Consider the following 143739-nt stretch of genomic DNA (forward strand, 5'->3'; position numbering starts at 1 on the left):
CCTGACTTGTTTGCAGGATATTGACTCCATTTTTACATAAATCCTCTTTGTTTCAGTCTTATTTATTACTTGAACCAACTGGCAGTGCATTAAGCAGGTGCAGTATGTTGTAGATTTGAGGGTGAACTGTGATGGGTGCTGAAAAATAAGAGGGGGGATATCGTGTTTGGTTTGCTTTGCAGCGAAAATCTTTTAGTGTTTCTGTGCTGCATGCAGCGTTCATGCACCTTCCCATCCCTCCGTTCCCCATCCCTCGTTCCTTGCTATGCTGCACATGGGTGACATAGGAGTGAACTAGTGCGGGCTGCTCTGTGCTCCAGCTGCATCTGCTGCTGAGCCCCCAGGGAAATAGTGTGTGTGTGTGTGTGTATGTGTGTATTCTGCCTGTGCACCAGTGCTGCCCAGAAAATATGGGGAGAGCACAGGGATTGCAGGGCTCTGCACTTACCTAAGCCATTCACAGGCTCAGCATCACACAGTTGATTCAGCACCTTGCTAATAGCGCACACATTAACTGCAGCACAGATCAGAGGAGGAGTGCAGTTATGAGAGGCAGCCCGGCGTTTGTTCTCGCTCATTGCGTGTGTTTGTGTGTGTGTGTGGATGTATGTGAGAGAACGTCTGTGTTGAGCAAATGTGTGCATGGTGCGTCTAGTGTGTGTTTGTGAGAGAAAGAGAAATAGAGGCAGCAGAGAGAGTGAGAGCGGGAGGGAGAGAGAGGGAGAGAAAGAGCGGACGTGTGTTAGTGGGAGCTGGGAGGAAGGATGGCTGCTCATGTTTGAACTGCCTCAAATGCTCAAAGGGAGAGTCAAGGCAAAAATTCAGCAGAGGCAGAGAAGCAGACGTCTCACTGGGGGACGCATCTTGTTCATCATTTGTGGGGAAGCAGAAAAGATTTGGCAATGCCTGCTGAAGTGAAAGAGGTAAGTGTGTGGTGGAATGGCTCTATTTGCTCTGTACCCTCCCTCTTTTTTTTTTTGCCCATCAGTTTTTTTTTTCTTCTTTCTGCAGAAAACTGTAGCAATCCTCAGCTTTGCATTCTGCCTCTGTCATGATGAATGAAGCAGGCATCAGTCGCTTCACCTCCTTTTCCCTCTCACTGCTGCTCGGTGCAGTCTCCTTGTGTGTGTGCATGGGGACATGATGCTAACATCTTCATCAAGTGTGTGTGGGTCTGTGTGTGTGCTGCACGCGCATGGTTGTGCATGTATACAGATGCATAGGAAATACAAGGGGATAATGTTAGATTGCACTATGGGGAGAGCTTTCTCCTCTGGGGGGTGGGGGGTAATGCTGCACACATCCTGATGTATCAGTGAGACATTAAATTTGACCATGCAGCATTTAACTATTTGAGGATCAGAGTGTAATCTGGAGTGAAATGTGGCTCCAAATGGAAAGTTTGAGAGTGAATATCCTCTCATCGTTATGGGCTGTCATTTTGAATCGGCATTTCTTTTCAGTACCAACAGCGTGGTTGCATTAAGGTTAAACATGGTGTGTTGCATAATGGACAACTGTGTTTGAGCAGGAAACTGGTCCTAAATAAGAATGGTCTTTTCATGCATCTACCATCGCAGTTTGCAGCGTAGAGTCACAGATTCTGCACATTTGCACTCACCAACACGAGCATCACCGATTCAACAGATAGTAGAGGGCAGATGAGTTGTGGCGAACTTGTGACTAATGTCTTCTGACATCAGTGGGCTGATGTCATGTTTTATTATCCTGTGGAAACATTACTGTTTCAATCCTGCAGTTTGATAAAGACAAGCTGCCTGTTCGAGCTAATTTATACCCAAGTTTGATCACTACAAAATGACTCCATGCCCCCATTGATGTAATTGCAATAGAGAGCGTCCATTTTTCAAATAGTCTTTCTGGAATAGATTTGTGACAAGTTTGAGTCACGGCTTGTGCCCATCATGCCCTTGAGCTAGCCACCAAAATCTGGACTCACTCAGCATTAGATCAGACTCTGTGTCTCCCAAAATAATACCCTGGCTGCAGCTGGCCTCAATACTCAGAGTTGATGGGAACAAGATGCTAATCATGTCATTCTGTCTCCTGCACCACTGCACCTAACATCTATATGTTATACCCTGTTTTTTTGTTTTCTTGTTTAAAAATAAAAAGCTAAGTCAGATTCAGAATCATCATCTTGACCTATTTGGCTCTGTGAGCACGCTTAGTTAGTGATGGTGCAGTGAGTTATTTAAATGAGCTTTGACTCACAGTGGCCTGGCCTTCCCTGGAGCTTGAATCAGACGCGGGACAGCACACAGGCCCCTGTCCAGCCTATTATCGTCCTCCAAATCCTTAATCAAGCTGTCTGTAGAGGACAGTAGAACCCCGTCTGTCTTTTGGCCAGGCATTCATTTAGTGCCGCCTAACAATATCCAATCAACCCCCACCCTGAGGCCTTCAAGCCAGGATCATCTCCCCGCTGCCAATTTCTCCCGGGTGACCCTTTCATCTCCTCTTCCTTCTGACACATTTTGTACATGGATATGAGGAGCTCTTGTGTTTGGTGAGGTGTTTGAAAATCAAGCTCCCTCTCTTCCTCCCTCTCTCTGCCTCTCCACATCCAGTCAGCTGTTCACTGCAGCTTGATTTAATGCAGTGGAGTTTAGTTCTCGCCACTTGTTCGGTTTAATGCTGCAGCCTCGTAAAAAAGGAGAGTTTGGAGGAGATTGAACTGTTTGCCTCACCTTAGCATGCTGCATCTGTGCTATTGAGGCATGATGCATTTGAAAATTAAACTATATGCATATTTCTTCAAATGAAAATTGGTTTAGATAGTGGATAAACAGAACAAGTAGTGACTCATAAATGACACAGTGGACTCATTTTCCCCATAATTTAATTACATTTTAATGTTTTGATTGGTTGTTTGCATCATTTATTTTTGTGCTACATATTAGAAGGATTTCACTGCTGCACTCAGAGGGGCTTGAAGACTGAAAGAGGTGTGCCAAATAATCCGTTATTTATTGAGATCAACAGAGCAGTGAATTAAATTTTCGAAGACACACACTGACGCGAAAGTTTGTAAGAAAGTCAGCATAAAAGGTGTTTACAGTCAAAAACTGCCTCCAGTTCTTTCTCGGGCCGAATTGCTGAATAATTAATCCACTCTGCTTAATGAAACCCATTTTGTCGAAAAGGGAGCAAATTTAAGTTGTGGCTGAAATAAACACGAGTAAATTACAGAAATATCCACATGTTGCATCAGAGCAGCAGCTGGACTATTTACTCAGGAGTAAATGGTCAATAAGGTCTCACAAAATAATCATTTATGTATAAATGACAGTGAATGGCTGACTCCCATCCAATCCCATAACAATGTTGAGGCATTTTGTCAATAGGCCATTTTCTTTTTTTAATAAAGGCTTACATAACTCAAAGAGGACAACAACCTGGTTATGAAAAATCTGCAGATAGAACCAATAACGACCAATGTTTTCAGAGATCATGCTGTCAGACACAGATAGCCATACGGATATTTCATATTTAATATTTCCGTCAGTGAAGCTGACCTACTAAACTGCAGCTGAGATGCCCGGCGCAGATGCACTCGTCTAAAAAAAATCCCTGTTTCATCCCTCATTCCTCTTGTGTTTGCAATCACTGAAGACGACACGGGCAAGCTATTTAAGCTCAAATCCTGTCGCAAAACATAATTTGTAACTTCTTATTTAATTTAGTCGACGTTTGAGAGCCTCTTTGTAAAAAAAAAAAAGAAATTTACTCACTGAAATCATAACAAAAGTTCAAAGAAGTGCTTTGAAAGTTGCCTAATAACTTTATCAATTTAAAATAGGCCAGTAATTGCTCAATTTAAATAGGACTTGAGCCTGAAAGTAGAAGAATTGCCTATTAAGGCAAAAATAAATGAAAGCACACCCCAGTGCACATGTAAATAAGAAACCAATCATGCGTCTATCAAATGGTTTTCTACTTTTTGTTACAACACCTTTATAGAGACAAGAAATCTCATATATATGGCTCACCGAAGTCTGTACACAGAGACAGGACACCCTGCAGTCACTTACTGTGGCATCATTTGTTACATCTCTGCATTTCTTTTTGTTGTCTAAACATAATCGCTGACTGATCTGCTTTGTACCAGCTCGAGCCCTTTGTTTTTCTGTGGACATGTTGGCCAATTAGATTACCCGAAAATCTCATGCACAGAGAAAATGCTGCAGATTATCCAAACAGAAGGATGGTCGAATTTAAAAATAAGTGACTTGCCATTTTTCCAGCATGAATTCAATAGTTCATGTTTCAAATTTAAAAAAAAAAAAAAAGATATGACAGTGGAATGAAACTGAGTTGAGCTGACTCTGCTCACAACCTGACATTAAGTGCAGCTTGCTTATCATACGCAGACAGGTTTAATGACATGGTGAGCTCCACAGTGCTGTCCACCCTTTAATCATTTCAGCGTTCGTGGATAATGTAAACATTTTATTCATAATGCACACAGATGATGCTGGAGTGATCACTGGTTTCTGTGTGTGGTTCAGGAGCAGAGTTCAGAGGGGCCTCCTCCTCCTCTCACTTTGTCCCAGGAGGCCAAAGAGGCAACTCTGGATAACCCGCCGTCCACCACCGACGAACTGGACACGCCCACCTCCATCGCCTCTGTGATGACCTCCACCAATGAAAGCTCCACGGAGACAGACACCCCACAGCAGACAGACACTGAGGTTTTTGACTTTATGGCCACACACTGTTGTCACCACCTACTGACTCCCTGTGATTTGCTATTTAAAGCGTTCATTGACTGGCAAGACCAGTAACTTACATGGTGTAAACAGGCGCTAAAAGAAAGCTTCTGTAGGTGTTTTTCCTCAAAATTTGCCATAAATCACAATAAAAAGATTATTTTTCAGCATGTGAATATATAGTTAAATTTGGCATGATTTTTCTACAGTTTTTCAGGAATGAGAGAAAAAGACTGAGGGGTTATAAGGTAAAACATGTGCTCTGTATCTGGAAAGATTTATTTAGTCTTACCTCAGAATCAAAATCTTTTCAACATTTTAAAGCCAGCTAAAGTTGTTTTACTCCAATACTCTTTGTCTGCTTCCAAATTCCAAATGTGTGCCTGGTGTTCTGAATTTTCGGAATAAAACATTAAAAATAGTTGATTTCTTGGTTACTCTGACAGACGCGGGGAGCCAAATTGCCCTCTGGCTCAACAATAATCCAAAATTTAACGCAATTAGATCCTGTTTCATTTAGCTGCCACATATTTACATATTTTTGAGCCTGAAGAAGAAACAAAAACAAGTTTTTTTCTGACACTCTGCGACAAAAGAGTTCAATCAATTTACTACACCAGACAATTAAATTTCCTGCAATTTACTCGGCTTCTAAACAGTGGCTGGACCTCAAGTTGTTTCATCAGAGTCCAATCTAAACTCATTTTCAACTAAGGGGAATTCATTATTCTTTGGCAGCAAAGAAGAATTCATTATTTACTGGAGGTTCGCAAAGCCAGAGACGTGCTGAAATGATGGTGATTGATCATCACAATAAGAAATGGGATGGGCTGTACAGTTTAAGCAAAATGATAAACACACACTGCAGGTAACAGGAGCGTGTTTGGTCTATTCCTAGTAAATTAAGGCCAGATACTTCCTGCTCTGACTGTAAACACGCCAATTTAGTGGCATTTAGCAGTAGAGATGAAACCCGCAGACCTCTCAGACAAATGGGGTTTTAAAGACGGATTCTGATTAGACTTGTGCAGAGATAATAGCTGTGGTGCATCAATGCTTGCAGGAGTCCAAGGCTGCTGAACAAGAAGTCGAACAGGCCCCGAGTGAGATCCAAGAATCCTCAGAGACGCAGCAGGAGGACTTCCAGACGTCACCTGATCTCACATCCACTCCAGTGGTTCCAGAAGAGCCTCCAGCTGAGCAGCCAGTCCCTGAGGCAAACACCGAACCCCCTGAGTCTGCAGCGCCGCCCACGACGACAACCAGCAGCACCCCGGCACCCTCCCAGCCTCAGCTGGTTCTGCAGCCCGGAGAGCCTCATGCAGTGAACCCAGACAGCCAGAACAGAGTCTACACCCTCCCTGACACCTACAGAGGCATCGGGGGCGACCTGTGTGCCGGATATGGAAGCCTCTCCCGTGTCACCCTCCACGGCTACTGGCCCACCAAAAACTTCCAGCCCGGCCCCCACTACACCTTACCCTTCCTCAGGGACAGCTACGCCCCCGCAGGCCTCAGCAGCCAGGCGGAGGAGGACGGCCTCAGCGAACGGGGAGAAAACCCTCTGGACATGAAGACAGATCACTCAGCCGCCGGTTACTCGACACTGGGGGGAATCCACCAGTTTAGGCCAATTACCACCATGGAGCTCCTCAGGGAGCCGTCGAGAACCAGGTGAGGGGACGGTACATTAGACGAAATGTTATTGATCCCACAGGGAAGACTCTGTAAATGGGTTTCAAGGACGCTTGTGATTTCTATGCCGCCTAGAGGAAGGGTCAAATACAGATCAGCGAGTAAGTGAATAAGTAGCGTTTCTTTGTGTTGCTCCGTTCTGTACTTTATGTATCCCTGGAAATGACAGCTGAGTAACCTCTGCTGCAGGTATGGGATGGATTTTATATAAATTCATTCTTGCAGGTATAGAAAACAGAGTGGCAGGTAAATGATCAGTCTGGGTCACTGAAATATCAATACAGTCCCTGATAATGAGTTCACCTTTAACAGAGAAACTGTGAAGCCATCAGGAAGGCAGCTGGCCTCTGACATTAATAGCAATTTAGTTTTCATAAACAGATAAAAGGAACACATTGCTACTGTGTGCACTGAGATTTTACAGAAAGCAGAATATGCATATTTCATTGTAGTGTTTATATTTGACAAGAAAAAGCTGATTAACCGCAGTAGCAGAATACTTTTAAAAGCACAATCTATGAAAAATCAAAATGAAAAAACATCTAAGCACATTTACACGGTACTTTTTTAGGCGCTTTTCTTTAAAGAATGTAATTTAAACAGAGTGAAAAGTTAAATGTAAATATAGTGTGAAAGTGTAAATGTGCAGTGTGAAATATTACCAAAGCAACAATGTACAAATCGACACTTCAGCTTATTGTTATCACAGAGGACCTGCTATGTAACGCTGTAGCTGCGCAGACATCCAGAGTTTGCATCTGTCTAGTTCCTGTACGTCCGCCCAGATAACAGACGGACAGATGGACAGCAGTTAAGTAGCAGCTGGTATCAATCAGGAATGACAGCCTGCTGCAAAGTTGACAAATAAGGAGGATTCACCTCTTACTGCCTGACAAAGCCCTGATAGAAGGGGGGATCTGCTCACAAAAGATACAACGCTGTAAAATTCACTGAAGCTCAGTTTATTAGAAGTTCCACTGAACCTATTTACTTCAACCTGTTGAATTTTAAAGGAACAGTTTGATATTCTGAGAAATATTCCCTTACTTGTTGAGAATTAGATGAGAGGATTATTACAACTCTCATATCTGTGAAGCTCAAGGCTGCAGCCAGAATAGGTTAGCACGAAGAATAGATTTAGAGAGAAACAAATAACCCGACTTTGTTCAAAGGTGAGAAAATCAACCTCAAGTCAGGCCTTAATTCAGCACAGACATTAATCTTTTCCTCTAAAACTTGGCAAGAATGCCGATCAACGTGTTTCTCAAAATGCTGGTTAAGACAGGTCATACACTGTAAAAATGTCTTTCAACAATTTTTAACTGCATTTAAAAAAAAAAATTGGCTGTTATTTTATAGATTTGAAATCTTTTAAACATTTTTTTTTCAAAAATCAAAGAAAATACTTCTAATTTACTGCAAATCAATCAATCAATCAATCAATCAATCAATCAATCAAATAAATAAATTAGGCCAAAACTGTAAATAACATCCACATAAAAAATAAATCTGTTTTTACAACTGGTAATTCATTATTTTACAGTATTTGATCACAAAATTACACTATTTTTTTTACTGTATTTCAGCTGTGTTCATATATATGCTATACTTAAAGTCAAAAATATCATTATTTTACATTTTTTGAAAAAAAAAAGTCTATTAAGGACTGAAAAATGGTAAATATTTTAACTGCTTTTGCCTCTAGGCCCTGTAGCCCCTGTATTTTTATTTTTACAAATGGTAATATTAAAATTGTATATACATATATTTTTACACAACCTTTGACCATGAAATTATATGAATTTTTATGGTACTTAAATCCATTAAAAATAGAATTATTTTAAATATAGAATTTACAATCTTATATTTTCAACAGTTTTTACAGTTGGTACTTACAGCAGTCCACTGTTTTTAAATGTACTTTTTTTAGTGCTTGATTTTCAGTATTTTTACAGTGTGTAAGAAAATGTTTTTATTTACAGACTGACTATATATATCTATGTCCTGATACAAACATCCATGTATACTTCACTGTCTCTGTGCCTTCAGAAGTGGCTACGATGATGCCTTCATGGCCCAGCTGGAGGGGAACCTGAACCCTTTCTTCCAGGCCATGTGCCGAGCTCAGACGCTGCAGTTACCCCACAAACGCAGCAGCATGGTCAGCCTGGACAGCATCCGAAGAGACCCACGCTGGAGAGACCCCAACCTGCACGAGGTGATCTCCATGCTCAGCCACCCGATGGACCCGGTCAAATCCAACGCGGCTGCCTACCTGCAGCATCTCTGCTACGAGAACGACCGGATCAAGCAGGAGGTCCGCCAGCTGAATGGGGTGCCCATCCTGGTGGAGTTACTGGACCACCCTAAACCAGAAGTCCATCGTAAGGCCTGCGGCGCTTTGCGTAACATCTCATATGGAAAAGACCACAACAACAAAATGGCCATCAAGAGCTGTGATGGCATCCAAGCTTTAGTCAGACTACTGAGGAAGACCAGCAGCATGGAGGTCAAAGAGTTGGTCACAGGTACAGCCGAACTTTTTAGCCTTGCAGCAACAACCTGTGATCTTTCAACTTTGTTCTAAAGCTCATTTTTAATCATATTCTTTCCCTCCAGGGACTCTGTGGAACCTGTCATCACATGAGCCACTAAAGCTGACGGTCATCAACCAGGGACTTCAAACACTGACTGACGAAATCATCATCCCACACTCAGGCTGGAGGAGAGACTCGGCCGACCCGTCCAAACTGCAGAGCGCAGAGTGGACCACGGTCTTCAAGAACACCTCTGGGTGCCTGAGGTAAGCCGGGCTGCTGCCGGGGAACAGATGACAACGGCTCACTTGCGATGGCGGCTATACTAACCAAGTTATTTCTGCAGGAACGTCAGCTCGGATGGGGCGGAGGCTCGGCAGAGATTGAGGGAGTGTGAGGGGCTCGTGGACGCGCTCCTTCATGCCCTTCAGTCAGCTGTTGTCAACAAGGACACGGACAATAAGGTCGCTGATTCATCACTTTCATTTCAGTTTTTAGAATAAAATATGACACCCAGGAGGGTTTTTTTTTGATGATTTTGTTATTTATTAAAGCCACTATGTGTAGAATTTTGATCAGGGCATCTGTCAAACTGCAATCTGGCCGCACTGTTGTCTCCTGTTCAATTTGGAAGCACTGTATAAATATTTTATAAGTGCTTTAAAACACTCTATAATGTAGCTGTAAGCAGGCATTTTAAAGTCCCTCTCTGGCCTTTTATTAAACCCCTAAAAATCTCTGTGTATTAAAGTTACATATTGTATTTAGAAGTTTTTTTAGCACATAAAATAATGCCTTCATGCAATAAAATGCCTTTGATTTACCTCTACGCTGTTGCTTCCTCTAGAATGCTGCTCAGCTCACCTAGAACTTCACTCAAAAATTCAAAACTATTCTATGATCCACAATGGCGACTTTTAGAATAGAATAGAATAGAATAGAATGCCATTTATTGTCACTATACACAAGTACAATGAGATTTTAGTACTGGAGTGATTCAGACATATATGTTAGAAAAGGGAACGGATCCTAAAACAGGCAATGATACAGGATTCACTCCTTGAATTTTTTACATATGAAACTCCTGTTTGAATTTGTAATTATCTTCCAGCATACAAAAAAATCACATAGGCGCATAGCATTTGTCAAAATGTCCTATAAATACTTATTTATTTTATTAAAAGTCTGTTTTATTAAATTATCATTCATTATATTTCTATATTATGCAGCTTTAAATAATGAGATTCCACAGGGGGAGTTTTATCTGCTGCAAAATATATTAAAGCTTTCATTAAATGTTAATATACTGATCATAAAACCTAAATACAAGGACTTCCAAAATAACTTTTTGTTTGTAGAGAGAGGAGCAATCTTAGTGAAGAATCTTGCTCATTTCAGTGTCTGGAGGCCACTGGGATACATAAGCATGTATTGCTCTGTGCCACAGTTTCTTTTCTGACGCTGCCACTTTAAATCCTGCACATACTGGCTTTAAATCACATAATATTACTTGCATTTGAGGTGAAGAGTAGTAACTGCCATTTAAGCATGGTTTCGAATGAAAAACTCTCTGTTTTAATGTGTCTTTGAATTTAGACCAGCAGCTTCTCCATGCTAAAGTAAAGCAAAGTCAATCTTGGTTAGTGGATGCATCAATTTCAATAAGACGTTAGCCTCAGCAGCACCCTGGTACATTTAGGCAAATAGTTTAAAGCTATGTTGTAGTAGAAAATAAAAGAGTTGTTTTCTTTATATGCACTATCGAGAGTTCTTATTCTGAAAATCCATTTCTAATTGACCAAAATCCACTGAGACGAGTAAATAGCCTGTTTATGATTACATCTGGTTCAGACATTTAATGCAAGTCATCAAAGGAAAAGTAGAGATGTGGTTCTCTAAAGTCTGTGACATTACCTCAGAATTCCAATTTCGACAAGAAAAATCTCTATTTTTTTTCTCTCAAGAGAGAACTGCACAACTATCTGTATAATCTAAGTTTGTGTGCAGCATCTTTAACCGAAATCTTCTGTCATTTCCCTTCATTCAGTCGGTGGAGAACTGCGTCTGCATCCTTCGAAATCTGTCCTATCATGTTCACAAAGAAATACCGGGAGCCGAGCGATTTCAGGAGCCCCACGCTAATCATCTGATGAGATCAGTGGGACACCAGAAGAAGAAGAACGAACCGGACTGCTTCACAGGGAAAAGACCCAAAGGTTGGTCAGCTGCATTACTATATTTATCAAATGTCATCTAGAATTTCTCTGATGTTTCTTTCCACCTCTCAGGTTAATTTATTTGCTCTTGCAGTGTGGGAACATTGCGGTGTTTCTTGAGATTCATAAGATACTTTTCACAATAAACTCAAGAATCTGTTTTGCTCTGTGAAGAGTCTGGCAGGAGCTTAGAATACAATTGTTTCTGCAGCTCAAACCTCTAAAACAAACCCACTGATGCCTGTAATTATATGAGCATTGTCATTTTCCTGAAGGCTTTACAGTTTATGAATGGAAATCTATTCACAATGCGCTTTTTCCCCTTCCTCTTTCTCTTCTCTATTTTCCTCTACATACAGTTACTATGAGATATATTTTCTTAAGTTCTACCAGAGTGTCTGTAAACCAACTATTTTCTCTGTTTTTAAAGTTTCATTTGCTGTTGGCATGTTCAGGCCTCCAGCATCACATTTCTTTCCACCTTTTTTTTTGTTTTTCTTTTCAGAGCTTGAATATTTCATATCCTCACACATGGAGGAGCTGATGATGGATTTTGCTTTGCTGGAGGAACGCCAAGCCTCAAAATTGAAAAAGCTTACTTGTTCCAATGTGTGATTTTATTATTCTTATTTTTTTTTTTACCATGTAACCGATCTAACAATCAGGAAATTTCTTCAAAGCTGTGCAACCTGGATAGTGACGTGTAGCTCATTTACATAACTAACAATGTGAATTACAGCTCAAGTGCAGTAATTAACTGCAGCAGTTCCTGCTGGAGGCAACAACCTAATGGAGAAACATTAGAGTGAGTGTGATTTAAAGTTTTATGGCTTTCAGCGATGCTAAAATTGACAAAAGCCTCCCTGAGCCAAATATTAACCTGGTGCTGCGACTCGCTTGGTGTCTCACCACATGGAGGAGCTCTGTGTTTTCTGCCTCCGTGCCCTTTTGCAGCATCAATCTAATCTCTGATGCTGTTCTTTCTTTCTTCTTCCTCTCCCTTCAAACCATACTCATCAGAGGAGTGGTTCAATCAAGGTCAGTCTGCTCGTCACTCCTGAATATTTCCGCGGCAGTAATATTGTGATTCGATAGCACAATGAATTTGCTGATATTACCTGTCTGTGTACTTTGATGAAATGAACACTGGTGTTTGTGTTTGTGTGCATGTGTGTGTCTGTGATGTACAGGTTGGAAAAATGGATTTATGGACAGAAAGTACAGTACATTGGATTTACCAAAACGTACAGAACTAATGAAAGGTATATCTTTTGAAAAAAAAAAACAACAAAAAAAATCGCCCTGAAATATTGACTGCAGTATGACTCACTGTGACATTTGCAAAGAGGCAGGCTTTTACATTAGGCATTGCTAATAGATTATGAGGAGCTTCCATCATTGTCTGATCATCGCCATTCAGTATCAAGTGTGAGTACCCGCTTTCCGTGTTGTAATATTTACTGTGTAAGCATGACGTTGGCATGGCCTGTAGGAGAATTCATTGAAATGCAAAGCCACACATCTGCACCTGCGCCACTTGCAGAGAGTTTCATTATTAAATCAGAATGGCCCATCAACTGAAAGACTTTTTCAAACATTTTACCTGGCAGCACCTTGGTGGGGAACATTTCCTTTGGCAATATAAGATGGGCACTGGCATTTACTCAAAACACTGCCTGACCTATATACAGTACCTGCCTTTATTTGGAGCAGCTAAACTGTCATCTCATTTTGTACAGCATAATGGGTGTTTTTGGCCGTTAATGCACCCTGTAAATATATATATTTACAGATATATATATGAATGTAAGAATCTCAGTCCTTGATACTGTATGTGGATCCGGCTGCCATTAGAACAGAGATCAGAGCTTAGCTTTTGCCCACACTGCAGCCATGAATGCAAATCAGGATGACAAGCACGTTACGGTTCAGGGTCAGCTTTATAATACTTGTCAGCCATCCAGCAGCCTTCACTGGCTCCTTACAAAAACTCTCTGCAAGAGTCTGCCGGAGTTGTAATTGTCTTTCATGCAGTTTAATTAAATTAATCAATGTATTTAGCTTCTAACCTACCAACCTTTTGAACCAAACTGGCCTAAACAGAAGAAATTGCCGAATACATTTGCATTCATACAAAGGGGTTTGGTGGCTAAAAGCTAATGATTAATGACACTGACAATAACGCAGCCTGATAAGTTTGTAGGTGGTCATGTTTCTCTGGCTTTTTTCTGTTCAAGGCTTGGAGCTGCTGTACCAGCCGGAAGTGGTGAGGCTTTACCTCTCTCTTCTCACCTGCAGTCACAACCACAACACCCTGGAGGCAGCTGCAGGAGCGCTGCAGAACCTCGCTGCAGGACACTGGGCTGTGAGTACATGGAAAGCTTCCAAGTCGGTTCTCACACTCGTGGCTACAGCGGTTGCGGTTGTGGAGCGCGCAATAAACTTTAAATTTATGCAAGTGACACCTGTGTAGACATAGAGGAGGGTGTTGCAGAGATGTGTTTCCTGACAACAAGAGGGTTAAAATAGAGCTGCAGAGAAATAACATAAGTGAATGGATTTTCTCTCTGAATCACTCCGCACTGTGCAGGATCAAACAACACAGCACCCTCAAGCCCTTACTTGTAGGGTATACATGCCCCGAGCTTATTTCTTGGCTGGTTGGTTTTGTTTTTGAGGCGACATCATTAATCAACTTAATCCAAACGGACTCTCTAGACTGACGCTGTCATCAGCCCACATGATCAAAAATAACTTCTGCTGCTCCGTTGCCTCAAGTGGGTCCACAGGTCTTCTGAATAATGGGCTTTGCCAAAATATATTGTGTTGTCCATGAACGTCACTGTCGCTTAAGATCAAGTTTGTACCCAGTTTAAAGGCAAATAAAATCTTTCAATCTTGAGATTTTGAGTTGAGTCACAGGAGAGCAGATAAGAGTGGTTCCGACTTGTGGCATAATTTGTCATTCGCTGTTTTTACTCATAGTGGTCCAGCTATATTCGGGCGACAGTGAGAAAAGAGAAAGGTCTGCCCATTCTGGTGGAGCTGCTGCGCTCAGATGTGGACAAAGTTGTGCGGGCCGTGGCCATCGCTCTTCGCAACCTGGCCATGGACAGAAGGAACAAAGACTTAATAGGTGGGTGCTTGAAATTCTCACCGCCCTGCACAAAGCTCTAAAGCAGCACCTCGCTCTAACCTCTGCTGTGCTGCCTGTCATTACAGGGAACTATGCTCTGAGAGACCTTGTCGGTAATCTTCCTTGTGGGCAGCAGCACCCGGCGAAGAATCTTGAGGGAGACACTGTGGTGTCTATTCTGAACACGATTCATGAGATCATCACAGATAACCCGGAGAACGCCCGAGTGCTGATTCAGGGTCACGCTGTGCAAAAACTGGTGGCCATAAATAAGTCAAGGTATGTGGATGTCTTTCAAAAAAAAAGAATACCATACCTTTACCGAAATGTCAAAAAATGTACTGGACTCCAAACTAGACTTAAACAACACTGATCAAATAATTCTGGTGCGACTGAGAGGTTTTCGTCACAACTGATGGTAAAAAGACAGAAGAGATTGCACTGACATTAAAGCATTTTCCGCAGTTAACCTACTTAATATCTGATTATACCACTGACAGCTTCAATGCATTATCTCACGATATTATGAGCATCACATCCCGCGGCATTCAGGATTGGATTTTAATCATTTAGACAGAAGTGTCTCGGAGCTATCCCCTGCTGCTCACCACTGTGTGTGATGATTTGTTGTCAGCCAATCAGCACGGGAGACCAAGGCAGCTTCCCACGTGCTCCAGACAATATGGGCCTACAAGGACCTGAGAAACACCCTGACCAAGGCGGGCTGGAACAAGAGCCACTTTAAGGTATGAATCTGAAAAAACATCGATGGTGTCAGCTGCATTTCAGCCCTAACAGAATTTTGAACGAGGCATGACTATATAAACCTGTTCACACCTGGTGATGCGTGCCGAGCTGTCAAGCATGGATGAGGAAAAAACAAACATACCTCCGAATGCAAAATCTGTACTTTGTCAGGAGGAGAGGGGGCTGATATTTGGACTTGATATGAAGGCAGAAAAATCATGTGTGCAGTAGAGCACCAAGACACAAGACACCCTTTATGTAAGGTGTTACATGGATCAATAACTTTAAGCTTATAGTCTGCTGTTGCAACCAAAACACGATGTTTCTGTCCAATGTAATGCCTCCTTTATGAAATCACTGCATCATCCGCTAACACGATGTATTCTGTCTTTCAAAGCCCACAACCTCCGGAGTGACTAAAAAATCCAAGAGTGGAAAGCAAGGCAGCGATGACATCACCTTGCCTCTCATGGACAAAAACCAAGGTCAGAAAATCACAGCATGCATTCCTTCAGTGAAATATTATTAAACCATCGTCTCAATGAGGAAAGTGTCCTCTGGCTCAGGGAACAAAAAAAAAAAAAACGCTTTTAAACATCCTGAGGTTCTTGTCATGTCAGGGACAAAGAAATGGGCATTTTCAGTCCCAGAACATATTCTTCTGAAACATACCCTTAAACCAATGATGTGCTGCCAAGGTTATCAGCGCACCGACTTGGCTTATTAGCCTGAGCAGTCTCTCCCAGAGGCAGGGCAGGCTCACGCATCACCAGTCACATTTCATCTTCAGCGTTATTTCAAAAGGGCACCCACTTTCCCACGTCGAGAGCGACCTCTAGCTTCGCAACGAAACAGGGATCTTCTCTTAGGGCTGCCGAGTGAATTGTGGACACAACATTGTTGTTCCCTCTGGCGTTTCGGTTTAAATAAATAGAGGGGCCATTTTGAAAATTTGTGACAGGATGAGAGATGAGCACCCTGTCTGTGCATTAGGTAAGAGGTAAACACTCAGCATAGATTTAAATTTAAAAAGAGTCACTTAAATGCACATAAATGAACATGAAATTAAGTGTTGTAGCTGTGTTGTTTTGCATTGAAATGTTCAATAACAAACTTTGTCTTTGGGATAAATTGAAAACATATTACTCATGTAACCTAAGAAGCAAAGACTGAGAAGATACAGCTTTATTAATCTCTGACCATGTGCTTGCTCTACACAAATTATTGGGTTTCTCTCTATTATATTGTAAGATTTTAACCTTAATATTTAAATGAGTAAGACAAATTTGTAATATTTTTTAAAATCCCAAATGCTTATCAATTTGGTTTAAGTTCTGTTTTTTTTTAAATTTAATAATAAATGAGCTAGCAATCCAGATCAGTCTAATATATAAAGTCTATGTTTCTGAGCAGCAAAGTCAGTAAATGGTGAAAAAGTATTCACTATAGGTAAATTATATTGAAGCAAAATACCAATATAGCATCATGTCTGAACTTTGAGTGTATAAATGTGTCAGGGAACATTTACACACAGAGCTCCCTTAAAAATTTTCACAGTCATAAGAGAAGAAGAAAAGTAGCGTTCCTGCTTGTACAGTTTTTCTGCTGAACATACTATTATTCTGAAATTACAGCTGAATTTGTTTGACTCTGCATGGTTTAAAAAATAATGATAATTACTGACGGTTTCCAACAGTTTCCCTGCAAATTGATTAACATCTGCTCTGTTGTCTTCCATCTTGTGTTGTATTTTTTTGCCATATTATCTACTTCTAGCATGACTATATTTTTCCTTTGCAGATGTATATGCCAGCTTAGAGCCAAATGACAGAGTTGGAGATGGAAAGGGGCCCGTTGTGGAAAGAGACAGTCTTCAGGTAATCCAGATTTTTATTGTACTGTTTGCCTCTAGCTGCACAGTGCTGTAGTGGTTAGCACATTCGCCTTGCGGCAAGAAGATCCCCAGTTCAAATCCTGGCCTGGGCCTGGGATCTTTCTGAATGCAGTTTGCATGTTCCCCCTGTGCATGCGTGGGTTTTCTCTGGGCACTCCGGCTTCCTCCCACAGTCCAAAAATATGCTGAGGTTAATTGGTTACTCTAAATTGCCCGTAGATGTGAATGTGAGTGCGATTGTGTGTCTGTATATGTAGCCCTGTGACAGACTGGCGACCTGTCCAGGGTGTTCCCTGCCTTCACCCGAGTCAGCTGGGATAGGCTCCAGCACCCCCCGCGACCCTAGTGAGGATAAAGCGGTGTATAGAGGATGGATGGATGGATGTTTGCCTCTATTGTTCCTGAATATCTAAAAGACTTGCTGACAGAATCTTGTGATTTATTTTCTCCATACAACTGACTTCATTACCTGCTTGTACTAGTAGTGCTGCTAGGTTTTGTTTTGAAGGATTTCTTTCTTGTGACTTGTGTTCCCCATGCAAATCGACCCAGGCGATAAGTGAGCGAAAACACTTCATCAGAGCTGGCAGGCCCGCAGTGGGCCTCATGGATAACAAACCTCCACCGCTGGACTCCTGGGTGTAAACAACAAGGCAACACGTCCAGTCAAGCCGCTTAAATCCTGTAGAGACACTTTCCATCGGTGAAATACGGATTTGTGCCATCCGATCATTCTTGTACAGACAAACCTGTTCAATTAAAAACGATTCCTTTGTTTACAGGAGATAACGTGCCAAACATTTACACGTACTTATTACAGAGGTTACTTGGCAATAGATTTTAAGGATTTATCCTTTAGGATGAGTTACTGTATGTCTCAAGCTCATGATGGATTATGTATGAAATAGCCCAAATATGCAAACTGTGGTGAATCATGACTCCAAAGAATATATAACATGTACAATTTAAATTTTACTGCTTATCTACAATATACTTCTAGTTTGTCAAGCTATTAAGACCTACAATGACATGTGGATTAGTTTTTCCATTGGTTCTGGGCTTTAGATAGACTTTAAATTAATTTCAATATAATACTTTTCTTCTGTGTTAGAGACATTTAGGATTAGGGCTATCATTGGCCTAACCAGTCTAATTATTTGGAATTTCAGTTCATTCTTGCTGAATCAGAGTAGAGTGTGGGGTCATTAGCAAATCTCTATATAAGTCTTTATTCCATTTGTTTCATGACAGGCAAAATGGGATTGTAAATGTGTAACAAAGGACTGTTAATATTCTAAATGAAGGCATTTATATTGTAATGTTTATTGTAATACCCATGTTATTAATTAAAAGTTATTTATGTGTATTAGCTAATACAAGTAAGTGATCCTACATTCAGTACAACTCTGCTTTGCAGTGGTCCTTTTTGCATTGCGCTGTTGAATGACAATGAAAATAAATGATGTGCATAATTTCTCAATTTTTGGTTGTATTCTCTGTTTGTCTGACAGACTAAAACTAATATCCTGTTCTGTTTTATCACTGTGCACCTGTGAGCTTAAACACCACCCACTGGCAAAACAATCCCTCCTCTTATGTGTTAGAGGCAGGCTTAAAGGCATTATGGAGGATGTTTTTTTTTTGTTTAATTTGTCTGATTCACATAAAATGAATATACTGACCTTTAGTGGACTTGTATGTATGGTCTCTAAAAGAATTAAAAAAACAAAAAAAACTGTGGACATGGCAGGACCTGAAAAACATCAGCCAATCAATGCGCTCGGACCGAGGCGTTTGCTTTGCTCCCTTTCCTGTCAATCAAAAATCTTCCGGCTCAGGCCGAGTTACGTAGATTACGTACGCCTTGGACTTACGTGTTTTCTGTATGTGTTGCTTTGGTATAGCTTCGTAGTTAGCTGGTGACTTGTTTTGCTCATCTTTTTTTACATAATGACAGATAAAGATCCAGGGGGACCCAGCCGTAAAAGACAACTTCACAAGTGCTACGCAAGTTTCTGGAGGGGGGCGTTTCTTCGTAAATGTTAAGAGGGGGGAGGTTAGAGGGGGGTGAGGGAGAGTTTGTATGTGCGCATGCGCATGCTACGTTCAAAGTCATAGGAAATTAAATCTCCTCTAATGACTTTACTGAAATAAAGAAAGTGAGTTTAGCTGAATATTCCTTGTAGGAAATGATTTGTAAATGTTGCTTTTTTCAAATTTCTCTACATCATTGTCAACTGTAAAATGTTAAAGAGCCATTCTAGTGAAAATCAAGGTTGTCAAGACTATCACAGGAGCAGTTTCCTATGGAAGGGGTGAATTTCCTAACCACTGACTCTTGACAGTTTGTTCGCTTACCAAGCAGACATCAGTGACTGAAACAGCCGTCTATCGATGTTCACCCACCAATGTCATCACCATTCCTGCTTCCCAAATGGATGTTCGCATAACCCTGCATGGGTGACAGGCAGGTGCAATGTCTTGCCAAAGGGCAGCCCGCGATTTGGTTCAGGGGTGCAAATCGCAGCTAACCCTCATATCTGAGGATCATTACTCCATCTGTCACCTGAGGACCCGGTGGATGGGAGTTGCCATCTCCACACCACAACAAGGGTTTAGAAGGGTTGGCAGGTCTAGCACAACATTAACGAAGTTGCTAGAAGAAGACACTGGTTTGGAAGGCAATGAATTTTTGACTGCAATGCTGGACAGAGGGAATGCTGGATGAAGCACTTCACCGATTCTGTCGGATGCAATTGACTGACCGACACAATTCCCATATTGTGCATTTATTGAGCTGGAATCACGAGCAAAATAAGCATTCAACACCATGGTTGAGCATCTCTACCTTAAAAATGCAATGTACTGATGATACATAGAGTCAGACTTCCAGAGTTTCATAAGTCACAAACTGCAGGAAACAAACCTAATAACGTGGACAGTGTGGCTTTCTGTATGACCATTTCTCTCTAGAATCAGTGTCTGGCTGTAACATGTATGACTGAGTCACTTGCCATTGTGTAGTGTAGAATAGTTTTACAGTATGCAGAGCCGTTGGTGAGCTGGTGTGCTCGAGCTACAGCCAATGTGGAGGGGAGAGTGGAGAAAGAGGTGGGGAATTCAAAGATCTGCACATTTTAAAGGAAGCAAGAGCGACATTTAAGCCCTTTTAAGCCTAGAAAGATTTTTTTCATAGGAAAAAAACTTAAAAATATGTTGTTTTTTAAACATAGAGGGGACTTTGTAGGGGTTTAATCAATGCCAGAAGAGAGACTTTAAGCATTTCTATTTTATCTGATTATGCATGTGATCACAGACAGGACTATTTTATAAAACTTGTCACTCGATTAGGTACAAACTGAAACCATATAAGATCAGTTTGGCTGCTTTGCCACTTGATTTACATGTTTAATCTAATGCAAGATGATGAGGCAGAATTACAGAGCCAGATTCTACAGTGGCCCCTCGTGGAGATTGCAAAACACAAATTAACAATGCTATTAACTGGTAATTGATTTCCAGCATTTGATTAAAAAATAGTACACACATAATGTCTATGTCTGACTTGACCCATATTTTGTGGAAGTGTTATCATTCTTATATCAATACATTCTTTTCTGGTTTTAAAATGATTTATCAAGGCTATATTTTTTCATTTCAGCATGATGCAGGCAACAGCAGTTACTAAATCAACTTTAGTGTTGATCTGGTGATTGTAAAACAAGGTTTTTCAGTGTTTTATCAAAAGTCAAAATGAAGCTCTATCAGTGGACTTTATGGAAAGTCCTGCTGTGGAGAGAGAGAGGAGGGCAGAGCAGGGCCTTAGTGACATCTCCAAACATGTCAGCACAGCACATTGGACAGCACAGCCCTGCCCTCAGAACCAAACGGCAAGATCAACAAGGGCAAAGCTGTTTTCTCTTTGGCCCTAACAGCAACCTGTTGTCCTTTAAACAAAGGTTGAACGGTCCGCAGGTATCTTCTCCAAAAGGACCCACCTCTTCTCTTCTGATGCTTAGTCTTTTGGATTTAAATATTTCTTCCACTCAACCATGACCACTTCACTTTTCTCCACCCTCGGATTTGTCCACTCTCTGAATGTCCTACTTCTGGTGCTGCCCGGTTTGAGCTCCGGCAGCCCCATCAAGTCTATCGAGAGCCGCCACGGGGCCTCAGCTGGTAGGGATGTGGGTGACGGTCAGCTAGTCGATGCACAGGACTTTCTGAGCCAGTTTCTGTCCACACTGAATCTCACAATGCTGAGGCCCCAGACCGGGCCCCTCGCTGCCCATAAAGAGCCACCACAGTACATGCTGGAGCTGTACAACCGATTCGCCAATGACCGCACTGCTGTGCCATCAGCCAACATTGTGCGCGGTTACAAGAACGAAGGTACAAGCTTTTTTGTTTAAAGATTCTGGCAGTTTTATATATTATGTATTCTTGTCTTGTTTAAATAACTGGACCACTTTGATTTATGCAAGTCAAAGTAATGCACTGTAAATGTGGAGAGTTATTTGTTTAACTTTAGATGACAGAAACTCACAGATAAGGCATTGAAACTCCCCTTTTGATATCTTAATTTCAGAATCTTCACCCTACAGTATAGGAAACAGGGGTGTAAGGATACATCCCCTACTGTTCAATATCTCCCTGCCCCACCACGAGCACATCACAATAGCAGAGCTTCGCCTCTTTACTCTGGTTCGGAGAGCCCAAAGACCGTATCCTGGCTTTGACTGCAAGGTGACAATCTACAAAGTACATGAGGGTGCCGTCTGGACAAAAGAGGTGGAGAAAGAAGGGAGAAGGAGGGATAAAGAGGAGGTGGTGGAGATGAAGGATTTGGAGGAACTGGTGACAAAGCATATTCACGCCAAAGATAATAGCTGGGTGTTGTTTGACCTGACTCGTGTGGTTTCCCTCTGGCGGAAGTCGGGGTGTGCAACTCACAGATTGGAGGTTCACGTTGCAAGTGTGGGGTCAGAGGAGGAGGGCTCAGTTGAGATCGACTTTGACAGGAACCTGGACGGGAAACACAACGCAGTGATGATTGTTTTCTCAGATGATCAGAGCAGAGACCACAAACAGGACAAACAAGAGCTCAACGCGATGATCAAACATGAGAATGACCTTCCTGAAAACATGGGCAGGAGCCAGCAACCGCTCTGGGAGCATGTTAATCACAACACTGGCCGTGTTAACCACGACGAGCCGGACAAACAGTCTCTCATGCAGCTGCAGTCCAACCTTATCTATGACACACCTCCTCGAATCCGTCGCAATGTTAAGAGCGAGTCATGCAAGAGGACGCCTCTCTTTGTGGATTTTAAAGACATCGGATGGGATACATGGATCATCCAGCCTCTGGGCTACGAAGCGTACGAGTGCAACGGTGTTTGCAACCCACCCATGACCGATGAGGTCTCGCCTACCAAACACGCCATCGTGCAGACACTGCTGAGCGTTAAGAGTCCTGAGAGGGCATCGCGTGCCTGCTGTGTTCCCACTAAGTTGGAGCCCATTTCACTCCTTTATCACGATAACGGGGTGATCACATTCAATCACAAGTATGAGGGGATGGTGGTGGCAGAGTGCGGCTGTAGATAGTCCTGAAAGTATCACTCAGAGAGACAGACTGTGCAATGGCAGAAGAAGAAGAATCATCTATCTATCTATCTACAGTTCTCATACAGTGGCGTGTAAAAACACAAGTCTGGACATAGCTGTAAACTAGAGATGGTGTAAATGTGCAATTGTATAAAGGCAAATCAATAATATATTATATTAATGTAGAATATAAACCTTTCAAAGCAACGATACAACGCTTTTTAAACAGCCTGTCATGGTTGATTACAATTATTTGCTATTTTGTATGCTAGAGTGTTAAATAAGTTCTACAGTTCTTTTTAAATGGCAGCACAATGCCATGTTCATCCAAAAAGAGAGAAATTAAATATCTGAATTTGGGACTTTTTCAGAGAAAATGCGAATGATGTCATTAGGAATGAGTCAAAAGGTGAAATACCAGCTATAATAACAACCTTCTGAATATTCTGGAATTCCCGATGCGAGATCTGTATAATTACAAGAGATGTACCCTAAGTACAGATTTTCAGTTTGGTAAAAGTAAAGTTTATTTCTGCTTAATGGCTTTTGCTTATTCCGCTTAATTATTTATTTCCAGTGTAAGTATTTTTGGATTGCTTTATTGAAATAATATGCACTTCTGATAGAATGCTGTTTCCCAAATATGAAAGGCCTTGTTGGTTATTGAAAAACAGTCTTGCCAAAACGCTTTATAAGGAGATATACATGCTGCAAATTTGTAAATGGGATAATTCGTTTCTGTGCCCTGTGGCATCTTGGAGCCACTGAGAGGCTTTAAACACTGTGACATTTTTTTTCTGCTATTTGCCTGCCAAACTTGCAGAAAATGTATTTTTCGATGGCTTTTGACCAGGAGAGGATTTTCACGGCGTGCTGGAGCTCCTAAGGGCTTCTGTGAAATCTAATTTCTCTTACCCAGCATTTGCTGTCAGCTGCTGTGAAATCTTTCTTTACACCAGCCGTTCATATCCTGCTTTCTGTTCTCACAATGACGTGAATGTTACTCGGGTGGTAAAAATAAAATATCGGAAAACAAAATTGCACTCATTGAGCAATTTCTGGTCTTTTGTGCACCCTGCTTCGTTGTCAGGTAATCACAGCACTCCCCATCTAACAACCTTAATCCCCATCCCTCTGGCGTCACATGCCTGGCGGGCCTCTCGCTGCCCGCTTCCATGACACAGTGATAAAGAGGTGTCAGAGCCTGGAGTCTTGTAGACCATCACTCAGGATGAGACGCCACTCCAAGTGGCAGCATTTGTGAGAAGGTGGTGTCAGATTCCTGGTCTCCAGCGCCAACATGCTCTATTGACAATCCTGCCATCGGGTCACTGAGGTGCCCTCTGAACCCTCCCACTTCCCTTTTTTGACACTGGCATGCGTACGTCCTTATCACGGCCACGGCAACAGAACAAATGGAAAAAATACACGTCACATCAGCACCTTGCTTGTGCTGTTAACAGTCAGAAGTAGATAGCAATAATGGCATAACGCTGTGGAACTTTCTAACTTAATACAACCCTCACTCAGCGCAGATTTACACAAGCCAAGTGTGCAGCTCGGACAGAGATATCGACGGGCAGTGAACAACACACTGTGTCTTTAAATTTGGATTTAAAATGTTGAATTATGAGGGAAATATTTCTAAAAATAGCAACATTAAACTCCTCACTATGGCTTGTTGTTCGTATAAAGTCTGTTACATTTGTAAATCCTCGACTCATCATATTTTATTTACCTTTACTCATCATAATTTAGTTCCTTAACTTTTCATAATTTTGCTTATTTATCTTAGCTATTTATCTGCCATTTTTCTTCATGTATGAGACGCTAAATGATGCATTTGATTTACATTTGTAAATCCTTGATTCATCATCATTTCAAAACACTGAGAATATGACACTTGAACCTCAAACCTCTGCCACAGATTTGTCATTACAAACACCCTCTTTGCTTTTTTGCAGTTATAGTTGGGAGCTCTGCTGAGAGATACACTGTGCTAACTAAAATCATAAAGTTAAGCTTGTTAACTAATGGGAGCTGCAAAGCTAATAGGAAATGTTCAGATATATTTGTGGCTAGCACTGCAGTGCAACCTCAAGGTGATCCTTTGTGTAGATCAGAAACACTGACGGCTTTCAGGATAACACAGGGACTATTCATTGCTCAAGGCCGTATAAAAGCAAAGAAGAATTTACTAAAAGACTTATCAGATCCCCTCCACCTCCAAACAATCAGATTTGCTCTGAGGATTTTAGTACAACTGGTGCCTCTTCATTGGCTTTCTGAAAGAAGTCCAAATCATTTCAAATGATCTCTCTCTCTTCAGCAGAGAGCTCTCAGAGGATTGATTTGCAGAAGCTTTTTTTAAAATCCTTGAATCCATCTAATTTACTTTCATTTTGTTTGCTTGAACACTCCCCACTATGTCTGTTTGTGGGATAATTGTGCATTGCATCATGTCTGTATTGAGTTTATTAAAAAAGTGAAGCTTAAGAGTTCACCAAACTTATGAACAGTAACAAAGCTTCAATAAAAATGTATATAGAAAACCTAACCAAGGGTTGCTCCTCCATAAATATTAACATATATAGCCTCACACTGTTTTTTCTTCATTTTTAAGAAATTAAACTGGCCAAAGTGGGTTTTTTTCAAAGACATAATAAAATGTGATTTGCAGTTAGACGAACATAAAATCTGTGAACTTTTTAAGTGTTAAAAGTTGCAGTGGAAACTTTCATTTATCCAACATGTATAATTTTAATAATATGGATTATTATTTATAATATATTCACTAAGCTCCCCATAATGACAAACATTTTATCAGTTGCAGATTAGAGATCATCTGATAGTCTGTTTTTTTTTCTTTTCTTTTTTCCTAATATTACCCTTCTTTAAATTGACTTTTATCTTCTCTGGTAAAGAAATTCATTCCTGTATGAAAAACACATTTTGTTCAGATTGTGCAGTTTTAAATCCTACACAGCTTTCTAATCACATGGAGGGCGCAGGACAGATTTAACATGATGTTTTATTTACTGTAATGATGCACTGTAGTTTAACCACAAGGGGGAGACTTAATGTTACAGTAAACTGCAAATATAAAGAAGGCTTACAGAGCTGCTTTCCTAAATGTTACATAGAGAATATTTTCCTGTGGTTATATTAACGCTAAGAAATCTTGTGAAAATTGGAAAGTAGGTAACGCATTGCAATATGGAGAAGACACTGGTGGCATGCACCCAGGAATTTAAAAAATGGTGATAAAATATACTTTGTCGGAATCATTACCAAAAACTGATGTTGAAAGGTAAAAAAATATGCTATTTAAGGGTTGAACACATCCCCGGCAAATAACACATTTGATGTGCACCTCAGAATGCACCTTCTGAACACTTAAATAGCATTGTTAACATTTTAATTACTTTTCTAATAACTTTGATTTGCTGCACTTGTACTACTTGCTTTTTTCATCTTTAATCATTTATTAAATCTTTCTACTTGTCAGTGCTTACAGGAATGTATGCAAGTCAAATTTCTCATATGCAAAAACTTATTTGGTAATAAAACGATTCTGGCTCAGATTTAGTTTCAGCATATACAAGAAGATGTGTGGATACATAAAGTAAAGCACATCTTGTGCAATAAAAATATGGTCAATCCTCATTCTAAAATCAACTAAGGGTTACGTTTTTACAGTCCTTGATGGTCAGAGGTAATTGAATGATCTCATTGTTTTGAAGCAGGGGCGATTCTAGAATCAGAGGTTTAGGGGTGCTGAGCACCCAGAGGTGCCTGGCCAGGCAAGATAAATTTCACTGTTTTGTACGTTTTAATGCAATTTCATTCCCACATTTGTGAAAGAAAAGCACAACACTTTTTTGAAAAAGTCTATGACTAAAACATCCAATCTGATAAAGTTTATTTAATTGCTGAGTCACAGCAAAGGAGGACTGCACTGGAATCTTGAAAGAAACATAACGTAACCCTAACTTCTGGGAAAAGACAACTCATTTAGACAGAGCAGCTCCTCAGCATACACATAAACAGCATGTATGTTTCTGGAGTAAACCAGCCCCCTATGCTGAGTACCAAAAACGCCAAAAAAGGACCTTGGACTTATTTTTTTGACTTTTATTTGGAATGTGATGCACAGCTTCTCTTTCCCTGGTCTGCTCTCTCTCATCTCCCAGAGTCTCTCCCTGTTCTTCTCCTCCCTGTATAGTGAAATTAAGCAAATAGTAAAGAATATAGATAATTAGGAAAATCCTGTGTAGTATGAAGTCCATTGATATCTGTTAAGTGTGCTTCTGAAAAGCATTTCATGTGGGGAGAACACATAACTTTTTATGACATATATGTAAAATTATATTGTGAATGGAATGTTTTTCTTTGCCAGCTTAACAGGTTCTGTTTTGTGTGCCACTATTCTCGGTTTGTTTTCTTACCTGGTTCTTCCTGACCTTGCACTCTCTCCTCTCCTTCCCCTTTTTCATCTCTTCCTCTTTGGACTGACAATCACACACAAATAGATTGTATTCAACTAGATGAAAAATTACCTAAATATGAAAAATACCAAAAAGATATGAATAAATAACATCCTCTCTCTCTCTTTGTACTGTCAACTTAAAGGAAAATAACCAAACAATGTGTTTTATATCTAATAAGAGTTATAAACACTAATCCACCTTACAACATTACTCATGATAGATATACCATTTCATCTAACACTCTGACCTGAATCTGGCTCTTTTTTTCGAAAAATCAATCTTATATCTATGATGAGTCTGTCTGTCTGTCTGTTTGTACATACACACACACAGGCACGCACGGACTTGTAATGATAATAATGTGTTGGTATTGAGTGGTAGAAGTTAAGAACTGTGCCACATATCCTGGTTTAAACCACGTACTTACACCACTACAGCACATTACCTTCTGTAGGAGGCAGCGCTTAGCTCTGTGCAGGTAGAGCCTTAGAGCCCGAGTTGGAAAGTTTGGGATCAAACCATTTTTGAGGCCGGGTGGGGGGCTGTACTTTCGTTGTTAAATCAACCAAGTACTGTATGGTTTTTACACTTTTCTGGTTTGTTAAAAAAGGGCATGCAATACAAAAAAACTCACAAATTTTAGGGGTGCAGGGATTCAACTTATTGGTGCTTGAGCACGCCCGAAAATGGGCGAGAAACGCCTATGTTTTGTAGGCCCAAAAGCTGAACATATTTATAATTTAGTAAGTTATGTCATGGGCACAGAAGAACTGTAGGGCCTCCAGACCCCTGGATATTATACAAAATATGTACTGCGTTTGACTTCACATGCTGCTTTCAATCCATGAAACCTAAATGCATTTAAATATTTGGTATACAATAAGATTTTTAGATTCTGCATCCCTCTACACAACAGAATCTAAAGATAAGTCGCAACAAAACTAACTGTCAAGGCCCAGTTATTTTAGTTTATAATGTGCACAAACCACAAGTAAGTCAATCCAGATGTTTGGGAGTCCTAAATCAGCCCTCACATGTCGACATTTTAATTGTTTATTTGAATCACTTCATATTAAGTGGAGAGGCAGACACAGGCCATAAATTCCCAGGAATAATGGAACATCTGCTGCAGTGCCCATTCTAATAAGCACATGCATCCCAGGGCTCAGTTAGACTGATAGCACTCAAAATAAATCACAGCATCTTAATAATCTGGCAGGCTCTGTGTGGTTTACCTTGTGCGTGACATGCAGAGCCGCAAACAGTCCTGGCGTTTTTGAATTTCTTTAAAATCTGACGAACAAACGGCACCGCAGCGCCACGCCTGTCACATCTGCACGTGTGCATGCGCAGTTGCAGCGTGGTAGGTGGAGGAGAATTTTTTGTTTATTTTCGTGGCCAGTAAGCGAGCAAGCGCGTTGGAGGTAGCTCACGGCATTTTTTGCATTGTATCAGCGTGTAATTAGTCGAACGGACAAACGAGGACGACTTTAGCTAGTATGATACTGTAACTCTTTCGTGAGGTAGTTTTGGGCCCGACTCAACAGAAGGTTAGCTCGGAAGCTAGCTTCAAATTGATGAATGTATGTTAGCGGTAGGTGTTAGCATACGAGCTAGCGAGCTAGCCAAATAACATTAACGCAAGCTAGTTAACGTACCACAGTTTAGGTAGATAAAGACCCTCACATATCATCTTCTACCACTGGGGTCAACACTACTGCGCGGTAAAATCACGGTAAGTCCACAGATCATTTTGTTTTGATTGCGGTGAGAGATAAATCAATGCTTTCTTGACTAGCGTTAGGTCACAGCTGCTAACGGAATTTACGGTAGCCATCGCCAATAGAGCCACTTAACGTTAGCCATGCATTGCTAGCTAACCTTATCCTCTCCGACAAAGATACTTCTTTTATACGTGTGCACTGAATTTAATGCAAAGTCATAAGTAATAATTGGGCGGTGCAATATGGGTCAGGGTTGGGTTACAAACTACTGAAACATTGATAAGAAACATAAGTTATCTGCGTTTATTAGCCATACCAAATTACCCATCGGGACTAAAGTTAGCCACGTTTGTTGTAAAAATACTTTTATAAACTGTTAACCGAAGGGTCATTTTTAGCTGAATATGAAACCCACTACAAAAGAAGAGCAAACTGTTACAAAAATGTCAAATTTTGCATTTTTGACCAAATATTGGCTGTATTTGGGTGCAACATCCAGCGAGATTTCCTGCATACATTAACGTTAACTTTAATGGAGTGGTTGTCTATTTATTGCACTGCATTTATACAGACAAAAAGATGGATATGTGGACACAGTATTAAATAAAAGATATACACACAATCTAAAGTAGTTGCTCTGTATGGTTCTTAAAAGTTACTGGAAACTGTTTTATGCACAACTATAGCTACTGCCCAAAGTGTTAGGATTGTCATGTGTCCTCCTACTCCTGAATTAAAGCAAGGTTATACACAGATTGTATGCTGAGAAGGTAAATCGAGGTATTTGGTACATTGCAAATACTGTAATTCATTATGTGCAATATGCAGTTTGTCTGACCCTGGGTTTTTGTGCTGCTCGAGTCATGAATAACTGAACCATTTAAATAATAGAGATTATTTACAGAAAGGTCATATTCCTATTATAGTTGTTGACCTTTTTAATATCAGTGCTTTTTTGACTTAGCATAATCCCAACTTTTGTGAAAATTATTCTATCCCATGTGCCACAGATGTAATAAATGTTTGAAGCAGTTTATATCTTACCTTTAATTTGTGATTTTTGCGTTAAATTATAGAACAGATAATATCTTGATGGTACCTTGTGCTAATGCTTAAAAATTACATCACAGTCTGTCAGAAAAATCACTTTTACATATTTTGCCTAAATTACACAGCCCTAATGTTGAGTGCAGCTTTATGTATTGCAGTGTGACATTTTGTTTTGCATAACCAAATAAACTCAGTCAAGACGGTGCTCCTCCTGTTTTAGGTTGCCGAACGTAGGCTGCTTTGGATCAACAGTAATTTCACCTTGTCACTTCTGCTTGCAAAGGAATAGAGGATACAACTGGAAAGCCTCCCTAAGGCTGAAACCTAAGGAGCAAGATGTCAATCACAAACACTCCCACAAGTAATGATGCCTGCCTGAGCATTGTGCACAGCCTCATGTGCCACCGGCAGGGAGGAGAGAGTGAAAGCTTCGCCAAGCGAGCCATCGAGAGTCTTGTCAAGAAGCTGAAGGAGAAGAAAGATGAGCTGGATTCCCTCATCACAGCCATCACTACGAATGGAGCTCATCCTAGCAAGTGTGTAACCATCCAGCGAACTTTGGACGGACGCCTACAGGTATAGTAGCAGATGTACAGTACGAGGCTTGATTGGTGTTGGAAATGTGAGAAACACTACAGATCTCAATAAATCATCTCCTCTCTGTGCTTTAGGTTGCGGGACGTAAAGGTTTTCCCCACGTTGTCTATGCACGACTGTGGCGATGGCCAGATTTACACAAGAATGAGTTGAAACACGTAAAATACTGCCAGTATGCCTTTGACCTGAAATGTGACAATGTTTGTGTCAACCCATACCACTACGAGAGGGTTGTCTCTCCAGGAATTGGTAAGTATAAATCATAAATTTGTTAGCCTTGATTAGATTTTAATGTTTGAAGTTATTGATAAATGTACGATATCACGGGTACATTGAAGGATTGTGAAAATTTTGCACTGTCAAATACATACTTTTGTCATGGTGTAGCTCATATTTAGATGCCATAAATAGATTGACAAAACATGTTCCAATTGTAAACTGATTGACTGAAATGGATTAATTTCTCTTCTTGTTCATGAATTTTCAGACTTATCAGGGCTCAGCATCACAAATCCAGGTAGGAAGATGTTTACATTTTCTTGTTTCTTCCTCAAAGATTTTGTGGATGTGGATCAGTCTTAACCACATCTGTTCTATTTTTTTTCCTAGGTCCACTCTTGGTAAAGGACGAATATGACTACGACAACCAGCAATCTCACTCCAGCTCTGAAAACCACCTGCAGACGATCCAGCATCCGCCATCAAGGCCGGGTCCGCAGGAGACGTTCAGCAGCCCCGCTCTTCTACCCCCATCGGAGGGCAGCAGTTCAGCTTCAACTTCTGCTTTCTCTACCATCAGTGCTGGACCTTCAAGTGAGAACCCACACAATGTCAAAATGATGCAGTCAGCTCAGAATACTGTGGTAGCTGAACTTCTGTTGTAGCAAGTAGGTTGGGTAATTTAAAAAAAAGTTTGACTCCTCAGCTCGACTAGGCCTGTTTCCACCTTGGATGTTGGATGCACAGCACAGGCTTAAAGTTGACATCACACAACTGTTTTAAATTTCTTACAGATCCTCCCCCCAACTGGAGCAGAGGCAGCAGCTTCACCCCTGCGGTGCCTCAACACCAGAACGGGCATCTACAGCATCATCCACCCATGCCTCACACAGGACATTACTGTGAGTAAATGGCAAACATGCCCTGAAAAGCTCTGAAATCAAGCCTGGAAAATAGTCTTTATCTTTTCAGACAAGCCATTGGAACTGATGTGTTATTAGAATAATGAATCCTGATAATTAGTTTAGGTAAAGAATGACTATTGTGGATAGAGGAGGTTAGTACTCGAGGAAAACATTTAGGTGTTGGTTCACCAGTGATTCTGGGATAAGCAACCTCAGCTAAAGACTAAAAGTTGAATTGAAAGTGAGTAAAAATGATAGCTGCAGCACAAAGATTCAAATAGTTTTCCTCAGTAGACATTCATTAATGCATTACACATTTATGAATAAGTTCAAACTGAAGGAAATTTGTTTTTGTGATAACAGCTGAAGATTAGCGGAAGATATTAAACATCAACTTCCTCCCCTCACACTTGATGAATTCTAATCATTTTCAGCTCGAGCTTCAACTGCTGCTCATTTCACAGCTAAAAAATGAGCAAAGTTTCAGAATTGTTTCTTCAAAATTAATATCAACATGTTCTTGCAGGGCCTGTTACCAATGAAATTGCATTCCAGCCCCCTATATCCAATCATCCTGGTGAGTATAAAGCTACAGCTGAAAGGCAGCCCACATATTTATTATTAATACACTAGATCACCTTTAATATATCACAAGTGCGACTCATATGGCATCTGGTTGCTCGTTTGCTCCAGCTCCAGAATACTGGTGCTCCATTGCATACTTTGAGATGGATGTCCAGGTCGGGGAGACGTTCAAGGTGCCGTCCACATGTCCGATAGTGACTGTGGATGGATATGTGGATCCATCAGGAGGCGATCGCTTCTGCTTGGGTCAGCTGAGCAATGTCCACAGGACGGAGAACATCGAGAGAGCCAGGTATTCTGCCACATAGTTAGAGAGATCATTATATAGTTATTCAGGCAATTCAGTTTAAATTAATAGTATGTATTTTGATTCTGAGTAGTGACTGGCAGTGACATTTATGTAAGAGTCTCTGCAGTCATGCTGCTGTAATTGGTAAATTACCTTTAATGACTCGCCTCTCTGGCTGTGTTTAACTGTTCTGTCTTTTGTGTCCTTAGGCTTCACATTGGCAAAGGCGTGCAGCTGGAGTGTAAAGGTGAGGGAGACGTCTGGGTCCGTTGTCTGAGCGATCATGCAGTGTTTGTGCAGAGCTATTATCTGGACCGGGAGGCAGGACGTGCTCCTGGTGATGCAGTTCACAAGATCTACCCCAGTGCTTACATCAAGGTGAGATCAGAGTGCCGTGCTTGTACAAACTCACACTGATTAGCCAGACAGCATATGATTAGGACTATAATGGGGGTACGATGTTGCCATTGTACTCACTGTATTCTTATGTAAAAGAAGCCATGCTCAGAGTTGAACTAATCTCTATGTAATATGTGGAGTGTCCCCTTTTTTGCTGTACTATTGAGGAGATTTTTCTACATGTTCCCTCTGTGAGATGGTTATGACCCACATCAAATTAGCATTAAATTTCATAATGTTGTGGACCAATCTCTGCAATTGTGCTGTCTCCCCTGCCAGGTGTTCGACTTGCGTCAGTGCCACCGGCAGATGCAGCAGCAGGCAGCAACAGCTCAGGCGGCAGCTGCAGCTCAGGCGGCGGCAGTGGCTGGGAACATTCCTGGACCCGGCTCTGTGGGAGGCATCGCTCCTGCCATCAGTGAGTGCTCTTACTGCCGCACTTAGCCTCAGACAAGTGTATTATTAAGATTGCTTCTCATTATCGTCCTCTGTGGGGGTTGTGAGTCCAGACTAATATCATGGACTTTCTAAAGGAAGCCGAATTGACAGTGTTGTGACCCAGAGAGTTACAGAACAGTATGGGCAGAGAAAAGCAACTAGCAGTGTCGGTTTATTAAGGAATAAGATTCATTTGATTCAGTCTAATGTAAGCAGAAAAATCTGATTATTGTTTCACAAAAAGGACCAAATGGAAGCATGTTTTTAGAGTTTAAAATGTACTAAATCATAATTCAGTGCAGTGCTAATACCAAAATAGATTGGATGGAAGAATTTTTGACTTTACTGCCCCTCTTTTCATGTTTTTGCATTAAATCTGTGAAACAAACTTTTACAGAACAAGCACATTAATACTAGGTACATGAAGCAAAGTTTGATCTCTTTAAACTCCTTTTCTAAATTGGTTTTAGTGTTGGCATGCTTATCATTAACAATAGCTAAAATTAAAGGCTAACATTTACAGTGAGTGTGTTTTATAGAATTTCATTCAAATTCAATAAAATGTGTGGTCTGATCTGAGTGGGAGATGTGAGTATATCAGCTGTACTTTTTCTCCTCAACGGCGCGTCTGCTTGGAACGTTCCAACTTTTCCCGCTAACTTAGCTAACACATCTCTGCCTGGGTTTGGCCTGTAGCTCCACATCGATCTGAAAGTTTCTGCCTGTTTGTGCCCTGTAGGTTTGTCTGCTGCTGCAGGCATTGGGGTGGACGACCTGCGCAGGCTGTGCATCCTGCGGATGAGCTTCGTGAAGGGCTGGGGGCCGGACTACCCACGGCAAAGCATCAAAGAGACGCCCTGCTGGATCGAGATCCATTTACACCGAGCTCTACAGCTGCTGGATGAAGTTCTGCACACCATGCCCATAGCCGACCCTCAACCTCTTGACTGAGTTAAAAGACACGAACTGTACAAAAAATGACAAAAGAACAAAAAAAATTAAAAACAAATCAGTCTGTACTTTGAGGAGACCACTCCACCTATAGGCCTGGAGCACCGAAGGAGGACTGCAAACACAGGGATGCTGAGTAGGTTGTAGGAGTAGGAACGAGGACAGAAACGCCGGCAATATACTCCAAACACTTTCAAATTCTGGTTTGCTAGGGCTGGACCTGAATATCCCGAATATCCGAATATTCGTTCGCTACGGCGGTATCCGGATATTAATTTTGGTATCTGAATATTCGCCCCACCCCGCTGTCTTCTCTCCGCCTTCGGCACATATCGGCTCATCTCGTCGCGTGATCACATAAACATATACACATGTCTATGTGATCACCCCCTCCTCCCCCAGACGAAAATATTCGGAGCTCGTCTCTTCCCTTCGCCTTCGGCCCGCTTCGGCTCATCCCGCCGTGTTCTTCGGCTCATCTCGGCTCCTCCATTCATGTTTGTAAACACCACTCGTCTTTAATAGGGCCCGAATATTCGGAGGCCAGAAGCCACTATTCGGGCCAGCCCCAGCTGAGTGACACTAAAGGTCTGTAAGGCTTCCAAACAACAGCTAGAGGAACATGTGAGTCACTGGAAACATGCTGGCGAGAGGATGAAATAGGAAGCCAGTATTCTGACATTGTTCACTGTTTGGAACTGCGTAACACCACAAAGTGAACAAAGCCTGTGTCTGTCAATTGGCAAGCTTGCTACAAAAGTACCTGAAACTCTTAATATGAATTGAGCAACTGCAGTTTAAAGATAATAATGATTTCATTAGTCCCAGTGCGGTCTGAAAGTAACAGATCACCTGAAGAGAGCGCAGGATGTCAAACAATGAATTAGTCCTTCTTTTTCAGTGTGGATGTTTGCATATTTTTAAACTATTTGGCTTCAAAACAGTGAAGTTGAGCATAATGTGGCACATCGTCTTGGATGCAAACCTGTTCTTCACCCTGTCTGTAAACCCTAAATGTGATTTCAGCTGGAATATACTGCCGGTCCAGTCCTCCTCCGTTAGTTTCCCCGTGGCTGAAGCAGCTTCATGTACGTGGAGTTATTTCCCATTCACAGATCAGGACATTTCTGTAGAATCATGTTATGCATTACTCATGTTCTTGTAAAATGTAATCTTAAAATATTTTTCAGTGCTGACGGTCCTTGTTTGATGTTTTTTTGATTTGTGTTTTTATTGACAGAGCATTTGAAAAGCCAGTTATAGCTAAATTCTTTTTCCAACACCATAAAACGTCCATTACTCCACGACCAGTCAAGGCTGTTGTTGCACTGAGAAGTGATGTTTTGTACAGAGAATTTTCAAACCCCGAGCTGCATTGAAATGCTAAAATACGCCCCCTCTCTCCCACGAAAAAAACAATAACACCTGCGTGAATATTATCTTATTGTCATCTTTTTTGATTAGATGCCCACATAGTGTCCATTAGCCCTTTATTAATTTGGATATGTCTCGTTTCAGAGTCTCATTTGTGGCTACTTGTTGTATCCATATAACCTCTTAGCATAGCTAAGTTTTTCTTGCTAACGACCTTGTTGAAATCATTAAAAAATGTGGTTCAGTGTGCTGTCAGCCCAAAATCTGTCATCGTCAAGCTTGAAAGGTGCGTTTCGACCCATCTTTGATACCGACGAGGCATTTTGGGTGGAGCATCACCTTTTAAGATGACTTCACCACCACCCACTTTTAATCTGAGAATAGCTCGGATGATAATTATTCTATAGACAACAGCTGAGTCAGTGAGGAAAGAACTGTGAGAGGAAGCGTAAGCCATATCGATGCCAAATATACTCGACGGAAAGCGAAAAGGTTATCAGACTGCAGTCATTTCAGTATTACGTTGCTCGTGAAAGCTTGGTTTTAATTATCGGAACCATTTTTTTTGTTTGTTTATGCTCGGCACTATTGATCAAACGATATTTTGGTATTTGGAGCTCTGTTTACCTAAAGCTGTTGCAGTATTTTATACTCTTTTTGCTACCTTTACAGTGATGAATCATTCTGGGCATAATCAAAAGATTATTAAAAAGAAGAAGAATGCTGTACAATTTTCAGGAAATGCAAGTTCATGCTCATCTTAATCTTTACAAGTATGTCATACAATCTCAATACATATGGAGTTTGAATGATATTGGTGTTTATATGTATGAATATGGTTGAATAAAATTTAATGGGCTAACCTTATTGGGTCAGTCGATCGGTGTGCGAGAAAAGACGCCGGCTTTGAACAAGAAAACGTTTATTACTGCAAAGACAAGTCACAAATTTTAAGAAAACAACACTAAGAAGCTAGCCTGAGCTGAGATCTGAAATATTCAGAAAACGAAACTACATGTGTCTTTAATAGTTTCTATAATCATCAATACGACACACTAAATGATAATGTCTTTGTAAATATAAAAGTCCCCCAATTGTCCTTGTTTTTTTTTCATGTAAAATACACAATACAAATCACCCTACACACATTGGTTCGCTTGCCAATTTGAGAATATACATTATGTGAAGAAAACTCAACGGCACACAAAAAGAAAGTCACGTGAAATTTGTGTGTATATATTATATCAGATACTATACATTATCCAGAAAAGAGGGGAAAAAAAAGGAGATCACAAAAGCACTTTAGCCAACATATCAGATCATAAAATGTTCACCAAAAGAACAAATCAAATAATTAGGACACAAATAAATATACCTTTTCCAGTTTTTGATATATACACATTTTTCATTTAGGGTGAATCAAAAATAAAAACCTTCCCCAAATGCCACTGCCAAATGCTTGTGCTTGCATTAGAGCGTGCTACAGATGGCCACGACTCACTAGACTGTCAAATGGCACTTGAAAAGAAAAAAAGAAAAGGAAAAAAAACAAAAACAAATCTCAAACAGGTCACAGCATTCAGAAAATATCATTTGACAAAAGAAATCACGATCATGAGAAAAACAACTCAGAGCATTTTTACTTACAGTAACTCTCCTGGTTCATTACCCAGTTCTATACAATAAAAAGTTGTTTGCAGGTAATCTACCGTGTGTAATTTACTCTGTGTGTGGTGTCACGTCCAGTAAATAATAAATAGTCCAGTCTGAGGACAGGTCTTTCTGCTTCCTCAGCCCTGGTGTCTTCTCAGTGGCAGCACCTGTGCAATGAAATGTCTGCTCTGTAGCCTCTATCTGTAGCCCACCAGAGACCCAATAGTCGCCCAGGCCATCTGCTCTGGCCGGGGCAAAATTAAAGGCACTGGAGTCTGCTATGGGTCAGTGAAGCTGCCGCGTTGTCCAGGTGAAGAGGCATTTCTCAGCTTTCACTCCTATTACAAGTTAAGGAATAGCTTATATCTCGTTTTTTTTTTCTTTCATGGTTGGAAATGGGCTCATTTGCAAACAGCTGTTACAAAAAAGAACAATCTTACCTCTCAATTTTCAAAAGACACTGAGAATTAAAGTACAATTGTGTTGGCAGCATTGACACGAGTCCAGCGTTTACCAGGCAGGCTTTGAGATGCAGAAATCACTGTTCTGGCACTGTCTGGTTTACAAAATAAAACTTAGGGGGGGTAAGAATTCGATTGCGAGAGACAGTTTTCTAGCAGCACATGGCAGGTGTGCAAAACCAGAAAGCACTTATGATCCTAAAGCACACGATTGAGATTCAAAGAAAACATCGTTTAAGCCATTGTCACATCAGGCACAAAATAATGAAAGGTACCATCTACAGTGTTGTAGTTAATATATATGATGATTTAAAAAAAATAAGTCAGCGAGAGAAAGGTAAAAAAGCAACAGGCAAGATAGCGGGTCTCGCAAAAAAAAACCTTCATTCCTAACAGTACATCCAGATTTACAATGTGTGTTAAAATTTTACAGACAGAACCTCATCACTTTTTACAGTGTGAGCTCGTCAGATTTTATTTCTCACAGTTGTGTGAACACGGATTTAAAGGGAGGAAGTATAAGAGATGATCTGGGGTTCGTTCATCTTTTTTTAAAAATCGGAACATTTTCAGTTCTTTCTCCCAACTTGCATTCGACAGTTTAATTCCAAGAGTCCGGGAGCTTTCTCTCGCTCAAGTTCATAGTGTTCACAGACTGATGCCATGTAAACGAAATGCCTTGGGCCTAAAACTTGCAGCTGCTTACAGTGCAGTTCGTTGGCCTTTTCTCGCAGACTTCTCAAACTGTCCGTCGATCGATATAGTTAGAAAGTCAGATTTGTGTGCGCTCAGTTCCTAGATGAGGTCAGGCAGACATTTCAAGCCTGCTGGGTTGAAGTGTCTGTCTTTGTAAGGCTATAGTATCAGATGTGTAGCATAGGTTTAACCAGTGAGGAACGTGGCTTCGGGGGGATTCGATTTTTCAGATTCCCCCAAAAGTGTCACCGAAATGACCCAGCAAAAAAATAAAAAAATCATCAGGGACAGTCCACTGACCCAGCAGGCTAAAATGACACAAAGTTTTTGAACTTTCCCCCACTCTTCTTTACTGTTAAGCATGTTTTCTACACAGGCACACAACCTACACTGTAACAACAAAACAACCAACCAAACAAAAAAAAGAAAAAAAATGGCAAAGATCCTGTATCCAGCTAGTATCTAAAGGATTTTTTTTTAAACTAGTGATCGAACCTTTAAGGGCTGTGATTACAGCAAATACAGTGCCAACCCTTTTGTCTTTACCTTAAACTACATTGACTTATAAAGAAAAAAAAACGTCTTTCTGTACAGTAGGTCTGCTCTTTGCAGTGGTATAACTCATGATTTATCCTCAGTAGCCATAACATAAGCATGTAAACCAAAACAAAAACAACAATAAATATCAATAAATAAACATCTGCAGAGAAAGGGTTCAGACCATTTCACCGTACACGAAAAAAATAAGAACGAAATCATTTTAGTAACAAAATGCTCCTATTCAGAGGATTAATCTCAATATTTTCCACAACATAGAAGGCTATAACAGTTCAAGTATAGATGTCGTCTAATGAATCAGAAGTTAGTCCCCATGCCTTTCTCATTTCACAGTCTATGAGCTAATTACAGATGAGCTACCGAAAGAAACATTCACGTATAAACAATCCGATCAAACCACAAAAAAAGCAACAAATATATGTAGTGTGTCATCATTATATATACTATACATATATATATCTATATATCTCTTTGAATATCAGAAAATATCTACTTTTGGTCCACTGTACAAAGATGATCTTCAAACAGGGAACAAAGGAATGAAGCATTTCATGAGCTAAAAACTGAAATGAAAAATGTATCAGAGGTGAGAGAAAAGCAATGCCGATTTTCTCTATCGCGTTGAGATTTGTGCAGTACAGTGGCGTGTGTGCAATAAGGTTTGGTGACTGTGCTGCACGCGTCAAAGGGCTGGCACCACTGGTTTGAGGTAGGGTGACTGATGGATGTGTTCCAACACATACACACACAAGCACGCAGACACATGTACACATGCACATAAAAACACAGCGTAGACCTACTGCACGCGTCCACGTTCACGCGCAAACACACACATACACACGCACACTTCACCCAATAGCAAAGGCTAATGCAAGAATAGGCCTCGAGAGGGCAGAGTGAGGGCAGGAGCAAGGCTAAAGACCGTGATTCAGAGAAGTAACGAGCTTAGTAGAGCTGATCCAGAGAGGAAAACAACGGGCGTGTCTGTGCCTGCGTCCCTCGGTCTCAACACTGATGAGCCAGCCCAAATCCAGCCACGAGTCACCAGAAAAGCCAAATCTGTGGCTGGGACAATGCAGAGGGGCTGTGGGCTCTTTACAGCGCACAGTCAGGACTACATGGACAGCTGCATTTAAGGATAAGGCACTATGATAAAGCCGAGGTACAAGAAATCCCTGACATTCCTTCTGCTCTGCAACATGGCACTGTGGGACAGGAAACAGTTTGTTTTTGTGTGTGTGGCTCACTCTCAGATTCCTCTTCTTGGTTTGTTTTTTTTTTTTTTTTTCTTTTTGGTCCACTGTGCACTTAAGAAATTTCATTAAGACAGAAAACTGCAAAACCGGGGGAAATGTGTCCAGTAAGTTGTCTGCAAGATTACGGCTCGTCACATAAACCACACTACAGAGCATCTAAAATGAACAAAGGCAAGCGACATGCACCGAGTGCATAGAAAAGCTAGCATTGAGGAAGTGTTTTTTTGTTTGTTTTGTTTTTTTAACAGCCTTTCTTCTCAGTCTCATCTCTATATACAGTAGTAGCAGCACAGACATTTCTTTAGGGGGATCTTTTTCTGTGGCTAAAAGCTATGAGTGGTCATCGGCAGGCGGCTACCAAATAATCTTCGAACAGAACAGATGAAACTGCTCCGTGATCCGTATTTGAATGTCATACATAAATAGAAAGTTGTCCCTTTGTTTTTTAGCTACATACAATACTCAAAAAACATTTTGTTCAACCAAAAGTGTATCACCAGTTGGAATGCTTGTCGACATAAATTATACTCAAATTATGAGGGATAATTCGAAAATTAAAACAAAATAAAACGCAACGATAGCACCATGAGTTTTGGGTAATACCAATTGAAAGAACAGCAAAACTATGTACATTAGGCGAGTCAATCAATGCCTTTGCTCCACTGGGACTAGTGACATGGATTTGAGCTCTGAGACATCAGTAGTTTGAAGGAGTTGAATTTTCCTCCAGAATAAAACCCATCTGTGTACACAGACAGGAGGCGGTAAGTCGTACCTAAATGTGCGACGTTTAACGGGTCAAATTAGTCCTTTTCCTCCAGGTCCCTTCCGCCGGCTGTTGCGTTGTGTTAGAGCACGGACTTAATGGGATGACAGCACATCCAGAATCTAAGCAGTCAGACAAGGACAGCACATCGTGGCCACAGCATCACCATTTCATCACTGCTCCACTGACCAGGCTGGATAGGGAGGGGAGAGCACGTCCACACGAGTGCAGACAGAGACAACGCATGAAAGAGACGCAAACATTGAGACTCACAGAGAGAAAGATATGTGGAGAGCGAGACAGCGAAGCCAGGCCGCAGAAGATGGGGCTGTGCCTTCAGAGCCTCAAACGGACGCGTAGGTGTTGCCTGTGGTGCTGCAGTGACGGATGGTGGGAGTACCGGCAGAGGGGGTGAGGATGTGCTCGGTGTGGTCCTGCGGGGGCTGGGGCAGCGAGTGGAGGACACCGGGCTGGACGACACCCACCACAGGGTGAGACCCGTCCTCCAGCGCCCCGACCTGGATCACCTGGATTACCTCGTGCTCCGACTTTTCCCGTTTGGCGAGAGGCTCCCCGGACTCCTCCGTGTCCTCTTCTAAGTCACTGTCCATCCCGCTTGTTTCATCTAGACGAGAGAAAGTAGAACAAACGTGCATGAAAAAAGTGGTGCAGACTCAAGAGTTTGTGAAAAGTCATACAAACGGCAGATGCAAAAAGACTGTGTTTTAGTTTATCACTCTGTCGTGTACTCAGTCCTTTTGCCTTTTAACCCTCGTGTCGTCCTGCGGGTCAAAAATGATCCGTTTTAGTTTGAAAATGTGGAAAAAATAAATAAATGTCACAGTGAAACTTCTGATGTCCACATTTTCAACATTTTGGGAAATCTTTGAACATTTTTTGGTGGAAAAAAAGAAATGTTAAAAATCTTTTTCAAGAACATTGACCAAAAAAAAAAAAATCAACCAAAATCCAGTGAAGTTCGATACTGATACTGATATGTATGTAATCACTTAAGATATTTTTAGGATTTTTTGGAAGATGTTTACTCATTTTTGATAATATTTACAAGAATTTTCTTGCCAAATTTGGGGGATTTTTTTTTTAGAAAAATTAACTTTTAAGGAATTATTGCAGTTTTCTTCTTTGCAAATTTTCAGAAATTTTGGGATTTTTTTTCAGACAAGGAAACCATATTTTTACAGGCAACCATCCTGTTCCCCGTAAATGAGGACAACAGGAGGGTTAATTATATTTGCATCAAGTCAGCTTTCATATTTCAATACAACATATTCTTTAATGAATAGTTTGACTTAGTGCGAGTAAATCAACACAAGCAAGCTGCTGCATGTATTGTTTATCTAATACTACTGCTTGTCCTTCACCACCAAATATCACATTTTTGCTCCATCAAATCTCAACAAGTACAGTGGGCAATAAAGTATTCAGTCAGCCTCCAATTGTGCAAGTTCTCCCACTTAAAATGATGACAGAGGTCTGTAATGTTCATCATAGGTACACTTCAACTGTGAGAGACAGAATATGAAAAAAAAATCCAGGAAATCACATTGTAGGATTTTTAAAGAATTTATTTGTAAATTATGGTGGAAAATAAGTATTTGGTCACCTACCAATAAGCAAGTTCTCTGGCTCTCACAGACCTGTAACTACTTCTTTAAGAAGCTCTTCTGTCCTCCACTCGCTACCTGTATTGATGGCACCTGTTTGAACTCGTTATCTGTATTGATGGCACCTGTTTGAACTCGTTATCTGTATGACAGACACCTGTCCACAGCCTCAAACAGTCAGACTCCAAACTCCACCATGACCAATATCAAAGAGCTGTTGAAGGACACCAGGAATGAAATTGTAGACCTGCACCAGGCTGGGAAGAGTGAATCTACAATAGGCAAGCAGCTTGGTGTGAGTAAATCAACTGTGGGAGCAATTATTAGAAAATGGAAGACCACTGATAATCTCCCTTGATCTGGGGTTCCACACAAGATCTCATCCCGTGGGTTCAAAATGATCATGAGAACAGTGAGCACAAATCCCAGAACTACATGGGTGGACCTGCTGAATGACCTGCAGAGAGCTGGGACCAAAGTAACAAAGGCTACCATCAGTAACACACTCCGCTGAGGGGGAATCACCTTTTTGCACAATTGGTGGCTGACTAAATACTTTTTTTGCCTCACTGTAAATCATATTCAAAGCTACTGTTCAAATCTTATATTCTACTTGCTCATGTCACTCAAAAAAAAAAAAAAAAAGCGGTTCAAAACTGTTGTCTATGCTAGATGTTTGGTAACCATGCTGCAATTCTGTCTGTTCTTTCATATACATCTAACACTATAAGGGATATTTTTGATTCATGAATCAATATTTTATAATTATACACAGATGAAAGAGTAAAACACTTATGAAATACAATCTTACCAGCACAATGTTTATCTGTGTGGTCACATTTTACTGCCACTTGGTCAAAAATGTTAGTTTTTCAGCTCCTTCAGTACATATTCAGCTGGATGTTGCTGACTTGTATGACCACAGAATTGAACTGACTTAATTCTTTAGAGTTGGAAAATTTAATTTAAATAAAGAGGATTTCTTTTCTACAATACTGGATGGGTTCTCAAGCTTTATATACTTTGCCACATACCTTTATCAATGTTTGTAAGGGATAAGGTGCTGAGGCTGTCAAACTGGAAAGAGATGGTAAAGAATAACAAACATTGTAAATACAGGGATCATTAGTGGTTCACATTGTTCTATTAACACTGCCATGCATTACAGTTTAGCAAGGTCCAAGAAATGCAATTAAAGCAACAAAATAAAATTAAATATAGAAGACAAGAGGCCACATTTGTACCTCCCCCATGACACCAATGGGCGTCTCTCCAGTCGCTTGAGCCACGCGATGTTCCACAAGGTAAAACATGTACTCGTCATACAGCAGGCGGATCAGGTGGAAGGAACCGAAGCTGGCAGCACTGCGCAGGGTCAGGTCCCTGATCACCATCGAACTGCAGAGACGTGGAGCAAAGACATGAAGCGTTTTCTCTCTCAGGAGCAATGCTTCTCATGAACATGTGTCAGTGTGGTTGTTTCTTTCCTCACAGACCTGTAGAAGGACCATTTGAGCAGGAACTGCCGAGCCGCCCTGGGGAAACTGGGCCGGTGCTCGTAGGGCTTGAGCACCTGAGTGACCACATTATCCAGCCAGGCTGCCCATTGCTCCAGAGAGCTTTGCTGCTGTAGTGTGGCCTTGAAGTCCTGCTCCAAGTGCTGAACCACCCCCTCCTCACACTGGCACACCCATGATGCCTGCTCCTGTATAGCAGCATGAAGCAACAACTGGGGGTTCACAACTGACAATAAACATGAAAAAATATCCTTTCTTGTGACAATGTAGAATAGAAAAATATTCACAGAAAACAAAGGCCCCACCACTGAATATCCAAACACAAAGAACTGTACTAACCTGTACATTGGCAAAGTCAACACGGTTGAGATCACTCAGCATCTGGTTGATCTGTGATGTGTTTTGCAACACGGCACGTGCCGCCTGAGCCAGGTGGTTCAGAGATGTATATCTGCGCAATGTTTGCGCAAAGGCACTAACAGCGGCAATCTGTAGCAAGAATGCACATGAGGAGCTACTACCTACCCGATATTTACACACGTTTCACAACCGATAGTAAAATTATTATTCAAGTGAAATTAAATATATACACTACCAGTCAAAAGTTTGGACACATTTTCTCAATCAAATGAATGAAACAGTGTGTCCAAACCTTTGACTGGTACTGTATGTATACACATGAGGTTATTGCAATGGTGCACCTTGGTCTGGATCATTCTCTGTGGAATGGCATTCATGGCATTATTGAGCCAACCTTCCAGGCTTTTGGCAAAGTTGCGAATGGCTTGAGTCAAGGCACCTGAAAAACACAGAAAACAAAAGACGGTTGAGATGTTGCAAGATGTAACGCAACAAACAAGTGAACATGAGAAATGTCTTCGACTGTGGCTCACTGGGAATGGGTCTCAGGACATCAGGAATGAGGATCTCCACAAGGGCCTGGTACATTAAATGGTCACAGGTGCTCATCCACTTGAGTATGGCCTCATTTCTGCACAGCACCAAGAGCTGCGATCGGGGGAGCCGTGCTTCAATCTCACTTATGCTGCTGCGGAATGAACAAACCGGACGCATAAAAGATGCTCTTGAATTTTCAGAGAAGCCTAAAATAAATCATGTCCACATGTGCACTGGTCAGCTTTTTTTTTTGTTGTTTTTTTTACTTTGTCTTACCTGTTTTCTGTTACAGTGGCACCCTCTACAGTGTCGGGGGGTGAATAACGCCAGAATGTTTGCCACAGCTTCTCAATTAGACTGAACTGGAGGTTGACGACCACATCCAGGATAGCCTGAAACAGGACCAGAGAATAAAGAATTAAAATTCTCAACTGAAACAACTTTCTACAAAACAAGAAACGGTGTCTTTGAAAACTGTTGACAGTCTGTCAGTTACCAGAGAAACCATATCATTGTGGAATGTTTTTAGAAGCAAAAATTAATCTCACATATGGACATCATGAACATTGACCTCAAATGATCTGTAAGGCTGAACACGATAAGGGACTTTTCAGGAAGTTATGTTCTGCTTTTCTTTTAATTTGGATGAAATGGCCGTTTAACGTACTGAGGATCAAGTCATGGAGGACTTGATCTTTAGTTTTACAGACATCAGGAGAGCAGTGCTTAAAAACTCCACAACATGAAAAGAAAATGTAGTTTTAAAATGTCAGCAGCTGGCATTTACAAACTTGGATCACTATAAGCCCACGTGGCCTTTCCAAAAGTTTCCACACTCCTAGTCCAACCAATCTTTAAATGTGTGAACATTCAAAATTTCTAAAACTTTAGTTCAGTATTTTTTGTCTTACTAGCCTTTCCATATTAAAGACTAAATGAATAAGATGAACTCTCTGAACTTCACTGGCAAATTCTGAAAAGCATTTAAAAAATTACATAATTTACACAATTTTTCCAAAACAGCTTGAAACAGCAAGAACTGTCAGATTTTCCACTTTCCAACAGTCCCTAAACTATTCATCTGTCACCTGTTGTTCCAAAGGAAAATGTAATTAAAACTACACTTAAAATCGTAATATTTCTTTAAAACCTTGTCAAAATTCAATGAATAGATTATGTAAGAATGTAAAAATTCAGCACTCCTTGGCGATATTAAAATATTAATGAGTTTCTTTGAATTTGTAGAAAATAAGTTCTCCCTTCTTTAAACCATAGTTGTGGCGCTTCCATTTTATGATGGTGTAAAAAAAAAAAAAGAAAGAAAAGAGCCCACAGTGAGTAAAAAATGCGACAGCAGCCAATAAATGGACAGAAACTGCTTGGGCTTTAGAAGGTTAAATTACTAAATTGAGAAGATACAAAACAGAACAGTCAATTCTATGAAAGAATGAGAATCTTAATTGAAATTAGTGAAGCAAATGTTCTAAGTGGTGAAATACAGCTGTTGCAATGCCTACTGTCGAGGATAAGCCAATGCTTGAAGCACCTTCACCAGGACTTAGTTTGACTTATGTGCATTTATTTCTCCAAAGCAATCATACTCCAACATTCTGCATCTCACACAAACAATTCACCATGACCAGCTTCTTCAGCGGTCAAAACTGTTTTACCTTTCGTGCCAAACACCTGTCCAGACAAAGATCGGTTCCTGCTTATAACAAAATGCTCACCGGCTCCTACGTACATACAGTCATATTAATCATGCTGTGTCTATTACTGCCATCTTTGACCAGTGAACAGGAAACCAGCTCCCTCTTTCCACTCTGGATTACAGTTATGTGCTGTGATAATTTTACGGTGAATATCAAAAGGATGCACTTTGTCTAACCTCACAGTGCTCTCTGTAAAGGGACTGGAGAGCTTTCACGTCCTCTGGGCTGATGTTCTCTGTATTGCTCTGTCCCAGGTCCAGCTCTACAAAGTCAGGGAGTGCCCGTGATGCATCTGTTGGGAATCGGGGAAAATTAAGCCAACTACTGGAGAGCAACAAAACAAAACTGTGACATTCTGTATGTTTCAGTGCATTTTATGTTTTTTGAGACATGCAGATGAGAAGCAAAGCCACTGACCTAGAAACTGCTGGTGTTGCTGGCTCTGCGCTATGACCGTCTGCTCTTCTGCACCGGGGTGGTGCTGCCCTCCACCTGAGTAATTCTCCCCAGAGCCGGCATCAAACTTCTGCACTGGCTTAAACCTGAAATCAAAATGGCCCACCTCAGTATCTCTGAACAGGGAGACTTGTGTCAGAGCAGGTACTGCACACTGGGCTGTCTGCATTCTACCTCTGTTTCTGCTGAACAGGTTGCTGCCTGAGGGCCATGTACTGCATGTCTTCTTGGAGTCTATTGAGTGGGGAATCTGGTTTCACACGTATACCATAGTAATGATACTTGGAGTTTCCTCTGCAAGACAAAAACAAACGGTAAAGACACTGATAGAGTCGCAGTGAGAAATATATAGGGGTCAATATATAATTGAGGGAATTTTGAAGTCCATGGGATGTGACTTGCATACATTTTTATTAAAAGTAAAAAAAAAAAAAAAGCTTTTATGTTCATTATGATCATGTCTTTACAAATTAAATCATAATTAATTATGGAAACAATCACTTATTAATAAAAAAATGACTGGATATTACTGAAATGTCAACTAAATAACCGTTCCAATTTAATAACAATCACCTTCTAATTAGCTAAACAATAATTAAATGAGCTTATATAAAAAATATTTTGATTAAGTTGAGATAATCATGGCAGATATTTCTTTTTTGAAAATATATCAAATTTTATATGGAAAATAACAAATTGTATCTGTGTCTGAGAAATCACTTTCAACTAAGTTCTCCATTACAAAAACACCTCTTAAGGAAGTGTGTTAATTCCACATCACATGACCTGATGATGTCATTTCCTCCTGAAGAAAAGACTGGCAAGACTCCAAGGCTTTCTTAGGTATTTAATATAAAGTAGTGTGTGAGTCAAGTGTGGGTTTATTGCATGTCAACAGGTTTACTACAATATATTTAGAAAAAACTTTCAATTTCAATTTTATTCAACTGTATATATAAAATTTAGAAGAATCTTTCTGTAAAAATGCATGTGGTGTTTGGTTATAGGCCTGAAAACAGCATAAATGTCAACTATGCTACAAAAAGTCCTGCAATTATATATACTGACCCAGAGAAGGGGACTAGAAAAGTAGACAACTAATACATGTAAATGTTGAATCTCCACGTTAACAGCCTGAGAAAAGCTAAAAGTAGCAAACCTTGTCCCGAGGCGCCTTGTACGGAGTCCCATGAAGATGGAGCGGATGAGTTTGCCAAAAGAGGCTGCATTTACAGGGTCCAGTTTCTGCTCCTGGCAGTGGCGCAGATAATGATTGTAGAGGGTGGATCGTGGTAGACTTACTCCCTCTGCTGTCTCATAATTGTCCAACAGCCACTGGAGCTAAAAGGGGAACCAAATGCTTATTAACCGAAGAGATTCCCACGAACAAAGACCTTACGCCGACAGTCAGTAAACTTGATGCTGCTGCATTACAGCTCTGCAAAAGCTTCTATAGTAGCCAGTAAATTTAAAGCATTTACAACAATTAAAAACAGCAAAACAAAAACAGCAAGCACCACACGAAACTCCAGTGTACAGAGATTTGACAGAAGCAGAAGAGCGAGAGAGTGAGCTTAGCAAAAGCTAAGGTTAGCCGAGGGCAAGCACTCGTAAAAGCAACTTACATGGCTGTTGAGCAGCGAGCTTCTCTGACTGGATAAACCCTCAGATTTTTGGAGCGTCTCAATCGCCATTTCAATCTGATAAACCACGAAGCACAGGACAAAAAAATGTAAGAGGGGGAAATAAAAACAAAAGCAAGGAAAATAAAATAAACACATTACTGGCCACAAGCAAAAATAAATGAAGAGAGTGTAGAAAAGACCCAAAGGCAAGCACCGCTAACCCCAAGCAGAGCAGGACTATCTGTCATCTCAGGACAATCTTTGCCATGTATTTGAAATGGACAGCTGGCTGTCACACAACCCTTCAGGATTCCTCTAACACAGATCCACTTAGAACAACTGTTGTGTACTGAGAAAAAGCCACACTTTCATACAAAAACAACAGATTAAAGCAGTGTGCCAAGAAGATTTAGTAACATCTGCATATCAGCCCCCAGAGTTACACTGAAAAGCTGATTCATGCTTTCAGGAGAGAAGCCTAATTGGTTATTGGCATTTTTTCTTTACCAACAGCATAACATCTGTCTAATGAAACAGACAAGTTGCATAAAGAACAATGCGCTGACTGCATTTCTGGCAAATTAATGCTGTATTTCTGATAAACAGTACCGAAAACTCCACTCCAGGAAGGGCGAAAACATGCTATAAACAATTGATTTTAAGCAGCTGACTCAGGTCATTACAGGACCATAAAGTTTACTTGGAAAGTGAGATAAGCAGTGCTTGGAAAATATGACTTTTGAGAAAGAATTGCTGGCATCAAATCAACTCGATGCACTTTGTTTATGAGTGGGTATTTTTCTTAAACGATAAATATGCATTTGCACACTCACACACAATATGTTGTACAGAAAAAAACAAAGCCATTATTTCATGTTTAAGCTCTCTGCCTTGGCTGACATTCACATAATATGTAATACTAAGCACAACATTATTGCTACATTTATGCCCAAACCATCATTATGCTACAATGTACATGAATATCTAATGGAACATTTGACGTTCAGATCATCATCATCTGTGTGAGCACCACTGTATCCAATGCAGGACTCTAATGACAACTGGGTAAGCGTATGAAGCTGTAATTTCCCAGAAGCACATTCTTTACTATTCTTCCCTCTTAAATATGGCTGTCATTTAGGTCGTACTCTAAACTGAGGCATAATATTGCTGAAATTTAACTTATTTTTCTTAAGAAATTTCAGGTTGTTCATAATGTTTTGTAAAAAAGATAGCTAATTTAATGTGAACATTTTCAGAATGTACTTTTTTTTTCTCTACTAAAACAAAGGGAAACATTTGGGAGTTGTTGGTATTTATAGGTTATTATTCTTTAATTTTACTGGTCCGGCCCACTTGAGATCAAATTGGGCTGAATGTGGCCCCTGAACTAAAGTGAGTTTGACACCCCTGCTCTAAACCAAAGGAATAAACTGATGAAGTCACGGATAGAAACAAAGCCTTGTATTACTTGAACACTAAATATCAAAGGTTAGAATGAACATTGCTCGCAGTAGTCAGATCACCACAGAGACACAGACCCAGCCTACGCAGCGTATTTCACACATCAGCAAAAGATAATCGCCTGAGATAAAACACACAGAATCATGAAGGAGGCGCACACAACAAGTTGTTTCTCTACAATACGGCATGCTACGTGTGCTATATGCACACGTTGAAATTTTGCAAACGTGACACAATTATTGAGTTTAAATACGGACCTGGTGACCTACATTTTGGATCAAACTAGTGCAAAGATCAATGAAGTATGACAGAAGCAGAGCAACTATGCTAATAGGCAGAGTCTAGGCAAACTAATAGCTGTGTGGTTCTTAACGGGGGAAGACATAGAAGTTACTACAAAGAACTACACACACTAGTTGGAAGAAACACACAAAAGCGGGCAGGCAAAAGTAGGCAGGCGGCTGGGGAACTTACAGTAGCTGGGGAAGCTCGTGCGGTCTGGGTGGCAGGGTGCGGTCCAGCGTTGTCCATGAGGTAAGCCCCAGAACTGCTGCTGATTACCTGACCCCCCGCCAGACCCATGGTCATTCCTCCAGTGCCCCCTCCTCCGTTGTTGGTCATGCCATGAGATGTCACCACAGTGGACACTTGCGACGAGCTGCCCTGCGTGTCGAAGTAGCTCCCTCCACTGTTCTGGCTGTACAGCTGCGGCTCTGAGTACGAGTAGGTTCTTCTGTTCAGAAGAGAAGGCAGCAGTCAGTCAGTGTGCCCAAACCAAAAACAGAAAACAATAAACAAATAATAGCGAGAGATTTTAATTCGCTGTGCTATTTTGCATGTTTTAGAAAGAAACATGTTTTAGTTTATCATTATTATTAACTCTGTTTTTGGGGGCTATATACAGGGTGTCCCTATAGTCTGGACACATAGGAAAAAAATACATATTGTCAAGAAATAACATTTTTGACATTTTATTCAATAGAATATTTTTAATATATTGAATTTAATATACATTTAATAATTAATCAAATATAGATTTAATATAATAGCTATATTTAATCTGGATTAATGACTAATGAGATGTTCAGACATCCTGTATTCATAATTACACGTTCAGTGTGTTTATTACCCAGCCAAAGAACGTGGCAGAGTTATGTGACGATTGGCATATGTTTGTCCATCTGTTTGTCTGTTTGCAACATCACTAAAAAACGAATAAAATATATAGCAGACCAGGAAGTTTACACCCAACTTAGTTCCACTGCTTTGTTGACGTTTGTTTTCTCCATTTTGGGGGTAAAATATGTTCAAATTGCTACAAGTAGGAAAAAATGGAATTAAACTGGTAGATTTTGGTTGATTGACTATCGTATTACTCTGTGCGCAACATTACCCAAAAACGGACTAAAGGATTTGGATAAGATATTCAGGGAAGGTCAGAAATGACACAAGGACCAACTGCTTAGATTTTGGCAGTAATGAGGCTTATAGTCTGGATCCACAGATTTGTTAAAGATTTCTGTATCGTTACGAGATAGTGGCATGGCGTCACTGTAACTATGACAACAAGGACAACTGAGGACGATCACATGATTGCCATCCAACGACAAATCGACCGCTGTGGACTGGTTGGGACTTATCCATTGGAAAAACTGACCTAAATGTGGGGTTGTTTCTGAGTCCCATCAACTCCCGCCGCCCGCTACATATTTAGGTCACGCGATTCGGTATCCGTACATAACATACACATGCATAACACACGCCTGTGCTCAGTGCAAGGTCATTTTGTTTGTGGGTACATCTGTATTAAATGGCCACATTTTATGGTGCCGTGATTTCTGCTACAAATGTTTCAAGATTTCAGCATACTGTGCTCTCTGAGTGCTTTTCTTGTTAATGCTTTTTTCATTGCAACCAAATACTGTTAAGAGCTATTACTGCAATGGCACCAATCTCAAATGGTTTATCACTTTTCATGTTTTTCCCCAAGCTTTTCATAACTTTTACCATTGATGTAAGCCAACTACACACATCATGTGTTCATTAGTTTGGTGGTGTTACTTTGTATTTCTAAGTCTGCTGGTGCCCCTTATGTGACTGTTTCCGCCAGTAGCAGAAGTCATGCGGTGTCTGTTTGTGTTTGTACATGCACTGATGTATATGTGTATCACAGCAGGACAAACACAGCTTGGGTTTGTTAGTAGTCTATGTGACCCCGTTCCTCAGGCCCAGGGGACTCTTGCATAGCGTCAGCACTCAAAACACAGGTCTACTTCTGGTCATGTTCAGGTGACTAAGCGCAATCAAGCATGTGACAATGCACTCCTCAGAAAAGAAAGCAAACACAAAAAACAAACACACTCCCACCAACATCATGTGCTTGTGACATGAATGATGGTGTGAAGAGACTTAAGAGGAGAACGAACAGGCTGCAGAGACGCAGCGCTAATATTTGTGGAGTGGTGTAAAGAGCAGAGCTGGGTAACAGGCTGACTCACATGTTGCCATTGGTGTAGACACCACTGTTTTCCTCGACATACTGCACCTGTGCTGGGTAAACATGCTGAACCTGCTGAACAGTCTGGGCCTGGCAAGATCAGTCACAAAGGTTGCAAATTAATTATCTTATTTACATCATTTGCATATGGCTCTGAGAAATACGGGCATGCATCAATGTGAGTACAGTAGAAAACACTCAGACACGAATAAATACAAACAGGCTGGATGTACCTGCTGCTGAACAGGCACCTGCTGGGTGGAGCCGGTAGGCTGGACAGGCACGGTGGTCTGAAGAGGGACAGTGGAGGTGGAGTCAGCGCCTGCTTCAGGGGTCTGCATGGCGCCTAAATGAGAGATAACACTGGTTAATGTAAACACATACTGGTCTCAAATACCAAACCAGGAGCTCTCTAAGCCTGCCGGTCCAACTAGCAAAGCAACTTCATAACTTAATAATGGCAACGTAATTATCCCAGTGCAGCACAGAGGCAACACTCATGTGGTATCAAAGAACGATAACTCACTAAGCAAAGACCGAATGTACTGATGGAGGTTTGCTATTCTTCTGGCTGCTGCAAACTTACAATACTTGTGTTACACAATCTTCTGTTATAAGAAGTTGGAAAACTGTTAAAACATCAGTGACCTTAGCCTCTAATAACTCAACCAACATGAATTTTGCTTAATAAGCTTCCACCACATATTGCATTTCATAAAAATCTAATAATTATCCAAACTACTTAATTACTTTATATATCTGTTATACATATATATATAGTATGAACATAGGGCGTGTATATCTGGGAATGACCGAGGTTTGGCTGTAATTGGAATTGATAACTGATAAATTTTTAAATATTTTCACCAATGCGTCACATGTGGCGTTTTTTACAGCAAATTTAGGATGGAAAAAAGACAGAATTGTAATGAAAAAGCCAGAGAGCCAATTTTTTCAGTAAATTATAGTTTGTCCAACAATATTAAACTTCTCCAACTACATTAAACATGCTTAAATGAGATCGTAATCTAGTCATTGGGGGAGACATGAGGTCTCATCATGGACTGTCTATTTTACCCAAATCAGTGCTGCTAAAGCTGCTTTAGACCAATTCCAACCAAGCACCTGCCTCTGCCCTGTGGTACTCAATGTACTAAGAGCCTCATGCATCAGTGACACATGGTCTCGTCTCCACGTTCACAGCCATAAAACAAGTTAATGTTTAACAAACTCCAAATAGATGCTGCTTCTCGCTGCTCTGTCAGTGCCTGCTTTTGCACGTTAGTTTTGATTGAAAGTCAATGATGAGTACTGTGAATAAGGTTTTAAGCGCAATCTGGCAAATGATCTTTTCGTGTCTCTACCAGATGATTTAATTACTACTAATATTAAAAAACGCTGTATCGTGCAACAGAAATTTAAGATGGTGTATGTAAAATCCTGAGCCAAGCTAAACTGAGCAAAATTTAAGATAAGGACAAGAGTGAGATGAAACACTGTTGGTGAACCTGTGTTTATGAGTTAATAATAGTCTGGCTACCATCACCCATTCCTTTCAGGGAAAGGCCACCTCCTCCCCATCACAGTTTCCATGAACAAGCCTCTCTTGGTTAATTAAGCTGGGTCTCCTAACAGCTTCAAATCTCTCCAGGGAGAGCCAGCCCCTCTTCTCTTTACCTTTAATATATGACACGGGGCCTTTTCTTGAGAAGAACACTTTATGACTAAGCTCAAAATTGGACCACGAAGCTGAGTCAATCGTACCAGATGTCCTAAAAGTGATAGAAATAGTAAAATAACAAGAAGTATGTGTGCTCTCTTTAAACACACAGAGGCACTGAGATTCATTAAGCCCTCTGCTTTCAGCACGACAGTTTGGAACACCTTTGGGAGCAGGTATATGTATTTACCGTCACTGTCAGACATGTCAGGAGGCCACAGTCTGCTTGGCAGAAAAATAAACTACTATCTAGCTCAAATGTTTGTATTCTGTAATTTCAACAAGACACTCCAAGTAAGTTACGACAATCATTATGACAACCTGATTTGATTAACACACAAGGGCAAAAGTCTGTTTACTCTGTAGTTTGAAAGTCCCTGAATGCAGGCTACCAAACTCATAAAAATGTCATATCACACACTGAAACTCCAGCCTTTAGCGTACTGTGCGTCAATGCTAAAAAAAGTAATTGCGCGGAGTGGAGAATGTACACTGCTATTACACAGTGCAGTGTGAAAGCCAAAGTACATGGCCCCAACTGAGCCCACCTAATCGCGGAAAAGAGCCCCTGCATCACACCACACTCTTGTTGCCTCACCTCAACCCCCTCCACAAAGACACAGACACACACACACACACACACTAACACACCTCCTGCCACACCATTCAGGCACTCCCTTGTGGCCCACTTAAATGCTGTGCTCCACTGAGCAAGTGCTAGCCCTACAAAGACACAGAGGAACAAAAGCCACCAAGGAGTGCAACATTTTGCCCTGAGTTTTCTCCCTTCAATTCGTCTTGCTAACATCACAGGCAACACATAGCAAAAGCGTGGAAGGTTCACAGTCGCAGCTATCAGAAAACAAAAAGAGACTGTAATTTGCCTCTCTAATGATCACGTAAGATGAAGCTGAAATGAGAGCTCACACACAAGGTTGGAAAGTAAATCATACACAAAATCTCAAACACACAAACAATGGCATGATCAAGTGCTGGGAAAGCAGGAAAACTAATGGAGGGGGATGCAACTGGGAGCTGACAGGGGCATGTAAAGTGCTGTGCTTGTTTAGGAGCTGTGTTTAAAGATTATCAAGGAAGCTGGGAGATGCTTGTATTGCACAGACTGCTGATGCTGATTTTAACGTCAAAACACTGAATCGATACATGGGATGCCGTAAGGCAAGTGTTCAACAGTTTGCTTACAGCAACCAGAAATGTGCTAGAACTCCATAACAAAGTATCATGTTCATCTTAAGTGTCTGACATGGTTTTGAGTGGAAAAAATAAAAAACCTTAGGCCTCTGTTTTATCAGCAAGTTGCGTTACTGCTGCAAGGCTTTGGCAAAACACACAAACTAAACATGCCGCTAAGCCACGAAAATGGCTGACTGAATAATTGAATTAATCAGCCCCTCTTTAAGTGATTGGAAATGCAACTGGATCCAGGCGGCAGGTGGCATGGTGCTATTTCTGCCCTACTGGACCACAGGTAAGTGGCAACATGATCTGATAACTAGCAGTTCCCAACATCCTGTTTTGTTTGTGTGTGTGTGTGTGTGTGTGTATGACAGAGCGTGTGGAGGGGCTGACCAATTTTAGGTTGCATAGCCTAAAAGGTGAATACATTTACATTATTTTGGGCTTTACTTACATAACATTTACAGACTGTACAGTTGGCTTTTTCGTGAAACTGGTCTGGATTGCTGTGATGCTGGCAGATCTCATACAGAGGGCTTATTGCAGGAGTAGCTGTAGATACATGACTCACAAACAATACTTAAAAAGATAACCTAATTCTAGAGATTACCAGGGTTAGTTGTAGTTTATTCACAGCTAAATGTCTGTCCTGTGGTGGCCACGTACAGATTAGCCTAGATGGTCAGGAGCACCTGTCCTCCTCTCACTTCACCTCTCCAGACACCTGTTCTCCCCCCTGAAGGGAATCAGAGGTTGCAGGTGAACCCAGGAGTCACTGTGATGCAACATTTGGAAACCAACCGATTCAATGCAAGTTTCTCCTACGCTGCCCTGAGGGGAAAATGCATACAGGACCTGACTGAAATAGATGCGTGACTTTTAATTTAAGTGAGCCTAAAATCAATCTGGTGAAAGATCTCTCTTCCTACATAGCATCATAATGAATCCCGCATTCGCTTTTCGTTTCCTTGCGCACCCATGGAATACGCAAAAGCACACACACTTAAGGAAAGGTGGTGAATTTAATTTCATCCTACAACTTTTCGTCAATATTTCTGCAACCCATCTGTATTGCGGAAGGGCTGGATTAACTGACACCAGCCCCGTTTCACAGAACGTGCAATACAGAATAACGAAACGATTCACGAAAACATTACGCTCATTTAATGTAAATCCTTTAAACGATATTTTCCTCAAAGCTGCCCCCTGCAAAACTTCGCCTTGTGTTATCAGATAGCTTATCAAAGCCATCTGATGCCACAAAGAGGGCAGATGGAAAGCTAGCGAGCTATCTTGCTCTCTAAGACAAAAGGGAAAGTAATGGCTTAGCTATTGTCAATAGCAGTTAGTGTGTGGAGAGCTAGCTCACAGCACTTTCCATTTCTCATCGACGTGCTGATTTTGTGCCATTGACTAACAGCTGAACACGCCCGACACACAAACTTGCATTATCGCCGTGGCATTACCCCCCAAAAATATAGGATACCGACAGGAATTGTCAGGAGGCATCGCTGGCGTTAGCAACCTAGCAACAACAGACACCTGCTCCTGCTCCAGCTGACCAGTTAGCATCACTGACTAGCCCAGAGCCAAAGCTACCACACAGCATGGTAGCTTTTAGCGAATAAGTTCACCAGAAAAGCCGTTTTCTGCCAAAGCGAACACGTTCGGGTTTAGTTTTTAGACCGAAAACACGCAGTGAGAGGACACGGCTAGCTCCAGCTAGCGAGCAGGACCTCTCGCAGCAGTGGGTTTCTACAGGCAACGCTAGCAAGTGGGCTAACACGTTACAAAGAAACACCCTCGCTAGCAAAGTACCCCAGCTATCCACGGAGCCTTCATTCAAGCAGCGGACAAAAACATAAACCCAGCGCATTTATATCTGTGCTACAAAATGATCCAGTGACGCCAGAAACGACATGCATTCGGGCTAAAAAATAGTAGAATTGAATCAAACCTGAGCTGTGGACTGGTTGATGAAGATGAGGATGGTGGAGGAGGTGGTAATGATGGAGCGAGAGGTTGTTGTTGGTGGGTTACAGTCGCCAGGACTACGGTGACTATGGCGCTGCTTCACTGGGCAACAGTTGCTATAAAACTCACCGGCAGCGCGCAACCTTACCAGGCAGGTGGGAGGAGATTAAAGCGCACTTAAACCTTAATGGAAAAGATACGTCCTGACTGCGCCGCGAATATTTTACAAGGCTGGTCATTGAACAAGAGCTCGTAGGTTTGGTCTAAATTGGGTATTTGCAGACTTTCAGTGCATCAGATATGTCAAAATAAAGTCCCAGATTTGTTTGCTTGAGCTGAGATTTCTCTTGTGCAAACATACAATTCTGCAAGATGTTGTAGTCTTTAGTTTCTCTCAGCATTTCACTGGGCTGCCTAACCCTGATTTATGACCTCCATAATGTGATTATTGTGGAGTTGCTTTACTGTCATGCTATCATCAGATCTGGTCTTTGCTGCTGCTGATGATTCATGGTGATGATTTCATTTTCTCCTACACTCATGTCTGCTTGTTCTGACATTCTGAAGATGACGAAAGTTATTAACATTTGACTGTTTTTGGCTGTTTTTACTTTTTTTTTTAAATCACAGAAAGAGTCAGACTGAGATAAATACTGCAAAGAGGAAAATCTGCTCCTAAAGCTGCTACTTAAACACAATCTGGTATATGTCTTCACTTGTCCTTTTCTTGTGGCATGACTTCAATTCACTACAGGTTTGTTTTACATTCACTTATTGATTCCATTTAATAACACAGTTAAACCACACATACTCACCTGCACTGTGTTTGAAGTGTTTAAAGTACAGAACATACCATAATCCATCTGAAGTCTATTGTCCCACTGCAAAATCCTGAAAATTGCATCACTAAAATATCTTCAAAGATCTCACTCATGGTTACTTAAGATAAGTAAGAGCTGTTCTATTTGTCAAATTTGAAATCAGAGTAGGTAGCACTTTGTACAAATCAAAACCAAATCTTTTCAATTCATGCACCCTGCATGAAAAAAAAAAACAGTGCAAAGACAAAGTGGATGAAAAATAGGGCGAAACTAGTGTAATATCAGTTAAAATTAAAGCTGAATGAATACTTGCCTTTCATTTTTTCTGCTATAAACTACAACATGTGTTAAGTTGTAACCAGATATGGTTAAAATCCAGTCTGTCCTGTTCAGCACACCTGATGGCTGAAAGGTCAAATGTCATTACTATTTTTGTTCTCCTGACCACCACATTACATTTTTGCAGAGTCCTATTATCATGCTTGTTTTTAAAGTCATCCCTCGTTTTGGATGCACCTCTGTTTATGAACAATTAAATGCTGGCATATCCATCTACCCCTCACTTATCCATGGGTGACCGAGGGTTGTCCCAGCTGACACCGGGTGAGAAGTGAAGTACATCCTGGACAGGTTGCCAGTCTATAGTAGGGTTCACACAAACAGACAAAGGACAGCCATGCACCCTCAAATTCACATCTACTGCTAATTTACTTAAGTCACTTGCACATCTAAGCACACTCTCATTTGCACATTCTGTTCAATTGCACATTTCTGTATCACTCTTGTGTATTCTTGTATATTTTGTTATTTTTTCTTTTTCTATAATATTTTCTATATTCTTATCTACCTTTATTTTTATTTTATATGACCTTCACTTTATACCTAATCTTACAATCCCATGTTGTCTTGTTGTTTACCCCCTTGTTGAATACCCAACTGCTGTAACAACAGAATTGCCCTCTGTGGATTAATAAAGGCTGTCCAAGTCTTAGTCTATAATCACATATTAATCGAACATGCCTGTGTTTGAACTGCAGGAGGAAACTGGGGCATCCAGAGAAACTTGATGCTGGCACTGTAAAAACATGCAAGCTCCACTCAGAAGGCCAACAATTCTGAAAGTGGCTGATTTAGTTAAAAAAAAAAAATCATTGTTGAAAAGTATTTTCAATAATATTTCAGATCATTGCCTCACTACTGGCCATTTTGTTGGACAACTAGCATGAGTATTTTGTGCAAAAGTGGTGGATATGGTCAAAAAGATATCTCTGAAACATTTTACCAAATCAAAAAAAAAACTAGGCTAAAAAAAATCATGCAAAACTTTATAATTGGAAACAGTGACCCAACAAAGCCAGCATTGTTAAGTGGCTTCTTACTGGGTACAAAGCTTAACCAACCACCTGTGTCCACGGCACAGCACTTTTTTTTTTTATTAACAGCACTAAACAGATGCTTTTTGGAAAAGCTGTTGTTGTTGTTGCTTAGCAACTACCGAAACCCCCATCTGAAGCATGACACTCCTGCTAAAAGAATTATATTCAAGTAAAACAGTTTGTCCTTTCAATTTCAAACAAGAAGAATAACTGCTGTGAAGTCTGGTGCCAACTGGCTTTTATAGTGAAACACGGCCAGTGGTTGCTAATTATATCTGCGATTTATGTTAGCATATTGCTTTCTCTGTTTCGCTGTTACTCCTATTGCTGCCACAAAGTAATTGGTGTGTTCTGCCTTTTAACCTTGTCCTGTTTTGTTAAATGAAAATAGAATTAGATTCTACAGTGAGACTTGAACAATTTGATGAGTTTGGTTTGCTTTTGAATCAGATTTATAGCTTTTTAAAAATTATCACCTTAAACATTTTTGAAAAGCCACTACTTACTTTAAAAAAACAACAACAACAAAAAAAACATAATTTTTGAGAGTATCAGACAACTAAATCAGTGGAGTCAGGGAAAAGTTTGGAGTCTGACTGTTTGAGGCTGTGGACAGGTGTCTGTTATACGGATAACGAGTTCAAACAGGTGCCATCAATACAGATAACGAGTGGAGGACAGAAGAGCTTCTTAAAGAAGTAGTTACAGGTCTGTGAGAGCCAGAGAACTTGCTTATTGGTAGGTGACCAAATACTTATTTTCCACCATAATTTACAAACAAATTCTTTAAAAGTCCTACAATGTGATTTCCTGGATTTTTTTTTCCATATTCTGTCTCACAGTTGAAGTGTACCTATGATGCACATTACAGACCTCTGTCATCATTAAGTGGGAGAACTTGCACAATTGGTGGCTGACTAAATAGTTTTTTGCCCCACTGTATATGTATGTATGTGTGTGTGTGTATGTATCTATATTTAATTAGACAATGAAATAAAATGTACTTTTGTGTTGTGTCCATGATAATTTTTTTCTTTTAGATTGTAATACAACTAAAAGCACAAATTGGCTGGTATCATTTTGCACAACAACCCATGCAATAAATTTCATAAAACGGGTAAAAGTTAAAGCAGTTAATCACTGTAATAGTTTCTCTGGATCAAACAGCTTTTCAAGTGTACACAATTTTCCTTTTCCTTTGTATGAAAATGAACTGAAATGAAGAAAAAAAAAGAGGTTCACAAATGTACGCCATTATTCCATGCTTGCAGGGGGGCACGGCAATAACGTGAAGTGTAATTAAAGTATGAGCAGTACGAGGAACAAAAAACATTTTCAAATCACAGGGACGGTCATCGCCACAAATCAGCCTCACAGTGTAGGTGCAGAAGTACTCACAGCATGTTAGTATATCCAATCAACAGGTTATGTGTATGAACAGTGAAATGGTAAGGCTGTCTTGTTACTATAGTTACAAAGCCATGGTTCTAAGAAAAACCTTAATAAATGATCCCTTGCATACTTTGCTTTGAATGCAGTATTGAACATTGTGCAAAACATCATCAGAAACTACGTAAAAAATACATTCTGCACATTATACACAAGCTGTATAAAAACCGAAGGAGTAAACATTAAAATCCTGTAGGCATGGTCATTACTGTACATCGATTATGAGGATAAGAGAAGCCAGTTGAGTCAGATAGTACATTTACAGAGATTTAGTCAAAGAGTGTAGTCAGTTCCTTCATTTTGATGCATGAAGTGGTATCATAAACAGTTTTTTCCATCAAATATCCTTTTATTTTTGCTAAATGAAGTTGTCACTAGGTCGCAGTGTCATGTCTTTCCCGTTAAGCATTTGATTTGAATGGCAAAGTGATACAAAATAGTGCAAAGAAAAGAAACCCACAAGTGTCATCCTTCCGTATAGTTGCAGGAGACTTGGTTTGTGCAGTGATCCACTACGTTGAAGAAATCCCCTTCGTGTAATTCTTGATTAGTGGCTATATCGTCTGCTTGAACGTGGACACCAAATCCTGCAGATGTACACACACACGCACACACACATGCAGATAAATACTTGTATGCACAGTCAGGTTTATGAAATCCAATAGCAATAAAGTGCTCATTCTACAGCAATTGAGTTTAGATTGTATTTTCATTTGAGGTGGTCACCTCGTTGGGATTATTGACGGCTGACAGAGAAGCTGTCAACAAACACATGCATAAGATAGGTCTAGAATATAGCATCCTTATTTAACCTAAAGAGTAACCTAAAGAGAAAGCATCTACTTTTTTATCCTTATTGCAAAACCGTTCAATTAGACTATATTTTCTTAAAGAAGAGAAGCCAGCAGAAAAAAATATATATAAAGTGTGTTTCTAAACACCCTGTCAACATCACAGAAGCTGTCAAGTCTGAGGGGGGAAGTAGGTGATATCTATTTAAAGGCACACAGAGTGAAGGTGCCTGATTCTGTCTAACTAGAAAAATCACCAGCCACCTGCTACACATCATAAAGATATCCTGCGCAATTAATGTGCATGTGAGAAAATCTGGTCAAACAGATTGTCAAACCGCCCACACGTTTGCTAATAGGCTCTTCAGATGTGAAACTTGCACTTTTTTTTTTTTTTTTTTTTTAAGAAGCCTGCCCCCTTTGGCACAACTGTGTTTACATCTGTGGAGTGAGCATTTTCACAAATTCGCAGAAATCATGTGATTATAAAGCTCCGACTACCTGCGCTGTGATCTGCCAGATCAGGTGGCTGACTGGGCGGCTGCTTCAGATCACAGTTGCTCTGCAGGGATGTCCCAGTGGGAGGATGTGGGAGGCAGGTGGAAGAGTGAGGCCCACACTGGTCCCCAGGGAAGAGCTGGTGAGGGGAAGGATCAACAAACCTGAAATATTTTAAACTTAAGTAAATATACTGTTTGTGGGATTAAGATTCCTTTGTTATATATGTATAGAAAACAGACATAAACACCTTTGTATGATTATGTCTTCAATGTCTCAACTGACGCAACTCAACAGCAATTATCTTTTCTGTTACATTTGAAATGTATCTCATATTTTAATTAGGAAAAAAAGGAGACAGTGAAAGCTCATGCACATCTACAATTTCTTGTGGACAGGTGCGTAGGAGGAAATATCCACAGGTGAAAGAAGAGGCAACTAATGCACACTGATTTTTTTAACCTAATGAAGCTCTATGAAACTAAATGCTGTATTTCTAAAATAATAATAATAATAATAATAATAATAATATTGCAGGGACAGTGTGCAGTAATCCTCTCTTCTTTAAAGCATATATATTTTCTCAAATCTTAAATTTCTCACATATATCCACTGAATGGAATCAGGGGTTGTAGTATTCTTGCAACTTGCTTTTGGCAAGTGTTACTTTCACTGTGTTGATCTTCTGAGCTGCATATGGGCTAGCATATGGCATCTTAGTTAAAAATATGCAAGAGACAACAGTAAGCAAATTTCTATAAAACTGTTTCAACCTATGCAAAAAAGTCCCTGTTAAAGGTATCATATTCTCATTTTAAACCACTTATTGTAGGGTCAATATACAATTGAGGGACTTTTGAAGCCCATGGGATATATCCTACATCCACTACATTTTTATTAAAAGTAATCACTAAAATGTCAATTAAACAACCGTCCAAATTTAATAACAACCACCTTCTAATTAGTTAAACAATAATACAATGAGCTCATTCAAAATTTGTTTTGATTGTGTTCTTTTTATTAAGTTGAGATAATCATGACAAATATTTCTTTTTTTTTGGTCAATATATCAAGTTTTATATGGAAAATAATAAATTGTATTGGTGTGCCAGAAATCACTTTCAACTAAGTTCCCCATTACAAAAACACCTCTCAAAGAAGTGTGTTGATTCCAGATCACATGACCTGCTCCACATGATGTCATTTCCTCCTGAAGAAAAGACTGGAAGACTCCAAGGCTTTCTGAGTTATTTAATATAAAATAGTGTGTGAGTCAAATGTGGGCTTATAGCTTGTCAACAGGTTTAAAACAATATCTTTATAAACAACTTTCAATCTCAATTTTACTCAACTGTAAATATAATATTTAGAAGAATCTTTGTGTAAAAATGCCATGTGGTGTTTGGCCATAGGTGGCCATGTTGATTTTAGGCTTGAAAACAGCAAAAATGTCAACTGAGATACCTGTCAACTATGTTACAAAAAGTCCCGCAATTATACATTGACCCTGTCGATGTCAAAGGCAAAAGAAATCAAAAACCTCCAGAGTCACTTCAGCTGAAACTGAATCCACTACAACATCATAACAAGTTCACATTTCTGCACAATCTGTGTTAGTTAATATTATTGGTTCCATGACTATTTGATAAACTATCATCTCGTCTAACTGTCCTCAGTTCAATGCTAGCGTGGATGCAGATACGATGGGCTCGTATGTGAAAATCAAGAATGCAGAAAGCTTCCTCTGTCATCTTAAACTAATTGCTTCAGTACATCTAAGTAATGAGAAAAGAAGCTTTCATGTGATACTCTCCTTACATCCGATGCTTCATGACCTCCTGTACAGCTGATTTAGCCCTTCATTTGTTGCATGGCATGGTTTAAGGTTCCAGATGGTGAAAATCCATTCTTTTAGTGTTTGGCGGTTGTTGTAAACTTGGAAGTGTAAAATAAAAGATGTTAAGAAATGTATACTTCTGCCCTTCTTTAAGCTTTGGCTTTCAATCACAGACACAGACAACATATTTTTTTTCCTCAAGTAGGCAAGAACAGCAGCAGATAATGTTTTTTTTTTTTTTTTTGTTAGAGCAAAACAGCCTATTTAAACCAGCCCTAAAACCAGGGGTTATGAGGTCACGGTGAAGCGAACGATCAGCGCAGTATTTTTGAGCTGAAAATGGAAAGACACACTGTGGAGACGTGCAAGACTTTGATTAATTTGCTGAATAGGGACACAATATAGAGCCTTTACATATAATTTAAAAACATGAATTATATTGCTATTTGCAATAGAATATATAGCTTCTGCAGAGAACTGAAAAAATGTAGGCGTTTCAGTCAGTGGGTTCATGGAGACTGATTCTCTGATGCTCCGATTTAAGTATTAAAAGAGACACTCTGCACTCTATGGCGGCACTGTGTGCAGCACAAGCTCATTCAGAGGATTTTCCAGTACAATGGTGCAAGTCTATGCCTGCAGTGTGTTCCTTCAGCACTCTTTTTAGTAGATAATAAATCAAGACCTCTCCATCTGTGTCTTTATTGTAAACTGCTACTACAAAGCAGTCTTCCTGATTTACTGCAGTGAACATTTTTTCTTCTTATGTCATTTTAAACCACTGGAGAAAAGTTCTGTATGTAACTTAAGTCGTACATCTTTTTAAAAAACAAATCAAGGTCATGTATTTAAGAACAAACATTGTGCAATACAGATGATTAAACTAGTACTTTTAAATCCAGTGGGCCATCCAAGGACAACATTTGCATGTATGGTTGCCGGTAAGTTTGCTGACAATATATGCTGAGTGAGTGAAAGGAATCTTGGACAAGTGTACAGAAAATGGCAACAAGGATTTTACAATTGATTTAACATCTAAAAAAGTAATTACAATGCTCTCTCTTCTCCCTCTGGACCTTAAATTGTATTTTTTTTTAGATTTTATGATTCACTTATTGAATTCCTTAGCCGCTCTAGTCGGTGGCTATAGCATCCATTAATGCTAGCGGTCCAGACCAGTGAGGCAAGGCAAGGTCTGCTTTCACAGGCCGATTGTCTACACAGAATCCTGCAGTGAATGCTTTGGCCTACCGCTGATATGTGAACAATCAAAGCCAGTGAGGAGCCATGAGCATCTGGCTGCTCAGGACGACAGAAATCCTTTATCACATGCTTTGAAGTGTATAGATGAAGGGATGTTTTCCTATGGGCTGACGGGGGAAACGTGTCGCTTGCCATTGCCATCCTTAAAAAGGCTTCTTCCCAGCCATAGCATCCAACCATACACGCCGAATGAACAAAAAACAAACGGCAACAGCAAAGAAAAAAAAGCCCACAGCCCTTTGGAGTCTTATTTTAGTGCAAAGTAGTGCTTTCTTTTAAAGTGATTATTCTAATTACGATCTTATAGTCTTGAATCCATGACAACCAATGCTTAAGATGCTTTTTTCAGCTCATCAAAAGAGAGAAAAAAAATCCGTGAGGCAGTCATGGTTAAACTTCTCACTGTGCCAATGGGAATATAAAATGAAAGGAAGATACTACTTGGCTTACTGAGTAAAGCTACCTGCTCTGACTATTGCACATTTCAACACAGTATTTATTTGTCTTTTAGTTTGTTCTGCCAAAAATGGCTTTCTTAAATGAAATGTAAACTTCACACAATGCTTTAAAAAAAAAAAAAAAGGAAATCTCGAGTACCTGTAATTATCCTGTAAGGAGAACAACAGTGCCAGGTGAGGATTGCTGTAGGAGTCTTGTCCTTGTCGAACATCTGAGGAACAGGGATGACAGACACTTCAGGGCTGTCCACCACAGCCGAAAAGCATAAACCTATTATGTGCACATGGTTGCAGGGGGAAGTGCTTACGTATCTACTTCTTTTTTCCTTCTTTAAAAATATCAGACGCATTAATGCAATGAGCCGGAGCTTAGACATACCAGAGTATGAGTCATGGGAGGCACCAGGGGACGTGTTCAAGTTGTTGTCTAGCCTTGCCAGAGGAGAAAGGCTTGGTTGTAGAGGATGGATGGTTAAACAGTCTGTCAGCGTATCCTGGGTCCCATCAGCAGTGGATTTCATCTAGAGAATGGTACATAAACACACAGTTCATCCCATCTTTTTACCTATCCATGCTGCTATGCTGGTGAATGGTGGAACAGTGAGCACTTATTGCCTTTTGTCTTGTTTGTTTGTCACTCGAACAAGTACCTGCATGTCAGGTTCAATGTCGTGTTTTGTGATAGAATGTCAAATACAATCATTTTCTGCAAAACAAATCTTTACATAGGTGTCAATAAAGCAACCTTAAACCTTGATTGTTAACAAAAGTTTACATACACTTGTATAGACTATGTATATCACTGCGGTCTCGCGTTTTCAATGACACTCTTAATTGTCTATGATGGAATCATTGTAACACATGCATCTTTGTCACAAAAATCATGAATTTCACTTCTTTGACAGATTTATTGCAGGTCTTAAGGAAATATGATAAAATATTCTGGGTCAAAAATATCCATACAGGTAATGCTAATATTACTATCTCAACTAGATGCTTTCGGCAGCCGTCTACAAGCTTCTCTTTGTATCTTTGACCACTTCTCTTCACAGAATTAGTGCAGTTCAACTGTATTTGTTATTTCTTTACTACAGTCCACAGGTTCTTGGTGGAGTTTAAGTCAAGACTTTGGGGAGGTCATCCTTAAACCTTATTTCTAGCCTGGTTTAGCCATTTCTTTATCACTTTTGACATGAGTCTGGGGTCTTTCTTATTCTAAAACATCCAACTGTGTTCAGAGCTCAACCTTCTGGCTGATATTTTTGGTTTGTGCATAATAATACCACGGCCATGCTTTATGGTTAAGGGCCTCATTGTCTCTCCTCCAAACATATTGCTGGTCATTGTGGCTAAACAGCTATGTTTTTTATTCATCTGACCACATAGTTTTCATCTAGAAGGCCTTCTCTTTGTTCTTGTGTGTGTAAATGTTCTGTTGGGATTATTTAAATAGGCCCAGGGAAGACAGTAGCTGTAGTCAATCATAATCACTCACAAGAAGTGAAAGAATGGCAGTGAGAAATTTAGATTAACATCATTTTCTATATCAAACCTGATAATAAACAATACTACAACAGTTAACTATATATAACGCGTGGTTTTCTTTTATTTTTGTTATATTTTGCTTTGTTATTTTATGTTTCTGAGTTTTGATTAGTTAGATATTACTAACACATCTTAAAGTCTGACACATCTGATTTATTATCATGACTCCTCCTCTGGCAGTCACCTTGAGCACTTTTGTTTTTAGATGTTAAAAAGCTGCATTCATACATCATCTGAACAGGAAAAGTCAGTGTTACATTAGCTGTGGCTGCGCCATTAATTTTTTGAAAAATCAAACCAAAGCCATAATAAAATCAATTTGAAATTAATCTGGAAGCCAGTGTAATGCATCTCAAATGGGCATCCTGCCAGAAAATATGTTGGACGAAGCACCACTTTGCCTCTCACTTCCCACATTTGCTGCTACTCTAGTATCAAATAAAGAAGAAATATTTATATGGGAAAAAAAACTATTACTTATATTTTGGAGTCAAGCTTATTTCCCACCATCAGAGAAGGTGAGAAAATGTCAATTATGGGCTGTATACAGCTTATGGGCTATGATTTTGCAGTTAACCTTTCAAACAGCCAAAAATAATATGCAATCTTTCTGAACAACTACATGTGAAATCACAATTACATTAAACCTTTATTATCTGCATTTTAGATAAAAGGAAGTTGAGCACACAGGAGACTTCGTAAAATGTCACTTTTTTTTTTAGCAACAACCCACCTTCTCTGTCTGTATCTATGGCGACATATCGGCATATACCTCTGTGCTGAAGAGCATCCCTCTCACACATGCAATTAATAACTGCAACATAACGGTGCCACAAGTAAAACTATGAGGCGAATGCAATGCAGTGGAGTGACCCAGAGGACAGTTAAATGAAGAAAATAAAATAAAGGACATGAATACTAAACAAGGATATGGCCTTCAGCATAATTACATGTATTTTTGTGTGACCTAGTTCTGTCAGTGGTAACCTTACCACATGCGATGTGTCACACTGAGATATTTTCACATTTTAACTGCATGCTAGATGTAAGTTTAATAAAAGTTAAAGTAAATGATGTTTTTCTAACAGAGTGAGATGGACAGATATCTTATTGTCGGCTAATTCGAACAAATGAAAGCACAATGAAATTAAATTTATGATGCGTCAGTGTGATCTATTCTCTGTTCGAAGTCGTAATGTTGATGTCAACTTGCTGTGAACCAGCTCTGAGGTTCAGTCAACAAGAAAAGTTATTTGTGACAGCAAGTCTTTTAGAGATCTATTTAAACTTCTCAGTTGTCAGACAGTGCTCACTGAGCTGCGTTTTTCTATCGTAATTGTGTGTATTACAAGTAATATATTTTAAAGAACAGTTTTGTTTAATTGTGAATTGTGCGTCGCGCTTTAGTACTTGCCTTCTTCCGTAGCTGTCGTTCTTTTGTCGAATGGGACTTCATGTGTTTCCTCAAGGAGCTGGGATCAGTGTAGCGCTTTGCACAGCCGGGAACCTGGCAGGCGTAAGGTTTCTGTACAACCAAAGACATACAGGCACTTATGGAAGCATTGACATACCATCCATGATTGGACATGCATTAGTGCCGGGCTGACACTCACTGTGTCCAGGTGTGTGCGCTGGTGTTTAGCTCGGTCACTTGAGTTGCTGAAAGCCTTGTGGCATCCTGGGTGCTGACACATATAGGGTTTCTCCCCCGTGTGGCTCCGCAGGTGGATCTTCAGATTTTCTAGTCGAGAGAAAGCCTTCTTGCAGCCTTCAAACTGGAAACACAGTGAGAGCAGTTGAAGTCCTTCAACAAATGCACACATTTAAAAAAGGAATGATTATTGAAATACATTGTGTTTTAGGTGTTGCAATATTCAATATGAACTCTCCAAGCATCTCTAATGTGAGGCTGTGCGTACTCTACCCTCACAGTATCTGCATGTTTGCTGAAATCGCCACAGACAAAAGGCTGCTGACCTCAGTGTGTGGGAGGAAGTGGAAGAGGAAATATAGAAATCCTTTTGAATAGAAAAAATGCTGTCATTTAGTTTGAGGCTAACATTCAAGGTGGCCGTAAATGTTCATTGCTGGATTCATGGCTGACTGGAAAGCAGCTATAAGTCACAAAACATTGAGAAGTAAAACATTTAGGAAGTGAATTGTGATCTATTCAGAACTGGAAATCCTGATTGTAGTTAACAGACTCTGTTATATTGTCTCTGTAGGTCTGAATATCACGCAGAATTGCCATTAGCTACATTAGTAATGAATTATTTTGTGAATCTGTTCTGATACTTTACATGAGTGTAGCTTTATATTTAGATGTTGAGATGCAATTTTGCAGGAGTTTAGTAAAACATAGCCACAATTATGACCAGACCATAATGACCAGGCTCCCATGAAGACGAGCTACAGTCCCTGACTCAGCGGCCTGGGTTTGATTCCAGCTCATGGCTCTTTGCTGCAGATCTTCCCCCCATTCTTCTCACTGCTTTCCCGTCTACCCCTCTACTAACCTGTCTAACAAATCCAACAAAAGCCGCCCCCGCCCCCCACACCACCACCACCACCACCAATAAAAAAGCAATGTACATTTTGTCACAGTTGAGGGAGAAATCAGCTGCAGGCCTCCCAAAAGGCAACAAATGGGTTAGAGTTTTAGGTCAGGGAGTGTTTGTTAAGACCTCAAAAAGAAGTACAGTTGTTTTTAAATTTCTTCTACTGTAACACAAATAAAACGGTTTTAGTAATTGATTTGATAGCTGCAGCGTCACCAGCAGGGGTCAGTGTTTATACACACATATATTGCTTTGTGTTTTCAATCCTCTGCCTTGCGTCACCTCAACAGCAGTTAATGGCGATAAACTACAAAATGAATAAAAGCCACATTTATTAGACCATTTAGTAGATTTTATATGTGACACCATAACACATATGTAGCTACACATATGTCAGCTTTCTACACAAGTTCCTACAGATGCTCATGTGTCTGGGGTTTCAAGAAAACATTAATGCCACAGAAATCCCAAACAGCAAAACTGCTCTTTTTTTGCAGAATCATGTGACTACAGTGACTTCACTGCTAAAATATGTGAATGATCAAAGCTGGTGTGTTGTAAGGGCAGGACCTTACTCTCCCACTTCCTGCTCACAGGGGATTTGGAATGTCCTTACTAAGCCTCATGGGTAAAACACTCAGACCATGTCCGATATTGTTGTTCTTCCTCCAAGACTGGATTCTTCACATACTGATACTCCTCAATCATCAGTGCCAGGGTCAAATTAAACTGTTTTTTCTTCCTGTTATTAAAAATACTTGCCATTCTTTCTCATCGACATCTACCCTCTGCGACTCTAACCTGCCTTACTTGTTATTGCGACTGAACTTGAAAATTGTCTTCAAAAAGCTATTAATATCAAACTTAAATGCCATGGCAACTATTTATGAATGTTCTACAGAGAATACGGTGTAAATGAATAAGGTGTAAGTTGATCAGGACTCGATACAACAAATTCTATATATTTTGGCAAAGCAAGCACACTAAATTTGAAATTCAGGAAATTAAAGTAACACAAAATGAGAAATGCTTCACATAACCTCTTTAGTCATCTTTTCATAAGGAGCTATTACCTTAAAAGCTCCTTCTCAAAGGGCTACGGTAGCAAAACAGACCAAGCCTAAATATAGATTCAAGAAAAGAACCAAGAGCTGACCCCTCAACTAGAAGCGCCCCAAGAAATACAGGCCAGACAGAGATAAATAGTCTCCCAGAACCAAAGTGGACAGACAAGCGAAAAACCAGCATAAAGCTAAAATCCTGCCAGGAGTATCCAGAAGTAGGTAACTGTGTAACTCTCTCTCTCTGTCTCACCAAGCTCTCATACAGCACAGAGGGCTTTTTAGCTTGTCACAAGGGATGTTTGGGCTGAAAAGAAAGCAGTATGGCTCCTCAGAGGAGATGAGTGTTACAGCCAGCTTCTGACAGGTCCTGGCAGGTACTCATGCCCAGGCTGAACAATGACAGCTGCAGTCTGTGCCAGCAGGCTGTGTCCAGTGCCCAGTCTTACTCTGAGGTCAATTCACTCTGGACTCCACTCTTCCCTGTTTCACCGGTGATATTTCAACCCTTTTTTTTTTCTTTGCTCTTCTCATTTCACATCTTTCCTTCTAAGTTTCTGTTTCCACTGGCTCATAAATTCCTGGTGGAAAGTAGCACTGGAAAGAGAAGTTTTGCAACATCTGAGAGCCTCTCAAAAATAGGCCAGAATGCATGAAACTGAATAATATATATCGTATGAACCTTTTTAAAACTACAGGCAATCAATAGCTGGTATCATAATAAATTCTAAATGACATTTTAGAGCTTTTCGTGAAGCTGAAGAAGTGGTTTAGAGCTCTGGATCATTTAATGTTTACAATATGCCAATTTAGAGTAAGATTCATTCTGTTTTTTTTTAATCACAAACTTGATTTACTTCTGTTCGAATAAAAAAGGCAATGGGACTAAATGATTTGTTTACAGAAGCCAAATAATGACAGGGCCAACGATGTGAAAATCTGCTCCAGGTACTGAAGCATCACTTCCTACTGCCAAAACCAACTTGGTTCCCTCCAAACAAGTGGAATTATGGCGCTTAAAGTGTTGTCAAACCTGAAATATCATCAGGCTTGTTTTTAGTGGGGATTAAAGGGCTTGAATTACAAGCTACAGCAGAGAAATTCAGTGGATTAAGAAGAAACTAAGGTTCAATTTTCATTCAGCACAAAAGCATCAGTTGATCACAGCACGATTAATGCATAAGGAAAGAAAACTGATTAAATACTGGGCGATTTTGCTTGAAATATAAACAAATTATTGTTTTACTTATTATTATATATTATAAAGTCAGTATAATTAAGCTAAAAACACAGTTCACTCTCTTTTTCAGGCTTTGTGTCATAGTAGAAAACAACCACACAGCGCTGGCTAATAATTCCAGAGAATAAACTATTTTCATTACCTGAAATGTGTGCAAATGAAATTAAAAACATATCTAAAAATCACATTTAACGTTCTTCCTCGCAATGGCTGTCAAACCATGCTTGTAAAAATCACAGTGACATATGCAAATAGACTGGTGAGTCGAGGATACATTAACAAACTGTTCATCGGTTAAACAGATTGTGAGATGACAGGTACAAGTCTGGGCCTGCCCTATATGTTCACTGTGTAATGAGAGCTCCCTCATTGTTCTGTTGCTGCTGCTGCTGCTGCTGCTGCTGCTGCTGCCTGGAGCATTTCATATATCATGCATCGGTTTATTCACCTGCCAATCACCTCTTGAGAAAAACTGGGCTCTGCATCTTTTATAACAGCTTTCTTTAAATATCACGGTGCTTTTAGCTATTCTCACTGTTCCTGAGAATAGCTAAGTTTTTTAACCTGAGTTTTTCCATCTAAAATTTCCTTAAACTTATCAGTTGAAGTAATCACATGCACAGACTCGAGCTCTGGTCGATGAAAACAGAAAATAAGCGCCTGAACTCTTGGCATAATGTTCAGTCCTGATCTGAAATAGATCCACACAGGATCAAAATGTCTCATTAAAGTGCATGAGCGGTAAGTCTAATGTGCAAGCTTCTCTCTTTATGTACTTAGAATTTGCCCACAACAACAACAGTATCACAAACACTTTGCCACTTAGTATGTATTCTGTTTTTGGCCATGGGTGGTGACCATAAATCATTTATCATTCCACAGTGAACACAAAACCATCCAGCGACTGCAGGCCCATGGCAACAGAGCTGCCTTCAACTAATAAGTGAGTATTTTGGAGCGAAAGGTTGACTGCAGGAATGCAACGCTGTTAATGATCGACTTGTTGAAAGCAGCGACGTGAAGCATGTTTGGCCTGCGGTTTGTTAATTACTCATCTAAGTCTCAAGTATTTTCACAGTGGGAGCGAGGAAAAGACAATAAATACTGCTTTTAGCAATGCTAGCTATGTGGCCCAAAGGGTAATTGATGTCTGATGGTCAGCTGGGTCACCGCTTTAATCTGGAAGTAAATATTACAAGAGCTGTTTGGTTGAAAAACATTTTGGTTTCCAGATGAAGTTCCCTAATGATTTTGGTGACATGTCGGAGACTTTTGGTGAATCCTCTCAACAAATATTAAATAAAGATAATCCAGCATCTACTGAATGAATTAGCATAGATTGAGACACAGATAGTCCTACTGCTCAGCTGATTTAGTTTACTGACTTTGACATCCTCTTCCTTTTACTTTTCACCACCTCCATAGTGTTAATTTGGCTTTAGTTGGAGTATCTGATGCATCTACACTTTCTACAGACATTCATGGTTCCCTCAGGATGAACTATAGCCTAGCCGCGCTAGACCCATGTTCTGAAGGCACAAGGGTCTAGGCACGCTCGACAGGGAGGGAGGCGGGCTAAAAGGTTGTCTATCAAATCCCTCTGCAGCAATTGGGTAGGTATACAACCAATCAGCACAACGAATAGGCTGACGTAGTTCCGAGAGCACCGGCGGATTGTGGCTAAGTCCCATTAGCTTCCCAACCAGCGGAGCCGCGGAGCCAACTGGTATATTAAGGATTTGCCATATCCTGTCGGCATAAGTCCAAATACGTCTTTCTTCTCAATGAAACACTTCAGTGCCGTCCTTTGTTTATCTTTCAAGTTGAATTTCGCTTCAAATCTTTAAGGGCTGTGGCCAAAGCCGAGTCGAAAGATAACTGTTTATTGTGTGCCGGTTGTTTCTGTCAGAATCATCACGCCTCTGTCATCACTTCGTTACGCCCGCCTTCTGACTCCACTTCATGGTGATTCCTCCGGCCAGTTTTAGGAGCATCCAGCCTCGAGCCTTATGGAGGGTAACTAGACCCACCCTGGCAGAGAATGAAATTCGTTGCCGTGGGTTGTCTAGCGCGGCTAGGCTAGATGAACTATGCTATCACTTTGGTGATACCTTGACTTTTGTCATTCCTTTTAGATGTCAAATACTGTGAGTTGTGCCCAAATAGCTGAAAAAGCAATGAAATCCCCATCAGCCTTAATTGTAATTGGTCAACAAATGTTAAGATGTTGTTGTACTAACAAACATTACACCAGCTTCACATCTGCCTAATATTAGCATTGTCAAAGTGAGCATTAGGAATAGACGGATTATCGACCTGACTGATTATTGTGGTTGATATTTGGCATTTTTCAGATTATCACTATATTGACCAATTATTGACAGTTTAACGCACTGTTTCAGGTCTGATGCAGCCTCCTCTCTCTGTCTGTAGTCACTCTCTCTAGCAGAGACTGCAAAAAACTGAACCAGAAACACAAGCTGTTGCCATAAACCAGGAATTTAGCTTCTCTCACAGTGGCTAAGGCTATGTTAACTGCTAAATTAGAAGGCAGGAACAGATTAACTTGAAACAGAGTCTGGAAAACAATAATGTATCATGCTTTAAGGTATGGACTTTAGTTGACGATTTAAAAAAAAAAAAATCGAGAACAGCAGATGGAACTGCAGCAGACAAACTGATCAATCTCAGTTAATCTCATGTAAACAAAGGAGAGAGTCCTAGTTTACTCACTCTTATTTCTATTTTAATGAAAAAGTCTAGTTATTAATGACAGGTTCACTGTTGTCACCTGCTGTTAAAACACTACATTTAATGTAAATCAGTTCCAAATATCGGTTACCAGCCTTTCTTCATTGCCAATAACCGGCATAGGTCTCAACACTGAAAAACCCATAGCAGTCTCTCCCTAGTGATGATGATGGTAGAGTAATGCTAGCATTTAGCTTCAGGCATCACTGTTGCTTAAGTACAAGAGTGACAATAGATTCTTAAACTTGATTCTTCTTTGTACACTGAGACTTTCATTTTACACTCACTAACAATAATAACCAAACTACAAAGCCATCTTTAAACTTCAACACATCAGAAAGAACAACATCATTCAGAACTGCGAGACACAAAGCCAGTAATTCATCAATAATCAGGCCCATGTATAAACTCTGAGTTTTTGGCCAAAGGAGCATGCCAGACTACGGGGCATCACCTTCCCAGAACCACAGCCAAGTTTGTCAGACGGTGGCCTGGCAAAGTCCCGGCTGTTGACAAGACCAGTAGCTACTAGAGCACCATGGTGCAATGCCAGATCTAAAGTGCTAGGACTCCTTTGTGCTGATTTAATAACTATATAATTGACTTAACTCCCATGTCAATTATCACAGAGCTCCGCTAATTACCCCATGGCTTCAGTTAAGAGAAGAGAGCGGCATTATTTCTGATCTAAACCTTGGCCGTAAACCCAAAGAACATGAAGGCATTTACCCTAGAAAAAGGCTTTTTTCCCAGCAGGCTGAGGCATTAAAGCCTTCAACTAGACACTGCGGCTTTGAATGGAACACTCAGAATTGAACTCAGTGAGCTCTGACATTCATCATGTTCCTGCTTTGACTGCATTCATCGCCTTCTCACAAACGAGTCCAAAAAAATATTCATCTGATCGAGAGGGAGCTTGCTTTGTGGATTGTCAGGAGGGGGCGCTATATGAGATGCTTTCTAAGAGGCCGAGAAATAAAGTACGGAAATAAAGCAGTGAATTATGTTGCGTGAAAAGAGACGTGGCTGCAAAGGTATACCGAACACTTGTTGGGTTTCTCTCCTGAATGGACCCTCATGTGGATAAGAAGTTTGTATCGGGCGTTGAAAGGCTTGAAGTTGCGTGGACAGCCCACCCAGTAACATGTAAAATCCTCAGCCTTCCTCTGGTCCACATGGAGCTTTTCTATGTGCCTCACCAGCTCCTCCTTTTGGTCATACACCGCGCTACAGTCCAACCACCTGCAGCAGTGGGCCCCATAGTCATCTAGCTCTCCCTCTTCTTCTTCCAGCATCGGGATCTGGGGTAAAAAGCTGACTCCGTGCCTGGGAGGAACCATCGGAGCTTGCGCGTCCTGAGAAGAGGGTTTTATTCTGGCGAGGTGGATGTGCTGGTGCGAGTGGTAGGGTGGTGGAGGCCCGTGTGGAGTAGCAGCCTCTTGGATAGAAGTCAGCAGAGCTGGCTCTAACTGTAGAGGTGGCAGCATATTGTTGGCGGTTTGGCTGCATCTGTCTGAAGTCTTCTCCAGCACCCCTCCTTCATCGGGGAGGCACTGCTGCTCCACCACCATGTTAGCCATCTGGCTCTCCAGACCCCCTCCCTCTTCAAGCATCTGCATACGGCCACACTCTGACTGCGGGGCCAAGGCTTGTGAAGAGCCTGGCATGGTGTAGGGATGGGTCTGGGGGATGCAGCGACCCCTCACACCCAGAAAGTGACCGTAGCTCTCCGACTGAATGGGCGAGAGCGTGGGATGGGAGGCCGGGGAGCTGCGGGAGCCATTGATGTAAGCCACGAGCGAGGTAGGCGAGGTGCGTATAATGGAGTTGAAATCGATGCCCATGACATCGGAGAGAGGTGACATGGAGAGGGCTCTCTTCTTCGCACGAGACTGTCTGGGGCTTCCGACCTCACCTCCGAAGAGATACGAGGGCAGGGAGGCGGAGGTGCTCGTGCCGCCTGATACGGTCGTGCCGGGCGAAAGGCTGAGCTGCTCCACACCTTCACTGGCCTGAGTGGAGCTCTGAGGTAATCCCAGGGGAGGAAGCACACGGTAACCATATGGCCAGTCATGTCTGCCACTAAACATCGACTGCGTTTCAAACAGGCTGAGGGTGGTGGATGCCAGGGATTCTCTGGACAGCACAGATCTGAGAAAAAAAGATTCACGTTATCAAGACAACGCTCTTTACTGTGAGCTCATCTTTACATAACATCACCGATAGTGCTCACCTGGCATCCATGTGGGGAACGCTGTGAGCCTGCGATGGAGGATGAGGTGCTACAGGCCCAGCGGTATATGGTTGGCCTGTGACTACTGCCATGGGACTGTTGGTCACTGTTAGGTTAACACCAGCTGCTTGACCAAACACATCCATGGCAGGACCAGACGCAGGGCAATCTGCTGGACACAAGCCCAGAATTCAATAAGTAAAATATCCACATGGGAGCTACTTTTTTCCCCCCAGCACATAGGTCACAGCACAGCAACAACTTCTACACTTATTCAACAGATTTCCACAAAGCAGTTCAAAGTGTGAACATGATATCAGACAACTATCTGAAAAAGACACTAAAAATAGACCCTGAATGCAGCATTTTGAGTCTGTTTTGAACTCAGGCTCATAGAGTGCAGTGTGGAATTTCCCCTCAGAACAGAGACTCTGCTCTGCTCTGTTAATCACTAATGAGCTTTTCACCTCCTTCCACTTTTCAGTACAAAATTTAGGGACAAGCTTTATGCTTGGTAAATTATCAATAAATATAGGAACAGAAGGGCCAGCGAGAAGACGGCGAGGTTCTGAGGAGCACAATAGGAATAAATGAGGGGTGAAGATAGTAAATCCCTTATGATTCACGTGAAGTAGTGAAGCTCATTCACTTCTTAGTCTCAGTTACAATGTAGGCAGGTATATGGCACAAATAAACTGCTGATCTGACTAAAGTTGCATTTGTATTTTGCTCACACACCTGTACTGAGTTGAACTTTTACCTTTGAAGCTATTATTAAAGGAGCGGAGTCGTGTCTGTGCATTAGTCGTCCCTGTTGCGTTGTGAGGATGATGAGCAGCAGGTGAAGCAGTGGACATGCTGAGATGCTTCCCGTTGGTCAACACCCTTCTGCGGAGGCTCAGGTTTGGCAGGACGACGTGGTTTCCGCTCTGTTTCCCAGCAGTTAAGTCATGGATGGCCCCTCTTTTTGCTTTGTCCATTCTCCCCGAGGAGACACTGAGGTTTGTCCTTTGTGGGGAGGACAGGGGCATCCTGATGGACTGGGACTGGTGTCCTCTGATCATGCTCAGCGATGGAGACACGCTACAAGGAGACACCAGCAGCTGACAACCTTTTCCACTCATGGCTGAAGCACCGGAAAGTTGGGAAGCCAAGTTATTGTAAAGTTTGCTTTACTCAGAAAGCAGTAATCCAAGGCTCATACCTAGGAATTAATACAAACACAGGAAAAAGCATACAGTCTCAAATTAAGTTTGGATGAATTCAAATATGGAAGTAAACTGCAAAAGTGAACTACAAGCTTAGAATTTGTACTTTGGACCTCAAATCTGCAGAAAACCACTCAACCAAAACAACCTGTGTGTTTTTTTGATACTGTTTGAATGCGTCACACTTGAAACCTTCCAATTATATCCGTGAACATATAGGCTATACCATATTATCTTCAGCAGTATCAGTATGACCATAAACACATATGGAATTTCAAAATAAAAGCATAATATTACAGTGTGTTCCCTAATATCCATAAAAACAGCATCTGTTTATGAGAATCGTATCTAAAAAGTGCTCAAGCAGTAAAAAAAACATGGCCTTTGCAAGTTATTTTTCCCTCCACCACTCTGCTATTGTTCGTGTCGCGTTAAACTCACCTATTGTTGTCGCAAACACTTTCCCCAAAGTGACATGTCAGGATAAATGTCTGCTCCAGTCCTCGGAGCTGTGACTGTGATCTGCATAAGAGATCAACGGCAGAGTTTCTCTCTCAGTGTGTTTCTGCTGAAGGCTGTAAACTGAGCACAGAAGTCAAGCCTCCGAGGAATCTGTGTGTTTGAAGCGTCCCAGCTCTCCGCGCTGTTTCCAGGAACTTCTTGTCTGCACCGATTACTCTTTTGCCCTTGACGCGGTTTCATGTGAACGACGTCATTTCAAACCGAGTGGACCTTAAGAGTAAATAATTAAGGTTTTTTTCCTTGTCAGTCACCAGTTTCACTCTGTGGCATGCAGAGTGTTTGTGTGCGTAAAAGGCATTCCTCAGGTGAGCGCGTATTTGTGTCGCACTTTGATAATCTTTCTTTTTCACTTTTTTCAAACATTTTATCTGAGTATTAGGGTGACACGTGAAGAAGAAGCATGGGCGTCCTCCCTCAAGAAATTTTGGGTCCGAAACATTTAACTTCCTGCATTTTGCACGCTTTTATGTTGCACTTTGGCTCCTTTCCGCACCAATTTATGGCCAATATGTCTTTTTTTTTAAGTAAAGGAAAACGCCAAATTCAGACCATTGGATACAGTCAGTTTCCAAAAACTGAACACAGATTTGTGTATCAGAATTTTTTTCTCCTTTTCTCCCATTAACCATCTGACAACCTGACGTCATATATAAGAATTCGTTCATCAGTTAAACTGCTATATTTACTTTAATGTTTAAACAAAAATGTTTTGCAGACACACTGTAGAAAAAGAAAAAAATCTGTAAAAAGCAAGCAACAGCAAAAAAATCAAATAAATTAAAATATCGCAGCAAGGGTGCTGGAAAAAAAAATTAATAAAATGATCAAATATTGCAACATTCAAAAACTATATCAAACAAAAAATTTAAAAAATATATAAAAATGTTTTTAAGTAATGATATTGTAGAGGATTTTAATACAGTAAATTTAAATTAATTCCTGTTGGGGAAAAATACAGGTTTTTGATGTGGACACTACCGGATGCATTGACTCTCCTACTTAAGTTAATGACCTGAATATTTCTTCCACCTCTGCTTCCTTGTGACTTTATATTACATGAAGCTGCTACCTGCTCTATCTCCCTTACACTTACCCCTCTCCTCCTCCTCCTGCAGCCCTCCACATCAGCTCAGATCCCCATTGTCAGGCTCTTTTCTGCTGGCTGCTGGAGTGTTTGCTCTGTGGACTCTGCTCTGGGATGGCATGGAAACCAGCATGTTTATAGAAGGAGGGAAGGTAACTGCTTTTTTGGAAAACGGAGAAGGGGCTCCGCTCTACAGTCTGCAATAATGACAAACTTCTAGTTTGACAGACAGCGAATGAAAACACGTGTGGAAATATATTTTTGCTGACTTCTTACTGGAGTGGTGAATGACTAATTGGAGGCAGCAATCCGTCATAATCGCTGCTGAGAATTAGTGCTGATCAGAATGGTGGGTTGCAGCTGAGGTGTATGAGATGCAGCAACTTGTTCCGGCTTAATGCGCGTTTCACTGTGTTATCTAAAAAAAAAATCATCATTCAGGGTTTTATTTTAAAAAAAAAGGTCCCTGCCTGATCATTTATGGACTTCAAACTTCTACTTTTGTAGTAAAACTGTTGAATATCTCTGATGGCTGTAAAGGGGTGCCATTTAATCGCAGTAATTCCGTCTGTTAGAGCAGTTGGGTGTTTTCAGTTCATCACAACGCCACTTTCACTCACTCCCTTTGCACAGCCTTTAAACTGAGTAGAGCAGTGCAGAATCGTGTAGTGTTCCCTCTTTTGCCAGCAGGGGATACTATTAGTACACTAATGGGGCGTTTTAATCTGGTTAATACAGCTGCACCACACATTTACAGATACAGAAAAAAAAGAATCAGGACAAAAAAGGCACGCAATAAAGGACAAAGACTGATGCTTTTGAAGGTCACAGAGATAAGACTGTGACTTGTTTACATAATTATATCAAATACTTCGCATCTTCCAGGGATCTTGTTTGCTTCAAGCAGTGATTTAGCCTCTTCTTCCCTCGACTAAGTGACTCACAGTGTGTTTGCAAATGTCACTGTGTAACAGGATGGCAAAAGCATCTGAGCTGAAGGGAGAACAGCAACACAAATAGCCGCTCGCTCTCCTTTTCAAACGCTGACACTCGGTGCAGTCAACAAGTCCTCTGACCTTCATATATAAGCTCATACAGGACAGCATTTATATTTTGCAGACATTTCATCCTTGTTCTCCTTTAATACACAAGTTTTAAGAGGATTATTTGAGGAGAATGATGCTATAGGTGCAGGAATAGAATGGGAAACAGACTTGAAGGGGGCCAGATGAGATTTAAGTGTTGACCATTTGTGAAGAGTTCCATTTGTAGCAGAATTAATGCACTAATAGACTCTCTACCACTTACAGAATCCATTTTCTCCCTCTTGATGACAGCATCAGCACTCCTGGAAGTAGCAAAGCATTCATTCTGGTGTCAAGATGCGAAATCACAGGCGATTTCTCTTTAAGTTATATTACAATAGTCACTTAAGGTAATGCACCCCCCAGTGGACCTGTGATTAATTAATCTGCTTTTGATGTGCTAATGACAGTTCAAGTCAAATACAAGGTTAGTGGAGGCTGAGTCAATCCTTTTAACTGCAGCACCACAGAGTTCAGTAGTAAGTGCAGGAGATATCAATTTATTGGTATCATCCTTCATTATAACGGCTCCTATTAGCCCGCGGCACCTCACATAGTTACTCTCAGGATATTAATAGACAAATGCGGAGTTACACACACCCATATCCGAGATCGCATTAAAAGTTTCCCATAAACATTAGAAGCGCTCGTGCTGTTTTGGAGCCAGCAGTGTTAAATTAACGTTTTGTAAGATGTCTAAGCTAAAAAAGGCTATAAATAGTGTGCTCTTAGGGATGTTATACCATCTGCTGTACATGATGTACAGTAGCATGAAAAGACCCATCCATCCATCTTGTCCACTGCTCCTTTACTGTCAGCACCAACACCCAGATGGAGATGAGTGTGAGAGAGATGGGCTTCTGAGTGTCTTCCATCTCCATCCATCAATCTTAGTTGAGTTCTCTAATAATCTTTGCAGAGAAGTGATGACTGATGAAATAAAAGAAAGGATGGCAGAGAACAGAGGCATCCATGTCCTCTCTGCCAGGCTCTGGCTTTTTTTTCTTCTCCCTGCTGTGTTTCTGAACAAGATGACTCTAATAAAAGATTGCTGACACAACAGCCCCCATGTTTAGAACTCCTGTTAGGCCATGGGCTTGTTTTTAATTTGAGCGTGCATTGAGGGTGAAGCCTAAGGGTGTGGATGCTGTAAGCTTCCCTCTTTCCTTTTTGGGTGTTATTAACGCTGCGGCTCTGGAATCACATCTAGGAGGATGAGGTCTGAGCACTGGAGCACAATCACAGGACTCACTCTGACAATGCCCAGTCAACAGAAACATTTCCCAAGACTTCAGTGTAAACACAGAGAGTGAAAACAAGATTGGACCACATAAGATTTGGATCAAAAGTGGAAGGGAATTTCATTTAAGTAACTGAAATCCAATTATACCTTTGTCATTGAACCGTAGCTTGATGTGGATCCATGACAAAGCTTTATGGTTTGTTTCTACTTGTAAAACATTTATGCACAACACCTTCCTGTGGTCACCTCAGAAACTAACCCCAATGACTTTCTATCATGTCAAATCAGTACAGATGATAGCAATTTTTTGTACTGTTGCACCTCTGCAACTATTTTACATTTTAGACGTATTGGACTTATAGGAAAGAAGTCCTGAATAAGAGATATTTTCAAACTAATGCTGCAGTATAGCTATAGTTGTGATAGCTATACTGTGAGTTGGTCCAGAGTCCCTATAGGCAAGTCTTGCCACTCAGCAGTCATCTTGATAACGCCTCCAGGCAGTTATTTTGGGCTAGCAATGCTAGGTTCCTGTCTGAATAAATGGGAAGAGAGTGTGACAGCAAAATCAATTGCTGTTAGGTTATCATTTATTCATATGCCAATCATCTGTCAATCTTCTGTTCATAGTCAGTTGCTTATAAGTTTAAGCATTTTCAGAGAAAGTAAATTTGTGTTCAGAGTTACAGATTGATTGCTCTTATAGTGAAGTGAGATGTGTCTGTTGTACAACAAGAGTCAAAAGAAGAGGTATCAGTTCTTGTTAGGTTCAGAGTTTCAGTCTGAAGAGACTCATTGGTCAACTTATGGAATGTAACTGAGGCCATAGATCATCTAAGGAGATGCCTTAGTCTCAACTACAGGAAGCTGTTCTGTCTAATAAAAGTAGGATGTAGAGATTTAAATTCACAGCAAGCCAATAGGAAAAGAGTTTTGGTTCACTGTCATGTTTTAAATGAGGTGTTCTTGTTATTCTTGTTTGGGAGAGAGAGGAGGGAGGTCTCTCCACAATAGCAATGATGTACTTTTATTCTCCATATTGTTTACAATATTATTTTCACCAATAACCCAGCTGTGTGTTTGTTTCTTATTAAAGGTTCAAAGGCCTGGCGTAATGTTTAGCCATAGCTGCAATTTCAATGGTCACTGAGATAATATAAATTGCGTGTATAGAATCATCAGTCAAATCCGACAAAAACATACAAACAAAAGGTGACTTTTGCCAATAAAAATACATTTTTCCTGATAGGTTATACTTCTGTCCTTTCATCTGTGCTAGACATGATTGGCTGGCTGTTTCCTGGCTCTGTGTTATAAAGCAGACAATTTGCCTTTTGTTGTCATACATCTGTCTTTAGCATTACATTCTCTCATAGATTTCTATTCAGGACTGTTGAAGAGTCAGGTGTCTTCTTTGTAACATCTCTGTCTGGTCAAAGTTTAACTTCACTTTTGCACTGCTTATGATGGAGGTCTTCCTTGATTATCACAGTTAAGTGCTGCAGTACTTGCTTGAAGGTGAATGGGAGTACTTACAGCTTTAGAAAGCTTGTTTGAATTCCTTGGTATGAGTGCAATGATGAGGGTTGTCAGGTCATGTAAGACAACCCAGAAGGTCCAGACATAGAGGGATGTGTCATTAGACCCCTGCCTGCAGCCCCCTGGTCAGATCTCCCCACCATCCGTCTTCATTAAAAAGGTTGCTCTCTGAGCAGATGGTCATTAACAGCAACCCCCTCTTTAGTCTCAGCACCCACTATGCACTAGGACACTACCTAGAGGACACCCAGCATCCCTCAGGAATCCCAGAAAATCACAACAAACAGGAAAAAGTGGTAATGGGCACTTTGGGATCTTCATAAATCTCCTTTAGAAAAATTCAAAAAATAACAGACTGAAGAGACGACCCTGGTAGCTGAATGATCGATATGTCAAACCCTGTGGCACAAGCTAGAAGTGGTCAGAGTAACACAGCTGATACAAAATGCACAAAGGAGAGGGAAGGTAGAATCAGTGCTTAGCAGCTCAGCTCCCTTTCCAAGTTTTATGTTTCTGACCCTGTCTCTGTTATGTGACTGGAATATTATTGTGTTGTTCGAGACTGAAGTCGTGTTCAGACAGGTGTGGCAGGGGATACATGAGGACACGGTCAGAAGTGGAGAAAAAAGCTGAGGTCGATAATCACATGATGTCACGGTCTCTAAGGTCGTGTTTCTTCACTGTGGTCATGAGTCGGTGAGGTCTATCGAATGTGATGTTTAAAGAACTTGAAGCAGACGTATTCTAACCTTCCTGAATGCTCAGGTCGACTTTGCCTATTTGTTGATGCCAAAAAATTCTTGCACTGAAAATAGCACACAAGTATGCAGTGAGACAAGGTCACAGATTTGATTTTGAAGCTGTCACTGGTGATTTGTGAAGTTGTAAGTCTTGGTTCCAACATGACTAATGTAAATGTTATCTACATTTTAGTCGAGACAGCCTCATCATAAGTATCTCTAGTGGCAGCCACCATGGATCCCAATTACTGCGGTAATCACTCCCTAGCTGAGAGCATGGTTTCAGACAGGGTAAAGTATTATCCATCTTCATCATATTCATTATCAGGCGGCAGACGCAGGTGTCCTAGCCTCCCACTGCTCCACACCATTAGTGACTGATAGACAGAGGGACTACAGTGACTTTTCTCCACAGAAAACACACACATGTATTCTTTCTATGAAAAGAAAATCTCTTAATTTATACGAATCATTGAGTTATGCATGGGGCTTTCTGCTCGTACACAATCTACTTCTCATCTGTACAGCAGCTGCAGTCGGTTACAGACATCAGGTAGACAGGCTGCCCCGTCTACAGTACGTGCACGGTCAAATGTCACCCAGCAGGGGATTCGCAACACATCATTTGTTCTCTCCTGATTATCCTCTGCTGTCTCTCTAACAAGGAGGGTCAGTGTGACTGACATATAGTGTCTTTGTGTCAGACAACTGCAGGGCGAATAGGTGACAGGGAGCAGTGGCAGGTAGTTGTGGAATGTTTGTCAGCTATCCATCCACCTTATATTTGCACAAACACGGGGGTGAAAAGGGCAACTCGCTCCCTGCTGAAGGAACCAGTATAGGTGCGGACTGAGCCACAAATGTGTGTTGCTCAGGTTGTTGTAGGTGCTGTGTGGTAACTGGAATAAATCACCTCATTAGCCTGTTCTCTAATGGGTTATTGTAGCACTGGGCTGACACCGTGTTCCCGTAAAAGCTCATGAGATTTCAGAATTCAAAAAATGCTTTTGGGCGGGATCGTTTTCCTATCCTCTGGCACCTGGTCGAGGTCATTCTATTAGTTGGATTGATTTACATATAAATTGAACATGCAGTATTACGCACCTCCTTAAACTCATGTGTTTCACCACTGCATCCCATTATCTGTCTTGCATACTCCAACAAGCATTTAATCTCATCTTTCATATTGTCTTATGTTTCATTATGTTTCAAGTGTTATTTATTAAAATTCATTTAGCTGATAACGCCCACACGCGCTGCCCCTTTTCCTGCAACGTACCTATTCTAATGTGTTCTGAGCGTCTGTGTGTCCTGAGGTAAAATGGGAAATGTTGAAAATTCACTGGAATATGAAAAGCAATCATATTTTCTGTATCAGTAAGCAGGTCTGTGGTAGCTGGGGGTCATTCTCGCTCTCTTCTGTTGCTTGGGGAGGCATTTTGTAAGATCCCTCAAGGCTCACCTAGTTAATTAAGTTTTTCTGCTATTAGAACAATGTAACTTGTGATCTTACTGCTCCACAAAGCCAATTCTCTGCGATCACTGAGGGTTTGATGGATGCTACTTCTCCTCTGTGCGATGCCTTGTTGATATAGAAAACATATAGAGTAACAATATATTATCATAATATTTATGATACGAGTCTTACTTGAGATGAAATGTCAACATTATATGCGTATTGTTAGAAATCAAACAGGGAAAAAAAGACTGTCTAAAGAAACTGGAAGAAACTTGGCTGAGTACATAAGAAGTGTGCAGTGGAGTTGTCTTGGTGATGTGGCTAAGAAGAGGTGGAAGGGAGGCTCCAGATATAGAAATGTGTGGGTGTGTGTATGTGACTTTATCCATTGCCAAGAAATAAATTAAGCAATAACACTGGCTAGGCGAGGCACTTATGAAGAGTGAAAAGACAAATTGATTCAAACCTATCTGGAAAAATGTACCTGAATGGCTTTCTGCTGCAACAGTGCTAATACTGCACTATTTTCTGCACTCCCTGGGCAGAATTATATGGAATTTTTTTTCTTTACATTACTCAATATTTCGTGTCCAGAAGGTGAGAAACCTTGCAAATGTTTTATCAAGGCATTTAGATCTTATTAAACCGTGGTGGCTTACAGTTTTTCAGATGAGCTAAATTAATAGGAAGAGGAGGAACCAGACATATATTCACTGTATTTTCATTGAAAACACCCTGTAATTCGGGGGCTGCACAGTGGAGTAGGGGTTAGCACTTCGTCTTGCAGCAAGAAGATCCCCGGTTCAAATCCTGGGGTGGGCCTGGGATCTTTCTGCATGGAGTTTGCATGTTCTTCCTGTGCATGCGTGGGTTTTCTCCGGGTACTCTGGCTTCCTCCCACAGTCCAAAAATATGCTGAGGTTAATTGGTTACTCTAAATTGCCCGTAGATGTGAATGTGAGAGTGATTGTCTGTCTGTATATGTAGCCCTGTGACAGACTGGTGACCTGTCCAGGGTGTCCCCTGCCTTCACCCAAGACAGCTGGGATAGGCTCCAGCACCCCCCGCGACCCTAGTGAGGATAAAGCGGTGTATAGAGAATGGATGGATGGAAACCCTGTAATTCACGGGTTGTTTTCTTAGTAGTTTCAAAGCCTCCCCAAAATGTGATGTCTGTCCAGATAAGTCGATGTGGACACTGAACGTTAAGCATGTTGTAGGTGAGTGCATGCATGTGTGGGAAATTTCCTCACAACAACACAGGTCTAAAAACAAGTAAAAGATACCTTTATATACAGAATTATCGCCAACTTCTGCTGCTCTGTACAGTCTAAACCTTATGTGTGCTACATGCTTAGACAGAAAGACAACATGACCCAGATTTTAACTCCACACAGCTCTTTATAAGATGATAATATATCAGGAATGTGTGTCTGTTAGTGTAGGGGTCCTCCTTTCTCTTATTTGCTATAAATCCATGATCGCAGGAACTAAAGTGGACTTAAAAACAAAACTCCTCGCCAAAGCCAAGATCAAATAAAAGCAACAATGGTCGCAGTGTGCATCCCACGGAGGACATTTGCAGGACATAGTCTTAAATCTAAACCAGGTCCAAGAAACACATTTAGATTAAATGGACAAACTGCCATGAATCCTGAAGTATCTCTGCAAAAGTAAAAATACTCAACTGTTGGATACCTCCATGAAAACACAGCAGTCCTTCTGGGTGAAGTTGCTTTTGTGTATTTAGAGGAATCCATGACAAGGCTTGTGTGGCTCCTCACCTGGAACTTAAAATAATAATAAAAAAAAACATACTCCAAGAGGAACAGGGGTGGCTTAAGATACATGGTGTCCATCTCTTGTCCACTGTAAAGCTTCATAAAACAAACCTAAACAATGTCCATCCATCCATTTATTATCGATGCACTGCTCAGTCCTCTTGTGAAAAATATATTTTCTATCAGCTATTAAGTCACCTTCTTGAGGCATTTTTCTGAATGATTAGACTAATCCATATAATGGAGAAAGGCATTATAGACTATCTGTGCTCCTAACCACCATCCGTAATGCATATTTTGCTAATCAGAATTTTCTACAGCGTGATTTGATGTGGTTATGACTTCGGGCTTTTGTGTTGCGGCAGCAATTTCATATGCAAGTAGACCTTGTATGCAATCAAAACATTATGTGACTGGCATTCTGTAATTAAGCTGTAATACATGGGATCATGTTAATGAGTTTACATGGTCTGAATCTGAATGCAGACTATGAGAACCAAGAATCTTCTCTGCAACACATACAGACAAATTACACAAATTACTTTTCACACGTTTCTCCTCTAATAACTGTAATGAGAAACATCAAGCCAAGGAGACAGTCTCATGTATAATCGGATGTTAAGATGACTAGCTTACCTGACTCACCCGCATTGACTTCACGTTTGTCTTCTTTTCCAGTGGAAAATCCCTGATGAGGCAGTTTCTATACTGTAGATGTCAGATGTACTGTATGTCAAGGAGACTGAGGTCAGTGTCTCCTGACCTTCACAAATATCAAGAATTCCTTGTCAGTGAGCTGCGATACACTCATTTATTGTAGATTTAAATGTCCACCCATGAACAGTTCCTCTTACATATGACATACTGCATGCTAATGAAAAAGTCAGTCATCCCAGAAATATAATCCCTGCCTCTTACATTACAAATAGTTGTAATACTGTATATAAAATATAGTATGTTTTTAAGCATATAAGTGGTGGGAAATACAATGTTATTACAGTCTGGAATCTGCATTGAGTTTGGCAAATGAGGCTGCATGTCTGTAAGAGATAAATCATCTTATTCAAAACAGTCTGGAGAGGATAAGCCATCATCCAGGTAGCACTTTCTAGTCTACTCAAAACCTCAAAACTGTTTGGTTTTCTTGGCTCAGAGAGGCTCTGTCAGCGAGACGGTATTAACAGTGACTTGATGTTATTCTTTGTAATTTGGTACCGCCCCAGTTTAGTTTGTCCCATTGTGAATCGGTGTTCCACTCTAGTTCAAGCCCTTGTCTTTTTGCATTTGGCAGAAGAATAATGCAATTTTTCCTTCTTGCTATTTAGTCTAACAGTAGGCAGGGAGAAAAAAATCCCTCAATGCTTGAACTGTGGAAATGAGACGTGACACATATTGTATTTGTTAGAAAATCAGCCTTAGAACAATAATGACTATGCAATCCTAGACGGATTCAGGGTGCATTTCCATTATAATAAAATAAGAAAAGTCTAGCAGGAGACAGACAGTATTTTCTCATGTATGTTATTAATGAGTCATACATGGATTCAAGCCTACAATAAATTCTGCACAGATCCCAGAGAGGAACCTTATAGGAAATCACACATTATGCACATATAATAAAATTTATTGCATAATACAGAGCAATGCACACCACATTCTGTGAACTGTGCATGTTAATGTAAACTGTGTTACATGTCAAAGGTGTTGACAAACTCCTCCACAGTAGGGCATCTCTCATCATCCCGCCTTTCTCTCCTCAACAGAGAAAAGATCCACAAAGCACTGTCAGCAAAATAATGAGGAACCACAACTACAAGGTAGTTTCCTCCCCCTGCAGCAAAGCAGATTTGAACTCCTCCGCAACCTCCCTCTCATGTTCAGCTTAAATGGAAGATGCAAGCCGAGGCTGACAAGTGTCTGAAAACAAATGTGGTGATAGACACGCGTCTCATCTCGCTAGCGTGTTTTTTCAACTAAAGCCAATAATGCAGAGTGTTATCAGACCTCTGCTTGACTTCACAAGAAGAAAACTCTGTGGTGCCTTATGAAGCTCAGATCAGCAACAATAGACTGTAGAACTTGCTTTGCTTAGTTTGTTTTTAAAAAAAAACCACAAAATCACCTTGAAAAATACACAGACTGATACACTTTCTTATGCATTAGTTGCCAGTTTTGTTCATCTATGACCCGCTTATTAGGTAGACAGATTTAAAAGATATAGGTACCACCATGCTCACATTTATAGTGTTAGAGGAGTGGCAGGTAGAGCTGTTGATCAGCACCATGGATGAGAGTAATAGATCAGTTTAGCGTTAATCAATGTCGCTCACAGGCTCATTGAGCAATGCACTCAGCATCCTGCTTTTGTGTCAGAGAGCCTTTTAATCTAATTGGACATTAAACTCCTGTCATTATTCCTCATGCTCTGAGACTTATTTATGGCTCTCCTGCTTGCTTGTCTTTACCTTTTCATTACAGCATGCCAGTCTACATCAGCAAACTCATTAAAGGAAATGAATCAAAGGAGAAAGCTGATGTGTGGCTGAAAAGTGTAATTTAATAAATGTGTGTTAGGCTGCAGTGCTCAGCACATCATTCATGTTGTTTACGGGCTGTAATGTGTTAGCAGGTGAGGGCACTTTAATAATAAAGGCCTTTCACAAAGGCAAACATCAGCACTGCATTTTAATACCTGGACCTGTGGGGAGTGACAGGATTATCAATGCTGAATGCAGTCAGCAGGAATGTTGTGGTGAATGCGGTTTAGATTTAGGAAGTTTTCATGTTTCCTCAGCAGACTCGCTCAGTCGACACCGCAGACCAAAGACTTTATGATAATGTGACATGTTATAGTAAATTCGCCTGCTGTTGGCATTCTCTTTCCGGTGATTGATGAAACCCCTAAAACCTCATCTCCATGTATTAGAATGACATATATAGATGCATTTTCACCCTGAAATGAAGAGAAATATAAAAAACATAGGAGATAAACTTGGATGAAAAACTTTTGCACAGTGCAAACATGAGCTGTGCTGCCATCAGAGCAGACAATTCCCCATTCCCTCTCCCAGTATAGATGCAGGGCACTTCCAAGTTCTGTTCCAAGACAGTTGAAGGAAGTTGACAAAGTTATGAGCAAATACAAGAACAATAGCTCAATTCATAGATCCACAATCAGTCATTAACATAGAATGTACAAAATAAAGAGAACATCAGAGCTTCCTTTTAGTCTTTTCCTGAATTACGTTTTAATTTCATCACACATCTGTGGCACAACTTCAAAAAGACATAAACTGACGGCGAGTTTTGAGGAATCATTCTTTTTAATGTGATTTTTTTTAAAATAAATAAATTCAACTTTGAAGTGAAGTACAATTCAGCCTCTAACCACTGGAATTCTCATAAATTAATAAAAATATAATACACCAAAGGGACACAGCTGCTGCTTTTGAACATGTTCTCACCGGAAACTAATTCTGAAGAATATTGACACATAGAGACTCCCCTGACAAGCTGAAAATGTTGTTTCCTCAGGTTTGTTACATTTGTCACTGCATGTCTGAATGTGTGTTGTTGACGGTGACATTGGAACCTTGCATTTTTTCAACAGCCGTGATGACAACCACTTATTTCCTCTTGATGTGTTTCCAGCATATTAAAAACACCATATGTACAGGTTAACTTGATTTTTTTACTGGAGCTTTTGTAACTAAAATGGAATATTCTTCCCTTACAAAAGAAAAATTCACAAGCAGTAAAGGTCATCCTTGCTGAAATCAATTCATTCAGCACTTTCACAGTTCTAGACTCACTTGGTCTGGTGTGACCAATAACGTCTGGTAGATAATGCTGCATAATGGTGGTGCCGCCGCTCCTCTCGCCTGCCTGCCTTTCCTGCTATGACAAGTCAAACTGTCTGTTGTGGAAAAGGTCTGTTGTCTATTTATGCTGACCTATCGAGCCGGTGTGGGTGGAGTCTTTCGATTAAACGCGGCTGTAACACAGCAGTCGCACCAAAATTTGCTTCCAATTTGTGTCCGTGTGGAACGGAGCGAGATGCATTTGCATTTTCTGTACGTGTCATTTGAGAGGACCGGAGCCAACCGTTCATCAAGCAATAATTGTCTCGCTTTGAAGCTGTGCTAATCAGTTTTTCTTTCCTATTATCAATGGGTCAAATGATTAGCCCCTTTCAGGGCTGATGAGGTAACGCGGGTTTAACCACGATCTGGGGGAGTCTACCCAAGCCATCCTCTTCTCTAGTGTTGCCTGGCTTGGGTCACCTGCTGTTGCTGTCAGGAATGGGATATAAATTCAGAAATGCCAACATTTAAATATCATTAAAAAAAAGAGAGATGAAGAGAGAGAACTGCTGCACATGTGGGTGATAAAGAATTCTTTTTAATCTGGTAATATCTGAATGTAATTCACTGTAACTCCCGGGTTAATCAGTGAAATGCATCGAAATGCTGATTTCATAAGAGTGAGAGGCCCTTTTATATGACTCATGGAGCTCCTGTGACAAGGTCTAAAATGGGTTTGACACTTGTTCGGTAGACTCACATCACATGCCGTCTGAAAGCGGTATAAGTGTGATGTGAAAGCAGAGAATTAGTACCTGGTTCTGGCTCTTTCCTCCAGTTCTGTGGGGCATTTTAGTGTCTTTCAGCTCATTGCTTTGGTTTAATGACCTGCAACTTCTCTCTATATGTTCAGGCTCACTGCTCTCATCAGCATCATTTCCAAACCCAGCCAGCTGTTTTGAGCACACACAAAAAAAAACACTCTAATTCACCTGCTATACAATACCTGCACAGCAACAAACAGCAGACAAAGTTAGCTGCTGAACACGGCGGAGTAGATACTGTATATTCCCTCGGAGTGCATAACAGCAGTGAGGGGGAGAGTGAATTTTGGCCTCACATTTGCAGGAGACACAATATATCGTTTTTTAAAGAAGAACGCGACTCTTGCAAAGGCTCGAGGGTCTTGGGAGACTCCCCAATCATTACTGAGTGCAGAGCAGCTGGAGAACACCTCTTCATGGGTGTTTAAGCAAGCACTTTAAATGGAAATGTACTTGACACGATAAGAGATGTAACCATTGGGTGTTTGTCTTCAACTCAGTTTGCCCCTAAATGTCTCCATGTACCTCCTCCTCTCCCAGTCTTGTCATTCTTTGATGCTTTCTCACCTTTTGTGTTTCTCTCCTGTTCACCTTACCCTCCACCCACTCGTTCCAGGTTTTGAATTATTTGTGTTCGTCACCGCATCCTTGCATTTTATGATCTGTGAGTGTTTGTTGGTGTTCCGCGTTCATTTCTGAACTGCGAAATTGTCAGAAAATGTGTGGGTGGCACCTTTTGTAGTTGGAAGGGTTTGGGTTATTTATTGGAAATTACTAGACTCTAGGCTTCTGCTTGCTAAACTGTCGCAATTTTTCACATTTTCTGAACAGAAACATGCAGTGTTTTGTGTTCAAAGCTAAAAATTTTCGGCTTTCATAAAATACCTTGGGCGTGCTTGGAGAGAGCAGCTGAAAAGGAAAAAAATAAAGTCGTGCATTTCAGTGTTTGCAGCAAGAATTTGCAAAATCCTATCATCGGATGTGCTCATAATGGAAATGTCACTTGGGGTAACTCTGGTGAAATTCCTGTTTGAACAACTATTAAAGTATAAAAATGTTCCCCACTGATCCTGGAAATTCTGTTTTGAAGGTATCTCAGTTATGTGTGAGGTTTTTCCGCATTTTTTCATCCACTCTCTGGTTTCTTCTCCACAGTCCTTGATTGCTGCTGCATCTCTCTCACCCTTCTTCACAATCTGTCCTCTCATTACAACAATTACAGCCTGTAAACATTTCATTAGCCTAATATGTCTTGGCTGGTGCATACGGCATCATTGTGCTGAGCCCACTGTTTTCATCACACTCTCGTTCCACTGACCCCTCCCCTTGTGCTCACCTCATCCCTTGCTGTCAACTGTAAAGCAGCAAAATTAATTGCGTGCTTGCCCTGTGTTTTCCTCACAAATTAATAAATGAGAATTATCTTCGAGAGCCACTGTAGACTTGATTTGACTGTAATTCCTTTTGCCTTGCGTCTGTTTTGGATATTTGCTCCACTATTATATGTATATATATATATATATGTATATATATATATATATATATATATACATATATGCATTTTGTGTTTGGATTTTTGTTTTGTATTTCTCGTATTGTGGACAAGATATATTGCTCTTTTTTGAGTTTAATAAGCAAGAGAAGAAGTAACAAAACAGCAAAGAGATGGTTTTCATGACAAGTGGTTTGTAATCAGAATGTGGCTAGGAAACAAATCTATGCAGGGAATCTTGGAAGCAGATTTATTTCCTGCCTTTATAAAACATGGCCATGCCCCTGTGAACACTGTTCTTGTGAGAGCTACTCCTTTGTTCTTTCCCTGTGATGGCCTGTCATTTGGACTTGTCTTGCCAGGAACAATCTGTTCCACATTAAATGCTTGAGAGGTCAAACCAGCTTGATCATTAGCCTTCACAAGGAGCTCAGTCTCCCTCCCGCTTCTTTAACACTTAATTTAAAGCATTTTTTAAAAATGTATTTTTATGCTTTCCCACCAGCTTCTTCCTCCTCTCCCCCCTTTGTTTCTCACTTTCTTCCTCTCGCAATTCATGACTGTTGCATCGAATGTGCTGAAAGAGTCACACTCCTGTCTTTTTCTGTAAGAGTCATTTTCCAGCTACAAAGAAAGCCCTTTCAGTCAAATTGCATTAAAATATATGTTCTCATTGCTGTGGTGATTTAATTAACTTTAATTATATACAAAGTGATTAAAATGATCATCGTAAATACCATCTTAAATAATGCCATTATCATTATTTCTATCGTAAATTCAGAAATCTAACAATATGGCTCACAGCCTGCTATTTATTCCTCCTCTGTGGAAATGGAGCCCGTTCCCTCTGCTCCCTGTGCATGGTCAATCATATACACATTGCATGGGAAATTAATTCCATTATTAAACATGGCACACTTCAGAAATTTCAATTACCGATGGCAGCATGAGGAGGAGAAAGAAAGTAATGCATGCCTACTCTAATGCATGAATATTGTATTAGGCCAAGAGAGTAATCATGGCTGATAGCGACAGAAGTCAAGTGTCTCCAGGTCCATTTATATACATGACTTCTGGCCAGATGGCCACAATAGACAACAGGTTCATTTATGAAGTCTACTTATGCAGCCATCAAGAACTGAAATGTATTAAAGTGGTCAAGAGTGTGACAACCGGGAGCTCCAAAACAAAATGGCCACTCTGCTTAATGGATTTAAGAGGTATAATGGTAAATGCACCATAAGTGGGCAGCTCTGTTGCAAATGAATTAACACTGCTGACCTGTCTTGCTTGTTGCAGCAGGAATTTGTGATACAGTGCAACATTTTGTCTCCACAATCATAGCATCTGTATCGATAAAGAAAATTCAATTTTCCTTCAGAACACAGTTGCGTTGAAATAAATGCTCAAGGTTTTTTAGATGTCTTCTGGGAAATTGGCACAGCAAAAACACAAGGGAACAAAGTGGTGTGTTTTGACCCCTTAGAGGACAAACACTTACCGCTGTTAATTTTCTCGCTTGCCGTTTCCTCATGTTTTGCGGACTTGAGCACTCTTTCCAGTTGGGTAAAATGTCCCTTGTTGCCATCGAGCCATGAGTCTGAGAGGAAAAAAAGGTCAAAGCAATTTATATGTGACACATAGAGTTTGATCGCTTTGTCATCGCCTCGGGGGCCAAACCTGCCGCTCTCATAAGTACACCCCACACACATACACACACACACACGCACACACTTGCTATGGATGTGTTGTGCATGCACGTTTACAGGGACACACACAGGCAGATGCATGCGCACGTCCACACACAACACACACGGAACAACTGCCATCTGCATGAGAATGTGAGAAAACGATTTCGGTTCAGCCTGGTTGCATGCCTTTGGCGTGTCTTTGTGTCCTATGTGAAACAAGGTAAAGGCATCACAGTGCAGAGGTTAAATACAGGACTGATTTGAAATCCAAGCTAATGAAAAAGCTATATGGAAATAGATTTTTGTGCAATGGTAATGTCATTTTCTTACAATGCAGCTCTGCTTTAGCGAAGTTTGAGACCAAAACTAGCATCTTTTTTCTTGCCTATTACTTAATGCAGTGTAAAATTTGACGCCACCGCTAAAAAATTATCCCCATGTTTTGTTAAATTCAAACTAGTTCACCATTGAGCGCACCTTTTAATGCTAAGTTCCACTTTTCTTGGAAGCCATGGCTGGCATCACATCTGAGTTGACCACGCTCCAGTAAAACAAGTCTAAAAACCAACAGACACATCCAGTAACACCTTTCTGTTCTGTTTAGCTGTTTAAAACTTGATATTTTGCACATACAAAAAGAGTACCAGCATGTCTAGAGACAGAAGCAGTAAAATACTGTGTGTATGACTGACTTAATCACAAGGAGACAGGATTGCTTATATTATTATCTTTCACTAGTGGTGCAATCTTTCAGTTTTATGTGTATAATGCACGTGTACAATTTCATTTTCATTTGCAATATTTCCCTTCCATGTGCAACATTGTCAGTATTAATGTCCAATCTTTCATTTTCATCTCATTTTTCAGATGTAAGTTTCATTATCATCTGTGATTTTACTTATTTCCTCAGTATTATTGCCAGCATTACTTTTTGCTGTTCTATTTCAGCCTTATTTTAGCTTAATTTTATTTCAGTCCTTATATCTCATTGCTTTTCAGCTTTTTAGGCAGTGCATGAATGTTGTGCCATATTGTTTTATTCTGAGTAACAGCTGTCATAAAAGTTTTCTTTGGGATGAAGTTTTGAAAAGTCTTATCGATGTGCATTGCGATTGGTGAGGTTCTTCCAAATTGACTAGGGATTGGCTTCCAATTGAAATTCCAAATTAGCGACTCAGAAATTCCTGCTTCCCAGTTTAAATGGAACATACCGTTTGACAGAGGAACTCTAAAATGCCCCAGCCCTGATGCAGCATGACGAGGTGTCCTGCTTCATGTGAGACGACGCAGCATTTTTATCTCTTGTCTCGCGTCAGCCTCACTTTGAGACAATGTCCTGCATTTTGACTGGCTCTGGTTTTCAAGTCAACACTCAGTGCGGGACAGGCGCTTCTCTAAAACCTGGCTTTTATCCAGCAGCTTTGAAGAAAGCAGGGAAGGCTGCCATCATGGGGCTGTGTTTGACGTCAATCAAACTGCACACGTGGGTCAAGTGCAGGTTAAGCTGTCACTGTCTTTGCTGCCTACGCTTCACCCAACGGGGGAAATTGTGAGTCAACACAAAGTTACAAACTATGCACTTAGAGAAAAATATAATGGAAACTGAAATCCAAAGACATTTAGCAAAGATGAGAAACTACGTATGACTGGGTGAAGTTATATTTTTCATGTAATGTATAATATGATGTGACACAGTACATGTGAGTCTCACAGGAAGCTTCTGCTTTAAACAGTTGTACCGATCGTAGACTGAATGGTTCTGATCTATGGATGCATTTCTACTGAAACCCAAACAAGACTGTTTAACAGGAAAGGTCACAGTAGCTGAAATATTTAGTATTTAGCTTTAGAGGCTGGAGACTTTGCAGTAGCAGCTCCAAAGGGTTGGAATAGCCTTCATCTTCCAATCAAACATTCCCAAGAAAAACCTCAAGATGTAAATGTTTTCAATGGCTGCTCTTAATTGTCCTAATATTTCATATTTATTTTTATTGTAGAAAACGGTCTACAAGTTACTAGCTTTTTTTTGCCCAGTTTAGTATTTCTTGTTTTACTAACTGATTTTACTAGTTTTATATTGTCTATATATGTATATGTTATATATTATCTACTATAAATAAGATTGTCTGTCTGTACATATTTTTTGTTGCCTATCTATGAACATGTACAGCACTTTTTTAATGTCCTATATGAATACATTTGCTTAAAATTGGGAAAGTTGCATTGAAATAATATATATTTTTTAAGTTCTTCACATGCTAAAGGCCTAAATCATGACCTATTGTACTTATATCGTGTTTATTTTTTAGTCAGATGATTTTAGACTATCTCTCTAGGTTTGTTGAATCTGGTTATGTCTGTATCTAAAGAACCCCCTGAGATAAAAGAAGCCATATTTGATGCTGAGACCTATAGTTTGTGGAGAACTATATCAATCTGGCATCCACTGTTGTTTGACATTTAGGTAAATAAGCTTATGTGCTTTGTGACTGGGCAGATCGATTCTGCTTTAATATCTGTCAGTTAAATATGAAGCTGCAGCAAGCAGACAGTTAGCTTAGCTTATCCAAAAGACTGAATTTAGGGGCAAACAGCAGAACTTGCCTTTTTCACATGTAGCAAAACTCGTCTACCACCATCTCTGTAAGCTTCATATCCAACTATTTCTTGGCTGACATCAGTAACCTCTTGGAGTCTCAACTGGTTGCCTGGTAACTGCTTGCAGCCAAGAAACGGGGAAAAAATGGAAATGGACATCATGTGGTATGTCATATAGCTAGATATCAATGTCAAATTTATGTATAAATAATTCATGTACACCATCATTTTCTAATGGTATAAACTTTTTGCAGCTAACTTTTTTTTAAATTAATAAATGTTTCAAAATAGGGAGCTTTCATAAACATTCTGAATGAACTGCCACTTTATCACGACGTCAAAAATGTTGTTATTGTAATAGTAGGAGTGAGCATCGGGTAAAGAACCGACTTTATATTGGTCCTCATTTCTAAGCCCACAAAATGCTATTTCTTGATCTGAAACAGTTTTTTCCAGGCTTGCATTGGAGTACTTTTTTTTGGACTATTCTGTATCTGCAGCCACAATAGACATAAATACCTATAACTCAATATGTCAAGATATTCGAAGGCAGAAAAAAAGATATCGGGTAGGATGACGGCCATAGTATGTCTGCTCCAAGTGTGCTGTAACAGATGAAATTGTCCAGATGTGTCATTATTTATTGTACACATCTGCTTGGGTTGCTGGCGACAAGGAGAAGATGGGGGAGTGGAAAGCCTGGGAGGCAGTAGCTGCCTCCGTGAATACCCATCATGCCAATTCCACTGTGATTTATGGAGAGTCTCGCGAAAGCAGGGGACAAATGACCTTCACACATACAGTAGTTATCAGAGGAAGATATCAGCGGACAGGGATTTCCGTATCACATCCCTCTTCGCCCCAGGACCACGTCCAACCTCTGTGTGTTTGTCTGTGTGCAGGTGTGTATGTGTGTGTTGTTGACTAAAACTGACATTGAGCCGGCCCTCGAGGCAGAGGAGCACTGCTGGTCGCATTTCAGCTGCAAGTCTGTTTTGCTGGGAGACCAAGAGTCTGTGCATAGGCAGCTCCATGTGGAAGTCAGCCTGCCTTTTACACAATGACCTCTACAATGAGGAATAATAATGGATTTAATCATTGTTGCACAGTCTGCTCTTTATCAGAGTTTTATTCAATTACTCAGCATTAACTTTGTTTGTGATACGCCTAATACTCCAGAAACATTGTTATTCATTTGTACATAATCCCATTTATTAATATATCAGCTCACCCAAATCACAAACATTTCTCACTTTGGCATATACAGAGTTTTATCCTCTAAAGCTGTGAAATGTTCTGTGCAGTCATTGTGCTATAAAGGTGGATATACTTTTGTTTGTGGTGCACTAAGCATCAAAAGAATACATTTTTAACATTTACTTTAAGTTACAAAACACCAGTTGTTGAGAGTACTCTAAAGTAGTTTCAGAACTTTTCCTGTGTCCGGCTGAGTTGACCTTCTGTGACTGAAATCTGGCTTGTATGCCAGTCAGTCACATTGTGGTCCTGCTGCTTCTGGATGTAGGAGTACATGCTGTTTCCCTCATGACCCCAGATGTTGTGTGTTATGCCCCTAACTATCCTCCTGCTTGCTTGGCTAATCACTCTGACTTTCCCAAAAAATGTTTTCATTTGTCTTTCATACAAGCCAACAAAAATAATAACTTTATTTCAAAGGTGGGAACTATTTCAGACTAAGAGGGGGATATCGTAAATACATCTCATGCATAAAATCTACAATCTGATCCAAACAAGGCCTAGCATTAAACTTTGCAACAATTTACAACTTGAAAAAATACTCGGGCTGTGTTATATATCAGGGTTTGGACTGTTTTACAGCCAGTCCCCCTCTGGTGAACCCCTTAGGTGAATTTTTTGACCTTATTACCATATGTTGGAAGACATAAATAAGCAACCGAAACCAAGACTGAGCATTTCCATCTCCAAACTGCAGTGTATCAATGACAGTCTCAACAACATAGATTCAGACTTCCAGAGTTTCATACATAACAAATCCAAAGCCCTTTTTATACGGGATTAGTATTACCTCAGGACCAGTCGTGATTTGTATTAATTGTGGAGGATGTCTGTGAATGCGCCATGTCTGTAATTTCTAAAGTAAAAATTCCACTGCAAATTACCTACCTTATTTCTCCAAACACTGCCGTCCTGTGATAATACTAGTCCCGTGTGAATCTGCATCTCAGTGATTGGGGGATATTTTACTAGTCGTTTTTTTTTTATTGCACACCTTTTTGTACCTCTTTCCCAGTTGAATTATGGAGGCTGTCCTTGACAGCATTTTAGGTGCAAATGCAGGAGCAGGTCTATACACAACAGGCCTATGGACCATTCACAGAAATGGCAACGTCAGATTAACAAGAAGAGGGAAATTTCGGCGGATATTGAGATGGGTGACATGCGTAGCAGCATGCGGTAAGAAACATATTTCTAGCCCCATCTTTCAACAGGCTTAATACAAACGCCCTGACTTTCCGTTATCCCAACAGCGCTGCCTGCCGTTCTCAAGTCACGTTGCTGCTTTGACATATTTACTGTTGCCATGACGACTACATACCACCTTAAAAGTGATCATTTTAAACCTAAGTTTTTTTTGTGCCTAAACGTTTTTGGGCTTGTGGTTCTCCATTTTGTGTTTGATGATTTTCCACAGATTTTCAGTTGGATTTAGATCTGGTGATTGAGCAGACATGGTTCCAATGTTCTGGTTCTCCATCCAGGCTTTAACTGACCTTGCCGTGTGGTAAGAGACATTGTCTTGTTGGAAAATCCAGTCATTGGAGGCAGGAGAGAGTTTTCCAGCTGATGGAAGAAGACTGTTTTCAAGAGTAGCCTCAAACATGACCTGGTTCATTTGCCCTGTTCCACCCAAACTGAAACAACCCCAGATGGTCACTGATCCACCCCCATGTTCTACTGTAGGGGCAGACAGTCTGGTTTGTAGCTTCTCCAGGCTTCCTCCTAACCTGTAAGTTGGTTTGGTTGGGCATCAAGTAAAAATTCGATTCATCACTGAAGAGAACCTTAGCCCAATCATCAACAGTCCAATCCTTGTGATCCCAGCAAAGAGTAACCGGGCTTTCCTCTGTCTTTCCTTGATGAAGGGTTTCTTCCTGCCCCGTGTGACTTCAGACGATCTTCAAGAAGTCAGTTTACAACTGTCATTACTGAACAAGTCACATTTCCTGACAGTGCCCACTGATTTTAAGGTCCCTGGAGGTCTGACGACGATTCCTGAAACAGTAACAGATGAGTACATGGTCTTCTCATGGGGTTTTCCTGCCATGACCAGCTAGTAATTTGGTAGTACCGTGTTCGACTTGTTTTTTTCTTTGTGTAATGAACGGCAGTCTTGGAGATCTTCAGTTTTTTCGCTACCTGTCTCTCACTCGTGTCAATTACCAGTAGTGTCAAGATGGCTGCCTTTGTGGTTTCACATAATTCTTTTGTTTTAGGCATCATGTGAGAGCTGACAACTTCTGAGTTGTGCTACGGCTTGAATGTCAGCAGGAAACCATTGTTGCATTTGTTGACACTGAGAACATAAATACTGTTACTTTTGCTCCCTTGAGTTAATTCTTAATGCTTTTAAATTCTTGTACAGATTACTTGCAGCAAACATGTATATTAGATTTATGTTAAGCAACCAGCTAAGCATTAAAAATGTGGTTAGAATAAGTCATTTAGAATAGATAAAATAGTTAGTAAGGTTTATAGACTAATTTATGGTCCACAGTTCTCTAACACAGATCACATTAGTCCCTATAAGGCCTCTCTGGTCTTCCCCATCCAGGTACTACAAAGCCTGGCACCAACTCGGTCACTCTCTCCAGACATCTCCAATATTTTTTCAGTCTTTATAACAGTATTAAATGGTGCTGGAAATCTGTGTGTCTCATTTGTCAGCCGTTTTTACTAGAGGCTCCTGACACTCCAGTCCACAGATCATGAACCCAATTAAAGCAAGCAATTTGTGTTAAATTTATTATGCCAAGGCTGCACTGCCATTGGCTCAGAGCTCGTCTTGCTTCACCTTTATCACATTTAGTAGTTCAGCTTGGCCCCTGAGAGGTCTCTGGTCATTTTTGTTATTGTTCCTCTGATTTATTTCCCTCATAGCACAGAAACTGGCCGGACACTGCCCTCGCTGCCCACTGAGAGTAAAATAAACTACTGCTTCATTATGAGCTCTCTTATCCTCTAATGACAGTATTACGAAGGAGGAAGATATACGGACTCATTCAGCCGTGGAAACTTGGTCTATGCTCATCTGATAGTGGAATTTATCAATAATTATTTAAGTGGATGACGTCGCACATAATACTACAACATCTTTTAACCTCAGTTACTTTAAACTATAATATAGTGTTATGAATATATCAACCATTAACTATTTATTCCCTATAGCTTTACCATGTAGTTTCACAATGTACACATTAATCATACTCCATGTTTATGCATTTATTTTACTCTTAGCTTCATATGTAATGGGCCAGTGTTTTGGTCTGACGTGAAGAGCAATTTTTCACATTCCCTTGATTGCCATGGGATACGTTTAGAGGCAGTGCTTGGAAGCACTCTCATGAATGCGAGAGTTATTTAACAAATGCTAAAACAGTCTGTAGCCCAGGAGGGGAGGAGACCATGGTATTGTTCCATTTCAAGGCTGTCAGTCTGACTGATGATTTCTAGGCCTCACATCGTTCCTCTCTTTCTTTTCATTGTATTTATGATTTGAAGAAGAGGAATTACAACGCAGAAGGTCTGGAGAGTCTCCTACATTTATATTAAACCTTCATTTGACTGTCAACTGCAGCTGTAGTTGCTTTTTTTCCGGTGAAGGACATATGCATTTAAGCAATATCAAAACATATGAAAGATCTACACAAGTACCCTATTTGTGTATGTTTTATTCAATTTTCAAACATTTTCCACACCACCCAGTATTTTATATTTGTTCCCTGCCCTCCAGACAGATATTCATAGTTTTCATGCAATTCAGCAAAGGTGCTGTATGAAAATCAAAGAATTGAAACTTCCTTGAGAAAGCTAAATCCATCACCAGGAACTACTTTTAAGGTTTTCTGTGTCTCAAGGCTCCATTATCTCAGTGTGGCCATGATTTGAAAAGTTTGCAGTGTGGTGGTTTCACATGTCTTTTGGCTGCTAAACAGCATCGTATTCATGAGGAATAAACCTTTTGTGAAGTCAGGTCATGTGCTATTTGTGTAGAACATTTAAATTTTACAGTTAAAACCATGAAAAGTTATACACAATACAGATTGACCTGACTAATTTAAATGTTAAGGTTAAGACGGTAGAGAATTACTGATGGAAAAACTCACCAAATCCAAAGATTTAGGCATGTTTTGTGGAGAAAATATCCTTCAACAAAAGACCTCCAGCAGGCCCAGGCTCAGGGAGGGCGACCATCTGCCACGACTGTTTGAGGTGAGGGTGAAGGGGAGAAAGAAAAAGATAGTAAAGATAAAACATAAACATTGGACCGGTTTGTGGGGCCAGATCAAAGCCATGCAGCTCCACCGTCAGAAATCCCTGCAGTGATAGAGGACGGTAAGGAGAAATCTAGAGAGAGAGAACAGGAAGTTAATAACATGCAATGGTGCATATAAATGTATAGAGGAGGTGACAAGGATGAACACATGTGAAGACAGCCATATGAACAGAACAGCGAAGGTCAAATAAACTCACTGCATTAAAAAGGAGGTGGAAGAAGTGAATGAAATCAACAGGCAGATCAAGACAAAACAGCCGGATGGTGAAAAGGAAACTTCTCTAAACAGCTTCAGGATGAACTAAAAGCAAGCGGAATAACATGAGGTTTCATTTTAATTTGGCATCGATGGGGCAGGATTCATGTGGAGACGGTTGAGTCTGGGTGGTCTAACAAAAAAGAAACCCCGTTGAGAGGAGCAACTGTGATAATGACCGTAGTAGCTTACAGAGGCAGAATCAGGAGTTGTAGACCATTAAGGATTTTACAAACAAACAGTAAAATTTAAACTCGGTTCTGTATTTCCTGGCCAATGCACATGAGCCATAACTGGGGTAATGTGATGTCTTTTCTTTGCAGTAGTTAAGAACCAGACAGCCATATTTTAATTATATGTATTTGGATAAAGATATAAAAGTTAGTTATAATAGTCCAGATGTGAGCTAATTCTGGCTTCTGTAAAAAAAAATTTAAAAAATAAAATCGTGATAAAATTATTAGGTCCGATACAGTGTAAATATAAATACCAAATTCAAATACATACATATACAAGAACTTTTCTTTGGTCATTTGATTCATTTATATAATGTTCTATGCTCTTCTGTTCTTTTGCTTATCTTAAAATGACACACTTGACAACAATTTTATGCAGTTATCTTTGTCTTTTATCAGCACTTATCATCTGTCAGAATACACTGTCCCCAGTGGCGGCCTGTCCCTCGACAGAAATATGGCATTCAATGTCTTGCTCTTTTATTTTTCCCCCAGACAACATTAATGCAATGTGACGGTCCATCAGGTTTTTGTCCTTCTAATTGTCACCTCACTGCTCAGTCCATCTTCAAGACAGATAGTCATTTATTCTTCTGAGGGGGAGGCCTGAAGGAATCCATTTAGGAAGTGATTAACTGGTGTAATATAAAGAACTTTTTGCAATATTTATCCACGGTATTTAAGGAGAAGAAACCAGCAAATAGCACAAATGTCTCGGGCCAGCACGGACATTTTTTTTGGTGTTTTTTTCTTTTAAGCAAGAGTAGGCAGAAACCTGAGTTTGTGACCACAGAAATGTATTCACCAGGCAAATCAGAGCAATCTTCAAAGTCACGGGGGAAACATGTATTCTATACAGAGCTGTCAAAGAAATGATCACACATGAGCACACACATTTACCTTTTTATTGGCAAAATAAATAGAAGATGTTAAATCATTTTTTTTTCATAGGAAAACACACATGCATGCACGTGCATTCACACCAACACGTGTGTGCAGCCAACCATAAACACACACACACACACACACACACACACACAGGGAGGAATTAAAGGAGAGACCCATCTGGTAGCTTGTGCAAGTGTAGCACTCAGCGGACCCTGATTTCATTATCTCAGCGTGTTCTCCGTGACCCGGAGAAAAGTGACATCTGATTTACCTCAAGATCAATTTGTATGTAAATCAGTAAGAAACTGGAGGGCAATAGAGGGGTGGCATAACAAAAGCTGTTTTGGAGTCTGCGAGCAGGTTTGTGAGTTTGGTAGATGCTGCGTTCCCCACAGAGAAACTAATAGCGCTAATTTAAGTATTAAGACCCCTCGGTCTCTAAAGAGAGCCCTGCCCGAGCCACACTGTCACATTACATTCAAGACCAGCGTGTTAGTGTAAAATTCATGTTATTTGCCATTTAATGCTCACATAATAGGCTCTTTATAGACTCTGTAGGTTGAAAGTCTTTTTAACTTTGCAAGGACTCTGGCATGGCAGTACATTACTAAAAAGCCACTGCGGTACCTCTCAAAGAATATTGCGCTGGTGTTATAAAAATGGACGGATTCATTGAAAGGTCACATGTTAATCACTCCAGTGTCTTGCCAACTGGTTGCTGCAGCCGTGTTACCGTGAAGCAGACTTTGTCGACACCGAAGCCCCTCTGTACGACTGTAAAATATTACGGCCATATGGAGAGAAGACATTTTATCTTTGGGTGATGAATGTCCCAGCCTCACAGATATTTTGGTCAATTTCCTCCTCTTTGATTTGAGACCCATGCAGGCTCCCCTGAACTTTAATGCATCACATAAGAAGTGTCAGTTATTGCCGGGAGGATTCTGCTCTTCTGTGTCAGCTGTGGAAGGAGCTGCATTTGCTCATGTTCTTATTAAAGGCTGATACTGATGACTGTTTATTGGCCATGTTAGTTGGTGTTCATGTGCTTGTTTGTTTTCAGGCACACAACAGAAGTCATGTCACTGTTTTCTCCTGTTTTCATTACAGTTGATAGTGGAAAGATCTAATATATTTCTGAGAAATCAATTAAAGCTGCAATTGGAGTTAAAATAGACAATGATTTGATTTGTTATTGATAATGCCTGTTTTTAGTGGGTGATCTCAGGAAGATGAGTGATCTCTGTTTACTGACACAGCAGGAGACCAAGTTCTGACTGTGAAAATACAGTGTTTAGCCATGTTACGGGTGACTCAGATTGAAACAGATCAAGCAGGTTTTTAAGGTTTTTAACAAATGTTCAAATTACAACTAGCTTCAGATTTAATATCTGTATTCATTACACTTTTTACATGTAGACTCATGCACATACACACACACACTCTCAAACTGTCATATCAAATCCGAGCTTAGGACTGTCCCTCAAAATTGCATCTATAAATTATGCTGAAGGTAGTTTCATTTTATCTGCAAAGCGAAATGGTCGCGGTAGCCAATCAAAGTCGGCCAATCCCACGGACACAGTCGTATAAAAGCTCTTTCTGTTATTAAATGAGTATATCATTTCTGCTTGACACTGACAGTTCAGATGACAATGACTCATTACTCACAAAACACCTTTAATTTCTGAGAGAAGACGAGTTGACATAGTGTCATTCTCAATGACTGGAGCGTGGGCTTGTTTTCAGAATGGTTTGCTTTTGCGACCAAGCAATCCATTGTTTTTAGCTATAATAAGAGTTAGTCTGAGTATCAGCTATTATTTATCATCAGGTGCATAATCAGCTACTTCTGCTTAATGTTATGCAAACTTACAGCAGCAGAACTTAGAGTGTGAAACAGAGATAAGAAGCTCTTGAGGGAATAAAGTTAAGGTTGACTGATTTTTCTCAACCTCTCATTTTTATCATCTTAAAGCTTTACAGCGTACATCTGTTTCATTTGAATATATGCCGTGCATGTTCTGCATCGCATCTCAGGTTTCAGTATATAATGCAGCCTCACTACACACATTTTCAGCTCCGAACTGAAGCACACCCTCTCCTCTGCCATTGTATTAGGCTGTTCTACAGAGCTTTACAGAACACAGGCATGGTGGACCGTGTCCTTCTCAGGCCATTTAACTCGTCAGGTACCACTCAGTACCCCCGGCCCGGGGGTGTGCTGGTGCTCCGACCACACACACAATGAAGGGGCTGAAAGCTGATGATGACCTATTTCACTTTATCTCTCCCATAAATTACTCCATTAATGTCTCCATAACAGCAACAGTAAAGGCAGAGGATTCAACAGCTGCTTCTCAGGACTGTCAGAGCACACAGGTTTTGGCCCATCACACAAGAGCGACCGAGTTCTACCCCGGCACAGAGTCGGTCTGCAGTTTATTATCTGCTCCCTGGTGGAGAGAATGAACTGAGTGGCTGTGGCTGTGATGAACTGGGGGAAAGATGCTTGTGAGAGAAATGAAAGGATTTTCTGAAATGGATGAGCGCTATGAGCACAATCCAGAAAAGAAGGATCGGGACTCAGCAGAGAGAGATGTCGCCTGGTCTTCACCACAAAGTCACACATTGTAATTAAGTAGTTGTCAGGTAATCACAGCTTATTAAGAGACGTGTTCCTATGGTGATAAAATAGGTTTATACGTGAAGAAAAATGCCACAAGTATGCACGAGAGAGAGAGAGAGTTGAGAGAAGTTTCATGGTGCAGGTTTAAAAATCTTATTATGGGATTTATTTGAGTCACCAAGCTTGAGAAAGAAAAAAAAACAAAAAACATTTCCAGACTCCAAGAGACAATTTTAAATGAATCAGAGAAAAATTAGCATTTCTGGAACCCTCCCTCTGTCTTTGATCACCATAATTCACTATAGATGGAATTCAGCCTTCATTATTATTCATTACTGTGTCAATCAAAAAAAAAAGAAAGCACAAGATGTTTAGCATGCATCCAAGATTTAAATGACACATGCAGTACTTGTGCTGCAAACATGCTATACTGCACTGTTCATTTCAGCATAAAACTGAAGAACAAAGAACAATGGACAGAAACAAAAAGGGAGCCTGCCTATACATTTTTCTCCTCGGCACTCCAAAGAATTAATCTCTCAAGCAGTTTTGACAAGTGACCCTGTGGGGGGTTGCTAATGTTATGGCAAGGGACCCTATTTAAGTAGCCCACGTCTCCGCTCTTTTCTCTCTCCAAACTGAGTGATCTAATTATTGCATGTTAAATAGGCATCTGGTAAATGGTGCATATAATGATGCGCTTCCACAGAATTAAGTGCCTGCCTGTCCTGCTGCTGGGCTAACACACAAATTGGCCTTCTTCTGTTCTCTCCTCCTTTTTTTCCCCCTCCTGCAATCCCTCATTTGAGTTCTGGGGTTAACCTCTTTGCAGAGACATGCCTCAGGTTCTCGCTGGATTAATGACAGTGGACTGAGATGAGTTTTGGTCTACAACCCTTGTCACTAAGACTTAGAGGAGAAAAAGTGCTACCAACTCCAAGAGGTGAATGAATTTGTGCCGGTATGAAGGTAAATTTGTACATATCAGATATTTGGCATCATTAAAAGTTTGGTTATTACATGAGACAGATAAATATATTTGCATGGCTTATTGTAAAACACTTCATTTTGATTGACATTTGAGGGGATCATTGTGTTTGTTTCTGCTATCAGCTCAACTGCTGGACAAGAATTCACTGTGAGAACCAGATCACATCTCCCCCCATCCGTCAGACTCTGCTCTGTAAATATCAGCAGCCAGCATCATATCTGCTCCATTTCTGCAAAGCCTCACCAACGCTGCTGACATTTATCTATATCTGCTGCCAGAGAATAACCTTTCTGAGTTATGAGAAGCTGTCCGGACCTGCCTGTTTAAATGTCGTAACACATAAGTTCATCGTCAGAACTCCGGGGACATGGCCTAAAGGCCCGATCAGTAATCCAAATGTAAATAAAAGGGGAGCCCCTGATACAGTCATTCATATCACAGGACTTGGAGTTCACTTTCAAATTGACTGACGGCAGCAAAATATGTATTGTTATTGTTCAATTCACCCACCAAAACCACAAAAAAATGGTTTTCATGCCGCATCCTGGTAATTTTGGCACCAAATAAATGGTGAACAAAGCACTTTGAGCTCCTAATACTCAGTGGTGGGTGTGTGGTGGCTTTGTGTGGAGACATGCTTTGTCTTTTTGATTTAGATCCTTAATTCATATGATGCCTTCAGGGGGAGCTGTTCCACCCCATCGCAGAGGGGACCTCTAAATTTTGCCTCCTCCTCCTCCATATTGCACAAACATGTTGAATATCACAAGAAACTGTACATGTAAGTGTTTAGTCTGATATAAAAGAGGTTAACTGTACAGCAAATTAAACAAGCACACAATCATTTCATTTGTAGCTTGCCAACCCTGTCTCCTAGAAATTCTGTTTCACAAATAAGCTGCAAAAGCGACTTCATTTTAAAAAGATGAAGGACTGTGATCAAATTTCATTTTCTATCAACATAGTGAGAAAACATTGTTAGTGAACACATTTGGCTGCTTCCAATATGCTGATGCTGAATGATTAAGTCATATTTTCACTCACAATGTGCTGTAAAAGTCAGATTTTGCTGCGCAGTATCCACTTGTGTTAACTGCGGCGTGTGTTTACATTTAATCAAAACCACAATCTTTTCCCAACGTTTACTGAAATGCTTTTGTTTGCTAAAAGATACCCACAGATGGGAGTTTGGATGCAAACCTGGCAGTGTCTGGGGGTGACTTATGTTCACTTTGTGTGCCACCATCAGCCGCAAACATGTCCTGCAGACTCCCATGCAGTGCATAAATGTGCTGCTCCAATGAGTAGAATAATAATAATATAAAACCTACAACCACAAAAAACACTTTAATCTAATCAGTTACATCAAATATCACTTAAAAACAATTTAGTGTAATTAATACCAGAATGTAGTTTCCAGAAAAGACAGTTCAACTCATAATTCACTCTTTTTGCATTATTGATAACTAAGCAAATATGTTGCACAGATTTCTATATTTAATCTGAAAGTGTGCGCTGTTTTTCAGAATAAAAGCAGATCACGTGCCCTTGTTCTTTGTGATTGATGACAGACATCGAGGTATGTTGCATAAGCATTTTGTCTCATTAATTGGCGTGCTCAATTAATTATACGTCACAAATTACACACCATTAAATGTGACAAGATTAGAGGATAAAGAGGTTTTTTGTAAGAAGAGCATTCATTAACTGGTCTTACGTGCGTTTTTGTGTGAAGAGGATATTATAAAACTCTTCACAGCTTGCAGCGAAATGCACACTGCTGTATCTGATCTTCATGGTGATTAAATAGAAAAGAGGAGCTAATATTCAATTATATAAACCAAGCTATTAATTATATTTCTATAGGAGTTTCACACATATCTGTAAATTCAAGCACTTACAGCTGTGCCCATGGCAGATGGGCAATAAAACTCCCCATAAAACACTAGGCGTACTATAAATGTTCCACGGTTGTGTTTCTTAACCCCTGCTATGTGTAGTTCATAACTTGGTGGTCTCATTTCCAAACTAATCCTTTGGATTCTGACCCAGAACGGGATAAACAAACTTCACTAGCTTCATGAAATCATTGGATATACCAATAAGGCATCAAATTATTTATGAGTAATAAGCGCAGATGATTATTTGAATCATTTACTGTTTAATTTTTGAGCAAAAGCTAGAGCTGGGTGACCAAGCCCGAGTCGTGTGGCGTTTGCGTTCTGCCTTCGCCATGTCTGGCCTGGTTGGCGGGCCCGGGAGCGACTGGGAAACAAGAGAGGCCGAGGAGCAGCAGACTGGAGCTGTACACTCCAGTGCCTCTGCATGCTGAGGACAGCTGACACATGCTGGTATTAAGACAGACACGTCGGCGGTCCAAAGTTACAGAGAGGTGAGGCTGTTCCAAAAACCTGCCTGTCCCCCATACATGTCTCACCTGTCTCCCAACGCATGCAGCCAAGCCTCCTGGCAACCATATGAACATGCATAAGTGCACAAAGACAAAAGGGCGCCAAACATGCACATATAGCTGCACAGGAGTGAGCATGGAAGCAGAAAGAACAGTCAACAAACGAGAACGATACGAAGCAAAACACCCAATCACTGAGTCTGTTAGTCATGGTCCAGCAGAACTGTTGTCCTGACCACATGTTCTGACCACATGTAATGGCTATATCTGTTGACCTGAAGTGCTGCTTGCATGGGGTTCACTGACTGTGCTGCCACACTGGAATGGATTAGCAGACAGCAGGCCTGACAGCTTGGTTTGCTGCTATCCTGCATGGCTGCCATCCCGCCTTGAGCGCTACAGATGCCACCTCACTAGTGGGTACTGAGAATGTGCTGCGAAAGGGGATACTTCACCACAAGCAGACCCCTGGTTTTGAAAATCAATTTTAGCACTTCACAATAGTCTTTTATGGTGATTGTAAAGTTTTATCATATGAGTGTGAATGATAGCGTACAGTTAAAGTTGAAAAGGAAGAGAAATTATTCAGACGTACTGACTGGACGATGCAAAGATTCAGGCTTTTATTGTGTCACAGTTCAAATAAAGCACAGCATGTTCCATGCAAAAGGCCATTGGACTGTTTTTATTGGCCTGATAGCTATTACACAAGCATTATAGTCCACAATGTCTTATAGATGAATTCACAGCTCAAGGTCGTTCAGGTTTACAGCATGCACAACAATAACCCACAACAAGCAAAACAAGTCTGACACGGAAACCGATGCTGCGCTCCTTTGATACTCCCTCATGGGAGTCTGTATGTTTGCACGCACGACTGGCAAAGATGCCTTAACTGTGAAGGTCACCTTCAGTGGCTTCCCCAGGTTTTTACCTGCACTCCACTAGTGAACATGAAATCCATCACCTGGCACCACCATGGTAATAGACTCATTTTTTTCTGGCGGCTGGTTGTCGGGGAGATTCACGAGGGACACAGGTGTAGTTCCCGTGCAGTGAATAATTGACCCTATGCCAGGGGGAAACGTGGAGGTCATCACTGCCAATGACAAAAAGGACGCCTCAGAGGCTGGACCCAAGATGTGTCTGTGAACGAGAGGTAGACACACGAGGGCACGGGGCAATGAGACTGAAGGAGACAGTGAGATCATTAAAACTAGTGAGGAGGGAGCAAGAGAGTAAGAACTGAGACTGATATCAGGAATGGGGTGAACAGATTTGATTAAACAGGCTGAGAGGAAGAGATGTTTTGGCTAGTTATTACGACCACCATGATTTTTTATTTGATCGTTATTCCCGTCAGCTGACTGCAAAGTGTCAAGTATTGTAGATTGATGTTTATTTTGGGTAATTAAATTTGTGATGCCTGCTTTTATAAAGACAGAAGGCAGAATCACTCGCCAAGCAGCATTAGTTCATAACTGCCGCCAGTGAAAAAACAAACACAAATCTCCATCCATCATTTATTTTATTTAGCACATTATGCGGTGCAGTGAAAGTTGTGTTTCCGCTCAGAAAAAATCTGTCATCAGTTTCGTCATTCCACAGAAATCACGAAATGTAACTGGCGTTTTGCGTTGGCATGTTTACTAAACAAGCTTGTAACCGGTGTACAGCACCGCAAACCGACACTCACACGCTAAAGACAGAGGAGAAAAAAGAGCTTAAGTTCACAACCAGTTCAGAAATGGAGAGTCAACACTTCTCTTTTCCCAGCAGACCAGAGAGCGGATATTACTCGATGTGTTGTGGATATTACCGTGCAGTCTGGCCGTACAGTGTATTTATCCGCAGGGCACGGGGTCCTTGCATCTACACATGTGATGTTTGAGCTCCAGGGCCAGGCAGAAATCTGTGCATGGCAGCAGAGCTGGCAAACCATCTGAAAATGATGTCAGAGCCGTGGTGCTGCCCTTCTGTTCACATAACATACAGCCATACCTTCTTTTTTTCCTGGTCTTGTGTCTTTGTTTCTTACAGTAAAGTCTGTCTTTCTTTAACATGGACAAATCCCAATGACCCTGATTTTTATAAATCTGGCATTGCTGGAGAAAACATAAATAGGAATGAAAAAAAAATGTTTATCTTGTTGTAGTATTCCAAATGTGGGAATAAAAAAACTCTAATGATGTAAATTTGATGCTGTGTTTCATATTTCTTACTCAGACACATATTTGAACAGATTTATCTTGAAACTAATTATTTTTTCCAGCTTTCTCCACCATATCATCTCCAATGATCCATAACCTTTTTTTCATTGTAACTTTTGCAGTAAAATCCTCTATTATGGTTATTTTGCTCATTATGATACAATTTTTGTTCATAAATGCAGCATTTCATGTCTGTATTAAGTGATAAATGTGTTACACTTAACACGTAGCTAAATTTGTCAGATCTTTGTCTGCTGCCAAAAAAGTTCAAAAACAAAGGAAATGCAATAACTGGCAATGCTAGACTTTATCCAAAGGGCATAAACTAAGTATAATTAACTACTGGACAGGTAAAGGTGACAGTATAGTGACAGTAAAGGTTAGTAATTAGGCCAGTAGCTGCCAGCCATTCGGTTTGTCCACCTTCACAGAATGTGGGTCAATATGTAATTGAGGGAATTTTGAAGTCCATGTTATATATCTTGCATACATTTTTCATTAAATGAAAAAAAAAACCAATAATGTTAATGTTCATTATAATCATGTTTCTAAAATGTCAACTAAATAACCATGTGAATTTAACAACAACCACCTTCTAAATAGATGAACAATAATAAAATGAGCTTATTCAAAAATTATTTTGATTGTGCTCTTTCTATTAAGTTGAGATAATCACCACAGATATTTCTTTTTTCTGGCAATATATCAAATTTTATATGGAAAATAGCAAATTTTATCTGTGTCCCAGAAATCACTTTCTTTTTTATTTTATTTAAGTTTTTTATTGACATTCTGCCACAAATATAACATGTATATCCATTCCTGATATCACTCATAAACTATCAGCAGGAATGTCCTTCCTTCTTTTTTAGTTATACCAGAAATGACTTTCAACTAAGTGCCCTTTACAAAAACACCTCTCAATGAAGTGTGTTAATTCCAGATCACATGACCTGCTCCACATGATGTCATTTCCTCCTGAAGAAAAGACTGGAAAGACTCCAAGGCTTTCTGACTTATTTAATATAAAGTAGTCAACAGGTTTACTACAGTAAATAACTTTCAATTTCACTCAGTTGTATATATAATATTTAGAAGAATCTTTGTGTAAAAATGTTGTGGTGTTTGGTTTTAGGCCTGAAAACAGCAAAAATGTCAAATATGATGCAAAAAATCCCACAATTATATATTGACCAGTGTACAGATTCTCCACCTCTGCACACAAAACACTTTGACTTTGCAGAAGCCAAAGCCATTGGAATGCCAACTGCAATTATAATGCTGTATTTCCTGGTACTTTATTCCATTCAGAGTCACAAGGTTATTGTCTCTGAGGGTATTTGTCAAGGCATCTCCTTATCTAAGTCAGAGCAGCCACCTTCTGCCCTTTCCCTGAATCTAACACCTGAGATGCTGAAGTGTGCACTCCAGCCACTGTAAGGAGATAACTGCACTCCACAGAAGGGCTTTGGGGGAAAAAAACGGACCATTCAAAAATAATGATAGCAATATTCTAAAAATTACCTGAGCCCAGAATTGCCCCTCTTGATTTAAGACCCACAATAAAACCTGTGATTAATTGCACTCCGAACCTGTCTGGAGTTTAAGTATTCTGCGCCTATTAATCAGTCTAAGAGCCAAATAAAGAGCTTCTCTTCCTTCTTGATGTGCACCTTCTGCTGCTGTTCCCCGAGGTTTTACAAACTAATTTGTTGTAATCTGGGTCTAAATTGTCCCTCTGTGTATTTAGTAATATGTTGTGGAATTTCCTTTATTTTTCTTATAAAAAGTTCCCTCTTGATTAAAACACAGGAAACATCCCAGCATCAGATTATTTTTCCCAAGTGTTGCATAACATGTTGCCCTGGGTAACTGTAACATCCCAGGTACATAATTGCCTTTGATAAGGAAGTCGTCTCCTCGGAAAGTATTAAAAGAAATCAGGTGTTCGACATGATAATGAAGTGTTTTAGAGCCTCGGAGGGGGACTGAGTTTTTAATCTCGATGTCGAGGAAAATCTATGCCTCCCGCAATAGAGCTACTTCAACCAGAGAGAAAGTTAGAAGTGCTTCAGGTCCAAGAGGTGAATTCTGATGATCAAAAGGACAAAATGTTGGGACATTTTCTTTTCACAGCTGTGTCCATAGCATCTGTACATGGCTTAGATCAAGGTCTTTTTAATACAGGAGGTTAATAATGAAATATTCAACCTGTGTCACCATCTGAGTTCTAGCTGTCGCTGTTTAATAGATTTCTTACCGGTCTAAACTTGAACAGCTCAAGGTGGAGGACCCAAATGCAGACACAGGAGGCGGGTTTCAAAGACAAAAGTAGGAGCTTTAATAACTTAAGATGAAAAGGTAAATTTAAAAAACACAGGCAAGGCTAGTAAGGTTACACACATATTCAACAAAACTAAAGGCAACTAATTAAAGCTAAATACAAAGTAAAATGAAAGGGTTCAAAAAACCAAATGTATAAGCTAGGGCATAAGGAACCAAGAACACGAACAGGATGATGAACAGATGAGTACTACGAAGCAAAATGAATGGCTTAGCGAGGTACATTCAGCCTAAAGACAGAGTTTTAGTGTCACAAAAGTGCTGTCTTTTAACCTGCTAGATCACCATGGTAACTGATGCTGCACAGCTAACCTGCTCTGAAGTTGATTAAGTTCAGAGTTTTGGGTTTAAATCAGCTGTGAAATGCAACACCTTTTCAACACTTGTTTTCCTTATGATTCTGTCTGCAAACCTGTTGAGCTGTATGTTAGTAATCCCTCTGAACAAAGCCCCAAACTGAATGCAGTTAGTTAGCAGAGGAACCTACATCTATTTAGGTCTAGATGTAGAAAATGTATGAATATGTTTTTATTCTTGGTCCTGATTTCCTGCCACGTCCATTATTATTACACTGCCGAGCAAAACTGCGATAGACTTTTCTATTCCTCATTTTGCTCCATTATCATTTTGACTTCAGTAGGTGACACATGATTGGTTCATTTTGTGCAAAAGAAGAGTCACATGACGAGTCAAATTTACCCATTTACACAGAGAGTCCAAAGATAAAAGCCTCAGTAACAAAAATAGTTAACCACAATGATGATAGCCATTAACTCTGACTTGGGGTTTAGGTTTTGTGAAACTGCTTTTCTCAAAGAAAGCCTGACTATGCTAAACTTCTCATGTTAAACTCCGGTAACTAAAAGAGGGAGAAGCAAGGCTATGAGGTGAAAATACATCAGGCTGAAGGCGGCATTCAAAAAGGGTAGAAAAACACACAAAACTCCAAACAGAAAGACGTATAAATGTTGCTTTCATAGGACAAATTATAGAAAATCTTAAAAGAGCCAAGTCTTATTTAAGAAGAAAAGCGCCACAGGAGTTAGCTCTTATCATAGATTTCTGCTGGAACCTCAACATTTTAGTTAGACCCAGTCATAAAATGTATTTTGGGGATAATACAAACTCACAGAATGGTGTAACTAAAGTACAAGAAATATTGGCAGCGGTAAAACAAGAAGAAAATGGGAGTTCTATTCATTGATAAAGGTCTGTCTCAATAACACCGTTCAAATATTTGTTCTAATAGGAAAAGCACTAATAACCAATAATCAGTAATACATTTATTTCATTCAGGTGTCTCAGTACAGCCAGTATGTACAATAACAGGATGTTATAATTGCGGGAGCTACACGAAATAGAACTCAACCATCAATAATTATAAGTTTTACACTTCTTCTGTTCCTGCTGTGATACGTCAATATATCTTTCATGCAAAAGCCCATTCAGAGACCCAGAGACATCTCTCTTTTTTTTGTTGCTTTACCGCTGCCTATCATTTTTCTCAGCCTTCCCAGTTCCTGAGAAGATTTCCTGCCATCCAGTTTGTGTTTTCAGTATTATTCCTGTAATTTTATACTCTAGTCGGAACAATAATTACAAGTCCAGGTCAAGTTTTTGTGACTTATATGTCTGACTCCAGTCTCAGTTTCCAGCCTGAACAGCGCTGAGCATTTTTATACCAATCTTTATTGGATATAATGCTCTTTATCCAGCTCTCAGTGTCTGCATGATAACTAATGCCCATCTGCACAGATGTGCTGCATCTCACATTGCTGGCTCCTCTTCTGTGCCGAGCTGCTGGAAGGACCCCACACTGAGAAGCCCCATCTTAGCTCTCCACTTCCACTGAGCCACCAGCTGTAGAAATGCGTGAAGCAGGCTCTTCACAATAGGGTTATTCCACAAGATTCTGCCAATCTAGGCCTGATAGTAATGAAATCTTTTTCAAGAGGAGGATGCTGAGCTGCTACTCTGTGGATATGCAGCTCACACAGGACAGACAGAACTGGCTCGCTGTAAATTGGCCCGATCCTGGCTGCAGCTTTATCACGTTTGACCACAAAAGCCGATTAGTGGATTTCACCCCAGTCTGGTAGAGCAAAGGGAGAGCTTGGCTGTCTTAGCCCGGCTCCCTGAAGAACTTTCTGGAGGAATCCAAAGACCCGGCGCTGAGTGTAGGAATGGGAACGTGTGTGTAGTATCAGAGAGAGCGATGATTGGGGGAAATGAATCATCTCAACCAGAGTGAGTGTCAGTCCTTCACTGGACTGCCAGAACTGGCTCCTGCTTGCAATAGGTAATTCATCACAGTGAACTACATAATAGTGTTCACAGTTGTCAGTTACGTTACAGCCATGCAGTTGTACGTTTTAAAAATAGGACGGCAAGTATGGAAAATGATCAGCTGGAATGTGCACTTTACCGTAAATGAGCGACATCATGCAAAACACCGGTATAGTCCTTTAAGGTGCTTAGCCTTCCTGATGATTGGCATGTAGACCACACACACATTCCCCACTGACACCTCAGCACTGGCTTATTACCGTACTTAATGGGATGGGAAACTATATGTTTTATGTGTAAACTTTGCGAAATAGAAGACGTTAAATACTGTAATAAAATCACTGTTGATTTGCATCTTATTGGTATGATAATAGTTTGTGCTTATTTTTAACTGGTCTTCAAATACACAAGATTATATGGCTGCTCCCTGACTCATAACTATTCTTTAAAATGTTAAATAAAACTGTATTCATGCACCGTTTCTGCCCATTTATTCTAAGTCCACCTCATAATGAAATAGTGGGTTATTTATTCATGGTTATCTGTGTGCTTAAATGTGCTTTCCTTGAGTTTTATTAATGCAGAAAGCAAAGACGGGGTGAGTCGAAAGTCAGAATAGTTATTGAGGCGTCCCTGAATTACAGAGGAGTCTTATCTGGGTGTGACTCAGACCAGCATAGCGTGTCTGTCTGCATGAACGTGATAGTCCAAACAACAGAAAAGACGACTGTAGTCAGTAGAGAAAGAAAGAAAAAAGGCAAATCTGACAAGGATTGTGTTCTTCTTTCAGAAAAGGAACAGATGGGACTGACGTAACTCTCTCATCCATACTGTGCATCATCTGTAAAACAATCAAAACAACACCTTATACGTGAACGGAGCTAATTTTGGGAGGGTCTTATGGGTTCCATGCATCACAAGACCTGTTCCTACCCTGCAGATTATAGTTATAATTAAAAAGATTATTTCCTGACTTTACACAGCTGTATGCCCATCTGCTGCGTCTCCTACATAAGGGGCTTTAATTGATAAATGCAAAAACAAACAAACACAAAAACTCATAAGCAGTTTAGACAGACAATTTCCTCGCTCATCTGAATACAATCTGCATTTTTTTTGTTTTTTAGTCATCTATATTTATACACACAGATTGAATCTAAGATTTAAACCACTGGCACATAAAGTGTATAACACTGATCATCTTGTTTTGCTGGGAAATTGTGGGTTCTGGCATTAATGTGGATGTAGCTTCGCTTAGCCAATCCATTCTGTAGAACATTATGGTCTGGCTGCACCTCATTATTACTCGGCTGTAGAAGCAAGAGGGGGGAAAAAAACAAAAAATGCTCTGACTTATTTGTATTTTTTAAATCATTTACAATCATCTGGGGCGGAGTTCAGTGAAAGATGTAGCTTCAAAATACTGATGGAGCAATTATTTTGGCGGATCAGAGGTTTTCTAGTAGCACAAAACAGACTTCCACAGTATCAGGCAGGTGGTTTTAATGTTGTGGCTGATCTGTGTGTGTTTGATATAAATATATTAATATCATACTTAATCATTTCCTTTGATTGCAGATTATCCAGCCTTCTGTCAAAGTAACATGAAGATCACATTTTCTAGTACCCAGTGGCATCTGAGAGGAAATTACTCCCCCCCTTTTTCTTTTGCATAATACTTATTTTATTCATCTAATTTCCTCGACTGTCCAGCCTGCTGGATTAAACCCGCCACTTTCATTGCTGTGATTTCGCAATTTTCAAGCACAGTTCATAAACACATTTGCATGTTATTGCATCGACATCGGGGAATGTCAAGATAAATGCCCGTCTTTTGTATGTCAGCCATGCAGATCTCCAGTCTTTTCTGTCCACCAGTATACTGCTCCATGCCAATTAATGGATCTTTTAGCGACTTTTGCAAGCGTCTTTTGTGGTTTTACTTCACTCGTATGTCACATCATGTCATATGTGTGGATGCTGTTTGTGTTTTGATGCCAAAAAAGGGAGCATACATTTAATAGCTGAAGAAACATACGCGGCATTTTATGATGATTTATTCTCCATGAAGTTGCAACAGTAGCAGGCTTGTACATTTAAAGCTTTTATCTGTTAATGAATTGCACTTTTCTCCAGCAAATAACAACAGCTATGAACTATGTATAATGCATGTGTGTGTGTTGGGAGGTGCTTGCTAATTCATGTTTGTTTTGCTATTGATTTTTTCCTACTTTTTCACCTATTAAAGAGATTTACTGAGCAGTAAATGCTTTTATAGAGCCTTGGTTGGCACGCATTAAATACATCAAATGATAGCTGTTCTGCGTTTTGTCATCAAATAAAAAAAAAAGTTGCACTTTTTGTATTTCTCCACGCCGTGTGAGTGAATTATTTCTATCGCTAATGCAGAGGGAATCATAGAGGTGATTGAATGTTTCAGCAACGACATGTCCTTGAATTTGTGCGTCTGCTGTGCAGTTCTGTTGCTTTTCGATGCCACAATTAAACCAGTTGAGGTTTTCCAGCTCATACGGCCTCTGACTGATGAACTTGACTGGAAATATTTTCATGATTGGACATTCAGTGACGATGTATTCATTTACATTTAGATCATTCTGTGTCCCTCCAACTGATCAGTTGGGAAATGTCTGTTAGTTTCCTTTGTGCATCTCCCATATGTTTCAAATCACTCCTAAGCACAATAGCTCATAGAATAAATTGTCTTTCTTTTCCGTTTATTCATAGCATCATATAAAAAGTACATTTTAATTACATCTATTTCATTTAGCAGAATAAGAAAAGATTATTAAGATGATTTGCTGTTATGTAAGGAAAAGCTTTTTAATATAAGATAAATTGGTACGTGTTAAGCTGCCTTTAATCGTTTCCACCCACACTGAGTTGATAACTTCTATTTCTTCATATTTTTTATATGTTATATAAAGTGATATATCCATGATTAGCTGAACTTGATTTCATGCCTTCTCAAGCAAAATGATGTCACTATTTTCAGTATGTTAAAATAAAAACAACGTCATTATACGTTCACTGCATCTTAATATAGTTCTGCAGAAACAGCATCACTTTATCCTCGATGCCTTTCTAGTCCAATGTCACATCGCTGCCAGTTTCTGCCGTGTCACCTCCATCCAAATCACTTCATCACCACAGAATTACCTTTTGATGCAGAATCTAGTCACCTGTTGTACCTTGTGTGGGTGGGTGGGTGTGTGTGAGTGTGTGTGTGTGTGTGTGTGTGTGCACTTGTTAGATTCCTGACACTGATTGGAACAGAGATGAGAATACATGCGATCGCCATTATTTCTGCTTCACTGACAATTTCCAGAGAATATTCCAATCCCTGCTCTCTAAATCTGCTCCGTTCCTGCTGCCATTCAAATGTGTGGCCCGCTAATTGATTCTCTCTTGCTTGCTGCCTCCCCTATCAGGCTGACTGTCAGCACGGGAAGCCTTGAGAAGGAAGGCCTACGCTGCAGATCGGACGGATAGCTCAAACTGTATCTTCTGCTGCCATGCAGACATGCAGAAGAAGTGAGCGTCTTTGTGGGTGTGCTTTTTCTTACACTGTGCAGCACTGAGTTACCCACAGAATGGCTTTTTAGTTCTAATATTCAGTCTATGCTGTCTTGTGGTTATGCCATTCGATTTTTTAGTTTGCAGCTGAAGCGATGCTGGTACAGATTGACAAAAAAGTTTACAGTGGAGAGAAAAGAGACACTTTAAAGTATTAATCACACATCTTTAGAGATGCGCAAGACCCCCCCAAAATCAGATATTTTTTACCGCTTTTACCCTGATGATGTTTTTTATATATTATAAGGCACATAATGAACAAACGGGCAGTTGTTTCTACTCTCAGATGTATGTCGCTTGGGATAAAGGTGTTTGCTAAATGAAACTGCAGAACTGTAGAATTTTACCATGAGTGAACATTTAAGCCAGTGTCAAAGTCACAGATTCAGACTTCCAGGCTTTCATATGTAACAAGAAAAGCACTCCGAGAGAACAGTACTCAGCCAAGGCTGTTCATTCCCCTCATATACCGTTGTCAGAAATGCAGCATTTGTTTATTAGTTACTGATGATCGGAAATCACAGCACTATAAAATGTGGCCATTTAACATAGATGTACCCACAAACAAAGTGACCTTGCACTGAGCTCAAGTGTGGGTTTTGCATGTGTACATTATGTATGGGGCTGCACAGTGGTGTAGGGGTTAGCACTTTCGCCTTGCAGCAAGAAGATCCCCGGTTCAAATCCCGGCCTGGACCTGGGATCTTTCTGCATGGAGTTTGCATGTTCTCGCTGTGCATACGTGGGTTTTCTCCGGGCACTCCGGCTTCCTCCCACAGTCCAAAAATATGCTGAGGTTAATTGGTTACTCTAAATTGCCCGTAGGTGTGAATGTGAGTGTGATTGTCTGTCTGTATATGCAGCCCTGTGACAGACTGGCGACCTGTCCAGGGTGTCCCCTGCCTTCGCCCGAGTCAGCTGAGATAGGCTCCAGCACCCCCCGCGACCCTGGTGAGGATAAAGCGGTGTATAGAGAATAGATGGATGGATGGACGTTATGTATGGATGCCGAATCGTTTTTATATGTATGTAGTGGGCGGCGTGAATTAATGGAACTCAGAAACACCCCCACAATTTAATCATATGTTCCTTGTATCATTTCAGATGGATAAGTCCTGATAATTTCACGATAGATTTTTAGTAGGATCGCATTCATGTGATCATCAGCAGGTAGCTGACGTAGCGTTCATTTGTTGTCATAGTTACAGTGACACCATGGTGCTCTTTTGCAATGTTAGAGAAATCTTTAACAAATACATGGATCCAGACTATAAGCCGCATCACATGGAAAATCTAATCACTTGGTCATTGTGCCATTTCTGACCTTCCCTGAAAATTTCATCAAAGCCATTAATCCGTTTTTGAGTCATGTTGCTAACAGACAGAGAGACAGACAAACAAACGTACACTGATCGTCACGCTACTCAGCCGAGGCTCCACCTCCTTGGTGAACCTAAAGAACCAATCATGTTAACTTGCAGGCTAAGGCTGTTTGTATCATTATTATGCATCGCATCAGACAAAATTACTCCTATATTTCAACTTACTGTTGTTTAGTGCAGATTAGTTTTACAGTTGCAGGTGAGGTGGAGCGCTGAGCTGCAGCCAGCGTCGAGGCACTGATTTCACAGACACATTATAGATGTAGAGTTACATTAAAGACATTTTAAGGCAGAAAGTGATTACTTTCATGGAAAAAAAAAAACTTAATAAGGTGCAAGTTCGATGCACAAAGATGAGTTTTAGGGGTTTAATTTTAGGAGCAATCAAAGCAATCACAGGTTTTCATTTTTAGCTTTGATTATAAATTGACCTACATTAGGTGAGTTTTCTTTTATTTGCTTTTAATTGGGCCTGTGAATAGCATCATTACATTATGCAAATCTATAACAGAGTGGTGTGCATTTTTACTAAGCATCTTGAATAGTTAAAACCACCGTCTAGAAAATTTCCTCTCTATAGTAATTTTTGTTGCCATGCGTTCCACAGACTTATTACTACTACTACTATTACTTGTATGAACTTTTTTTTGTGAGTTTGTTTGTATGCCAAGGCAGTTAATCGAAGCCATTTTAATTACGTTAAAATATGTCAACATGGAAAAACAACTGCCATAACACTGAAATTACATTTGCTTTCCCTCTTGGTCATAACATTAGAGTCACGGGGATTTGGGAGTCAAATGAAAGGCTTTGACAGTAAATTCAATTATTTGATGTAGTTTGCTAAATGGTGCTAGCATAGATGAGGAAATAAGCACTAATACAGTAAATAAACAGAAATGGCACCATGATTAATGAGCTGGAAGGAAAGTTGCCGCAGCACAATAACAGTAAGACAGCTGGGTGCTTCTTTCTTCATTCTCAAGTTATTGTGCGCTTTTTATGTTCCATTTTATACCTTATTACATTTTTTATAGGTGAACTGCAACAAATTTAGGGCAGAATGAGCTCCTCATTGTGCCACACTTTCAGAGGCTTCGCACTGCAGCTGATGCACTGCAGACTTCATCAAACTCTGCAGATATATAACTACAGCGGATACAATAGCAAAGTTGCCTCCGTGAGCCAAATGCACTCTCATCCTTGCAGTGAACTACAGAGCTATAAGCATCTTCAGAAGGCTTTACTGTACAGCCCTGGTAGCAGTACATAAATTAGCAAGAGAACTCAGTGTTCACTTTAGAATATTATGCAGAGAAGGCGTCGTGGGCTGTCTCTATCGCCACTGCAGCAACATTACTGTGATTAATGCTGTGTCTCCCCCGTCCCAGAGAAGAAAAGTCCTGAAACTGCCTCTTGTCCTTCTGCTAATGCACCAGCCAGTTTGACCTAATTGTGGCTCATCTCAAGCTTGAAAGCTGTTCACCGAGACAGTTATTAACTATCCCATTTCCCTGTCATGAAATCGCAATTGCATCAGAGCATTTAATGTTTAATACTTCTATAAATTTGCCAGCATGTGTCCCTTTCGGTTGGAGGCTGAACCTTCAGTGCGTTTCCACTGTCTCTAACTGTGACATACAACCAGCAGTTTCCCATCATGCCTCTCTTTGTCTGCTACAGAGGAGGGTGTAGTGCAGCCATAGTGCATGATGCAGGAGGTGCTCTTTGTCTTCCTACGGACAGGGCCATAATGAACAAAGTCAGTGAGTTATTAAAGATGGGAACAGACTTTCCAGAGAATTTGGTATTTAAAGATTTATCGCCATTTCAGTCCTGCTTATTCATCTGTTTACTACTGAACCAAAAGATGTAATGTAAAACAAAAAAATGCATTCTATTCCACTGCAATATAATCAAAATTATCTGGGATGAAATGAAGATGTGTCTGTTTATTCACCTGTTTTCCAGAACATATGTGACGCCTCGCATTTATTTAGACATGACAAAATAGATTTAAGTGCATTTGTAAACCTCAAGGTGGCAGCCCAGCCACTGCCTTACATCCCACTGAGAACATATCATAAACAGTCATATCTCCAGCCCTTAAACACATGGAATCCCTGCTTGAAACAAGTCAGTGTGATCGTATCCACATCTGTGTTGAGAGAAAATCTGTTATGCTTCCTGGTTTGGAGCAATATTGTGTCTTTAATAGCATTCACTGGATTACCTGTTGTATTTTAGAATATCCTTTGTGTTGCGCTGCAAATCAGTGATCAAATCAAGTGGGAAGCGTTGTATTTTTGGAAACTTCCCCCTCTACATCCGAGTTCTCGTCAGCGCCACACTCCAGGCCAAACACATGGCTGGTCCCAATCTGTGCCCAAATGCAGTCCAGCTGCCACTTGTCTCCTACACTGTTGTTCGAGGTTAATGAAAGGGTCCAGGTCCCTTGATGAAAAGATACAACCTGCTCTGAGGCCTGTTTAAGTTGGCTTACATAAAACCTTAAGCAGGCCTGCGAGCCAGATACGTTTTTCTGTGTAATGAGGAAATGTCCGAGAGATGTATCTGTTCCAGCTGAGGAGCTGGAGACTGTCACTTTAAACACAATATTCCATCAGAATCTTTAAGTGTTTGATTAATGTATTTGTGCAAGATGGAGCCAGAATATTTTCACTGATGTAAAGCACACATAATATGTTTCACTAAATGATCCCTTTGTAACCGTCAAACTGTTTCTTTAAAGTGAGGTCCAGGATGATTTCATAATACCGTCATTATCTTTCTCTGTGACAATTTTTTACAATTACAATGCAATATTTACCGTCTATGACTGCACATCCAGTGAATACAAAAGGTGACAGATCAATAGACTCACTCCAAGAAAATTCACACTTTTTTTTCCAGAAAATCCAAGCTGGTCTCTCATCTCAATATTCAATAGGGTCAGACTGCCAAGAAACAAGAACACACAATGTGCCATCTGGTAAATCGTATTCCTCTCATCAGCCCTGTCCAATCTGGAGTCTCTCAAAATAAAAGAAAAAAAGAAGACATCAGTAGGCTAGTTTGACTAGAGGGTAAGCTCTTAAAGTGGTATTGAACAGACTGTAAAATAAATGGATAAATAATAAAAGAAATAGAACAATATTTTTGGAAATTAGCTAAAATGCTTGTTATAATTGTACTTTGTTGTCATTGTGTTGTAAAAATACAACAGGGGCACTCTGTTAAATACTCTCTTAGGAAATTAGATATATGAATTTAAGAAAAGCTCCAAAACCTGAGACCAATCTTCATGCAGGAGAAGTGGCATTTGCTGATGTGTGAAAAGGGGCGATCACAGCCACGCTTGGCTTCACTCCAACGCTCAGATATCCAAACAGTGTGTGCGTGTGTGTGTATCTGTCTATCTGTCTGCGTTAGCTGGCCACCATCCTGGATTCCTCTGTTCTTATTTTAGGGTTGGAAGATTTAAACATGACCCATAATTGAATGCAAAGCGCTCAGGAACCCTGTTTTTTCTCAAGCCAGTCCCTGGTGGCTGAGCAGGAGGACTGGACAAATGAGGGGAGGGGGGTCTCCTCAGTTCACCAGCATCCACAGACTGGAAAAAGTGGGAGTATGGTGCATGCAGCTGATTTACATTTAGAGTTTTTAATTGCCTACTTCGCAGTCCTATTACTGGAGTTTTGTACCTGTTTATGTTGCCAGCCCCGTATGTTCCTCGAGGATTTGAAATTCATGTACTGTGTCAATCGTCAATCATACTGACAGCTGGAGGGAGGGCTCCAGCTGCCATGGAGACCAAAGGCTTGATAGTTATAACACTAAATATTGCTTCATTTACAATTAGAAGCAAGCATATACAGATAAGTCTATGAGTAAAGTTAGTGGCTGAATAAGCAGAACAATGCAGAACAGTTTTCAGCATATTTTTCAGTTTTGTTTACAGCATCAACCAAGAATTTTGTAAACATGTATGCATATACATAAAATATTCTTACCTGATTGCAAAGCTTTGTAGCTGTGCCACCCATGGGTGCCTCCGTGGGGCTTTTGATATCCCCATATTCACCTTAAATTTTCCCCAATGGCCTGAGCACACTTTTTAATGACAGGTACAGCATTCAGAGCTTAAAATAAAAACCACAACACTGTTTTCCACACACCTTTTCAACACAGGAGAGCAGTGGCTTACTGAGTGTCCTCATCATTAGAGGGCTCAAGTGCAAAAAGCTGAGAAGCTAAATCAAAGTATGGTCTCTCTGTTCTGCCGGAAAGTGTCTCTGAAGATTGTAGGTGCACATCAAACAACATCAAGATTTGATCTCAGTGATGTTTGATGTGCATCAAACATTTGTGTACCTTCCTGCAGTAGGTACACAAATGCAAAGTGTACTGTGTTTAAAGTCAGTGACATTGTGTGTCTCTCACTGCTATATGTCAAAGTCAAAAGATCAACTTTGTGATCTATATGTTTATATATTAATAATTTCAGTGAATTTCTAATTACTGAACACACGAATGACTGGGCAAATAACCAGGCTGCTCAGTGATCTCGCAGCTTTCACTTCAGTAACACACGTGTGTCTGTGGGGAACTAATAGGAGCATTTACATAAATCCTCAGTTGGACAGGTGTCTTTTTCTCTTCAGGGGATCAATCAACTCAAAATGGATCACGTGTGGGATCATTTTTAACTCAAGTTGAAACAGCTTTTAAAGGGCAACCAGCGATTTTGCACATCAAAATCTGTTTACAAGTCTTTGCGTGTATTATATGTGACAAAAGTGGTGTTAGAAAGAAGTGAGGGTGCCAGACCTCTGAAGCCCACTCCTCATCCCCGCCTGAGGCTAGTGGCCCAAGGCTACTTTAGCTGCTGCAAGCATTAAACCACCCAAATCTCTGACTGAACTCTTGTGGGGAACGTAAGGCAAGGTTCTGACAAAAGGAATGCATGGAATAAAACAAAATGTATACTTTGTTGTTCTGTTTCAATGCTGGTCATTTAATCTTAAAAACCTGTCCTTTAAAACTGTCTGTTGTGAGTCCAACATAGTAACAGAAGTCCAATGTTAAATGGAGTGGCTAACCTGTTCAAGAGGGATCAAATGATTTGGTGCTAGCTATTGAGTACTGTGGTGCCTTTGTTTGTGTTATGTGCTGTTTTGTATGTCTTTTCTACAGAGAGGATGAATGTAGTGTCATATGGAACAATGCAATAAGATAAATCCTGCATTCTTCAGTGGTAGAACTCTAGCAACACGCACAAGCTTGTGCCCACAGTTCCTGTGTTTGTTCTTAAGCAAAGCTCCTTGTCCTTTATCACCTAAAACAAAAGCAGGGGGAAAAAAAGCTTTTCCAGCAACTTCAGGTCAAACTTATGTGCTGCTCTCATAACATGACTGATGTCTCTAAATGCAGGCCGCTAACAGCATGAAGGGCTTGGTGACTTTGGAGGTGGTTGTACATGTTGAATGACATACAGCAGATGAAGGAAAATGTGACTGAACAGCATTTCCCCCGGGACTTAACATCAAAGCCTCACCAACAGGAAACATCGTTAATCTCCCTCGTCTTCCTCCCCAGTGGGGTACTAGTGGCACAATGAGGGAAAATGGGCCAAGTGCAAGGCCTATAGAAGAATAAGCGCATATGTGCACAAACAAAAGTGCACTCATGCACGTCTGTCACACAGACTAACATGATTGTACAGTCATAAATGTATGGATTGGGCTTAGAAAGACGCTTGTATCACTCATTATTTCTTTTGAAATTTCTGCTTCACAATGTTTGTCTCAATCCTTCGAGAATACAGATCTCAGACCAACTCTTGTGGAGTTTTTACAAGCACAAGCAAAGAGGGAGAGTAAATTTCCCCTTGCCTGTATATCACAATCGTATCCAGCCATGACAAAGTGCTCAACACTGCACTGAGAGAGATAGAGTTAAGAACCCAGCCCAGCTTAATGGCCTTCCTCCCCTGAAAGGAAGCTATAATTAAAGTTAAGTGAGCAGATGCTGAAAGAAAAGCATTTTTTGTGATAATAAATGTGGTTTTGAATTTAACACCTCGGGTAGAGGAACCCTATCTAAATGACCCTGGGGCCCCCTGCCACTTCTACAGTATGCCATAATGCTGTAAAGTGCGGTGACAACACCCTCCTCCACTTCCACTCAGCCCTCCTCCACTCCCAGCCCGCTGGCTAAGGTTGAAACCGTTCTGTTTCAGAAGGGATTAGGTTACTGCACTTAAGTGTAGCAACAATGTTGATGAAATTGAGCCCAGTAATGTTTGCATTGTACCTACAAGACAGCTAACCCCAACAGCGGATAAAGGTGTGGGAAGAAAAAAGAGCTTCAAAGCTGCATTATAGTTATTTTGTTCAAAACTGTTGGAATGCAGGCTAATTACTGGAAACATATATAGGCATTTCAAAGAATTTCTTAAATTTTTTTGTATCTTGCAGAAAAATTGGAAGTGTTTGTGAAAGTATTATTACAGTATGCAATTAAAGGACAGGGGAATTTTGTGATATGATACAGAAAATTAGAAGATATTGCCGCGATGCAATACATAACTGGTCCCAATGTGCAATAACATGATCAAGATTAGATTGTAATTCAAGTATGTTTTATGATTTGTGTTTGACAGTTCCCTCCAATAAATGGTGAATAAAAAGATATAAATCTCAAATCAGCAGTGCAGGGTTCAGATAGCACACATTCTGGATGCTCTCTGTTCATCTTCATTGTCCTTCTATTTGGCTGGTTGAAGAGGTGACATGTTCTGTGTTTGATTCCAACCTCTTTTTAATTGAGGTTCAACCTCAGGGTAAGGAGACCCTTCAGGGACTGGAAGAGGAGGACCCCCTGCTATGGCCGGTGTCACCCGGAGCACAATCAGAGCAGGGGTCCTGGGATATCATCCGCCCCTTGCCCAAGAGGGACCCCACCATATCCCCTCTTCCCCTGTTTCTAAGCCTGAAGTGAAGCCTGACTGAAAGCCCCGGCTCTCCTGCCACAGCCCGTCTCAGCAGGGGTGTGCTGCAAAACTCTCCAGGCTCCAATCTGGTGCAGAGGAGCAGAAAAACTAAAAATTAAGGCTTTCTTTTGTTTTTTCATCAACGCCCCCTCAAATGTCTGGTTTCTGCTCCTAAGGCAGTGGGATCGATAACATGATCTTCTGTATTAGCCGCTCATTGTGCTTTTTGCTGTTTGCTGCTGTCTGATGTGTGATAGAGCAGCCCGGGCTTGTCCAGATGCAGTCTGTCTGCAGCATTTTCAGATACACTGTTCTAAAATGCTCTGGCTAATTGTTTGCTTAAATGGGATTTCGGAACATTTCCTTTTTCCTTTTTTTATGTGATCATTGCCAGAGTGAGTAAGCACAGTGTTTATTCACTGCTGTGCATTAAGGCTACTCAAACTGAATACACTGTGTGTATGAGTTAGAAAAATAAGTCCCAGCCAATATGCAAAATGTGCCATAAATAGTTACTTATTTTACATGACTGGAATGGCACAAACAGCTCATACTGTATGCCAAAGAAATTTGATTAAGTGAGTCCATCTCTCTTTTGGAGGCAGATGTTTACTTACAAATTAAAATCCTCACCTATCAGGACTTGAAGTGCTTTATAAGCTGAATAATTTAATGCACTGTGACTGTGTGTGTGTGCCAGGGAGTGTGTGCGACCATACTGGGTGGGAGAATATATTTTGATTTCCATTTTCCCTGCTTGGTTTGCATATCGTTCCCCTCTGGCAACAACCTATTAATGAGACAAGCAGGTCATTCCCAGAAAAGGATGCTTACCATGCGACTACACATGAACAGACACATGCTTTTCCCCCTCTTTTATGTTCGACGCGCACTTTCACCATGTGCACGGGCAACAAAAACACAGCAACTTTCCCTTCGCTGTTCTCTTAGCTCATTCATGACCTCTAGTGAGTCCAGAATCATCCAGCTAGTCTTCGATTTATGTGACCTTGTGCTGACAGTTTGCTTCTCCGCCTACGTTGAAGCAATATGGAGCAGTAACGGCTTTATGCAAGACGGATGTAAATCCCAGCTCCCCATGTCCACCTCCTTCTCCCCTGCTCTTCACTTTGTGTTTACATGTCCCCCTTTTCCTCCGCAGCTGTGCAGATCAGATGGCCGACGCATTAATGGGACCTGTGCTGAGTAATGGGGCAGGATTGGAGTTTGACACACTGACCCCACCCATCAGTGCTGCTTGCCACCAGGAACCCCACAGGATGCTCTCTGGGAAATGTCTCTACTGCTTATCGGAATTTCTTTGATGAGCCCGGGTTTCGGGTTACAGGAGAACAAAATCTGTGCAGACGAGAGAAGAGGCTGTGCCATCTGAGCGTCATGCGAGTAGAGCAGATGAAAGATTTCATAGTTCATTAAGGCAGCATTTTCTTGATCTTTGAGGTCCTTCTTTTTTTTATTGGATGTCCTATTTCACAACAGTTCACTTATGCAGTCGGGAGGTAGTTCATCAGAAGAGCAATATCTCTCCAGGATGATCAGACGGAGTTCTGTGGCCCTTTGTTGCCCACTCTTTCTCGTGCAATATCATAAGAGCAGAATGTGAAAAGCTGTAATGGATTCCTGTGTGAGCCATCATTAGATGTCATGCTCTGTGTTTACAGTAGCTTTCTCGGTCTGACTGCATTACCGCAACCCAGCTTGCTCCCCCCCTCAAGCGTTCATAAATCATTGTTAACAGACAGACCTGACATCCTGCTCATACATCACCACGCAGGCCTTTACTCCTCCGTAATTCAAACGCTGGATGTACAAACATCCCCGGCTGTGTCACGTCAGTTCAAAACATAGCTGAAACTCACACCCGAACAAAGAACAACAGGTCTGACTTTCAGATGAGCGAGATGAAAGCACCTTAGAGAAAGTGGAGAGCTCTTATGCCTCGGAACATTATGCTGCCCCCCCCCCCCCCCCCCCCCCCCACCAGGAATTTGGATTTTTGCATGATCCTGCCAAACCGAGACAGCCAAATGAGACCGATTCAGATTTCCTGTGAAACTATTAATTAGATGCCGCTGAATAGGAAGGGGGCAGCAGGAAAATAATTATTATAAAGAAAACAATGCCAAACTTCTCCTGTTTTAGAATGTATTTATCTTGCTTTGGATGCTGTAATTATATGCAATCACATTAAAATGTGCACTGTAGGGTTCCAAACGGTGGCATAATTCAGATATGGCTCTTGTTCTGCATAAACATCAGAGACATTTGGGGTGAAAAAAAAACCCTGAAACATAAAGTGTTCAAATTGTTTGACAGCTTTATAGAGTTTTAGGTTATTAAAAACATGAAAGATAAACTTTAAGTGTGGAATCTGTTTGTCCCCTCCTTCCCAATTACATCCAAACGTTGCGTGGCAGCCATCTGGCAATCAGAGTGCTGTTCCTGCCTTGCCAAGACTCCAGTTGTTGTCCAACTGTCACTTCACATAAACCAAAGGACCTTTAACGCTGCTTACTTTCACAGTGATTTTGCAAAAATAAAGAAGAAGGAGAAGGAAATAAAAAGAATATTACGGTAAACTTTGTGTGATCTAATGACGTATGCTTACTTATAAACAGTTACACAGCAGCATTAGAGAAGTAGAAGGAGTATTGAAGTTGGTTTGAAATGTGTGCAGCAGCTCTTTTATTGAGGGTAATCTGACACAGTTTCCATCGGTCTGCTCCGGCATTGTTCCCCTTACTGCCATCATGACAAAACAGACACAAAAGTCTCCTCATTGATCACTTACTAGCTGCTTTTAAACCATCAATACCTTTTAAAGCACCACTTAAGATGAGGAACATATGTCTCCCTTCTGTCTCTCTGAGGGATGTAACGAGCCGAAGACCAGCAGCAGCTTTAATGGCTCTAATACATGCAAGACGCTGGTGAAATTTCACAAAGCTTAACAAAACGCAAACAATATGTAATGTAAATAACATGTTTAAGGGATAGGTTCCTGTTTTTCCTGCACAATGTACAAATAAACTGTTTTTAGTTATCAGTATTATTCCTCTCTAAATGCAATTTCAGCGCCGGTGACGGGGACAAATTCTACTTCTAAGGTTACAGTCTGTGCTGCAGCTCAGCAGGGAAACATAAAAGAAGGAATTTCATAATTAAGCCGATAATTTTGGATGATATTCGCTTGATTTTTCTTGTTGCATATTAGCCTCAGATGTGCTTTATTAGTATGGATTTTTACACAGAATGAGGATTTTGTCTTCTACAGCTTTCCATGAAATTACATCAAAAACAGATCGCCTGATGCAGAGGAAGTTATTAGTATAGTGACCAAAAAAGGAGAGGAATAAATAGTGATGACAGCATTTCTGAGCCTGGATAGCTTGCCATTATCAAAGGAAAATGAGTATAACGTCAGAGTAGCAGTTGGGCAAAACAGCAGGACAATGACCTTAAATATCAAAGCAAATCTACTACAGAATGCCTTCAAACCAAGAAAATTCACCTTTTGGAGCAACTAGAGACTTTTGTGAAGATCAGGTGACATTTCATTTCCAGTTTAAGCAGAAACCCAGACAATTCCAGCAGGAGATCAAAGCTGTATATTCACACTACAAGCCTGTTCTTGGTTGCAAAATGCATTACAGAGGAAATGTCTGTAGCAAATTTCACAGCAACAAATCCAATAGTCATAGAGACAAAAAAACAAAAAAAAAAACCATGAACATCAACCTCAAGGTGACACTAAAGAAAAGAATTCATCTTTGGGAACCAATAATGCCTGACTGATTGGCTGGCTGACAGATTTTGCCATTTAGAGCTACATTCTGGGAAAAAAATCACCAACACAAAGAAATCCTTGTTTTGGAAAAAGAAAATGGCATTAAATAATGGCCCACTTTCATATGTTTATAAGGCTCAGGAGATGAGATCATTTGTTGGATTAGAGAATGAAGTGTTTGCTGAGAGCTTCTCTCGCTGTGGGTATTAAGAATTAAAGTGCAGAAACATCCTGTCATCCTGCAGACATCAATGATAATTAAAAGAAAGAAAAACAACTGCTGTGGTGGTTTTTCTGCACCACGATACCACTGGGTTGCACACAGCACATTTTGGTTGGGAGTCACTGGCTAATTAAATAGCAGATGATCATCCTGAATGACAATGGTCTGCGGTCATTGAGTCGCATTTATGTCCCAGTGTGTCATAAAACATATCATGAGTGTGGAACTAATTAGCTGAGATTCCTAATGCCAGAGAAAGCTGTTTAGAATCAGGATATACTTGATTTTATTAACTCTGACCTGAAGTGTGGGTCATGGCTAATAAAGGGAGATTCATTTGTGTATAATGCAGTGCTTTTTTGTTTTAGAAGTATAGGAATAATGCATTTGTACACTTGACATGGACAACTCAAATGAAAATGAGTCATAACATATTGTTTTATGCTTATATAATAGTCCATATAATTAAAAAAACTAATTAGCAGTCAACAGTATCTTTACATTTCGCAATACAAAGCAATTATTTAAAATATCGCATTTCACATTATTCGTAAAGCCCGACAAAAAGACATTGTTAATGTGGTCTCTCAAGAAGAACAAGTAATTATGACTGAAATGATAAATGGATATTCGCCATTCATGGTTCATAAGCCGCGTTAGATTGTGTTGTTCCTCTGTCTGAAAACTAATGATCAACACAGGAAATCAAAAGCAGAGAAATCCTAAATATTTGTCATCATTTTCTCAATGGGGGTTTGCATCGTATTAAACCTCTATCCGTAAATGAGATTTGAAATGTCAAAGAATACTAAATAATACCGCAGCCACATGCTAATTCTGCAGGCTGAAGTGAAAGCACACAGTGGAGCTTTTTCTGACATTTACCAGTGATGGTGTGTGATGTTTTCGTCACTCTCTCACATTCATGTCACATTTCTCGTTTCTGCTTGTGCACATGTGTGAGCTACTTGTATGGTTACAAAAAAAAGAATAAATGGGAAAAGGTGGAAACTAAAGAGGTAACAAAGAATTTGAGTCAGCCCACTGCTCCAGTTTATAGCAACATTTTTCATCCGGAGCCACAGTCTCACCTCCTCCTCTCGCTGTCCTTGACACACTTACCCAAGGTGGACACGCTGACCCCATCAGCTGGTGCCGTGCACATCCCATAGGGAGCCGTAACACCCCACACCCCTCCAGCATCTATCTCCTGCTCCCATGTGCCTCTGTGTGGCCCCCTTCAAATGCCTTGGGCTGTCCCTCAGACAATTCCCTCTCAAGAAGTGATTAATGCCTGTTTACTTCAGAAAGGCCAAACCATTTCCCTGCATGGGAGGTGGGGACTGTGGAGGAGGAAAGAATGAGCAGGAAAGAGGAAATGAACGGGGAAGAATAAGACGTATGAACGGCAGATGCGCTGAATATTCCATGCAAGTCTGGCCTCTGAGCTGAGGTGAAGAAGAGATAATCAGAGGGCTTTTTGTGTCGTTAGCGAAAGCAGTGCAGGAACCTCTGCAGACTTGAGTCACAGCATGTGCTGAAAAGAGAGTAAATACTTGATTTCAAGGATGTACTTGGTTTTTATTAAACAGTGAATCACACACATCCTGTAACCGCCTTATGGATGAAAGTAGCGGTCTCCTGCTGAAATGCCACGAGTCCGGGCTGCACTTTAAATGATGTTTCTTTTTTTGGAGAGACCGCCGTCTGAAGAGGCTTGGTGTGCTTAGGTTTCCCTGGTAAACTAACAACCGGATAAGGACGCATGGGAACATAAATGAATGCATCCTACTATACATCATCATGGGAAAACTGATTCATCCCGAAGTCAACTTACACAAGCGTCTTTGCACAGGATGCCATCTAGAATCAGTTAATTGGATGTGCATATTTATGAGCCGTTGGCTTCTGTGTGACCTGCTTATGTTTGGCACCGTGTCTTGCATCGCTTTTGATGTTTCTGTGATAAAGGAATTTGAGAAAGATTAATGAAATACTACTATTGCCACTGCATCTAGTCTCACTGCTACTACATGAGTAGCTGCAGGGGTTTTTTTGCCTTTATTTCTGAATGGATTGTGATCTGCTTGGTTGATGTCTTATCTATGAGGGCTTGGACAGCTACTAAACGGAGTGGAGCTGGATGTGGTGATCAAACCTGGGCAGTGGAGCCCATATGTGTCGAAGCAGGATATCTGGTCTATGGCATAGAAGGATTCTTGCCTTCCTCTAAGCTGAGTATTCAAAGGAGAAGTCTGAACTATCAGCGGCTGGTGAACGGGGTCAAGACCTGGCTTGCATCAGCAGTCATGCTGGAGCAACTCTGGTGGTCCAAGAAGCTGCAGCTTGCCAATATAATCAACCCTTATCCCCTCAGTACTGCATAGCTGGTAAATGATAACCCTATTACTGAGTCTTCATCTTTCAAGTAAAAGTGCTCAACAATTGGGGAAACATTTACTCAGAATGCCTCATGTAAAATATCTAAAACCTGATGCCTCACTCACTATAGGTGGGAAAAAAAAACACACAAAAAAATTCGGAATAAATGAAACATTCACTATGTTGATTAGATAGATGACAGTCCTTGAAACTAGTAAATATGGTTTAGTAACATACAAGCAAACAAGACAATAAATAAACAAATGTTTCAGCACAATTAATCAATAACATACATTTCATCACATCTGGATTACATGACGTATTTAATTTTTTTAAATTTACAACCATTGCAAATGTGATTAATTGTGTGTCTTGCTTGTACTGCATTACATAATTTTAGTGACAAAAAAAAAGCTCTGTACCCTGATTGTGTAACTGTCATGTTGAAACACACTCCTGGTGGCAGCAGTGTCTTTGGCGTGTTTTACAGGATGACTCACAGGCTGATGGACAGGCAAATCGATATTTTGACTTTGGCCACTGGATTTTCTCTTGCAGGAGGAGCGACGGTAATGGAAGAGGACTGTAAATAAGTGGAAAGTTCTTGACAAATGAATCCATTAACATTTGCCTGTGTCGCCTGGCGAGCAGATTTGCTGTTTTATGGAGCAGGAATAAAGAGCTAGTAAATCTGAGGGCGCTGTAAGGGTGAGGAGCTGAGAGCAAGCTGGGGAACACATCTCCCATGATGCAGCACTTTATCTCCCTCCCAAATGGCATCTTTATCTGCCTAAATTAAGTTTTGATTCCTTGCCACATACGGAGCTGCAAATCACTTTTAATACTGATATCAAGAGCAGCAGTAAAGTGTGCCCAAAGCGATGGAAAGCAGCTTTATTGTGGTGGCACATAACTGCCGTCGCCGCCATTCACTGTCTCTCTGTGGCTCACAGTTGTAAAAAAAAAAAAAAAAAAAAAAAATCAGCCCCAAACCCCTGCTTTGTGTGCAAATCATATTATGCCATTTGTCATAATTCAAATTCCTCTCTTTCCTGCAGCTCTGCACCCAGAGTAACTTCAGCTATCTACCTGTAACTCTGTGGATGAGGAAGACGGATACCCCTAAAGGTGACTTAATTTATAGCTGTGATTAATTTCCAATTCCATTTTCACTCTGTGATGTTTATCTTTAAAATTAGAAAGAAGCTGGGGCCTGTTTGTGTGCATGTGTGGCAATAGGAAGGGGGATGGGTTGGAGTTGCAGAGGGGGTCCCCACATAGAAATGGCATTAGATTGCCTCTGCATTACCATCAGTCTGCCTGCATATGTCCTCTGTTTGGTTGTCTGCCTATCAATCTCTCTGTCACTCGTTCTAATTGATCCATAGCCTGCTGGGAGAGGCAGAGGTCCTGTGAGCGCTCAGCAGGGGTACAAAGCGTCTGACATGTACAGTGCTGAGAAACATGCTCCTCAACAAAGGATGGGGAACCAGTTTGTGGCACTATAGGGTAACAGTCTACAGCTATACAAGATGATATACAGAAGGCTGTAGTTAGGCATGCTGCCTTGAGGAATACCATCATCATGCTCACAATGCCAAACATGTCACTTTTTGGCAGGTTTAATGTTTAGCATGGTCATTATCACTTCAGCGCATCAGCATGCCAACATATGATTAATATCTCAAAAGACAAACAAGAAAAGCACTCAGAGAGCACAGTACTCTGCTAAGGCTGTGATTCTGACAGATAAGTTCCAATAAGTCTACAGCAGTCAATTTGTAGTAGGTTTGTAATCATGTGATTGTCAGCAGGCAGCTGATGTAGTGTTCACTTGTTGTCATAGTTACAGGGATGCCGTGCTGCTATCTCGCAATAATACAGAAATCTTTAACAAATCTGTGGAACCAGACTGTAAGCTGCATCACTGCCAAAATCGAATCATTTGGTCCTTGTGTCATTTCTGACATTCCCTAAAAATGTCATCCAAATCCGTTTGTGCCTTTTTGAGTAATGTTGTGCACAGACAGACGGACAGACAGACAGCTTCTGAGTACAACAGAGACAATTTATGCCCTTTTTTTCATTGGTCAGCACAGTTTGTCTCTCCATCATATGCAAACTAACAGCCACTGAAAATACACATACACTCATTTACATGTTCTTGACCAAAACTTGTCCAGATGTGACTCAGAATATGATGTTTTTCCACAGGTAATTTAATTTAATAGGAGTAAACTTGAGGTTTCAGTTTATTTTTTGACCAATATGGATGCAATGCACACAGACTCAGTATTCATCTTTCGAGACACCTTCCAATCTAAGCCAAAAGCTGAGTGACTCACAGTGAGTGGAATCTAAATAAAACATAGCCATAACTCATGCATGATAAAGTTCAGAGTTCAGTTCCTCTTAAATTTAAAGCCAGAATGCACAAGACGTTTGATTTAGGTGACATTTATTTTACTGTATTTGTTTGTGCCAGACACTTCCAGCATCTCAGAATTAGCTGTCCTCCTGGGGTTGTTATGGACTACGGTGTCAAGTTTCCTGCGACACTAAAGCATCCATCTAGTAGCAGTTCTGCAGGCAAAAACGCTTCTCTCCTGACAAAGGTGTGCTGACTTATTCGTTGAAAGGATCACATTAACCATTTTGGGGGGTGATACCCTGGCTTTCTTTTCCTGGGAACATAACATCGCACTGCTCACAAACTTTCACAGGCCAGCAGTGAATGTTTGGAATTATATGAACGTTTACCTTTCTCTTTAAAAACTTGAGACATCTTCCATCTTATTCATTATTTACAGAAAATACATTTATCACTCCTTTTGAATACATCCAGTAATTGCCAAGGATGAGGATGCTCAACTGCATTGAGAGGTGTTTCATAAGTTTATACAATTTTAAAGCAAACAGCCTTAGACAAAAACAGGGGTCAATGTACCAGTTTTATGTGCTGCAGTAGTGTGAGAAAAAAATTGAAAGTGTAAACTCAAATTAATTAAAGCTGTATGTGATTATGCTTTTAACATTTTTTATCTAATGTCAATGAGACATAAAATGAATTAAAAGCGTAGACCTCAGCGCCCACAACTAACCCGATAAAGCATTGGAAGGGATGTGATGATTTAAGCTGACTGACTCCCTCTGGACAACTCTCGCTGCTTTTCAAAATCAGCATCTCAGAGGCTCATGAGAGAAGTCAGAGGAGAATGTCAAAACTTGTTCAAGTTAACAGGCCACAAATAAATGACAGCTCAGTACAACAGCAGCGTGCAGAAGGACATTTCAGAAAGCACACATCATTTAACCTTGAATTGGATGGGCTGCAGAAGCAGAGAGCTACGCCACTTTCCACTCCAGTCAGCAAAGAACAGGAAAATGAGGCTGTGTGTACCACCACCAGAAGTGGATGACTGAGGAGCAGAAAAATAAAGTGCAATCTAAAAAAACGTGGTTTGTGCTGTGACATATCTGCATATTTGTCCCTGGTGGCTGGTTTGGGATGTGGCCTTTATGGATGCATGCAGCAAGATAACATACCATTTCACATGCACACGTTGCATCAAGATTGTTTCAGGAACATGGTGATGGCGACAGTTTTCTTCCCATTGTTCATATCTCGTATCTGAACAATACAGAGCACCTTTGGGATGATGTGGAATGTGCTGATATCAGCAAACCTCCTGACCAAACCTCCCTGAGGAATGTTTACAGAACCTTGTTGAATCCATGCTTCTGTGTAACGGAATAAAGAGCTCCTCCCTCCATCCATTAGCTCCTTATACACAGTTGGGTTATAATCGGAGCAGACTTGGCAACGTAGTCTAGACATGTTCCCCTCCCCTTGTTTTCCAGCTTCTTCTTGAGGCTCCCAAGGTGTTCCCAGGGAAGATGAGATATATAATGTCATCAGTTTGTTCTTCCTCTGGGTCTCCAGTAGCACGTGCCCTGAAAACTTCAAATGGAACATACCCACACATCCTGATTAGATGTGATTTGTAAACTGCCTCAGTTTACTTTCTATTTTTAGGAGCAGCAAGTCTACTCTAAACTCCTTCTCAGCTTGGTTCCTTACCTTATCACTGAGTGCCAGCCAACTGAAGTCATTACAGCTGCTCGTATTTTGCAATCTCATTGTTTCAGCCACTATCCAAAAGGGTTGAACTCGGATCATTTGGTGAACTGAAAGCATTGCCTGGATCAGTCTACTTTTCACTGCAATTGTCCAGGACACTGCCTGTATTACCCAACTGCCTGTCAGTCTGACACTCCATTTTACCTTCACACTTGACCAAGACCCCAAGATACTTAAACTCCTTCAATTGAGCCAGAAACTGACATCCCTGAGGGAGAAAATTCACCATTGTCCAACAGACAGGCAGTGGAGACTTCGGGGTGCTAACTCTCACCCCAGCCACTTCACACTTGCCTGTGAACTGCCCCAGTGAGTGTTGAAGGTCAGTGTCTGATGGAGCCAGCAGATCACACGCTATCTGCAAAAGGCATAGAAGCCATTCTCAGATCTGCAAACCAGACAACTCTCCTCCCCCTGGCTGTGCCTTGAAGTCTTGTCCTTGAAAATCAAAAACAGAATCGCTGACAAGGGACAACCCCTTCCGAGGCTGGCACCAACTGGGAACGTGTTTGACTTCCTGTAGAGAATACAGACACAGCTACAACTCCCCTGTGTCCCACACAAGACTCCCGTAGAGATACAGTCGGAAGTCTTCTCCATAAACCACAGAGAACCGTGAGCAGGTCCTCTGTTCTATGAGTACAACAGAATCTGCATTGTTCCTTCTGGATCTGAGGTTCGACAATCAAACGTCTTTCTAACTCACCAGGAATAAGCTGGACAACTGAAGCACACCCTCTAGTGTCCTCTTTTGCAAGTGGTGAGAGCCACTCTGGTCTACTGGTCCAAAAACACCATCCCCAACCTTAATGAAAAAGTGTCAAGCGATACAAGCCACGAATGGTGAGAGACCTTTACGGGGCAATTCCCTTCTACACCTGAAGCTTTTTCTGGGGGTCGGGAGCCAAAGACATTGGGGACATGAACCTCAGCCAGATGTTCCCAGTTCACGTTCATTGCATGTCTGAGTTTATCAGAGCTTCCACGTAGTTCTCATGCCATTTGATCCATCTCACCACCAGATGGAGATGACCATACAACTCTGCACCACTACTACTTGATTTTCTGATCTCCTCAACCCATTGTAGGTGACGCACCTCAAAAGATTCTGTGCCATTATAGCTTTTTGAATTGCTTTCATCTCTGGCCCTTCCCCTGGGACCAGTACACCTTTTGAGACACTATTGGGAGCTGTTGCCCCCAAACACACAACTCCCGGAATCACAAGGACACACAAACCCCCGTACCATGTTAAGGTGATGATTCTTGGAGGAACATAACAAGCTCATACCTTATCAAATACATACTGTGTATTATGTATGGAATATGTACATTTGGAAACCCATATCACAACGATCACTTCCATCTTAGAAGAGTTTGAGTCAAGAATAAAAGCAATTTCCTGCACATCCTACCTGAAACTGAAATGCCAGCAAGATGACACCTGCCTATTGACATCACCATACATTAAAAACTGTGATGGAGAGGAGAAGAAAGCTGCCTAAATTAGATTCATATTTTTAAAGTTTCATTTTGGAGCAGAGATAGTGTCAAGTTCATATTTTGCATTAATCTCAAAGTGTCGGGGGCATTGCTGAGACATCTGTCATGCATATGTAATTACTCATCAGTCTTCCATCAGGATCACTGGAACAAATTTCCCCCTGCAAAGCCAAAGTTGTGTGTATGTCTGTCTTTGGCTGCGTGTGTTTCAAAGTGTGTCTGTTAGGTCAAGCTTTATTATTGATCAGGTTTTGTGACATGCCATTACCACTTCTAAATAACAATTAGAGTAGCTAGAGCAAGGGCAAGTGCAGGGCCTCAGTCAGATAAATTATGCCTTCCTGTTGCAGTGCCTGCGCTAAATTAATGACGATTTATGTCCTCAATACATGGAGTGACCAGAAAACGGAAGCACCTGTTTGCAGCACACTGGGGTGGAATATAACACACAGTTCATACATTAATGCAGCTTTAACCGAATTTCCACTTTCTGCTACTTTATATGCTTCAACTGCACTACATTTAAAACTAAAATACTGTGCAGCTCTAGGTACTGGTGGCTTTGGCATTTGATAAAAAAGGCAATATCTGTTTGGGCTTCCTTGTCCTGTTTTAGATGCATATGTGTTGTTTGAGGAACTCTCTGCAATTTCTCAAATGGTTTGTATCCAAATATTAATTAATATTAATATTAAATTAAGGTAAATGACCCAGAATTATTATTTCTGATGGATCTTTACATGCCTCTTCTTTTGTGCTTTGATTTACACTGACAACCAAGAATTGTTGGACCAACTTAAATGGTTAAATTCAATTAGTAACACCCAATAACAAGTAAAATGAAGGTCATTGGTCTAAGTTAGATGTACTTGAATCATCTGATTTCTCTAGAATGAACAGTTTAAATTACTGCAACTTGATTTTGAGGAAAGGAAACTTGAGATTTCCAAGATAAGTGTTCACTTATCATGTAAAACATGCTTTAAATGTTACACTTATCATTCTTTCTCTGAATTTATTCTGTAATCCTACCATGAAAAAGCCGACAGTTGATTTAAAAGACATTTTAGAACAAAAAAACACATAAATACGAAATGAACAACACAAAAGGAGCAGTAAATCAAATTTTTTGCACTTTTATCAAAATTAAAATATTGGCTTAAAGCTATATGTTGTCTCTTTAAGTTGACAGAATCCACACAAGTGGGCTACCTTCACCAAAACAGAAAAAAAGAGATTTATTTCAACCGGTATTTCACTTCAACTACAGCTCAAATATATTGTTTTAGTGCAAGTAGGATTTTGGATGAATAA

At 40.5% G+C, this 143739-nt stretch overlaps 5 protein-coding genes across 8 annotated transcripts; 3 read left to right on the forward strand and 2 right to left on the reverse strand.

The window, feature by feature from the left end:
• Window positions 1–421: 421 nt before the first annotated feature.
• On the forward strand, window positions 422–18438 carry arvcfa (ARVCF delta catenin family member a). 2 transcript variants are annotated; one of them, XM_022215306.2, is made up of 16 exons: window positions 422–923; window positions 4533–4715; window positions 5797–6407; window positions 8478–8956; window positions 9048–9231; window positions 9312–9429; window positions 11013–11181; window positions 12202–12219; window positions 12372–12443; window positions 13419–13546; window positions 14167–14317; window positions 14404–14596; window positions 14952–15063; window positions 15462–15549; window positions 16865–16941; window positions 17511–18438. In XM_022215306.2, the coding sequence occupies exons 1-16, from the start codon at window positions 903–905 to the stop codon at window positions 17601–17603; spliced, it is 2697 nt and encodes an 898-aa protein (XP_022070998.2). In that variant the 5' UTR covers window positions 422–902; the 3' UTR covers window positions 17604–18438. The 2 variants fall into 2 exon arrangements, with proteins under 2 accessions (XP_022070998.2, XP_022071006.2); XM_022215314.2 differs by lacking the exon at window positions 12372–12443 and having other exon boundaries at window positions 423–923.
• A 1169-nt stretch (window positions 18439–19607) lies between these two features.
• LOC110966077 (bone morphogenetic protein 10-like) lies at window positions 19608–22720 on the forward strand. Its single transcript, XM_022215326.2, has 2 exons — window positions 19608–21350; window positions 21547–22720. Exons 1-2 carry the CDS (start codon window positions 21011–21013, stop codon window positions 22566–22568), a joined length of 1362 nt encoding a protein of 453 aa, XP_022071018.2. The 5' UTR covers window positions 19608–21010; the 3' UTR covers window positions 22569–22720.
• A 5669-nt stretch (window positions 22721–28389) lies between these two features.
• Window positions 28390–36456, forward strand: smad4a (SMAD family member 4a). Of its 2 annotated transcripts, none has more exons than XM_022215287.2 (11): window positions 28390–28793; window positions 30053–30408; window positions 30504–30678; window positions 30917–30946; window positions 31039–31242; window positions 31443–31550; window positions 32080–32130; window positions 32247–32430; window positions 32637–32805; window positions 33106–33244; window positions 34004–36456. In XM_022215287.2, exons 2-11 carry the CDS (start codon window positions 30169–30171, stop codon window positions 34213–34215), a joined length of 1512 nt encoding a protein of 503 aa, XP_022070979.1. In that variant the 5' UTR covers window positions 28390–28793; window positions 30053–30168; the 3' UTR covers window positions 34216–36456. The 2 variants fall into 2 exon arrangements, with proteins under 2 accessions (XP_022070979.1, XP_022070987.1); XM_022215295.2 differs by having other exon boundaries at window positions 30116–30408.
• A 38-nt stretch (window positions 36457–36494) lies between these two features.
• rfx3 (regulatory factor X, 3 (influences HLA class II expression)) lies at window positions 36495–57824 on the reverse strand. The gene is made up of 17 exons (XM_022215275.2): window positions 57647–57824; window positions 53006–53118; window positions 52774–52862; window positions 50750–51008; window positions 48812–48886; window positions 48346–48527; window positions 47361–47480; window positions 47148–47272; window positions 46907–47022; window positions 45295–45410; window positions 45015–45169; window positions 44823–44920; window positions 44461–44610; window positions 44101–44309; window positions 43849–44002; window positions 43639–43681; window positions 36495–41604 (listed from the first exon to the last, which is right to left on the reverse strand). The coding sequence occupies exons 2-17, from the start codon at window positions 53111–53113 to the stop codon at window positions 41324–41326; spliced, it is 2280 nt and encodes a 759-aa protein (XP_022070967.1). The 5' UTR covers window positions 53114–53118; window positions 57647–57824; the 3' UTR covers window positions 36495–41323.
• Window positions 57825–60978: 3154 nt separating this feature from the next.
• Window positions 60979–79796, reverse strand: glis3 (GLIS family zinc finger 3). 2 transcript variants are annotated; one of them, XM_022215264.2, is made up of 10 exons: window positions 79194–79796; window positions 78305–78748; window positions 77545–77713; window positions 76352–77462; window positions 69315–69476; window positions 69116–69226; window positions 66536–66677; window positions 66296–66368; window positions 62602–62737; window positions 60979–61896 (listed from the first exon to the last, which is right to left on the reverse strand). In XM_022215264.2, the coding sequence occupies exons 2-9, from the start codon at window positions 78666–78668 to the stop codon at window positions 62647–62649; spliced, it is 2223 nt and encodes a 740-aa protein (XP_022070956.2). In that variant the 5' UTR covers window positions 78669–78748; window positions 79194–79796; the 3' UTR covers window positions 60979–61896; window positions 62602–62646. The 2 variants fall into 2 exon arrangements, with proteins under 2 accessions (XP_022070956.2, XP_022070950.2); XM_022215258.2 differs by having other exon boundaries at window positions 62602–62762; window positions 79194–79791.
• Between the last annotated feature and the right edge of the window lie 63943 nt (window positions 79797–143739).

This window comes from Acanthochromis polyacanthus, chromosome 18 (assembly GCF_021347895.1).
Source record: "Acanthochromis polyacanthus isolate Apoly-LR-REF ecotype Palm Island chromosome 18, KAUST_Apoly_ChrSc, whole genome shotgun sequence".
Taxonomy (NCBI): domain Eukaryota; kingdom Metazoa; phylum Chordata; class Actinopteri; family Pomacentridae; genus Acanthochromis; species Acanthochromis polyacanthus.

Excerpts from the sequence above, each read along its gene's own strand:
- LOC110966077 (XM_022215326.2), top strand. The coding sequence starts at position 21,011 with ATGACCACTTCACTTTTCTCCACCCTCGGATTTGTCCACTCTCTGAAT. Across the intron at positions 21,351-21,546 it reads GCGCGGTTACAAGAACGAAG|AATCTTCACCCTACAGTATA; the intron begins GTACAAGCTTTT and ends TCTTAATTTCAG.
- smad4a (XM_022215287.2), top strand. The coding sequence starts at position 30,169 with ATGTCAATCACAAACACTCCCACAAGTAATGATGCCTGCCTGAGCATT. Across the intron at positions 30,409-30,503 it reads CTTTGGACGGACGCCTACAG|GTTGCGGGACGTAAAGGTTT; the intron begins GTATAGTAGCAG and ends TCTGTGCTTTAG. Across the intron at positions 31,243-31,442 it reads CATCAGTGCTGGACCTTCAA|ATCCTCCCCCCAACTGGAGC; the intron begins GTGAGAACCCAC and ends AATTTCTTACAG.
- arvcfa (XM_022215306.2), top strand. The coding sequence starts at position 903 with ATGCCTGCTGAAGTGAAAGAG. Across the intron at positions 8,957-9,047 it reads GGTCAAAGAGTTGGTCACAG|GGACTCTGTGGAACCTGTCA; the intron begins GTACAGCCGAAC and ends CTTTCCCTCCAG. Across the intron at positions 15,550-16,864 it reads TCTCATGGACAAAAACCAAG|ATGTATATGCCAGCTTAGAG; the intron begins GTCAGAAAATCA and ends TTTCCTTTGCAG.
- glis3 (XM_022215258.2), bottom strand. The coding sequence starts at position 78,668 with ATGAGTGGAAAAGGTTGTCAGCTGCTGGTGTCTCCTTGTAGCGTGTCT. Across the intron at positions 62,763-66,295 it reads TCCTTACAGGATAATTACAG|GTTTGTTGATCCTTCCCCTC; the intron begins GTACTCGAGATT and ends AAAATATTTCAG. Across the intron at positions 61,897-62,601 it reads TCTGGCAGATCACAGCGCAG|GATTTGGTGTCCACGTTCAA; the intron begins GTAGTCGGAGCT and ends GTACATCTGCAG.
- rfx3 (XM_022215275.2), bottom strand. The coding sequence starts at position 53,113 with ATGCAGACCCCTGAAGCAGGCGCTGACTCCACCTCCACTGTCCCTCTT. Across the intron at positions 51,009-52,773 it reads GTCTACACCAATGGCAACAT|AAGAACCTACTCGTACTCAG; the intron begins GTGAGTCAGCCT and ends TCTTCTGAACAG. Across the intron at positions 41,605-43,638 it reads CCTTACAAACATTGATAAAG|ATGAAACAAGCGGGATGGAC; the intron begins GTATGTGGCAAA and ends TCTCTCGTCTAG.